The sequence below is a fragment of the Camelus ferus genome, chromosome 33 (assembly GCF_009834535.1).
Source record: "Camelus ferus isolate YT-003-E chromosome 33, BCGSAC_Cfer_1.0, whole genome shotgun sequence".
Lineage (NCBI taxonomy): Eukaryota > Metazoa > Chordata > Mammalia > Artiodactyla > Camelidae > Camelus > Camelus ferus.
This window is the reverse complement of record NC_045728.1, coordinates 16,404,589-16,532,685: the sequence shown is the minus strand read 5'-3', so window position 1 is coordinate 16,532,685 and position 128,097 is coordinate 16,404,589. Positions and strand designations below refer to the sequence as shown.

The 128,097-nt window shown below is 45.7% G+C and overlaps 1 long non-coding RNA gene and 1 pseudogene across 3 annotated transcripts; both read left to right on the top strand.

Moving 5' to 3' along the window:
* Window positions 1-18,893: 18,893 nt before the first annotated feature.
* Window positions 18,894-22,181, top strand: LOC102509136 (annotated as a pseudogene).
* A 32,556-nt stretch (window positions 22,182-54,737) lies between these two features.
* On the top strand, window positions 54,738-88,628 carry LOC116661213. Of its 3 annotated transcripts, XR_004317032.1 has the most exons (4): window positions 54,738-54,852; window positions 55,186-55,329; window positions 82,941-83,164; window positions 87,946-88,628. It is a non-coding gene; the product is annotated as an uncharacterized LOC116661213 (long non-coding RNA). The 3 variants fall into 3 exon arrangements; XR_004317033.1 differs by lacking the exons at window positions 54,738-54,852; window positions 55,186-55,329 and adding an exon at window positions 57,670-57,872; XR_004317034.1 differs by lacking the exons at window positions 54,738-54,852; window positions 55,186-55,329 and adding an exon at window positions 57,912-57,993.
* Window positions 88,629-128,097: the final 39,469 nt, after the last annotated feature.

Here is a 128,097-nt window from a genome sequence, read left to right as displayed (position 1 = left end):
TGGTTCTATGTCTGAGGATAACGACCTTATCCCTCACTGTATGAACATTAAGATACGTTATCTTGAAAGTTTCCTGGGAAGAGTAACGGGAAGTGTGTAAAGACTTGAATCTGGGTGGGTGTCAGATAAATCTCGATTGCTGTTTTTAGTATGAAACTTTTCTCTGTTCTGTTTGTTTGTTTTTGCCAGTCAAGGTATCTGAGCCAGATCCCCGGGGCCCTGACTTGCTCAGCCAGAACCTGGCATCTGTCCTGGATGTGTGCACGATGGTGAGGTGGATGGTGACAAGGGACGGTGTCATGCAGATAGTCATCAAACCTGTCAGCTCTCCCATGGGCATGCTCCTGCCTCTGTCCTGTGTTCTGTTCCCTGCTCCCTGGCTTACATGCTCTGTTCACTCCTCCTGGCCTCCACAGTCTCCTCCCTCCAGGCTGCAACCAGATCAGATTTCCCCAGCCAACACTTCCATCAGGACCCACAGCTGTCGAAAACCTTCAAAGTGTCCTTGTATTTCAGAGCCTCTAAACATTTCTGGTTCTACATTCCTGCTTCTGTTCTGTCAGTTGCAGTACACATGGCTCTCATGAGCCTCATTACCCGGCGCACTCTGCTGTTCGCACCCCCACTCTAGGGGTGGCCGTCTTCTCTGGTTCTGCAGACGCACCTGGTTCGCCTGCCCCTGGCCTTTGCTCATGTCGGGGGCCCGTCTGGAATCCTTCCTTCCTTCTCATCACTTATCCCAGCCCCACTTACTCTCCAAGATCCCGCCTCTGGGCCAATTCAGCCCTCTTGCCCTCTCACTCCTGAATCATTGATTCATTTATTTATGTTTACTTGCGTTGAGGACTTAATTATGTTCTGGCTTGTACTATATGCTGTCATTTCATCTGTGTCAGTATCTGGCTATCCCCAGTGCTGGGCACCTGGAGGGCACTAAATCACTATTCATAAATTGATGTTAAAAAAAAAAAGATTTGTGCATCCGATATTGCATAGTGCCTTAAAGATGAGGGTTCAGGGAAAAGGGCAAGCAAGTTACATTTCTGTTGCCCATGGAAGTTAAGCAGCGGTGGCAGGCACTTACCCGGGACAGTTGTATTAGGGATGCTACTGCATTACGAGTTTCTTTGACTGATACCAAGGCATACCCAGAGAACCTGTTCTAAGATATTGCCTGAGCTGCACTTGTGTCTTAGACCCTGTGAAGGCATTTATATATGTCATTTATACCAATTTTAACACAAATCCTGAAATTTAAAAAAAAAAAATTCAATATTAAATTCAGGGGATATATTTGGGCTGTGTGGGCATTTACTCAGTCTCCGCAATAGTCCCAAGTCCCAGCCAGGTCCAATAATGACACTCTGCCAGGAAATCATGCAGCCTGTTGTGTAATTCCAGGTGTGCGATCAGGCCCTTCACATCTCCCAGGGCACAAGATTTTGAGTCTCAACTTAAATCCTTCCTGTAGCGAGTCAGTTTATCCCAGAGCGTTAGCACATTTCTTTCTGAGGTGAAATCAGATGAGGTTTCGGGGAGTGCATGGCACATAGCAGCCATTCAGTGAACCGTGGTCCTCTCCTCCTTCTGCTTCCTAAAACTCTGCTCCAATCAACACCTCTGTAAATGCCGTGATTTCTCTTCTCATCTAGCATGGTCCCCTCAAAGGGTCTGGTGTGTTGGCTTTTGATTCTTCTTGTGTCTTCCTACTTTAAGGAGGCTCCACTGCCCCCCCCATCTTCCCAATATAGGTTTCTTTCTCTTCCATTTCAGCCACAAAATCCATCACTTCATGATATGTTATCTTAAGTCAGAGGTCTGAGGTGTCTTTTGCAGTAGTCCCTCAGACCACCCAGGTCCTTCCCTGTATACAACATCACACAAGATGGTCCTCATCTTGAATAGAAGTTTATCTTCCCTGTCCTGGTTAGGAGAAGACCCACTGTCTGCAGGAGAGGGACATAGGGGGCCCCATCCCAACTGAGACACTTAGTGACAGTCCCCGTGAGAAAATGGAAACCAGGACAAGCCAGGATGAGTGTGCGAAGGCAGGCCATAGCCACGCTTATGCTGAAGCCTGCAGTGTGTCGAGCATGGGTGTGGATGTCATCCTTATGTTCTCCGAGTTCTAAGACAAGCAGGGTAATATGGCAGACAAGAAGGTAGGCTCTGAAGCTGGGCAGCCTGGCTGGATAAAGCTGGACAAATCTTGGGTGTTTCTGAGGTTCAAATATTAGCTGCTAACTGCTAGTGACCTTGGGTAAATCTTTAACTTCCCTGTGCCTTAGTTCTTACCTGCAAAATGGGGCAGACAATAGCATTTGCCCTTGGATCAGCCCACAGCACAGTAAGACATCTTTGCTCTCATTACTGTAACTGAGAGGCAAATCGTGTCTTGGCTACGAGCAGGGTCTCTGAGGGCCTGGTCCATCACTCAAGTAGCTGTGACCTAGCGAGGTACTAACAGCTCTGCCTGTGTTTTCTCATCTACAAACTGGGAATGACAACATTATCTACCTTGAAGGTCGAGGGGGACTCAATGCACTAGTCCCTGTAAACAGCCACATTATATTTGTTATCATTAAGAAAGTCATTAGACAGCACTTGCCTTGACATGTAGGCTTGAGTGATCCCAAAGGAATATTCATAAAATATTTCTAAGCACCTCAAAAAAGCACCAGATTAGGAACATAAGAGTAAGATCTGCGAGCCAGCCAGCTCTGCTGCTTACTAGCCGTGAGACCCCGGGAAAGCCATTTCACTTCTCTCAGCTTCAGGCTCATACGTGCGTTGGGAGAGTAATTCCCTCCCTGTCTAGCTCACCAGATTTTTCACCCATAGCCTAAATGTGAGCAGTGCCTCCTAATGTTGAGCAGTATACAGTCATCCATGGTGGCACTGCTTATCAAGTGGATGGAAAAGAGCTGCCAACTGCGGTGCATTTATTATCCCTGAAAATAACACAGATGACCCCCACCGCTGCCCGACACAGGCTGTTGTAACCTTGTTTTGGAGAACGCCCAACTTATTGAAGTGAGACAACTTGCCGCAGTTGTGCCCTCGCTGGGACTCAGGTACACTGAGATCTGGGACATACTCAAGATCACACAGGGAACGTGCAGAGGCCGTCCCAGCCCACCCATTCTCTTCCATGTTCTCATCCTCCCTGTTTCTGTGTCCCATCTGGGTGAAAAACACGTGCTTTGCTTGTGTAGTTGAAAGCAGGGATGGAAGGGGGTACGTTCCAGAATTCTGGCTACCTCACCTCAGAGAACCAAGGACAGCAGAGAAGATGGCTTCTACTCACCTGTGTACATTGTGTCGTTTTCATAGATGTCTGGGTTGGCCTGGATTCCCCCATCAGCAGCACCGATGATCTTACTTAGTGTTACGCATTTGCCGATAGGATACTGACACTTGGCAGAAGGAAACAGCAGTCCGAGGCACAGAGACAGCACCAGGGGCAGCAGTGGGGAACCAAGGACTGCCATGGTCTTGGTCTGTTTGGAATCTGCTGGATCTGGGACTGGTTAAGATGTACGACTCACCTGTTTATATGCTCTGGGCTGGATCTTCTGGGTGACGTCATACAGGCAAATCTCCCTTCCACTCCTCCCTAAAATGAACTGGCTTCTGGAATTTGGCCTAAGTTATCACTAGGAATGAATCTCCCTGTATCTGTCACCATGATCCTTTATCAGTTCCAGGTTGGCCCAGGACGGGGAATGTACTGTTCATGGACTTATTTTGCATCTTGGTCACTTCAGCGTTTGATATTTGAAGAAAGCCATGAGAAGGGTGAATGCCGGCAAAGTGAAATCCAGAGTTGAGTAATCATCTCATACCTGGCCTGCTTAGACTCTCCACTCTTTTCCCTGTGGGAAACTCAGGCATAAAAGCCCTTTTTCTCATGGAGCATTATGTATCCTTTTCCAGTTCTTCTTAATCGAACATGTCCCCTCACCCGGTTCATTTTGTGACTAGCACCAAACTGGAAAGACTGTGGTTCTGGATTTATATTTATTTCCTTGGAAAGAAATGTCTTTGATCCATCTTACTCCTGCCTGACACTTTCCTCTATAAACACCATAACACAAAGAAACTACTGTAAAATATCAGAAAGTGTATTTTTCATAACTCTTCTGTGATTTTAATCCACTCACTGCAGGAGAAAAGAGGAAAGAAGTATTCTATTTTCTGAATAGAAAGAAAACAAAATCATGTAGAATTGAATCAAAAGGATATTTATATATGTTCTTTAAGAGAAGCATTTATGTAATAGGGAGTAAGGACCTCCGAAGGAACATGTTTAAGAAAAACTGCTGGATGTGACTGAGCACAGTGAGCATGGTGACGTTCTATCTTGCCCTGTCCCCATCCCTGTCACCCACCTCTTCAAGCAGCTTTAGAAACCAACAACCTTGCAACTCTGGTAGCCTTGAAGACCAGCAAACTAGCAGCCAAAAGGGAAGGGACATATCGTTTTGGAGCTCACCCCAAAGCCTCATTTCCAGACAGTTGTCACTATGTGACCTGTCCACAAATTGCTTTCAGAACTTGTTCTTTGCAAACAGACTTATTGCTAGGGTATTTGTTGAAAATAATCAGTGAGGAGTTTTTAACAGTGCATCTGCCTGAAGCAGTGGTTGCAACTGGGACTAACAAAAAATGTAAAAGAAAACACTGGGGAATGAGAGCTTCGTTTGAGATTTGGAAAGCTCTGGAAAGCTCTGAGAAATTCCTGGGAATCTGAAAGGCCATGTACATGTACAGGGCTATACACATGCCCAGAAAAGACTTGAGAAGCCCTTATCTCTCATCTCTGGCTGACCTTGCGGAGCTATGCAAGTAAAAAATGTAGGCTAAGGCAGAGTTGAAAAATGCCTATGTGACCAGGGATAGCATGCCCCAGAATACACGCAGAGAGGAACGTGGCAAATGTTGGGAGACTTACTGATTCAAAGCATTTATGAAATCTCTGATTATTCATTAGCTGGCCACTAAGCTAACTGAGCAGAGACTTCAGTGGCCACACATGATAAGGAATATTGACTTCACACAATTAATTCATAAAAGTTGCTGAACAGATAGCAGTAGCAGCAACAACAAGCAATAACAACAAGAGGAGACTATAGCCAACCCTGGGGGGAAGGGAATCTGGCGTGCAGAGTGATCACATTGTATTTTCCAAATTTTCAACACTTAATAAAAATTATAAGACATACAAGAAATAAGAAAGTATGGTCTGTGTACAGGAAACGACTTCTGTTCGGTAGAAACTGTCCCAGAGGAATTCCAGATCTTGGATTTACTAGAAAATAACATTAGCTAAATTATTATAAATATGCTCAAAAAACTAGAAGAAGCCATGCTTAAAAGATGAAAGGAAAGTATCAGAATGATGTCTCACTAAGTAAAGAATATCCATAAAGGAATCAGAAATGAGAAAAAGGACCAAACAGTAAATTTGTAGTTGAAAACTATAAGTGAAATGAAAAGTTCACTAGAAGGACTTAAGAGACTTTAACAACAGATTTGAACTGGCAGAAGAAAGTATCATTAAACTTGAAAATATTCAGTAAAGACACTGAGTAAGTGTAAGAAAACAAGTGCAAGACTTGTATACTGAAAACTCCAACAAAGGACTCATAATTTCCAAAATGATCTTGAAACAAAAACAAAGCTGGAGGACTCACACTTACACATTTTAAAACTTACTACAAAGCTACTGTAATCAAGACAGCGTGGAAAGATGGTGGAGTAGAAGGACAAGGAGCTCACCTCCTTTCATGGGCACACCAAGATTACAGCTATGTACAGAGTAATTATTGATGAGAAAGACTGAATGCTACCGGAAAAGATCTCCCACAACTAGCGATATAAAGAAGAAACCACAAGGAGATGAGTTGGAGGGGAGGAGTCGTGAAGACCCTTGCCCCAGAGAGAATAACGACAATTGCAGATCTCCTCAAGGAGTGAGGGGGTCTGAGCCACACATTGGGCTCCCCAGCCTGGAAGTCTTGCACTGGGAAGACAAGCCCTCAGAACATTTGGCTTTGAAGGCCAGCAGGGCTTACTGTCAGGAGAGCAAGAGGGCTAGGGGAAATAGAGACTCCACTCCGAAAGGGTGCACACAAAATCTCACATGCTCCAGGACCCAGGGCAGAAGCAGTGATTTGAAAGGAATGGGTCAGATCCACCCAGTGATCTTGGAGAGTCTCCTGGAGAGGCAGGAGGCAACTGGAGTCCGTTCTGGGGGCAGACACTGGCCGAAGCCATTTCTGGGAGCTTGCTGTGCTATATGGACACTGGTACTGGCCGACACCCTTGTGGAATCCTCCCTCTAGCTTGTTAATGCCAGGACCTGACTCTACCCAGCAGCCTTTTGCACCAATCCTGGGACACCTCAGGCCAGGCAACTACCTAGGTGGGGGCACAGCCCCACCTACCAGCAGGCAGGCTTCTTTAAGACCTTCAGAGCCCACAGCCATTCCTGGACAGGGCTGTGTCCACCAGAGGGTCCAGGACCTGGCCCTACAGGTCAGTGCACAGGCACTAACCTGGGAAGCCCAGGGCTCTGCAGCCAGAGATCTCAGGGCACAAGAAAGGACCCAAGTCAATAAAATGAGAAATGAAAAAGAAGTTACAACCAACACCACAGAAATACAAATGATCCCAAGAAATCACTACAAATAACCACATGCCAATTAAATGGGCAACCTAGAAGAAATGGACAAATTCCCAGAATGTAGATTCTCCCAAGCTTGAACCAAGGTGAAATAGGAAACATGAACAGACAAATTACAAGTAATGAAATTGAATCAGGAATTAAAAAAAAAAAAACCAAAAAACTCCTAACAAAATAGTCCAAGACCAGATGGCTTCACAGGTGAATTCTACGAAACATTTGGAGAAGATTTCACACTTAGATCCTTCTTAAATGTTTGCAAAAAATTGCAGAGAAATGAATGCTTCTGAATTCATTTGACAAGACCAGCATTACCCCGATACCAAAACCTGCTGACGATATCAAAGAAAAAGAGAAGTACTGGCCAATATCACTGATGAACATTGACGCAAAAAATCCTCAACAAAAGTTTAGGGAACCAGATGCAACAATACATTAGGAGGATCGCACACCATAGTGAAGTGGAATTCATTCCAGGGATGCAAAGAGAATTCAATATCTGCAAATCAATCCATGTGATGCAGCACATTAGAAAACTGAAGCTGTACACTGGAATGTGACACAACATTGTAAAATGACTATAACTCGATAAAAAAAAGTTTAAGAAAAATTGAAGAATAAAAATCATGTAATCATCTCAATAGGTATCAAAAACACTTAAAAAAAATTCAGCATCGATGTGTGATAAAAACTCTCCACAAAGTGGGTATGGAGGAATCATACTTTAACATAAGAAAGACCATGTATGAGAACCCCACAGCTAGTATCACACTGAATGTTGAAAAGCTGAAAGCACTTCCTCCAAGATCAGGAACAAGACAAGAATGTCCGTTCTCACCGCTTTTATTCAGCATAGTATTGGAAGTCCTGGCCCCAGAAATCAGAGAAGAAAAAGAAATTCAAATCAGAAGGGAAGAAGTAATACTCACTATGTATAATATGTTTGCCAATAACGTGATACTATACATAAAAAATCCTAAAGACATCACCAGAAGACTACCAGAGCTCATCAATGAATTAAGCAAAGTTGCAGGATACAAAATTAATATACAGAAATCTGTTGCATTTCTATACACTAACAATGAAGTATCAGAGAGAGAAATTAAGAAAACAATCCCATTCATAATCACATCAAAAAGAATAAAATACCTGGGAATAAAATAACTAAGTAAGTAAAAGACCTGTACTCAGAAAACTATAAGACATTGATGAAATAATTGATTTAAAAAAATGGAAAATTGATAAAAATGCAAGTTCAGAAAAAACAGCAACTCAATGAAAAAATGTGCAGAGGACCTGAATGGGCATTTTCCCAAAGAAGACATAGAGATGTCTGACAGGCAAATGAAAAGATGCTCAACATTACTGATCAGAGAAATTCAGATCAAAAGCACAATGAGATATCACCTCACACCTGACAGAATGGCTGTCATCAAAATGACCACAAATAACAAATGTTAATGAGGATGTGGAGATAAGGGAACTCTTGTACACTGTTGACAGAAATGTAAGTTGGCATAGCCGCAGTGGAAAACAGTATGAAAGTTTCTTAAAAAACTGAAAATAGAACTACCATATGACCCAGGAATTCCACTCCTGGGTATATGTCCAAAAAGCCCCAAAACACTAGTTTGAAAAGATACATACACCCCAATGTTCATAGCAGCATTATTTACAATATCTAAGACACTGAAGCAACCTAAGTGTCCATCAACATATGAACTGATAAAGAAGATGTGGTGTATATACACAATGGAATACTACTCAGCCATAAAAAGGATGAAAATTTGCCATTTGCAACAACATCATGGACCTCATTATGCTTAGTGAAATAAGTCAGAGAAAGACAAACACTATATGTTATCACTTATATGCAGAACCTGAAAAAAAACCCCCAAATGAATGAGTATAGCAGACTCACAGATATAGAGAACAAACTAATAGTTATCAGTGGGGAGAGGGGGAGGGGAGGGGCACGATAGGGGTAAGGGATTAAGAGGTACAAACTACTATGTATAAAATAAATAAGCTACAGGGACATACTATATAGCATAGGGAATAAACCAATAGTTTATAATAACTTTAAATGGAGTATAATGTAAAAAAACTGTGAATCACTATGTTGTACACCTGAAACTAATTGTAAATCGACTATACCTTAATTTAAAAAAAAGATATTGTGGTACTGCCATGAAGATAGACATGTAGATCAATGAAACAGAGCTGCAAGGCCAGAAATAAACTGATCTATTTATGATCAACTTTTTTTTTGTTATTTAAAGATAAATTTTATTACGTAAAGATTAAACCTCTGTTGCAAGGAGATTCATATCAGATTAAACAAATTTTTCCAATGACTCTGAAGAAATGAAGTTTTCTGAACATATCTTCTAGAGTGTTTTTGATTCAGGTTGCTACAAAAGGGAGTGAAATTTATTTTGAATGCTAGAATTAAAACAATTTGCTACTATATTGGTCCAATGACTCCTTTTATGAAATTAGGAATTCTTATGAAATCATAAATTTGCATGCTTGGAAACACCCTCATACTCCACTTTGGCTTGAAACTTATAACTTCTTCTACCCATCATATATTCTTCTGAAAAATACTATTTAAAAAATTGATGTATAATTGACTTTCTAGTTATACTAGTAAGTTATACTAGTTTCAAGTGTACAACATAGTGATTCAGTGTTTTTATAGATTACTCTATGATTAACTGATTTTTGACAAGGGTGCCAAGATAGTTCAATCAGGGAGAAACAGTCTTTTCAACAAATGGTGCTGGGAAAACAGGATACTCACATGCAAAAGAGTGTAAGTTGAACCCCTCTGTCACACCAAATAAAAATTAACTCAAGGTGGACCAATGACCTAAATGCTTTAAAACCCTAGCAAAAACTTAAGTATAAATGTTTATGGCTTTGGATTAAGCAACAGTTTAATAGGTATAATGCATAAAACAAAAGCAACCAAAGGAAAAATAGATAAGTTGGACTTTATCGAAACTAAAATCTTTTGTTCTTCAAAGGACAACTATCAAAGTGAAAAAATAACCCAAATAATGGGAGAAAATATTTGCAAATTATATTTCTGAGAAGGGCCTAGTATCCAGAATATACAAAGAACACTTACAACTCAACAATAAATGGTAAAGAAGTATAATATGAATATGACGTAGCTTTCAAAAAATGGTAAAGAAGTACATGAAAAGACTCAAAATTATTAGTCATTAGGAAAATGCAAATCAAAACTACAAAGTGATATCACTGTGTAGAGATGCTACCTCACGGCCGCTTGGGTGGCTGAGATCAGAATGCAAGATGATAGCAAGTGTTGTCCAGGATACGGAGAAACTGGAATCTTGTGCATTGCAGGTGGGAATGTAAAAGAATGCTGCCACTTTGGATAACAGTTTGGCATTTCTTAAAAAATTTAAACAGCGTTGCTCTTATATGACCTAGCAGCTCCACTTCTAGGTATATACTCAAGATAATTGAAGACATTATCTACACAAAAATGTACACATAAATGTTTATAGGAGCCTTATTTGTAATAGGCAACATATGTGGGAACATTCCAAATGTCCATCAACTCATGAAGGAGTTAAAAAATGTGATATATCCATACAACGGGATATTATTCAACTATAAAAAGGTACCAATAGATGCAACAACATGGGTGAACCTTGAGAACATTATGCTAAGTGAGAGAAGCCAGGCACAAAAGATACATACTGTATGATTTCATTTACATGAAATATCCAGAATAGGCAGATGCATAGAGATAGAAAGTGATTACCAGGGACCTGGGGGACAAGGAGGATGGAAAGTGTCTGCTAATCGGCTTGGAGTTTCTCCTCAGGTTGATGAAAATATTCTGGAATTACATAATGGTGATAGTCTCCTAATCTTGAGAGTATGCTAAAAATCACTGCATTGAATTTTATGGTATGTGAATTACATCTCAGAAAAAATTTAAATTTATGTAATATTCTGTGTAGGCAAGTTGGGCTAGTAGAAAGAATGGAGCAGAACATGAGTATTTAGATCCTGTTTAGAATCTTACATGCTTTTACGTGTATTAAACAGGGAGTATATGTAAACTGTTTTGGGGATGGGGGGGTCTGGTACATAGTAGGCATATTACAGATGTTACTTTGTTTCTTTCTTTCCTCCTTCCCTCCCTCCCTCCTTCCTTCTCTTCCTTGCTTCCTTCCTTCATACCAGACCAAGGCAGTGGATCAGGAGAAAAAACAATACAGGAGTCCTGCAAATGACATGGAGACAATAGTCCAAACCTCCCTATGAATCGAGGGCAGAAGATCGGGGGAATGGGGAACAACTCAGAGGGGAAAACTCTGATTTAAGCAGAATTCTCCCATTCATTCATTGCAATGTGGTGCTCAGCCCAAGAAAGGGACTGTAGGAAGCCATCAACATTGTCTCTGGGGAGGAGGGAGGTGTCTGCTGGCTAACAGAGACAGCTGTTGATAAAACAAAGTTGTTCTTTGATTTCAGCCAGAAAGGACTTGATTTTTCTTGAGGACAGGGACTACAAGAAAACTAGTTTTTTTTTTTTTTTTTTTTAAATACACATGTTTGGGCTTCCTTCTCCTCTACCCCTTTCTCTGTAATTTTGAACTCTGGTTCCTGGCAATGCACACTTTTAAAGAGCTCCATAGGTTTCTAGAATTGTGCTTTTTAAACTTTAATGTGCGTTCAAATCACCCGGAGCATCTTGCTAACGTGCAGTTTCTGATTCAGGGGGTCTGGGGTGGTGCCAGAGATTCCTCATTTCTAACAGTCTCCCAGGTAACCGCCAAGATGCTAGAACCTTGAAGAGCAAAGGTTTAGTAGCCCATGTGTGTAAAACAGGTGGGAACTGAACTCCAGGCTAATTGTTAAAGATGGAGAAGCTGGGTTCTAGGACTCTACTGTGCACCCCAAACTTGCCAGTCTGTTAGAGCGTATCTGCTGAAACTCTTCATGCTGTAGAGAGCCCAAGCCTCGCTGGCCTCTCTGGGAAGGAGAGCTGTCAGAGTGGAGAGGGCAGCTGCTCTTCCAAGGTCCACGTCTAAGGGGAGGTTCCCTGAAATTCACTAAAAGTGACCACTGGTGACTGCAAGGATCCTCAGCCTGAAGGGCCTTGGGGTTTCTGACCCAGTCTCCTGGGTGTGTCCCAGGTGTCTGGGATGCACCACGGCCAACACAGGGAATGAGTGCCGGCTTCAGACTCACAGAGGCCTCCGTTTGGATCCTGCCCTTCGTGTTTTAACCTGGGACTGGACTTGTCTGAGCTACAGTTCTCTTTGTCATATAATGGAGGAAATAATGCTAACCTTGCAGGGGTGTGTGAAGGTTTAATAGAATGCGGGCCATGTCAGTGCTCTGGAAGTGACGATTCTTAGTCACTGAAGGCAGATCACGTTGCAAATCGAAGAGTAAGGGCCACCAGGGAGAGGGAATGACCCAGAGGGTGTTACTCTCATTTGTTTGCTCCCAGGGGACACTTAAGTCAACTCGTGTTGATTTAGGGACTGACTGGGTGTACCCTTTGGCTCTTTGGTTCAGGGTGGTGGATGCTATGCTTTCGAGAATCCTGTAGTGTGGGTCTTTATGCTTTAGAGGATAATCTAGCGGTCAGCTCTTTCAAAGATGCAGACCACCCTTCTCATTCCCTGAGGCATGTACATTTTCAGAGAGATGACACACTATTATGTATGTATTAAGAATTTTCCAGCTGAACTGGCCCTAATAGATCATTTTAATTGAACACCCTCATTGACGTCTGAGAAGACTGAACACAAAAAGATTAAACTTGCTTAAGGCTATGGATCCACTTAGTGGCAAATCAGGGTTGGGACACCACCCCCCTGGCCCCCGCCACCTCCCTCCTCCTGGCTGGGCGTTTTCCCCACGGTACTGCCCTCCTATCTAGTCAATACATGCTTGCGCCTACTTAGCGTTTTAGATTCAGGTGGGTCAAAGTCAAGGTATATGTTTCAATTTTAATATGCCTTGTGTGTCCATTCAGGATGCCTGCCCAGTCTATTTGGGTTTTATAGAATTTGGAGAGAAGTTTGCTATTGCAAGAGTTAATGGTTGTATCTTTGCTCAAGACTTTTTGTTGGTCACATCTGTGGCTTTAATCCTAAATTGTGTGTCCAGAGCCCATTTGGGTTGGCACAGTGCTTCCCCCACATGGCCTCATTGGGATCCTTGGTCAGTGAACGAGGACTAGGGGACACTGAGTAACCTGCTCAAGGTCACACGGCTTTAGGGGAACGTAATCCCTGCCTTAGAGTCAGTTGTTGCCAAACTCCAGGCTGATGACAGTCTTGATCAGTGTTCACTTGTCTTCATGGAATGAGAGAAATGAGAGCAGAATGGTGAGATTTTAAAATACAAAAATGTACTCAATTTAAAGGCCTGATTTTTATTCTACCATTACAGCTTTTTGACATATTGTTGTTAAAATGTCCTTTCTTTTATGAAATTATGGTCCTTGTAGATTATAGATAGGAGATGCCCCTGCCACTCATCTGTTTAGTTTTTAAAATGTCCTTATTTGGCAAAAGAAGGATAAACTGGCCTTATTTGGAAAAATTGGCACCTATCTGCATCCCTAAAATCCAAAGCCTGGAAACCAGGATTTTATGAAGATTTGCTTTGCATCGTAACTTCCAAAAATGCCTCGTGTTACTATGGCAAGAAGCAGGGATTGCTGGCATTTAAGAGCTGGAAAGCGATCTCACGGTGAGTGTTCAAAGACCCCTTTCTCATTGAGTAGGAGGTGAAGTTCCTCTTTCCAACGTTAGTATCCATAGCTCACCCCTCATTGGAAATTGATTTTATTCATTTTTTTAGGCAGAAATAAAAGTGTTGAGGGCACTTTGTGGTCTGGGTTGGTGGGTAAAGAAGTGAAACAAAACAAGAAGAGAAGTCTGGTCTCAGGGCTCCCCATCCCCCAGACAAAAGAGGGACTAGATACGGCACCCCCAGCAGAGGGAGGAGGAAGGTTTGGACATCCTTTTCATGTGGCCGCCCAATGTGGGTTTGAAACCATGCCCCAAGCATTAACAGAAACTGGTGACTAACAGAAACTCTCGAGCTTATCTCACAGAATGGCAGGTAAGGAATGGCTTATTTAAAAAAAAAGAAAAAGAAAAAGAAAAGAAAAAAAAAAAACAGCCCCTCGGCTAGTAGTCTGCACTCCCTGAGCAAGCACAAACTCACTCTAAATATTTTGTTTCAAATCGCCTGCCTTTGAAGTTTCACGTAGCCTAGAACTTGGAGTTAGCCCTTGTACAATTCGAGCCAACTAAGACCAGCTGGGACCACTAAACCTGGACCCGGGCAGAACACTGATGACCTCACATTTTCCCTACCCCCAATCACCTTTTCTCACACCTAAGACCACACTGCTTCTTTATCCCATAAATATCTCAAGGCCCTCGCCTTTGGGGAAGTGGATCTGAGATTCGTTCTCCCATCTCATTTAGCTTCCTCGTGAATAAACCCCTTCTCTGCTCCTAACCTCAGTGTCTCCGCGGTTGGTTTGTAACAGGTTCCTCCCTGGACAGGGGAGAAGTCTTTGCCTGAGAGGAGGTGCACTGCAGGGTGCCGGAGGAAGTTTAGCAAGCCCAGGTCAATTACCTCTGGACACAAATGGCTCTCTCCTTCATTCCTGTTAGCTTGCACTTTGAAATTTCTTTGGAGGGTGAGCATTTACCAAGAAATTCAAATGCATTGTTCCTACTGTTTAACCAGACAGCTCCATAGTGACAAAATACAGGATGGTTTAATCAATGGGGCACGATCTGGAACTCCCAGGATGAGCCATGGCTCAGTGTGGTGTCTAGTGAGAAAGTGATGGAGACGGCTCTCCAGAGGGAAATATGCCACTTATGGGAATTCTCTTACATCCAGTTCTTTAAAAGAGCATTGATTTTTCTAAGATCCTACCTTATTCATGTAAGATTTATGGTAGCTTACAGAAATACAAAATTTTAAAAGTAAGAAATTAAGGATCTAAGGATAATGAGAGTAGAAAGAATAAGACAACATGGGGCAGGTAGGGTTCGTCATTTCAGAAATGTTGACTCTCTGTCTCGCTGGGTTTGGTGCTGTTGTAGGCACTGAGAGAAGACAAAACTGCTCCAGGGGAGTTTACGATATGCAGTGACGCACAACAAGGCTCTTGAAACACAGCCCTGAATCCAGCCCATACCTTTCCCTTTTCAGTATCAATCCATTAGCTGAGTCACAGGAACATCCTTTAATTCATTTAATTCTCTTAGATGCTACGAACTTCTGCCATTAATTGTGAACTGTGGTTTTTCCTTTTGTGTGGATTTGATACTATGTAGGAGCATTTCAAATATTAGTACTGTACACTGTAGCATCTTATCTTTCCTAAAAACAAAACAAATGACAGTATCTACTCTTCTGAAAGCAAATAGACTTTATTTCTAGCCTTGTGTACAAGTGCAACTTTGCCATTTATGTGATTTGTTACTGATACACTAATTTCAGAATATTTATAACACTATTTCCTGAAGCTTTGAGAAACAAAGACTTAGGAAATTAAAGTCTTATTCTATGAACATGTCTTCTAGTTGAGAATTACCACTTCAAAGAGACTTTAAAAATGTAAAGGCTATTAAATAATCATTGAAATTAAAACATAAAATCAAAGGGGGAAGGTAGAGCTCAGTGGTAGTTAGGCACAATGTCCTGAGTTCAATCCCCAATATCTCCATAAAGAAAGAAAGAAAGAAACCTAATTATCTCCCCCCCAAAATTTTTTAAAAAATAAAATAAAATCTAAAAATTCTAATGGAATTTGTGAATCCAAAGGATGCAACAGATGCCATCTGGAGATACACTGATTTGTTTAACTTATTTATAATGTATTGATTATTAATGATTAACATAATATGACATTTTAAGAACTGATACAAGTATCATTGCTATTTCATTATTTGGTATCAATAAAATTATGTGAAAAATAATCTATTACCTTTATCATGAATGAAATTTTGAATACTTACAATATATCCTCTCAAGCCAAAGATTCTGATCTGGTTGGTGTGCAGCACGGACCAGACATCAGCATTTGGAAATCCCTGCAGGTCTTCTCACGAGCAGTCAGCGTTGAGAAGAGCTGTGTTGGATGGTGTGGGGAAAGTAAAAATAAATCAGCGTGAGTGATGTTCTCAAGGGCCTGGTGACAAGTGAGGACAGGGAAAGGGGTGACTATTTTTAAGTCCACTTGAGCTAAACCTCGCTAGATTGTTGCTTTCCATCTGTTTTATTTAATCTTCACAGCAATCCCATGAGCTAGGAACCATCACTCCCTTCTTACAAGAATTGAAACCCAATGATGTCAAGCAAATTTCCTAGAAGCTAGTAAGTAAAGGAGCTGAGATTTAAAAACATGTATGTCCAGCTTGTTACAAAAAAATGATTGGGGGTTACAAGCTGGGATTTAAACCCAGGCCTTTCCTTCTTGGCCTTGGGTTCCCACCCATTTGACGTCCCACTACAGAAGATTCAACGAGCAGAAAGCGATTTGGTTTAGGCATAACGGGAACATTATCTCAATCTTCTGGAACTGGTGCTCTGGGGTTTTTGTTTCATAAGCACGTCTCAGGAATTCTCATATTTATTAACTGTGAGCAATAAGAGTGCTGTTTTATTGTAGGTGGAAATAAGCTTTCTTGCTGTTTTACTCGGAGGGAATAAGGGCTATCACTCTGATTTGCTTGTTCTGAGAAAAAGTTCCCAGTTGGGGGTGATTTTGCCATCCAGGGGGGTATTTGGCAAAGTCTGGAGTCATTTTTGTTGTCAAAACTAGCGGAGAGGGTGCTACTAGTGAGCAGTGGAGGCCAGGGGTGCTACAAAACGTTCTACATTGCACAGGGGAGCCCCCACGGCCAAGAAGTACCCAGTCCCAAATGTCAATATTTCTGAGGCTGTGAAACCCTGCTCTAGAGGAGAGGAACCCCCTGGCATGTGAAATGTCAATGCAACCAGTAAGCGCCATTTACTGAGTGCACATGGCAGTTCGATCCCTGCAGTTGACTGATCAGCCTTTATGTTCTTGGAATCACTTTCCAAAGGACCATTAGAGATGATTTTTAACCTCAGGAAGCCTTACGCTCCAACAGGAAGCCAAGAAAGTTCTGAACATTTGCAAAGCTAACAAAAGGGGAAAATCTTAGTCCACACAGCGAAAAGGAGATGCATGCAAAGGTAAGGAAAGTAGTCCCTTGTATGTGGGTGGCTAAGAGCAGGGCTTCTGAAGTTGGGAAGAAAGGTCTTTGTTGTGTCCTTGCTTCTCCATTCGCTGTCCCCGTGGGCTCGGACCGATCTGTTGAATTGCTCTGTATAATCCATCCTCTGTCAAGTTGGGATAATGGTAGCACCCAGCTCTGAAGGTTGTTGGGAGCTTTTAATGAGATGATACGTGTGAGGCACAACGCCTGGCATAGAGGGGCGCTCAATGAAGTCTCGCTTTCCTGGTTGTTATTATTGGAGAGACTCCACTGAGGTGGTGCCTGGGAGCTGCCCACACCTCCTCCAGGAGGGAATTACAGCCTTCCTAGGTTTCTCCCCGTCCTTGAGCAACGACAGGTGAGCCAGGGCTGCGGGCGCTTCCCTTGGGCTCTAGGACATAGTCTGGCCAGCTGGTCGTGAGCTGTTCCTTGGGGTGGAGCTGGGCCTGACTGGCTGGGGGAGGTGGGAAAGAGGATAGCAAGTCCCTTTTCCCTCTGAAACTTCCCAGAGGCCTTCATCTCAGTCTGCAGAGCAGAAGCAGGGTGGGGAGAGGTGTGCGAATGTCTCCATCTGTGAACGAAAAATGTGCCTTAGAGCTGAGGCTGCTCCAGACTTCTTCCCCAGGCAGAAAGTGAGCTCGCCTGTTCCTGAAACCCTTCCAGGGAGGTGATAATGTCGGCTTGGCCCCCAGGGACTCGAGTGAAGACAAAGGGTGGACGTGTTCTTGCCCTGGCTACCTGCCAGGTTCTCTGCTAATGAGGTCATTCATCTGTGTTTGACACGGATTCTAGCAGAGAAGGGCACCCCATCTTTATCCTTTGTGATCCACACCCTTGCCGCCTTTCCCTGTTTTGTAAACATAGATATTTTTAGTTTTCTTTTGCTGGTGTTATTCCAGCCCTATGTCTTTGTGCCTTTTTTGTCCAGAATAATCATCTCCCACTGTGCAAGCCCCAGAGGGAGGCATACGCGGAGGGCCATGTTGCGATGCACGCAGGCGTGGGGACTTTAGCTGCATCCAACAGTCCCCCTCTTTTGCTGCCGTCTCAGAAGCTCCCTTCTCTCTGTGGGGTCCCTGCGTGAGCTGTCCTTGGCTTGTCTCGGCCTCTGCCACGTGACCCCTTCTGTCGACTGTCTTCTGTTTCAGGCAGTGGGGCAAGGCCACTGGAGGGTGGGCGGGCGGAGGATGGGGACCTCTCTCAAGGGAGGCTGAGGCTGAGGCTGCCACTGGCCCACTTTATTACCTTCTAACATCCTTTGAATATTCCATGTCGTGGTCGACACTAAGAACTTCCTGGAGACTTGTAACCTGAGAGAAGGGAAAGTGCAGGACTCAGAAGATGGTTGTGAAGCAGCGTCTCGAGTGTTTGTGGGGACCCTGGCTGCCTCAGGGCCCTCAGATAACTTACCTATTGGGCAGCTCAGGCCTGGCTCTGCTGGTAGTTTAATCACATCAGGGGTCTGCTTAGAACCAGCGATGCCAGGGCCTCAGGACAGTCCTCTTCTGCCCCCAGAATCTTGCCCACCTTCGTTTCCTAGGCTCCTCACACACACCATCACCCCTAGGCTGGTGCCCTGACGAGCCATCTTCATCCCCATCCCCATCTCCACGCTTAGCCTGTGGTTTCCAGGTTGTACTTGAAAGACCATAGACTTTAGTTTCAAGTTGCTGCTCTCCCACCTCCTGGTGTGTGACCTGCTGTCTGACTCTGAGTATTTTTGCTTCTAATACCTGACTCTTAGCCTTACTGTGACAATCAATTGAACAATTATTTTTTGAGTGCTTCATATGTGTCTGGCCTTGGGCTCAGCATTGGGTGGGGGATGGGGAGTGCAAAGACCAGTACCCAGGACTCAGTCCTTGATCTTGAGTTTGGTTTAGTGTTGGGAGGTAGGTCTATAAACAGATAACTTCAACATCATGGATAAATGTGAAGACAGAGGTAAGCACTGGGTGCTTTAGGAGTACAAATGAGAGGCAAGGATGCTTTTGGGAGTAAATGGTGGGTGAGCTGTTTTAAAGGCTGGGGGAGATGACCCAGAGAAGCGGGGGGAGGTTGGGGATGGGTGTACCTGGACAGGAGAAGCGTGGAGGTGTGAAACAGCATGATGTGAGCAGGGAATAACTGAAACATAATGTTCAAGACAGGGACTGATGGGGCTGATGCTGGAAAGTATATAGGAGCCAAGCGATGGGAGGTCCTGTAGGTCACATCAAGGACTAAAAACTCTATCCATATAGGCAACGGGTTTTAAAAGAAGAGGGTGGCCTGGTCAGATCTAGGTTTGGATCAAAGGGCACTTTGACGATTATGTGGAGGATGGATGTGAGAGTGAAAAATCTGAAATTAGGAGTTCAGTTAGGAGGCTGCTGCGATAGTCCAGGTGAGCGAGGATGAATTACCACACAGTTTATCATCAGCAGGTGTGGGGTGTAATGGGGAGGGACCAGATTTATAAAATGAGGACAATAAAAAAGCAGATCCTGGAGGCAGATTGCTGAGGACAGGGTGGGGATAGGGGTGGCTCCAGGTGTCTGGCCGGCCTGGGTGGGTGGAGGATGGTGCCGCTGACTAAGCTGGGAATCACAGGAGGAGCTGGTTTGGGGTAAGGGCACAGATGGTGACTTCAGCTTCAGACGGGTCTAGTTAGAGGTGCCTGTGAACTGTCCCAATGGAGATGCCTAGCAATCAGTTGTATACACAGATATGATGTTCAGGAAGGGAACCTAGTGCAGCCACTGTGGAAAACAGTATGGAGATTCCTCAAAAGATGAGGAATAGACTTACCACATGACCCAGGAATCCCACTCTGGGCATATATCCAGAAGGAACCCTACTTCAGGATGACACCTGCACCCCAATGTTCATAGCAGCATTATTTACAATAGCCAAGACATGGAAACAGCCTAAATGTCCATCAACAGATGACTGGATAAAGAAGACGTGGTATATTTATACAATGGAATACTATTCAGCCATAAAAACTGACAACATAACTCCATTTGCAGCAACATGGATGCTCCTGGAGAATGTCATTCTAAGTGAAGTAAGCCAGAAAGAGAAAGAAAAATACCATATGAGATCGCTCATATGTGGAATCTAAAAAAAAAAAGAAAAGAACATAAACACAAAACAGAAACAGACTCATAGACATAGAATACAAACTTGTGGTTGCCAAGGGGGAGGGAGGTGGGGGGTGGTGGGAAGAGACAGACTGGGAGTTTGAAATTTGTAGATAATGACAGGCATATGCAGAATAGATAACCAAAATTATACTGTATAGCACAGGGAAATATATACAAGATCTTGTGGTAGCTCACAGCAAAAAAGAATGCAAAATGAATATATGTATGTTCATGTATAACTGAAAAATTGTGCTCTACACTGGAATTTGACAAAACATTGTAAACTGACTATAACTCAATTTAACAACAACAACAAAAAAGGAAACCTAGGCCTGGGTGTAGGCTTGCAAATTACCAGAATATGGATGATGGTGAAACTTTCAACAGTGGTTGCTGTTGTCTGAAAATACTGTGTGGAATGTGAAAATTGGTGGTTTAAGGATTGATTGACAGGGAACTGCAGTGACTGAGCGGGGGGCGGAGGAGTAGTGCAAGGTGGAGACCCACACTTGCATAGAGAGGCTGGCCTCACAGTCAGGAGGGAGCAGACAGTTTCAAGAGAGAGAAAGTGAGGAATAGAGTCAAATGCAGCAGTAAGCAAAGTATAGAAAACTATCTGCTGGGTTTGGCAATGGGAAGGGATGGATGATTTTTGACTGAGGAGGGGTGAGTAGGGGATCAGAGTCTGCAGTGGATTGAATCGGGAAGGGGAGGTGAAGAGTGGGGAAAGCAGGTGTAGGTTTTAATAAAGAAGGAAGAAGGGAGATAAGGTGGGGCTGGGAGACCCAAGGTAGAAGGTTTGTGTTTGTTTTTAAAATGTTGCAGAACTTGACCATATCTATAGGGTAAGAGGCAGGAGACACTAGAGAAGCAGAGGCTGAAAGGCAAGGAGTGAATGCAACCACATCAGACCCTCCTAATATTTGCAAAGTGAAACCCCAGCAATTCCAAACCAGCGGGCTGCCCTCTGCAAGTCATTTTTCACGCTTAAGCTCTATGCCTCTCCTCACTGCCTAGCAACAACAGAGTCCACAGTCTATGTGTCTCGGTCTGTGGCAGCTCGAATCCCAGCTTTCCATGTGGACACGAGTCATTTATTCAATACACAACACATGCCATTGGCTCCACCATCCTTGACTCAGCAGCAAGGCTTCCAACCAGCCGTTATGCAAAGCAGTCTATCCCAGCCCTCTGTGGTCCTTTTGGGTCCTGCCATCCACAACTGTCCAGACGTCCAGCACCAGGAACTTGCCAAGGTGCAGTTGGGTCTTGCCTTGCAACAAACTTCAAATATGCAGCCTATTCCTAGGTTGGATGAACAGCAGCTGGATCAGCATCAGGACCAGGTGGTTCCTAACTGGTTGATACACATCTTCTCCAGGCTAGAGAAGAATCTTACCCAGGCTCCAAATCTTTATTCTGAACCAATACAACAGCCTGGCCAGACACATTTTTATAACACTGCCCAGTCACCAGGTGCTCTCCAGCAGGTTACAGTGCCTTAACCAGCACCCCAGCTTTTGCCTAATTTCGGATCTATGGGGGCAGCCTTGAATTGCTTTGTCTCAGACCCTTCAGCTCTCGTGACAGCGCTCCCACAAGCACAGGTACAGAACCTGAGTGGCCCCGCGCAGGCGAGCCAGCATTTCAGAGGATTAATTCCTGCTGGAATGCAGCGTAGCATGATCACAACTGCGGGAAAAAATGTCCGAGATGGAATTAAAGCCTCTGGGCGTGGTTTTGATACAAAAGCAGGCATATCTCCAATCAGAGGTAGAAGCATCACCCCAACATCTAGTCCCTTCTGGCTCCTTCCAAATCTGAACAACCAGTCCAGCAAAATGAACAGCATTGTCTAGGAGAAGCAGCCTGCCCCTCCGCTCCAGAAAAGAGCTGTGGGAACAGGACTCAACCACCAGACATCTGGTCCTAGGTGCTGGCAGACAGCAGAGGTTTTCAGGCCATGCAATGGTTCCTCTCTGAGCAGCAACACAGCCAGCAGACAGGAGGCAAAGTCCAGAAAGTGCAAGTGATTCAAGGAAACCTCCTGAAACGCTGGTGGAACCTCCTGGTGTCTCCTAGGAAAAAGCAGAAGAAAAGCCACCCCCTGTACCCACCATAGCCACCAAACCTGTTAGAACTGGACCAGTCAAACCTCAGCTCAAACCTCAGGCTATCAAAATGGAAGAAACAAGGTCTCAAAGGTGAGGTTTATTGCAGGTGGTTGGGGGCGGGGAGGGGTGGGAAGCAGGAGAATGATGTAGATAATGCCAACAGCCAAAGGGGCAAAATGGTCTGCGACGTTATCCTGTTCAGGACTTGGAGGTGCACAAGGGACCTAGGAGCCGTTTACACCGGCACACGGCCGCTGCGCCAGCAAAACCAGGCTTTGCCGGCTCGTGTCTACTACATAACACGCACTCTGTTGCTGGCCGTGCACCTTCAGTCAGAATTTATATATGCATATATGCATACATTCCTTGAGTGCATATAATTTAGAACTAAAATCCTTATGGTTAGAGGAAGCACCAGAATATGAGGGAAAAAACGCTGCCGAGGACTAGCTCAGCCTGAACAGTGTGGTGATCCCAGCTAATACATCAGACCTGGTTTCTTTGCTCCCTTAGGTTCTTTAGATATGGTGGTAGGATTTGCAGGCTTGGTGGTGAGGAACATTAGACAACTGGTGTTGGGTAGAGGAACCTTATTTTTTTTTTTTTTATTACATGGTGATTGAATTGAACACAAAGACAGTAACTGATTTCTCCTTCTTCCTGGATGAGTGAGTGGATGATGGAACATTGAAGCCCTCATCCTTGAACATATCCAGGTGGGCAATGTTTGGCTACTGCTTCTGTTTGAAACGATGCTTGAAGCTTTGAAGTGCTAACTGGCGTCTCCTTTCTTCCATGGAGTTCTTACCAATCAGACACAACAGAGTTGGTCAAATACTAGTTAGGTAGAGTCTTGCTTGTCTCCACTCAGTCATCATTGTATGAATCCAATGATGGGTTTTTTTTTTTTAAGTGGTTTTAAACTGATGTGCAGTGAGTACCTAGAACTGTGCAATTAAAGAAAGGAAATCCTAAGAAGTTGCATTTCTTTACCAGGGCTGTGTCATAACCATCCTTTGGGCTCTACTGGAAAAGTAGAATCAAGTCTCCAGCAACGGCTTCTAAATTATATCCTCTGGTATTACAGGCGTGGGACAGTGCCGTCTCATACCTGCCTTATGGTATGTAGTAGTGACCGTCCTCTATCAGAGCTGTTTTTAGTGATGCTGTTCCAGAATGTTTCCTTTCCAGATGATGATTTAGAAACTAATAAAAAAAATGGCACCAGGTACCGCAACAGTAAGAGAACTTTGCTGATTTCTGGGGGCTTGTTTTTATTATTTTTTTTAATGGAGTGTGCTGGATGTCTCTTTAATTTTGTCCAGATGACTGCAGAACCTAGAAAAGCCACCGTCGATATTAATGCCTGACATACTGCTATTGGTCTTTATATATATTTGAATTTTTGGAAATGTTAGCTGTGCTGTCAACTTTAGAAAAACTATCCCAGTTGCACTGTGCTGGGTTGGCATTGTACACAAACTAACAGCCATTTGTGTATTTGATTTGATTTGACTGAAGTTCAGTCAATTGCAGTGTGTCTATACCTGGGTTACAGCACAATATCCCGGTCATGCATGTGCATACATATATTCGTTTTCATATATTTTTTCCCATTAAAGTTAACAGCCATTTGGTCTAGAAATGTTACACACTGTTAACATGCGTACAGGGGTAACGCACTGTACTAAATGTGTAAGGGCTTATCTTCATGGGTTTGACTACAGAAATTAGTAAAGTATTCTCTAAATAAAAAAAAAAAAGAAAGATAAGGAATGAACACTGATGAAAACAGGCTCCAAGGGAGAAGAACAGATACAGGGACTGGCCTGGGGAAGGAGGAGGGACCTTCACCCTGGGGTAGAAGGAAAAGAAGAAGGACAGAGATGGATAAGGGTGTAGATAGCTCTCCTCTTAGGGCTTCAGTTTTTTCATTAAGATAGGAAGAGGTGTTGTCAGCTGAGATGGATGGGCTTTGGGGTTGGTGGGCGGAGGGCTTGAAGAGGGTGGGTGGAAGTTGGAACAGTTCCTGAGGAGAGCAGGAGAGGTGGCCTTCAAAGCACAAGGAAAAGGGATCCTTGATCTGCGGCGCTCAGAACCCAGCTGAGTGTGGAGACCGTGGGGCCATGATAGCATCGTGTGCTTTTCCCAACAGCAGAGGAGGACAGAGGTAGGTCATGAGATAGACGCATTAGGTTTTCTCAGAAGAATGAGGTAGAAGGTGGATGCTTGTGAGAGATCGGGTCAGGACAACTGCGTGGTCCAGGCTGGGTGGGCAGAAATGAAGGGCTTGGGACGGGGTCTGTGTGGCTGGGGAGCAGATGTACCAGGAGAGAGGGCAGGAGAGCAGTGCCAGCAAGAGGACTGCTGTTTGGGGCTGGGCTGCTGGAGTTGGAGATTTCAGAAGTGGGCCAACTCTGACAAGGTTCCCGGACGTGGGGAAACCAGGGCAGAATGGAAATGAAGTCCACTGGATTGAGGAGGTTTGTGAGCTGTGATTCCAGGGTTGGACGAGATGGACATCCAAGTTTCTCAGCAAAATGGCGAATGTGGAGGAGAGAGAATGACTGTCAGGCTTCAGTGCAAGGTTGGAGTTGACGTTCATGAAGATTAGAGGCTCACATAACCATTTGGTCAGGTCTCAGAGTGGCGGAGGCTTCTGCAGGAAGCAGGAGAGTAAAGGTTTGAAAATGGCACTGGGGAGTGAAGAGAACAGTAACCCTCTTCTCGACCCTTCTGGATCCAGTGGGGAGCAGAGGTTGAGTAATCTCCACAAAGGGCGACAGGGAAGTTGTCAGACTGGTCTTTGTACACTGTCCGAGGAAGGGAGAGATTGAAATCCGAGCTTTCATCATACTTTGTGTCCTCAGGAGCTGGACTGCCTAGGGGGGCACTTTTAACCAATGTGACTTCCCAACCAGAAGGGCCACCTTCTTCTAATTTACCCAAGGCACCATCAAGGCTGGTGGTGGCATTGGAAAGTGTGTCCTCAGCAGAGAGTTGGGTTTTTGTCTAAGGTCACACAGTGTGGGGAAAGGATCAAAGATGTAGGGGAGTTTATCAAGCAGTGGGGGCTTCAAGTAGCCCAAGGGGAAGGTTGGTGAGAGAGAGAGATGGAGGGATGGGGAGATGACGGGTGGAGTAGCACTGAGGTGTCCTGTAGACGAGGGATGACTTGAGGGGCTTTCACTGGGACAGTGACTAGGGATGGCAGGCTCTGAGGATGATTCCAAGGGACCAAAGGGAAGCCACTCATCTCCCAGGGCCAGTCTGGAGCTCCATAATGATTTTATTTGGATGGACTATGTGGTCCTTGAACATCTGCATCAGTGTCACAGGATGTTTATTTAAAATGCATGTTCCTGGGCCCCACCCAGATCTAAGGAAATGGCATCTCTGTGTGTCATTCTGCTCAGCCCCAAGGTGGTTCTTAAGCACCCCAAAGTTTTATTTTTATTTTTATTTTTTTGAAATACAGTTGATTTACAGTGTTTCTTTCCAGCATATAGCAAAGTGATTCAGTTATACATATATATACCTATTCTCTTTCAGATTCTTCTTCATTATAGGTTATTACAAGATATTGAATATAGTTCCCCAGGCTATACAGTAGGTCCTTGTTGTTTATCTATTTTGCATACAGTAGTGTGTATTTGTTAATACCAAATTTCAAATTTATCCCTCCCCTCTTTTCCCCTTTGGTAACCATAAGTTTGTTTTCTATGTCTGTGAGTCTGTTTCTGTTTTGTAAATAAGTTTATTTGTATCATTTTTTAGATTCTACATATAAGTGATTTGTTATTTGTCTTCCTCTGTCTGACTTACATCACTTAGTATGATAATCTCCAGGTCCATCCATCTTGCAGCAAATGACATTATTTTATCCTTTTTTATGGCTGAGTAGTATTCCATTGTATACATATACCATAACTCCTTTGTCTAGTCATCCATCAGTGGTCATTTAGGTTGCTTCCATGTCTTGGTTATTGTAAATTGTGTTGCTACAAACATCGGGGTGCTTGTATCTTTTTGAATTAGGGTTTTCTTGAAATATGCCCACCCCAAAGTTTGACCACCCCTGACTAGGAAGCTTGGTGGTCTTGGGAGCATAGTGCCAGGTGGTATTCAATGAGGTCACATTGATACAGCGCCTGTTGCAGGGCCTGTCTGGTCAGTGGCAGTTATCACACACACCGCAACCCCTTGGTTTTATTGGTGACATGGGAGGGTGTGTAGGCATCAGCGAGAGAGTTTTATTATTAGCTGATACACATGCCTTCGAGAGGGTAGGGCAGAATGTTGCTTCACTCTTCCCCTCACAGCACCCCTCAGTCACATCTCTGGGGATCCCCTCCTTGCTCTGGTCTCCCCCCTTTTCTCTTCCACAGGGCTCTTGGTCTTTTCAATCTGTAACCTCTCTCGGGGCCCTGCTGCAAGTCCGGGGGGCCGGGTCACTCCCGAGGCTTGTGTGGACCATGAACAAGGCAGGCTGTACGCACCGCCTCCACTCACTTCCTTCAATACAGTACTTTGCTCACCATTTACCTCTCTTTCCTGATCTTACTGAAGGCTCCTTGGGAGTGGATGGAGGGGAAATGGAAAGAAAGGGGCCAGCGGACAAAGACTGGTGCCCACCTTGTCACCTAAGTCTTACACTTTCCTCAGGTTCAAGGCCCAACTTTCCAACCCCTCCAGCCCCCACGGAACAGAAACCCCCTTGAAATTCTAAGCAGAATGTGAATATATTCAATTCAGATTTAAAATCAGAGTCTGAATGAAGCCAGTGTTTACTTAGCTGTGCTGGCCCTCGACGCCCTGGGAGGTACAGATGATGTACATCAGTGAACAGTCAAGGGAAAACTCTGGTGCCTTAGAGAAGAGGGAAAGGAGACCTCGCAGGGCTGGGCTGGAAGCTGCCAGGAGCTGGGCAAAGGGATGAGCCTGGGCGCAGGGCTAGAGAAAATACAGCAGGTGAAAGGGGAAAGAAACAAGTCATGTGAGGTGAACCTTGTTCAGCCTACGTGCATAGGGGCTGGATTCCTGAGTCCAAGACGCCAGAGATGGGGCAGGAGATGATCATGAGGTTTGCATTGCTTGGGAGGGCGGGAGGGAGACGTGAAGATCAATCAGGAGGAGCAAAGCAGGCAGGCAGCCGACAAGCCCCAGGCTCGTGAACGCCCTGTGCGCTCAGCCCGGTAAAGGAGCAGACAGAGGATCCTGGGGCTCTGGGGTTGAAGCGAGTGTGGTGGTTGTTTAATCAAACCAGTGACGTCATGCTGCTCATGTTAATTTAATGTCTATTTCCATCCGCTTGTGCGCGAGTGCCTGCCTGTGCTTCTGATGCTCCCGGCTTACAGTGGGCTAGTACGGGGGTGGGTGTGGGCAGTGGGTAGAGGAACTGGAAACCCGTCACTATTTCACTGAATAAAAAATTCTGTAGCAATTATGAAATCATCCACTGACATGATGTGGTGGAAGCATGAGTAAGACACCATCCCTGCCCTCTGGGGCTCTCAGGGGGCCCAGAAAGAGAGGCCTGTGGACACAGGACAATAGCTTACGATTAACCCCCAAAGCCGCGTTGGACGTAGAAAGGCAGCTCCATGAAAGATCGGGGAAGGGAGGAATGAAGTTCAGAACCCCTTCTTGCACTTTTTTTCCCCCTCCCTAACTAGATTGCAAGTTCTTGGAAGATAAATATTGTACCTTCTTTTGTGTCTTCCATGATACTCAGCCTACCTGGGCTTGGCACAGAATAGGTGCTCAATATTTGCTCACTTTTATTCCTTTCAGTGCCTGCGGGGCTCACAACATGCCCTTCACATGGGAGGTCCTTGGTTTTGTGACATGAGTAAAATGAATTTTCCCTCTCTTTCCTCCTGTTCCTTCATTTCTCTCCTGTCTTCCAAGGATCTGGATAGTAAATGCTTGTTAAGATGAATCACGAATTGGGCAATGACATTAGAAGAAGTTCAACTTCATTGACAAAAATTTTCACTTTTATAACATCAGCAAAGATGAATAAAAATAGGATAGTCCCCCACCTTAATGAGGCTGCTGGTAAATGGGACTTTTATACATTAATAAAGGGAGACTGATTGTTCAGTTTTGGGGGGAAGACAACATGACACTATTTGTTAGTAGCCTTAAGAATGCACGTATCGTAAATCAACTACTCTTCAACAAAAATTAAAAAAAAAGAAAAAATAAAAAAACAAAGAAGGCATGTATCTTTTACTTAGATGTTCAACCTCTCAGGATTTGCCTTAAGGAAAAAACACTGGGGAGAGAGAGGAATTATATGGAAGGAAGATAATTGGCCTTCATGACAGTGAAAGTTGAAAACATCCTAAGAGACTGTGTGATCAGCATCTTGAAGCAACTTTTCATGTGGTAGAAAAGTATTTGAAAAATGGGAGCACAGTAAGGAGGAATTAAATTTTTAATAAATCACAAAAACTGGCTCAGAAAGCTAGAATGACTAAACATTCTGGAATTCGGGACTGTTACTTACTGGTTGTGTGGCCTCAGAAAGGTTACTTGACATTTTTTTGTTTTTGCCCCCCGCTTTCCTTTTCTGTGGGATGGAGACGTGGCTCTCCACCTTGCAGGGCTATTGTAGGTGGTGTGTATTTAGAGAGCTTGGATCTGGGCCTCATGTGTATCAAACTCTCAGTTAGTAATCAATTTTATTACCCAATTTCTGTTAAAAAAAAGAAGAGCCACATATATGTGCACAGTAAGAGAAAGACCAGTAGAAATTAGAGCAAAACGTTAGCACTGTTCGTCTCGGACTGGCGACCCTGTAGTGATTTTTCTTTCCTTCTTTGGGTTTTTCTCTTTTACCACATTTTCTGCAGTGAACATGATCAAAATGATATTAATATTATATTAACGTTATAACCAGAAACAAAGTACTTAGAAAAGAAATGGTCCTGGGCTTGTATTAAAAAATGAGAGAATGAAAGAGATGAATCACTGACTCATCTATGGTCGAATTATGAGACCTTAGGGATCCTTTGTTCAACTTCATTTGACAGCTGAGGAAACTGAGGCTCCGAGGGGGAAATACATAAGGTAGAATGTAAATTAGGAGCGGGTTTCACATTTCCCAAGCTAGGGCTTTCTCAACTACACTCGTCTGTCTTTGGGGCTCAAAAGAGGAGTGGCGTTAGCCCTGGACATGCCCCAAACCACTGACGTCACCAGCACAATTTCTGGAATCTTCTGACTCTCCCGCGGAGAGACTTCTGCCCCTCCTCTCCCCAGGCGGGACAGGGTCAGACAGACTCCACTAGTGGAATCTACCACTTTCTACCAGTAAAAGTTTGAACAAGTTCCTTCCCCAAATTCTATTTTTTTTTTCATTCATTGAATGGAGACAGCGATGTCACTGGAAATCCTGTGCCTAATCTCCAGGCCAGCCCCCCGTCCTGGGCACCAGAGCCATCTGCTCATCGGCCCGTGCGGGTTCTGTGAGCACATCCAAGTCCAAGTGTCTATAGTGGGATCACTGTCTCACCTCCCAAACCTGCTTCTCCTCCAGTATTATTCTTCGAATGCCTTGCTGGTTAGTGGTTCAGTCTTGCGGACGCAGCCCCTGCGCAAATCACACTCGCTCCGCCCGTGCTGATTAGCCCAAGGTGCTCTCCGTCTGGGCGGTGGGTGGGGAGGAGGAAACAAGAGGGTGGGCCAAGCCGAAGGTCCTCAAGGAGCTCATCCTTGGAAGATGGGTTAAGGGACACAGACAGAATAAAATCAGGTAGAGAGGGCTGGCCACTGCAAGCAAAGGGACAGATGGTGGGATGTGGGGGCTTGGCGGAGGAGAAGAGGAGGCATTTGACCTGGACCCTGAGCGCAGTGTAGGTTCTGGACGAGCACGGAGGAAACGCCCAGGGGATGATGAGGGGGGAGCAGCACCTCGTGGGAGAGGGAACGGGGGGGATGACGTGGGAGACAGAGGGGGAGGCCCAGTGTGGACCTGGGGAAGGCCTCGACTTCCATAGACAGCCTTCCTAACTGCAGGACCCAGGGCCAGAGGGGCCCAGGGTCTGAGTGACAGGGCAGAGAAGGTTCCAAAGACATCATTTTCATTCCTTGGGGCTGCTGGTGCTAGATATTTAATTCATTCTGTGAGACTCACTGAGCCTTACTCGGTGATAAGCACCAGCTCCATGGACCAAGACACCCCTGCCCCCGAGGACCACACCATTCAGTGGTGCCAACAGGCCACGAAGACGTAAACAAATTAACTGCTATGACACGTGTCGGCAGAAGCAGAGTGGCCCCGAAGCCAAGGTGCTTACCCTTCACGGTGTCTCCCTTGCATGGGGGCCTAGCCCTTTTGAACTTGTGATTCTGCCATTTTCTTAAAGTCAGCCTCCCACATTGCCGAAAAGCTTCGGGAAACCTGGGCGTGCCTGGCGCTCTGAGGATAAGGCGGACTGGAGGAAGCCTGCTCAGACGGGCCGTCATCAGGGTCTCAGCACCCCTTCCCTGCGAACGCTGCCCCTGTCACCTCTTAACCTGGTCATCCCGCAGTGGGTGACGCCGTGATCCTCCGTCTTCCTCTCCTGCCTGGGCTTCTGCCACAAGCTCCTGCTCGGTCGTTTTTCAGGTCTCCAGGTTAAATGTCCCTCCCGATCTGCAAGCACTCCACAGCCTTGCTAACCCTGGGGATTGTCAGGTTTAATTTGTGCAGATTTGGTGTGTATCAGTACCTCTTCGTCTCAAGGCATATTTCCTTTTTTTTTTTTTTTTTTTTAGTTGAAGTATAGTCAGTTAAAATGTGTCAATTTCTGGAAAACAGCACAGTGTCCCAGTCAAGGCATATTTCCTTTATACGGCTAAGTTTAAACTTTTAACGTGTTCTCTCTCACACTTATAGTGTGGCCATTTTGGCTTTCTGTTCTAGAAATGCCTCTTTTTTTTAATTCAAGCCAGTTTATTGGCTTACATGACTGGTAAGTCCTGGGATTAATTTGGCTTCGCATGTGGCTGGTTCTGAGCAGACGGTTGTTTCTCTTCATCTCTCTCTCTTTTCTTTTTTTTTTTCTTTTAACACTTTATTGAAATATAATCCATCCATTTAAAGTGTACAGTTTTATTAGTTTTTAGTATTTAGTCTCTCTCTTTTCTGAAGCCAGTTTTTGCATTCTTTTTTTGTTTGTTTTTGTTGTTTTTTATATTGATTTTTTTTTATTGAAGCTTACAACGTTATATCAATTTCTGGTGTATGGTATAATGTTTCAGTCATACATACACGTGCATATATTCCTTTTCATATGCTTTTTCATTAGAGGTTACTACCGGATATTGGATAAAGCTCTCTGTGCTCTACAGAAGAAACTTATTGTTTATCCATTTTACTGTATAGCAGTTAGTACCTGCATATCTCATACTCCCAACTTACCCCAGAAGCGTCTCTTCATACTTTTTGCTATTTCTCTATTTGGTTGTTATTTTCTTGTTGGTTTGTAGTTCTTTATAACACCGGGTAACAAACAGTTGTTGGTTGTATGTACTACATCTTTACTCAAAATGTGGCTTGCCATGTACTTTTCTTTGTGGTGTGTTTTGCTAAACACGCATTTTTACTTTTAATATAGTCACCTTTGCAATCTTTTCTTTTACGAGCAGTGTTTTTTTTTTTTTTCTTTTTCTTGAGACTTTTAAAAGGAATCCTCTCCTTCCATGAAGTATTCAAAAGATATCCCCCCAATATTTTCTTCTGAAGTTGGGAAGCTTTGCACGTCACATTTGGGTCTTGAATTTATCAGGGATTTATTTTTGTGACAGTGGGAGATAAGAATCGAATATTTTCCCGTATGGATAACTGGTTACATCAAAAGCATTTATGGAAAAGGCCGTCCTATCTCCAGGGATCTGGAATGCCCGTCATAGGGGCGGGAGGGTATTGAGATCGAACGATAGAGAAGTCCTCTCTGATGAGGGTACCTTGATCAGAGAGCTGAGTGAATGAGGGAGACGTGAACCATGTAGTTATCTGAAGAATGCTTCCCTGAGGCAGAGGGAGAAACAAGCACAGACGCCCCGGGGTGAAGTGCCCTCAGTGTTGGTGGGACAGCAAGGAGGCTGTGATGAAAGGGAGCGCTGGCTGCAGGCCAGGTCATGAAGGAACTTGCAGGACTTGATAAGGGCTTCTGACTTTGGCCACCACCGGAGGGGCTTTGAGCAAGGAATGGCATGACTGGAGTTATGTCCTCATGGTGATCACGTTGGCTGCTGCGTGAAGACAAAACCGTAACTGGGCTGGAGATCAACTAAGAAGCAAGAGATGACAGCAGCTTGGATCATGGTGCGGGGGGACAGGGAGGGTGGAAGCCGTTGGATTCACAGTGTATTTTGAAGGTTGAGTCAAGAGAACCTGCGGATGGACTGGGTGTGGGGTGTGAGGAAGGACCTCCTCGCGTCTTCCTTCCTTCTCTTTTTCTGAAACTTCTAACTGCGTGTTCGTTAGATCCCCTTAGTCCATCTGCCATCCTGACTGGACTTTCATGCCCCTCATCTCTGTGCTCCGACTACATCCTGGGTGAATTCTGCAGTGCCCTCTCTCTCTCTCTCTCTTTTTTTTTTTTAATTGAAGTGTCGCCAGTTTACAATGTTGTGTCGCTTTCTGGCGTGCAGCGGCACGTTTCAGTCATCCGCATACATACGTATGTACTACAGAGCCTTCCTTCATCAGCTAATTCCCTCTCTGGCTGTGCCCAGCGTAGAGATTTTTGTGACTATTGGAGGTTTAAATTTAATCACTATGCTTTTCATTTCCAAGATGAAAAAAAATTTTTTTCATGTCTGTCTGTTTTGGTTTTGTAATCTTGGGGGTTCTCTTTGAAGTAGATATTGAGAGGTAAACGTGGGTATGTCTACGACTGATGCCCTGCAGGTGGGCCTCCCAGAAACAGAGTTGCTTCCAGCAGGAATCCATGGGAAGGGGCCCAGTGCTTATGACAGTTGCTCCTGCTCAACAGTGAGGACTGGGTACCAGCCCTATGCCCTCACTCCCCCATCATGCCTGGAGGTGGGGCTGGTGCTCCCCCCACCATGAATCCCTGACACCAGGCTGCCAAGTCATTTAGCTGCCACCATTAGGCTTGGACCTCGGTCTCGATCACAGGGGTGGGTGTGCCGGTGTTTCCTCCCACCAGGAACACTGAGCCCAGGTTCTGCCACATCATTCTGCTGTCGCATCCCAGCTTCTGATTGCTCTGGAAAGAGGCCCACGCTTCAAAACCCGTCCGTCTGAGAGTCAGGATCTCGCTCCTACAGTATGGCCTGTGCTAGACCTGTCTGTGCTGCCCTAGGAGGAGAGGGCTCGGGGACCTGCACACACGCTCCTGCCCCTCGCTGTGACCCACCCTGGCGGGCGCTGCTCCGGCGGGCCAGCACGTGTGCTGCTTGGCCGCTGCCGCTGTTTGCATGGCAGACACTGCACCTCCACTTATCTCTCCGACTCCCTTGACATCCTTTCCTAGGTCTGTCGTGCTGCTTCCTGAAACTGGTTTCATCTGGATCGGTTCACCTTCCGATTCTTGATTGTTTGGCTGTTAGGCTTAGCATTTGATTTCTTCATGTGTTTCATAATTTTAGATTCACAGGCTCATCTGGAACGGGGATGGGAAGTTTTTGGGTTTTTTTTTCCCTTTATCTTCCTATGTGTTCAACCCCACCTGTCTAAAGTTGCTGTGGTTGGTTCCTCTGGGCTCCCCGAACCTCTGGTCCGGAAATAGGCCTTGTGCTGTTGGCTGGTGGTGGGAGATGGATTTAGCACGGTGGTCTATCTTGGCTCAGTTCCTGGAAGAACCGAGTTTATCCTCCAACTCCTTGTGCCCACAGCTTCCTAGGACGTTGTCGCCCCAAGCTGCACTTGGCTGAAGTCTTTTTCAGCCTCCTCTCTGGAGTAGGGGCGACCCCACCCAGAGCTGACTTGAAGCAGAGGAGAACTTTGAGTCCTTCTTTTGTTGTTGCTGTTAGAGCTGAGCATCCTGACCTCCCGCCAGCTTCCAGAGCTTCAACTCTCTTCACTGCTGGGGGTTTCTATTCCATTTCTGGTAAGAGATTAATACATATTTTTTCAGCCCAACTATATCTTTTGTTGTTCCCTTTTTATGTTTTCCCACCCTTGCAGTGTGTTTGGAGAGCATGGATGCAACAAAGCCCGTCTCACTGTGCTGTCCTGACCCAACAGGTAGTCTTTTAATCCAGGGTCGGCACTGCTCTGAAAACCCCAATGGGATGGCTTCTTCCAGAGCAGCTGCGCCCCCTGGTGGCATGTGGTAGTATGACGAGCAAAGAGCCCCTCAGAGGGCAGGGGAGGCGGAGGGGACACCCAGGTCACTTTTCTCCTTCCTGTAGACTCAGAGACCACGAGACCAACCTCCCACACGGCACAGGCGTCCGTCCCCTCTCCACTACCCCAAGAAGATTGATTGGCTTGATTAGCTCCCTGGCAAGAACGCCCTCTGCTGTTGGACAGCTCTCTTTTCAAGGAGCCCTTCTTCTGTTGAGCGTCTCAAGTTTCTCCCTGTAGCTCTCACCCATGGCTCCTATCCTGCCGTTCGAAGCAGCACCTAACAGGTGTGCCCCCTCCCCGTTTCCTCTCAGCTGCTTGAGGGCAGCATTAGACTTTTCTTTTCCTGGGTCTTTGTTCAACCGCCCCCTCTCCCACTTCTGTTGCCTTGCTCTGCAGGAACTCTGGGTTAACACATGGACTTTACAAAACACAGCCTTGTCTTGACCAAAGTGGAGAAAGGGCCCATTTGGTTCCTGAGAGGATGCTGCCTCCTCACGTGTCTGAAAGAAGAGGATGAGGAATGGGTTCCCCCTCACATCTCTTGGTCTCCGCTAAGAATCCTCGCTGGTATGTAGCCGGCTCTGGTATGTTTCATAAGGAAGCGTCTCCCTCTAGTGGTCACAGGCTGCATCTCAGGATGCTTTCCTCCCTTTCCTAGTTCTTTGGTCCATAAGGATTCCCTTAGAAGCTTAAGAAGATCCACTGAGCCGTCGGTGGGAGAGCTGTAGACGGCAAAGCCTCCCATACGGCTTTGTGACTAACGTGAATTGATTCTGCAGTGGTGACAGATGAGAGGTCGGCTTCAATTTCCATTTTTCTCATAATTTTCCAAAGCCAACATTTGCAAATGGCTACACATACGTGTTATTCCCAGAAACTCCAGGAGAGCTGTGCTTCTTTTAGGTGGCTTCCTTGTCAACTGTCTTCTTCCGTGGTTTTCTCTGTCCATCTCCACTCACTAAGCAGTCTAGGGGAGTCCTCCTAGTTGTGGTAAACAGACTTCTTCACGCCAGTTGGAAGGAAGTTGGGGAAGATGTTAAAAGGACAGTGGAGTGACGGGGGAGAAAGGACGTCCACGGAGCCAGGTCTGAATGACTCCACATCTCTTGTTCTTTCTGCATCATCCATCTGTTGGAGACCCCGCAGGAGTAAAAAAAAAACAGCTGAATTTAGTTTTTTTCCTCTCCTTGGAGAAAGTTCCATTCACATATTCTGAAATCAAGTACAAGAAATAGGGAATTTTATCCCAAATGACAACCACCGCTCAGAAGGAAAAATGAGCATCTGCTGTGTGTGACCCTCCTACTGTCCCAGGTGTCGATAAGACCTAAATCCAACTGGAGGCTGTGGTGGGCTGGACAGTGACCAGAACCACATGCCTCTAGGGTGTGATGAAGTCAACCTGAAAACTGGACTTGGTTCCAAGTTAGAGGTTCTCTTCCCACACGAGTGTAGTTTTAACTGGTCTGGCATGAGACTCAGCATCTCAGTTTTCTGAAGCTCCCTGGGTGATTCTGCCGAGCAGCCAGGGCTGAGAAACACAGATCTAGTCCAGCCCTCCATCGTGGAGAAGGAGAGAAGGGTGCCTGGAGGCGGGTGACATGCTCAAGACCACTCAGCTGGGTGGTGTTGCTACTGAGCGTGCTCTGGTTCCTACTGCATCCTCTGCTGGGCCGCGAAGGGACAGGGAAAGGTGGAGGCAAGACGAGAGAGGGCAGAGGTGGGTTCCCTGCGGTGCTGGGGAGGTGGAGCAGGGGAGGCCCTTACTGTTCAGTGTGAGTGCTCAGTACAGGCTCTTAACCACATCACACGAAGTTGGCCCTTAGGGGGCATTTTCACTGTTGTGACCTGGAACCAGATGTGACTCATGCCAGGCAATCGCCTGCTCTTACAATCAGTTAGGGTGAAAGGAAAGGCCGTTGGAAGAAAAACACCCAAGATTACAGCACTGAGGTTTATTTCCAGGCCTATGGTGAGTCGATGAACCAGTTTATTCCACAAGGGAACCCACACCATGCCTCGGGACTTAGTCAGGACTGCTGACGAAAGCTGGCATGCAGGCACTTATGGGTTCCAGAAAGACTCCGAGGAGCACCTGGATGTATTTTAAGTGGCACTCATCACTTTTGCTCATTTTCCAACGGTCAGAACTTAGTCCCACGGAAGCAAGGGGCACTGGGGAAAGCGTTCCCTTCCCGGAGCCAGTGCCCAGTACAGTTCTATTCCTATAAAAGAAAGAGAAAGATTTTGATGACCAGTGAGTGTCTCCCTGGCAGCCCACACGGGAATTTATTCCCAGTGTCCTTTTTCAGTCACTCTTCCAGGCAAGAAGCATTTCTGAGCACCTCCTAGGGGTCAGGCAGGCATGGGAGGGGGAGTGCAGCGCTGGGGGACTAGGTTGGATGTTTTAAGTCAGGGAACAGTCCCCAGAGGCAGCAATGTTTGGACTGAGTTTTGAAAATGAGTAGGAATTGCAGAGAGATAAGCCAGGCAGAAGACACAGCTGGGCAAAGGCTCAGAGGTGCATGGAAGTGGATGGGACAAGGGAAGGATTGAAGGTGGGAAAGTGTCTGGAGGTGGGTGAGAGAGAAGTTTGCAAAGGCAGACCATGTGGACTCCTATCAGGAAGCTAAAGAGTGCAAAGCAGAGTGTAAGGACAACTAGTTCACCCTCTCCCACGAATACAGCAAAAGTTACCACTACGGACCCATCCATTTGCACAGAACACCTACTGAACTTTGGCAGAAGATCTTTTACTTCGAAATACAAGAAGATTCCTCACAAAAATGGATAAACTACAAGTTTCCTCTGTATAGCACAGGGAACTATATTCAGTATCCTGTAGTAACCTATAATGAAGAAGAATATGAAAACATATATGTACATATATGTATAACTGAGACATTATGCTGCACACCAGAAATTGACACATTGTAACTGACTACACTTCAATTAAAAAAAGAGTGCAAAGTAACCTCATTTTCTTCCTTCCTTCTTTCCTTCCTTCCTTCCTTTTCTTCCTTCCTTCCTCTCTCTACCTGCCCTTCCTCCCTCCCTTCCATCGACTGAAATAAGAATTCACAGTGTGAGAGCTGTGAGTTTCAGTTTTACTGGGGGACTTACTGAGGACTGTAGCTGGGGGTGGGGGCAGCCTCTCAGGTAGCTCTGAGGAGCTGCTCCGGAGAGGCTGGGGTGAGGAGGTCAGGAGATACGTGATGCTGAAGAGGTACGTGCAGTCAGCCACACATCTTTGTAGAAGGTTGCTGCTAGTCACGAGGAACAGATGCCTCAGTTAATGACTCTAGTGCTTTTCTAAGTATGGGAAGATGCAAGAATTTGGATTCATGAAGTTTTCTCCTGAAAATATCTGACTATCTGAGGGCCTGTTCTGCCAGTTTTCCCGGCGCACAGAGCGTCTCACTCCTGATCTTTGCCCTGAATTCCTTTCAGGGAGGACTGTAGGGATGGTGGGTGATATTTTTTGTTTCATTCTTTCCTCCCTCCCCCCCTTTCTTTTTCTTTCTTTCCTTCCTTCCTTCGTTTTTACAGCACATCTCCAGGACTTATTTATCTTATCACTGGAAGTTTGTACCTTTTGGCCACCTTCACCCATTCCTCCCTCCTTGTCCCCCAGCTTCACACCACCATCAGTCTGCTCTCTGCATCTGTAAGTTAGTTTTGTGTGTGCTTTTTTCCCCCCGAAGATTCCACATGTAAGTGAGATCACATAGGATTTATCTTTCTCTGACTTATTTCACTGAGCCTAATGCCCTCAGGTTTCACCATGTTGTCACAAATGGCAGGCTTTCCTTCCTTTTAGGGCCAAATAACATTCCAGAGTGTGTGTGTGTGTGTGTGTGTGTGTGTGTGTGTATGTTTGTGTGTTTACCCCCCATGTTTTCCTTGTCCATTCACCGTCAGTGGACACTTAGGTTATTTCCATATCTCAGCTATTGCAAATATTGCTGCAATGAACATGGTGGTGCACATATCTTTTGAGACAGTGATTATGTTTCCTTGGGAAGTGATTTTTTCCCAGATGTAGGATTGCTTGACCATACAGGTAGTTCTATTTTTAGTTTTTTTGAGGAACCTCCGTACTGTTTTCTCCAGTGGCTGCAGCAACTTACATTCCCATCCACAGTGCACAAGGGTGCCCTCTTCTCCACACCCTCAGAGCACTTATTTCTGGTCTTTTTGACTACAGCCATTCTAACAGGTGCGAAGGTGATAAGTCATTGTGATTTTGATTCACATTTCCCTGATGATTTGTGAACTTTCAGTTGATGGTTTTGAGGTGAAGAATTCACTGGCATCTACATGTGAAAGGGAGCTTTGGTGGGATTGGGCCCCCCAAATTTAACCCTTGTTGAAGAGACTAAAAGGAACCTGAGCTGAGGTTTTGACACCACCCCACCCCCTACCCCCCGCCCCCCTAACCCTGACCCAAGGTTATTCCAGAATGGAATCAGCCAGGCTTTGGGAAATGTACGATTGTATTGCTGTGGGAGAACAGGTTCTTGCCTCATGCAGGAAAGAATTTAAGAGGAAGGCATGGAAAAGAGAAAGCAAGTCTATTTAGAGAGACACACACTCCACAGAGAGTGGGGTCTGTCTCACACAGAAGAGAAAACAGTAGGAGACACACGCTCCATAGACAGAGCTGCGGGCCGTCTCAGAAGGCGAGAGAGAGCGGCCACGAGGTGTGGGGTTGTTAGGTTCTATGGGCTCGGTAATTTCATACGCTAATAGGCTGGAGGATTATTCCAACTACTTTGGGGGAGGGGCGAGGATTTCTAGGAAGCGCTGACCCCCCCACCCCAGTATTTGACCTTTTATGATTGGCCTAGGAACTGTCCTGGCACCTGCGGCTGTGCCACGGGGCTCAAGGTCCACTGGAAGTCGCGTCTTCCGCCATCTTGGTTCTAGCCAGTTTGCCCTGTCCTCGGTGGCTGTGTCCTTCCTTCAGTGGTTGTGCCCTGCCCCCTTTCTCCCCACTTCACTATGGCATCATGAGACGGCCTTGCCCGAGCCCATCTGGACTACTGGGTGGGTGGGAGTGGTGCCCCCTGCAAGGGATGGGGTGTGAAAGGGGGCACTCCAGGGCATACATTGGTTTCTGGATGAGGCCTTAGGCTGGGGTGATGCAACACCTCTCAGACTCAGGCTTCAGGGCATGGAGGGGCTGGCGTGTTTCTGGTGGTGGGAGATGAGCCCTGGGAAGGTGGCTGGGTGGGAGGTGGGAGGCAGGCCTACGTGGGTCCTCCTGGACCCCTAGTCCTCCGGGAAAACCACAGTAAATGTAGCTGGTCTCAGGTGTGCTGTGTGGTGGACCCCACAGTAAGGACTGAGAAGGGGGTCAGAGCAGGGCCCGCTCCCCAGTGGCCTAGTGGCAGTCAGGGAGCCCCCCGCAGGTGGAGGCCCGCTGTGCCTCGCGGAGCTGTGACCTTGTGGGCGCCTTCGGGGCGGCCTGCCGGGGAGGCCAGAGCTGCAGACATGCTGACAGGTGGGTCCAGCCTCAGGTGATCACAGGTGGGGAACTGAAAGCAAACGTGCTCTGGCTTTGCAGGTTCCAGGGATGCGTTCTGGAACATTCTAGTGATGCTTTCATAACCTTCTCCTGACTTTCAGGCGGGGCTTCTCACAATCTCAGGCTCTCCTTGCTTGGGAAAACTTTTTTTTTCCAGCTTTAAAAAAAAATATTTGCATTCTTTTACTGTAGTATAATCAGTTTACAAAGTTGTATCAATGTCTGGCGTACAGCATAATGTCTCAGTCATACATATATATACATAGATTCGTTTTCATATTCTTTTTCATTATAGGTTACTACAAAGACTGAAGATAGTTCCCTGTGCTCCACAGAAGAAGCTTGGAGAACTCGTTCTTTTTAAAAATTCTTTTTCAAGTTCTCGACTTCTGTTTCTCAGTTTGTCTGTGTATCTTTGCCTCCTCCTCCCTCCTTGTTCTGTCTCCGTCTCGCTGTCTCTCTCTTGTTTCTCCCCACGAGTTTGCCTGTCAGCAGACACTGGGTCACCTCGTGTTTCCTCAGTGTTTCTTCTCCCTCCTGCCTCCCTGGCTCTGCTGCAGAGAAGCCGCTGTTTCCCCACGGGCAGTGGGGAGACTCCGTCTACCTTTCTCTCTCTCTCATCACTGGCCTCGGGGGTCCCTGCCGGCCCCCACCCAGGCAGGCGGTCAGCTCACGATGAAAGAGGGCCCCTGCTCTTCTGAGATGAAGCCTCGGGAGCAGAGCCTGGTGACCAAAGCCCCGATCCCCAGGTCCCCGGCTACAGACCCTGCTGTTGTGAGCCACCTCCTTTATTCGCACACGTTTCTACTTTCCTTTACTCAGTCTCATGTTAATTGCTTTTCTGACCATTTTTCTGGCAAGCTGTGCCATAAGGGAGGCGGGGGTGGCTGCTGTGTGTGGAGGTAATGTCCCAAGCTCCGGGGGGAGCGATCACAGTGACCTCATGCAGTGCTGGGGAGCCCTGGTCTCTGACCCAGAGTAGAAAGAAGATAACGAATTTGAGTCACAATTTGTTCTAAACAGTCAGTGATGAAGGTCAGAGCCTTGAGACCTAAGAGGGTCCTGTGACCAAGCCTTTCCCAGGGAGTCTGTCATTCTCTTGCCGTGTGTGGTTTTAGCAGGCCACCCTTCCAGGGCAGGGACCTCAGGATGCAGGGGCCTGTGTGCCAAGCTGGATGACCTCTGAGGTCTTTTCCAAGATCTTACGAATGCCAGCAGCACAGAGACTAGAACGGGGGGGGGGGGGGGGGGTCGTATCTTCCTAACCGCAGGTCAGAACATGTGATCTGGGAATTCAGTAACTCATTCATCTCAGATACTTACTGCTAAACTCCTACTCCGTGCAGGCATGATGCTAGGGGCTGGAGATGCAATAGTGAATAAGCTTCCAGTTTGGTGGGGGAGACAGACCCCCCCCCACCACACACACCTGTAATTACAGGATCCAGGATCCAGTCATACGTGGGGTGTTTTGAGCACAGAGAAGAGCCTGGCCCAGTAGGAACTCGGGAAGGCTTCCTGGAGGAGGAACCCAGGGGACTGAGTCTGAAAGAAGAAGCAGGAGAGCTGGCTAGGCCAGGCAAAGGAGAATGGAAAGGTAAGGAGAGGAAAGGGGAATTTTTCTCCTGTCTAAACCCACAGTTTAATAGTAACACGGTAAAAGCAAGACGCATGAGGAAGGGACAATAACAAAGCACAGGTCCCTTGAGTTTGCAGACCAAATTTTCATCTCCTCTCCTTTGTATGAGGGTCTCAAACTCAATGTCAGCCACCAGATATCTGACCTGTGGATCCCCTTCACAGTGCCCTGTGGGGGGTTATGCAACCTAAAATTCCCTGCAGGGACTACAGATGAGTGTGTCCTGATAATTCTTGCTTCACCCAGAGACTGCCGACAAGGCGGGCCCCCTGAGCACCCAGTGCAGTGCAGAGAGCATGGTAGGTGCTCATTAAATCCTTGATTGCAGCTGTGTGTGTTGGCCCCCCTCCCCCCACCTGCCAGGGTGATCAACAGGAACTTGGCAGTTAGAAGCAGCCACCAGTCACACGAATCATTAAGTTTACAGCGAAACACTGGCCAGGCCGTAAGATATGGCTGCGAGAGTCATCCCTGAGCCCGTCGCCGGCAGGAGAATCAGAGAAGCAAGAATTTCCCAGGGAGGGACGCCTGTCCTGGTCTCTCCTGGAGGTGGGGGCTAGGCTTTCTAGATGGTCAACTCCAACCTGGGCCAGTTTCCCTTCTAAGAACTCTGGGGATTCACCCCCAGGTTCCATTTCCTGACTTTGCCGCGGGCCTTAGCTCTTCTGGGCAGATAATGGGAAGCCCGTGGGAGGTCATTTGATTTTAATAAAAGCATCCTTGGAGTCAGCTGGCCCCGAATCTGAATCTTAGCTCCTACACGTTAGCTGTGCAGCCTTGAACCCTTAACTTCTCTGAGGTTTGATCTCCTCATCTATAAATTGGGTTCACATCATATCTATTTTTTAATAGCTGTTGTGAAGATCGAAAGGGATGACACGTGTAAAACACATCCCTCGCATCTTCTCTGGGCTGGGCATAGTGGCTGCATTCAGTCAGTAAACAGTTACTGATTGTCTTCTTATTGCTAAGAATTGTTCTGGGTTCTGGGGAAACAGCAATGAACAAAAATCTTATAAAGCTCACATTCTGATGGGGGAAGCTAGGAAATAAGTAAGTAAACCAGTAAATAAATAAACAGGATCATTTCAGAGAGTGATAAGAGCTAGAAAGACAAGAAAAGAGGCTGATGCAGCAGGGAGCGATTTAGTAGGAGGCCCAAGGAGGTGTCAGGGTGTGCAGCGGTATTTTTTTTGTTTTTTAGCCTTTGGTACCATCTTTTTTTTTTTTTAAATTGAAGTATAGTCAATTACAATGTGTCCATTTCTGGTGTACAGCATAATGTTTCAGTCATACATATACATACATATATTCATTTTCGTATTTTTTATTAAAGGTTATTAGAAGATATGGAATATAGTTCCCTGTGCTATATGGAAGAAATTTGTTTTTTCATCTATTTTTATATATAGTAGTTTGAACCGCGAACCTGAAGGCAGAGAGGGCATCTGCCTTGCCAGGACCTGGGAATGGAAGAACATTCAAGATAGAGAGAAAAGAGCAAGGGCGAAATGTGTCAAGGAGAGTAAGTGCCCAGCTCAGGCAAGGGAGGAGAGAGGTCCTTGTAATCCGAGTACCCACCGTGAACCCTGGAGAGTGTGGTCTGTGATACGATGAGATGATGAGCAGGAGCTAAGTCCAGCAGTGTCCTGGGGCCCTGTGGTGAGTTCACAGGGCTCCAAGGGATGTTAATGTTTAAAGAGACCCTCAACATCTGTTGGATTTCGTGCAGACTGCTAAGTAGCTCAGGATGGCTATCAGTTTCACCATGAGTTTGCCCTACATGCTTTGTGATGACACATATTTGTGCAACTGGCTTTTCAGTGGTTGTGATAAAAAGCGAGCACTATGGGAAAATCAATGTAGAATAAGAAACGAGGGTGACAGTGTCTGGTCTGATTCCAAGTTTAGAGAGGCGGTGTACTGCCCAACCTGCACACCACACACATCCTGTTAGTAAGTAGTTGTGGTTATTTAAGAATGAAACAAAAATATTTTCCTTGGTGCAGCCGTTATGGAAAACAGTACGGAGATTCCTCAAAAGACTAAAAATAGACTTACCATATGATCCAGCAATCCCACTCCTGGGCATATATTCAGAGGGAACCTTAATTCAAAAAGATACATGCACCTCAATGTTCACAGCAGCACTATTTACAATAGCTAAGACACGGAAACAACCTAAATGTCCATTGACAGATGACTGGATAAAGAAGCTATTATATATATATATAATATATATATGTCACACACACACACACACACACACACACACAGGAATACTACTCAGCCATAAAAAAGAATAAAATAATGCCATTTGCAGCAACATAGATGGACCTGGAGACTGTCATTTTAAGTGAAGTAAACCAGAAAGAGAAAGAAAAATACCGTATGGTATCACTTACATGTGGAATCTAAAAAAAAAACGAAAAAGACAAGTGAACTTATTTATAAAACAGAAACAGACTCACAGACTTAGAAAATAAACTTATCGTTGCTAGAGGTGGAAGTGGTTGGGAAGGGATAAACTGGGAGTTCGAGATTTGCAGATACTAATTAATATATATAAAATAAGTAAACAACAAGTTCATACTGTATAGCACAGGGAACTGTGTTCAATATCTGGTAGTAACTTATGGTGGAAAAGAATATGAAAACAAATATATGTATGTTCATGTATGACTGAAGCATTCTGCTGTACACCAGAAATTGACACAACACTGTAAACTGACTATACTTTAATGAAAAGTATATATATACACAAAAAACCCCCCAAAATATTATTTCCCAATTCATATGTATTATTTTTTCTAATGACTACTCAGTTATTAGGACATAGATATTTACTGCATTGTTTGGGCCTAACTACTTAATTGGCAGAACCCTTAGGTATTTCTTTTGGCCTTGGGGACTGTGGAAAAGAACTACTGAGCCACTAAGGGCGCTGTGAACAGAGAAGGCTGGAAACCCACCCCTGAGCGAGGTGACAGGGCCTACAGTCCAACCCTTCTTCCAAGCCCTGGGCCTGATAGTGGGTGTTTGTCTCCTGACAGCCCAGGAGTGTGTGTTTGTGCCTGCCAGCAGGTACCGGGGCCCCGTCTTGTAGATTTTCTAATGGGGTGGGTCAGCAGCCTGCCTGACATTCGGATCACCAGGGGAATATTGCAAAAATAGTTTCCTGTCCTCTGCCTCTGCGTTTAAAAACCTCTGCTCTAACCTGCATTCCTTTAGGCCGCCAGGATGGCCCAGATTTGGGGGGCGGAGGGGTGGTCCTGGTTGTTTCCCAGCGTGCTGGGGGTCAGGCTGTGGCCCAGAGGAACCGGGATTTCAGGAATCTCCAGGCTGAGGAGGGGAGCGGGCATCCGCGCGGCAGAAGCCTAGGGCAGGTGGGTGCTGGCCGCGCTCAACCGCACGTCCATTCCGGGTGCGCAGAGGGAGTGGCGCGAAGGGAAGACGCCAGGGAGCCCCTTCGGGGAAGGTCATCACCGTCCCAGGCCCGGCGATCACAACCTCCCCGCCGTCGCCTGGGGATGGTTTTGGGGGCGGGGTGGGAGATGGGAGAGGGAGACGGCCGAGTGCGGCTGGCAGAGAGGCGGCCGACAGGTGGCAGCAGCCGCCCGCCCACCGCCTCGGAGCCTCCAGGTGGGGCGGGGGTCGCGGAGACGCGGGAGGCTCGTGTGATTGGCTAGGGGACGCGGCCACCGAGGCAGGCCGGGCGGACCCCGGGGGGAAAGGAACCGTGGAAACAGATGCGGGGTGCCCGCAGCGGCGGCCCGATGTCTCCGAGTCCGGTTACACCCTGGTTGAGTCTCTGCATAGGATTTGTTGCGGAGCAAGATACTGAGCGACACCGAGACTGCAAAGGCCCTGGGTACACAGACGAGTAACCACTGTCTCAGTACGGTGGGATGAGAAGAATCTGGGGGGTGGCGGGGAGGAGGAGTAGGGATCAAAAATAAATCCCTTGCTAGTGTCTAAAATTCCACTGTTAGAGATGCATTCTTTTGTCTTAAGTACCGTCCCCTCCTCAAGGCCCTGGGAAGGAGCAGTGCATTAGAACTGGAACTCTTTAGAGTAAATCAATGACTTTAATCTAATCTTCCCTCCTGGCAAGAGAAGGGACAGCCCAGAATACTGAAGAAACAAAGAGGACTGAAGGCATGTTAGTTGGTACTTGCTAATCAGGTCCCGGAGACCAGGGCACTCCCTGGAATGTCTCAGAACCATTAATATTAGAGAAAAAAACCAGCCCCACATCCACTTTGTGAATGTGTTACAGGGGGTTAATGAGGTGCCGGCACAGCATGATTTGTTCAGTGCACTGAATTATTATTATTATTATTATTATTATTATTATTATTATTATTATTATTGTTATTATTATTATTATTTTGTAAAAGAGGAAGCACTTGTACTAATGCCTTAATAAATTATAAAATTAATCTCTTTACTCTTTTTCCTTCTACTTTCCCTCTTTTTTTTCCTTTTTCAGTTTTATTAGGTAGAATTATTACAGTTTGACTGCACATGCATATTACACTGCATGTAAATACATATAAACAATATACTGCACTTTTTTTTAGTTTACATATATGTGCTAATTATTGTTTCTAAGAGCAGATTAGATCTTTAGCTTTTTAAACTTACAGTTATCAAAGGAATTAAGCCAACCACAGAGTAAGAATCAACAGAATGTGGTAATCCAATCATAAAGGACAGATGTGCTTACACATATTCAAGAAATCATCACCTAAGTTATAAATAATAAGTAGCTCATTTGTGTCCTTCGTATTATTATTATTTTTTAGATTCCTCATATAAGAGAGATTATATGGCATTTTTCTTTGTCTTTCCAGCCCTCTTCACTTAGAATGATGATCTTCAGGTCCTCCCATATTGCTGCAAATGGCATTATTTAATTAATTAATTTATTTATTTTTATACTTTCTCTCTTTGAATTAGGGAAATGGTGTGATGACGTTTTTAGGCCAGAAATTCCTGGCTGGCAGGTCCGCCTGTGCCACTTGCCTCCTGGCTGTGTAATTCTGGAAAACAGTCTTTCCGAGCCTCAGTTTTCACATCTGTAAAATTGGAAAAAGGGTACCTACTTGGATGGTGGTTGCGAGCGTTCAGTGAAATAGTAGATGGAAAACATGTGGTGTGCGAACTGACTTGAGGCCTGGGTGCTGTTGCATCACAGTAGTCACCGTGGAGAGCTTCCCTGTGGCCTGTAGTTTTGTGTCTTTCTCTCATCAGTCACACCGGTGATGTTATAGAACAAGGCCATCCAGCCTGAGGACCGTTACAGTTCGCACTGACATGGGTGGTGTGTATGTGTGTGATGCTGCCTTCAGATACAGAGGCCATGAATAAGAACTATAAACAAGAACTCTGCATCCTTTCATAACAGAATTTAGGAATCTTTCACCAGAAGGAATGAAAAATTCTGGTAGGCAGTAAGGTCATCATTTGGGGACTGGTTCTCCATAGGTTTCTTCCGGGAACTTAACATTTGTTTATTCTTGTAACAAATTAAATTCTATCCTGTCTGTTGGCTAGAGATCTTCAGACTACAGATCTTGAGGCAGGGGTGAAATTTTATTTCTCTTTTTAAGGACAGCCTCCTACTCTCATATGCAATATGTTTCTAAAAATGTATGTGAATACCAATTAATATTTCTTCCAGTGGTAAAGTCAAGAGTGAAATGGTATTTTTAGGCTCACAACTCTGTAGGATAATTTTGTATATTTTTATATCCTTCTGTTCCCTCTTCTTACCTGAAAGTTTATTAGTTAAATATGAGTTTACAATCTGGGTTATTACTATTTTTTGGTGTTTTATGTGTCCTGGTTCTAGAGTATTTTTTGACACTTACAGCCCATCTCATAATTGAATTTTAACAACTATCTTAGACCTATCTTTATATTTGATTGACTTCAATGCTCACTGCTAGTCATTTTATATCTTGATTTTCCCATTCTTGAGCTCCTAATTTTAAGCCATACCTGGGCAGTTGGAATATATTTGAAAGCAATTTAAATATAATATGAGTGGCAGGCATTTTTTTTTTTTTGAGTGGCAGACATTTTGCACTCTTATGAATGTCTTTTTGTTATCTCTTCTCAGAACTAAAACTTATCCATGAGTAAAATATAGGGGTCTAAATCTTTTCCATGTCAAAACTCTTATAGATATTGCTCTATCATTGTAGAAGAGAAGACAAAGTTCAGCATGATTTTTCTTTCCCTGTAGATATTTGTATCTCTTTTTTCAGACTGGATATATATAAAATATAACACACATATATATACACACACACACACACACACACACATACACACATATATATTATATATATATATATATAAAACATGTTTTTTATTTTAATTTAAAATGCTGTCAGGATATTTTTAGGTATGAGTCTCTCTTAGTTACTTTTACCTGGAGCCTGGTGAACCCCTTCCATTCTCTCAGCTTGTCCTCTTCCCCACCCTTTTTGGAAAGTTTTCTTTCACTATATCTTTAGTGATTGCTTCTTCTTTGATTGTTCTGGATTCTTTTTCAGAAACATCATTCCAATTGTTGGGCTGAATCTCTGTTCCTGGCTTCCCATAGATCTCATCTTCCTTTTTAATTACTGTATTTTGTTGATTGTTAAGAGGCACAACAAAGGAAGAAAAAAAATGTTGCTGATTAAACTATGAGATAATGCCGTGATTACAGTCCTGTAAAAGTTGGTAACTTAATCACACCAGCTTCTTTCTAGTTTTGAAATATTTCATCTATCAAAATAGATTAGAGACTTGGCAGTTTCTCCTGCCTTCAATTGCGTTGTTTGGCATGTGACAGGCAATCTCTACTGCGTGTTTTCAGTTCTCAGTTATAAAACGTAACAGTTTTTAAGCTTCAACTTAACTTCTTTTCCTTTTCTTGGATCCCATAAAGCAGTTGGCTTAAAAAAAAAAAAAAAGAGAGAATTTCAGTCATTGCTCCAATCGCAGATATTTGCTTCAGTAATATCAAATTACATCCTGCTGCTCTAATTCCATGCCTTTCAGCATCTACAATAACTTCCTGTTTCAATGCCAAATCACAGTGTAGTCTTTTAAAAGACATTTTAAATGGCAATTAAACTCACATGTAATCGCAACAATGTACATAACTCAGTTAAAGTGCTTACAACATGAACAGCTGAGACTAAGCTCACTCATGCCCAGGACTTGACAGCCTCCCCCAGACAGCTCTCTGGTCCACAATAATTGTTAAGATGCCGCTGGTTGTAAGACTTAACCCGATTTCTGAAGTGTTAACATGGTGGAAAAATGGATGTCTTAGAATTAGTGAAATATGATCGTTTTGATTATTTATTCTCTTTCTCTGCATTTTGAAAGTGCTTCTCAAGTTTGCCATTTGTAATACTTATTTGACTTTCTGCCATGTCAATTCCACTCATTTACTGCTTCTTACATATGGCTTTTAATGATTGTTTAATAATTTTATTTTCTTGGAAGTATTTTTCTTATCACACTGCCTTCCTTTCTATCTGTTCTTGGAGACCACTGTCAGATTCTCAGGCCTAAAGCACCTTGATATTTACCATGGGACTGAGTTCTAGTAGGTTCAAGTGATGTCTGTCTGTGACTTACAGGACTTCCCTGTAAGTCATTCACAGAGCGCTTATCCATGCTCTTTTCCTCATTCCAGCTGAGTGCCAGGAGATGACAGTGACAATGCTGGAGGCCACATGATGAAGATGGTGGAACTTTTGCTATCTTGAAGTGCCCAGGGGTGGAGAGCTGCTCTTGACAATTTGGAACATTTGCCTTGGGCTATTTTCTAAGTGACAAACCATCTTTCATTGTATTTCATCCAATATACAAATATTGGGTATATTTGTACCGCAGCTGACTTTAATAATATACATTCTGAAACCACCATGTACCTTTTCTAAAAGACTTTCACAAAATTCGTGCAAGATTTCTGTGAGAACTGTTTTGAATCTTGCTTTCTTAATTACTGACTGTTACTGCTAAGAAAAGAGAGTAACTTGGACAAAAATGATCTCAAATGAGGTAGAAGTAATTGTTGCATTTAAACACTTCCATTACTTCTACTTCCCCCATCAAAGAAAGTTTCAGAATATCACCTTTCCCCAGTGGGAACAGGAAATTCTGATTTGCTCAGATATTTGATAAAAGAAGAAAGAAGAAAAGAAGAACTCTCACAAGAAAGTGTTTGAAACCTGGCTGTTGGATAATAACGGAACACTGTGTACTGTTATTTTGGGTGCAATATTTTTTAAAGCTCCATTGTTTTAACTAATTGCTATTCTTATGTTCTAAAAGTTCTGTCTCATTGTTTATTTTATTTATTTATTTTTAAAAAATATTTATTTATTGTTTAACTATTTTATTTTGGTTGGGGGTAGGTAATTAGGTTTATTTTTAGTGGAGGTACTGGGGACTGAACCCAGGACCTTGTGCATGCTAAGCACGTGCTCTATCACTTGAGCTATACCCTCCTCCTCATTGTTTATTTTAAAAGATTCACATTTAGACTTTGCATGAACAGAGGAGTCTCCCCCCATCACATTTGTGTAAGAACCTGTAATATCATCTCAGGTGGCAGTCTTTGAAGCCTATCCTGGTATCAGCTTATCTCAGCTTGTTTTCCATATGGTTTTCCAGTTCAACTTTATAGCGCCATATTATGATTTTCATATTATATGTGCTAATTTCCTACAGTTTTCTTCTAGTTTTTATAGTAAATCATCTTCAGAGGTGTGCTTTTTTCCTTAGTCTTCTGCGTGATGCTCTCTTTCCCGTATGTGGCACTGTTTTTATGTAGGTCCCATGGGGGGATCCCACCCCCCACCCACTGCCCTTTTCACTTTATTTACCTTTAAGGCAAGTAAACCTCTGTGGCGACTTGGCGCCTGCTAACAGAGAGGAAGTGTGGCTTGTCCTTGGCTTGGCTCACTGCCCTCCTCCTTAGGTGTGCAGCTGGAGGGCCAGTTGAGGTGCACAGCTTCTCAGCAGTTCCCAGAATTGATGGGATTCATCTTGTGCAGCCCTGCTGAACTGACGTGGGATTTCCTCCCACTTCTGCCTGTTCTCTAACATTCAGAGCTGATCGAGTATGTCAAAATCTTAGTCTCCAGCACAAAATACCTTTGTTCTGTCTATGAAGCATCATGCGTGGGAAAAATACCTTTCAACAGATGATGTGTCATTGCGAGTCCTCTCCTACTTCCTGCTCCTGGGTTTCCCAGGAATTGCATCCTGTGAATGGATGCAGAGAGGCTGGCAGAGACAGAACACTTCTCTGACCCCTGCAGAGAGGAGCCCCCGTAGTAGAGAGCCAGGTGTTTGCGTGGTTTGGCCCTGGATCTCTGAGCTGGGGCTAGAAAGTTGGAGACAGACAAGGTACCCCTATGAGCTCTCAGGTGGATGGGGCTACTCTATTTTACAAGGTAAAACATGAATTGCTCGTCTCAGTGCAGCTTAGCTTCATTCGCTTTATTTAGGTAATAGAAATTCCTTCTAGATTCTGGTAACAGTTTATTGGTTAGTCTTCATTTTTGATGTTGCTGTGAATTTTTGTCTTTCTTTTTTCCTGTTTTGTAGGTAATTTAGGGAGACTTTTAGAGACACTTCACCGGGTGTGTCCAGCCAGATACCATTTGAAACCTTAAGTGGACCTGATTCTATTTTATTTAAAAAAATAAGTAGGTCTAGGAATTAGTTCAGTTTACTTCTTCATCATGTTCTATATACCTTAAACTTTGTCTTTTTGGGGGGGAGGGGGAGGAATGTAATAGATTTATTTATTTCTTTATTTTAGTGGAGTTACTGGGGATTGAACTGAGGACCTCGTGCGCGCTAGGTGTGAACTCTACCACTGAGCTATACCCTCCCCCTGTTTACCTTAAATCACTTCATGAAGCATCCACCAGGTCCAAAGCTGTCTTTCAGACTTAGATGTCTCTAAATTTCACTGCATGGGCCTTTGGAGGAAGCAGCAGTGAGACTTCTTTCGGTAGCAGATAGCCATGTCACACAGTCATCAAATGGAAGGTAATTTCTCTGACCTGAGGTCTTATTCAAGGTATTTTTGGTTATTAATAACAGAAACCAATCATAGCCAGTGGGGACAGGGTGAGAAAAGGGGAGAAAGAGAGAGAGAGGGAAAAAGAAAGAAAGAAAGAAAGAAAGAAAGAAAGAAAGAAAGAAAGAAAAGAAAGAAAGAAAGAAAGAAAGAAGAAAGAAAGAAGAGAAGAGAAGAGAAGAGAAGAGAAGAAGAAAAGAAAGGAAAGGAAAGGAAAGGAAAAGAAGAAGAAAAAAAAGTACATTGGGATGCTGGAGTACCTTACAGAATCCAAGGACAGTTGGGACCAGGGCTGTTAAGAACCCAGACCCTCTATTCACTCCCTTTGCTTCCCTCTGAAAGAAACATTCATTATAAATAGAGGCCTGTTCAGGATGTAATGTGACTTTGTCCTGCTTCTCATATGCATGGAGTAAAACGTTTGCCTCCTAGCTCCTGCGTTTTCTCCCTTCGAGTTCCCCACCTCAGGCTGACTGATGCCTCTGCCTGGAGTCTGTTCTAATTGCAGACTCCAGGGGGAGATTTGATGGGCCTGGCTTGGGTCAGGTGACCACCCTAGTCCAGTCAGCTGGGGTTGGGTGTGTATATGTATGTGAGGGTACAAGGGTGGCTGCTGGCTCCAACTCAGGAGAGCAAGGCAAGTCTCAGAGAAAGAGGCTCATTGCATCCTGGACAGACTCCCTAAAGGTGCCTGTCACTCTTGGCTTTGGGAAGAAAGCCCATTAGGTCCCGTCCTGTGGGAGCTGCCATGCCTGGCCGTGACCCTCCTCGCAGGCCTACGAGTTACTCGGGTGGAGCAGAGCGCCGGTCTTCCCGCCGAGCTGTGGGTCTTGTGAAGGTTGTGGAGTAATTTATAAGTCTGCGCACCTGCATCACCAGCTGCCTCCCATTACACTTTCCTTGGCGTTCTTCCCACTTCCCTGTAATCAGAAAAACTCTTTAGTATGAAATCCACATTTTGCCAACTTTCTTTCTAGCAGTGACTTTATTTGGAAATTAAACTTTCCCTTCAGCTCTAAGGCACGGCCAGACACAACTGGACACGGTGCTCCTGCATCATTGTTTTTCTCTGTGGGGATGGAAAGGGAAATCTGTTTCTTGTGGACGTGTTTAGAGGAATGCTGCTGATGTTAGCGGTGTGGGAGAGCACTGGCCTAGGAGTCAGAAGTCCTGGATCTTATTCTCGACATTGCCTTTCACATAAAATTTTCAGACCTTGGGCAATTTTATCAGTGGACCAAAATCTCAGTTTTAAAATTTATAAAAGGGGGGTAATAATACTTAACTTTGTTTACCAGCTATCGAGTGCTTTAAATATGATCAAATATCCATCAATAGAAGTCATTCAGTTATTAATTGACATTGGATGGACTATTGATAACTTTCTAACAGTATTCCAATGGTTAATAGAGATTTGTATGATACCAGGAGGAGAGGTAGGAATTTGAGCGGTTGAACAATTCCTCTAACGGTGTAGGTAAGTCAGAGGCAGAGCTGGGGTTAAGCATAAAATTCTGGACCTCCCTCATTGAAGGCTCTCACTTGATCACAGGTCTTCTTCATGTCCGTGTTCTTCTAGCAGACCCTCGTGTCTTAGTCTGCAGTTGACCCATCCTGATCCGACCAGAAGGAAGAGGCTATGTTGAGATTGGCATAGCATTCTCTACCCCCAGCCAGCCCACATGACATCTGTGTGCATCCTGGACAAAACTCTGGGGCTCAAAGCGCTGACTGGTTTATTAGAATGTACTGCTTGGGAGCTCAGACCTGGCTGTTCTTTCTCGTCTTCTTTCAGTGTGTCACGTGCCAGGGGTGCTGAGTGAGAAGTGAGAGGAACCGCGTAGGCAGGGGACTCAGGAGGCAATAAGTGACTCAAATCCAGTGTGTGGTTTTCTCCTTATGTGCCTTCTGGGGACTTTGTAGGGGAGTGAATTAGGGTTAAATTAAGTGATAAAACAAAAGGCAATGACGCTTCACTTCCTTTGGTTTTGAGCTGCAGAGGAAATATGACATGAAACGTAAAAAGCGTAGGTCCCACCCTTAGAGCACATTAGAGTTTGTGAGGGCATTCTTGGTTCCTGGGTCACAAATCCTTACAAACTGCCCTGGAGACTGGATAATGTTCTTGTCACTGCTTTTCCAGATGAGGATCCTGGAGCTTAGAGACGTGAGGTGACATGCCCAAGGGGACACCATCAGTGAATGGAGTCAGAATTTGAACCTCACTCCAGAATTTTTCCCCTTAGTAACCTCACGCTCATGCCCATTGGGGAGTTTTAGAACACTGGTACCCGATTCTGATTTAGTGATCTGGGGTGGGCCCCGGGCATTGGGGTTTTTAGAAGTTCCCCAGGTGATGCAATATCCAGCCCAGACTGAGAACCACTGCTCTATGCTTTCCCCACTTTGGTGACTGGGGACCAGCCACCTTCTGACCCAGTGCTTCTCAAACTTGAAGGGACATAAGAAACACCTATGGATATTGCTAAGCAGCAGATTCTGATTCAGGAGGTCTGGGAGAGCAGGAGGTTCTAAATTTCCAACAAGCTCCCAGATGATCCTGGAATCTGGTCCTAGAATCATGCTTTGAACAGCAAGGTACTCTGACCAGCAGACCTCCCTAATACCAACCACACAGTGCTCTGAGTGTTCTCGGACCCAGGCTTCCCGGCTGTGCTCAGTTAGCCAGGAGGACTTGCTGCCCCCGCCGGGACCAGTTTGATTTGCAACTCTGTCAGTGTGTGTCACTGTGCCTTGAGCTGCGGGGCTCCTTCCCTTGCACTGGGCTTGCTTCCTGCACCTGCTTCTGGTCCCAGGATATCTGGTGCCTCCCACTTGCCCCATTGGTTGATGTCAGTCCAACCTGATATGTGACAAAGCAGGAGGGAGCCCACGCTGTGAAGACCAGAAAGCCTGGTGTTTGGGGTCAGAAGGATGAGTCCTGGCCCTGCCACTTCCTGCCCATGCGGACTGGAGCAAGTTCCTTGACCTCTGTTCGGGGATGGAGATCGCTGCCTTGCAGGTTTACAGTGAGATTACACAAGACGATGTAGGTGAAGTGCCCGCATGAGAGCCTGGTGGGCTCCACTAGCAATAATTTATTATTAAGGAGGATGGAATTAAACATTGACCCAGTGTCTGGCGTGTGCATACCCTGTACTCGGTGACTAGCAGACATTGTCTCATTGGAGACTCAGACAACCCTGCAGGGTACATGTCATTGTCTCTATTGACGGGCGAGGCCACTGAAGTCAGAAAGGCAGTGACTCAGAGAAGGAGGCCCAGCTAGCGAGCTCTAGGGCCGGAACCTGCATCCTGCTTTGTCTGGCTTTGAAGGCTTTCGCAGATCCCTTCTGACGGCTGTGGCTTGTTTGACCAACAGGGGGACTCCATAAGCACTTGCTGACTTACCTGTTTGGGGAGAGACAGAGCAGCACCCAGCAGGCTGGCAAGCAGCCTCACTGCTCTCCGTTTGCCCTGCGGACAGGCAGGTGGACAAGAGCTAAGAGATGGAACAGCCGGGTCGGTAAGTGACTTTGCCGGGCAGACAGTGACAGAGACAGCCTGCCTGGTCCCTGCCCTGTGACCCAGGAAGTGCAGGGACTGGAGGAACCATAAGCTTCTATGCTCTCCTCGAGAACAAAGGGCAGGTTTTTTTGCGTGTGCATCTGCGTGCGTGTGCGTGTGCGCGCGCACACATGCACGCACACATGCTCTGCGGGGGTGACTCAGCCCACGGCGGCAGGTGTGAGTACTGAGGATGGGGAATGAGTGAGATCTCCCCGTGGCTGCTACCTGGGATGGGATGGGGGCATCCCAACAGGCTCCTACCCAAGCCTCAAGGACAAAGAACTCAGTGGGGCTCAAGCCTGCAGCCTCCCGTCTCCCGCCAGCCCCAGGTGCCTGCCTGCGGTGAGTCTCTGCCTTTGCCCCACGTGGACCACGTTGTTGATGTAAAATATAAATCGGACTTCTACTGCAGCAGCCTGGCGGTTGGGAACACGGTGACGAGAGAGCGGGAGGGGACCAGGGAGGCTGCGGGGAGCTGGCTGCTCAAAGTCCCAAGTGGGCTGACTGTGGTGGTGAGCGTGGGGCTTGTCCTGTCTTGCAGAGGACCCTCACCCATCCCAGGCTTTGCCCAACAGGGTGGGGGAACCCTACAGGGAAGCGTGGAGACTGAGGCCAGGGGCTTCATACGCAGCTGTCCCAGCGGGAAGGCAGCTGTCCCCTCCAACCATGCTGCTCCTAGGATGGCCCAGCCGTGCCCCGCTCTGCAGGGGGACAGGGACAATCAGTTTGCATTGTCCTTTTATATTTCTTAGCACAGCACTGAGATGGATCTGTGTAATGGAGGAGGAGATGGAGCTAAGAGAAACTTCCAAAGTCCTCCAGGCAGTGGTGGCAGCTGCCTGTTTTGCTCGAGGTGAGGGTGGGGGTAGAGGGGATGGGGGGTGGAGGGGGTGGGGGTGGGGAACAGGGCTGCTCCTCCTTACTTCACACCAGGTCTTCTAGTCTCAGCTCACGTTGTCCATCTTGATGAAAACTGTGTAGATTTCACACAATTACAGGAAAAAGGGGACCCATGACGTATGCTTCATTATTTACATAACTGGTTTCATATATTTTTGATGGTGCTATTATGTTTTCAACATTGTTCAAAACTCGTTTGCTCTGAAGCTGAGTAGGGGCTTTGCAGAACAAGGGTGCCCTCCACCCATCCTTACAACGGCTACATTGAGATCCTTTAATTCACTTACTTTTTTTTTGACTTTTCATTTTGAATTCATTTCAGACTTAAGACAAAAGCTGCAAAAATAGTACCAAAATTCCCCTCACCCAGATTCCCCCGAATGTTAATATCTTATGTAACCCAGAGGACAAGGAGCAGGGCTATGAGCATTGATCCATATGATTATCTAGTCTGCAGACTTAATTCAGATTTTTGCCAGTTTTTCCACTACGCCTTTTCTCAGGTCCAGGATCCAATCCAGGATCACGCGTTGCATACAATTGTCCTGTCTCCTCAGTCTTTTTTCATCTGAAACAGTTCTTTGGTTTTAATTTTTCTCTCATGATCTTTTCACCTTAGAAAAGTGCTGGCCAGTTATCGTCTAGTTCTTAATCTTCTAGAATGTTCTAAATTTGGGTTTAAGCGGTGTTTCATTGTGTTTTTTTTTTTTTTTTAAATTGCTTTGACTTCAAAAACATTTACAAATACACGTACTTCCCAAACCACCTCGACCTGGTTTGGGGTTAGGTGACTTACTTTTTCTCCCTTTATTTTTAAACGTCATGATCCCTTAGTGGCCATCATCCCATTCCTTGTCGTAAGTTCAGGCTTCATTGTGAGTTAAACCCGGGCTAGGCGTTTTTGGCAAGAGCACCACAGAAGTAAGACTGTGCCTTTCTCAGAGCATCATGTCCGGAGGCACAGGACCTCTCTCTGTTCTGGTACCCGCGATGTTAACTTTGTTCTCATGTTTACGGTGGGCACTGCCAGATTTCTCCATTGTAAAGTTCCTGCTTTTACTTTTGCAAAAAGTATTTGGCAGGGAGATGCTTTATAAACATCCCATTTCTGATCATGTTTTGCTCACTGAGTTTTGGGCTTCATTAATTGTTCTGCCTGAAAGCAATTATTCCTGGGGAGTTTAATTCACGTGTAAATGCAAAGACAATGCAATTATCCAGCAGAAATAGACGAACCTCCTAGGCACGTGGGCAGGGTTGGAGCCCTTCTTGCATCTCTAACTCTGTTTGCTTGGTTGTCTTCCTAGTTTTGTCTCACTTAGGACAGCTTAGTCAGTGGTTAAGTCCATAAAATTTTAAATGTCACATCTACTCCACTGTGTTTACTTTTAGGTGTAACAATATTTCAGCGGATGCTTCATCCCTTCAGCTGATTTATTCTCGTCCCCCAGAGCACACAGTCCTTTTGGAGCTCAGAATTACCTTCTAAATTTGATCTGAACTTAAGCTCCATCTCCCTCTATTTAGACTGAAGATATGTAGCGTTACCCCTGCGTGCCCCAGTGATTCTAATTTCTACTCAGGACCAGCCTTTTCTCGGTGAGTGACTCAGCATTTTACAATCTGACATTTTTAAGAGAACCACTTTGCGATTAAACTGAAGCCATATATTAAAGTTAAACCCTGAAGCAAGCCTGGGTCCAACAAAGGTTAGACAAAGGTAAGACAATTTGTCACACCTACTGGCCTGTGAAGTGCACGGCAGAAATGAAATGAGATTCTGGAACCCGAGCAGGCCGGGGCCTTTGACTACAAATTCTAATGCAGAGACACCCTTCTCAGAGGTGGCTGCAGCCCCGGCTTCTGTCAGACCTTCTCTTGGTTGTGTTTACGAACTAGGTGGAGGGATTCTGTGCTCCAGACCTGATGCTTGAGTAAGGACAATGTGTTAAAAGGAGGCTTAAAAGATGCACCTCCAAATGGGGAAAGTTGTAAATTCGGAGTGAGCTGTTATTGATTTTTGTTTTGTACCAAAAAGGAATTGAAGAAATGGAAAGAAAGCCTTCCTGTATGCGTCTCTCACAGGCGCTGTCAGCCTCGTGTTTGTATTTCCCTCATCATTTATTTCAGGCTGCACAGAAGTGCCACGACTGCGCACAGGAGCACCGGCCAGAAGGGTGGCTGAATGAGCAGCCTGGCTATTTTGGTGTAGCCTTTTTCTTTCTGTGACCTACCTACACCATAGCAGTGACCCAAGGCTTTCCTTTTGTTTAGCCTTGCTCTATCTTGCTCTTCCTGAGTGTGGGAGGGGAGAAGGTGGTAGCTCGATGGATCAAATCTTCGCTCTGCAACTTATTAGCTGTGTGACCTTAGGTAAATTGTTTAACATCTCTGTGCTTCATCTGCAATAAAGGGGCTACAATAACCCCTACTTCATTGTCCCTAAAACTGAGTTCCCCTGCTGAGTGTATGATTACCAGTCTCTACCCAAGACTGTATCCCTTTCTTGTCCTGTTCCCATTCCCCTCAGGATTCGTTGTAGGAAAATGGGGCATAAGAGGATGGTCTTGTACCAGGTCTCAGGTGAGTCCCTGGGATGGGCCTGCCAAGTGAGGGTCCTTGGCTTTGCCCAGGAAAGAATTCAAGAGAGAGCCACAGTAAAGTGAAAGCAAATTTATTTAGAGAGATACAGGTTCCATAGACAGAATACGGTCTGTCTCAGAAGGCAGAGTGGCCCCCGGGGGGCAGGGGTGGTTAGTTTTCATGGGATGGGCAGTTTCGTACACTAGCAAGTGGGAGGATTGTTCCAACTGTTTTGGGGAAAGGGTGGGGATTTCCAGGAATTGGGCGACTGCCCACTTTTTGGCCTATAAAAAGTCTGGGAACTGTGGGTGTCACTTGGCATGCTAATGTATTAACAGTGAGCAGATAATGATGCTCAAGGTGTACTGGAATTTGAATCTTCCACCATCTTGGGCCCAAATGGTTCTAAGCAGTTGATGTCTTATCCTCAATGGCTATGTCATTCTATTAATGGTTGTGCCCTACCCCCTTCCCTCCTGTCTCAGATTCTTGTCCAAGAAAAGAGGGAACTGAAACCTAGCAGGACCCTGTGGGGCCTTCCTGGGCACAAGCCCCTCCAGGTCCCCCCTTTCTCATTTGGCCTTCCCCTGACTTCCAAAGAGCAGACTCAAGCAGTTAATGATTAGCACAATAGAGTCACAGGGCTCCTATTTCCTTCTGAAGGAATACACATATCTGATATGTTGTTTTGCAGAAACTAAGATCCCCACCTGGTGGAGGATGGTGACTACAAGCTGACCACAGCACACAGACCCCAGACTGGTTGGAACCAAAAGGTTGATGATTAAGATTCCCAGAACCCCACCCTGTTGCCTCACCACCAACCAATCAGAAGAATGTCCACAAGCTGATCATACCCTTTGCAACCCTCACCCCTAATGTTGCCTTTAAAGACCCTTCCCTGAATTCCATCTGGGAGTTGGGTCATTTGAGCACTAGTCACCCATTCTCCTTGCTTGGTGCCCTGCAGTAAATGCTGTACTTTCCTTCTCCACAACCAGGTAAAATGGCTTTGCTGCAGGTTAGGTGAATGGAACTGAGTTCAGTTCAGTAACAAAAGGGGGAGGGAAAGGCAGCTCCTTCTGTCCCTATCCCTTTTCAATCTCCTCCCATCTTAATCCTGAGACTTTGGGGCCTCTAGTTTTCCCTTTGCGGCCCCAGCACCCCTGGAGATTCTACTCCATCTCTCCCGGCCCACTGCAACTTGTTTGTCCCTTGCCAAGCTGTCTTAAAGGCGACACCATGCATATCCCTCAGGGCCCTCTCTTCCACAGGCTTGCCATAGCCCTACACTCTGACCTAAAGTCTCCACCATTCATTCATTCATTATTTCATCCTTCAATCATTTATTGATGCTTATTCTAAGCCAGGCTAGGGGTTGTGCTAAGTACTGGATATATAAAAATAAACTAAACACAGTTCTTATCCTCAGGGAGCTCCTGGCTTAGTGGGGAGGCAAGTTTTTAAGTAGATAATCAATGCAATAATAATACAGCATTTACTACATGTCACATATCCCTCTAAATACTTTACATGCTCTACTCATTTAACTCTCACAACAACCCTGTGAAGTAAGGGTTGTTATAGCCCCTTAATTGCATATGAAGCACAGAGATGTTAAATAATTTACCTAAGGTAGCGCAGCTAGTAAGTTGCAGAGCAAGGATTTGAACCCAGATGAGCTGGCTCCAGAGGTAGGGCTTGTGACCAGTATATTGTACTGCCTTTCACTGAGTCAAGTATGGTAGCGGGTATCTGGAGTGTTATAGGCACACATAGCAGGGCCTGGTGGAGGTAGTGGAGGAGCAGGGGCAACTGGGAGAGGGCTTGGTTTGGGGATGAGTAGGAGGTAGCTCGGTGGTGATCTGGGCAGCCTGAGCTTCCTTCCCTCCCTCCCTTTTCTCTACCATCAGTTTTTACTGAGCATGTACTTTGTGCTCGGCCCTGGGGATACAAGGATGGGCTTAATCTAGCCTGGGAGATGCTGGTATACACCTGCTGGCACACAGTGTGGTCAGTGCTCTCCCAACATCATGGACACGAGGCTGGGGCAGGAACGGTGCTGGAAGACTTCATGGAGGAGATGCACTCTCGTGTGGGCAGGAGGAGAAGGGTGGATCTAGTGCATGACACTTAGGTACAAGTACCTGATCAAAGCAACTCTATCTCTGGGCTTCTGCTGGCCAAGGTGGACGAGAAGGACTAGAAACCAGTCATTATTTGGGGTGACCCTCCTCCCTATAGTCTTCTAGGAACCCCAGAACTGATGTGAGTTTGGTTTATGGCTTCCACTCCGAAGGCATCTGAGGCTCCTCTCCCAAGCTGGCCTTCCCCATCTGTCTGGCACTGGACGCCTCCTGATCCAGTCAGTCCCCACATTCCTGTCCATACCAGTCTGGTCTCCCAGATGATGTGCAGCTTTGCGGGCGGCCCCGGCCTCACCACGTCACACTGCCCCTCCCAATGCCAGGGCTTGGTGCCTGCATTTCCCCTGGGAACACTCAACCAGCAGCTTGCAAAGTCTCAGCTTCACCAACAGGCTGCATGTGAGCTGAACCCTCCTTTCTCCCCATTTAAACTGAAACCTCAAACCATGTTGACTGCTCCCTGGTGACAGGGGGGCCTAGGTACCCCAGGAACAGTAGCTTAACTCTTAAGAGGGGAAGAAATCTCTCATTCCTTGCCAGGGAGTAGAGAAGAAGCATGGTGATCAAGTAATTTCCCTGTAACAGTAACGAGGATTCCGGGGGAGCAGATGGCGTGAGCAAAGACACTGTGGGGTAACCGAGTTGGGGTCTGTTGAGAATCTGCACCGTGGTGCAGGATGTCCTTGGGGGATCAGGTGGTGAAGGGCCTGGAAGGCCCAGCTAGTAGGACAAATCCAGCTTTCCCCTGAAGCAGAGTAGCGACAGGATCTGGAGTTTAGAAAGATCATGGTGTGTGTGTGTGTGTGTGCTTGCTTGCGAGCACATGTGTGTGCATGTGCACCCTGGGGAGGAAGGCTGCCTGGGACTGGTGCTGTCTTGTTCCTTCCCCCACCAATCATGTGCCTGGCGGGGTGACAGAGCTCACAAGCACATGGCATGATGCTTGTCCCACTTCACCTTGGCCGTTAATCCAAGCAAAGTAAAAGCAGGGAAGGGAGATTATAGTCCATGTCCCAGGGGATGAATCAGTGGCGAAAATCAGTCAGAGTGGTGACAAAAATTAATTTTGTACCCTTGTCCTTGGGAAAGAAAAAAAAGAATGGGCCTTGGAAGTCTATTCTGCCCAGGCTTCTTAGCATGAGTGAGGGCGAGATTAGACCAAAGGTTTTTCATTTCCCCATGATCCCAGCCAGATCCCGTGTCAAGGACTCAGGAGAGCTTCCTCCCTGAGCCAAGAAGATGCCCCACTCCCTCAGGTCCTCAAATGACTCCAAAGCCAGAGGGACTGCCAACATCTCCGGTGTCGGAAAACCCAGAGCCAGGTAATGAGATGAAAGGGATAAGTGCCCGGCCGTGACATTGAGTGCAATTTATTTCCATCATCTCAGGTTCCTTCTTGTACGGCATGCTCCTTTCCCACCGGCAGATACAGCCATATTTTAGGATGCAACTCTGATGGGCTTCAGGGCTGTCTGAGAAGTGATGGCTCTGCCTGCTGTCACTGCAGAGACACGCCCGTTTCCAAATATACAAAACAGAAAGGTGACCTGCCGATCCAGTGGAAAGCAATAAACCGCACATTCAATTAGGATGACATACATTTAATCACAATTGTCTAATGGTATTTGAGATTTCTTATTTAATCAGTAAAGCGACAACCTAGCAGTTAATGTTCCTGGAATTGTGGCCGCCCTTACCAGGGCAGTGTTGGTTTTAAACTAATCTTTCTATTTTATAGCCTCTTTCTATTTCTGGAGTTAATAAAGGTGCTCTAATGAGTTGTATTAAAACATCCATTTCTTCTTTTGTTGCACCCACAAGTTTATCGTGATTTTTAATCAAAATACTGAGTTAATGGATAGGAAGGAGGTTTGGACATCAGGGTTTGCCTGGATGGAGAAGCCAGGGCGGGAGACTGGCTTGGCTCATTTCTCTCCAACTCTCCCAGCCATTTTGCCCCCTCTGAAGAGGTCTGAGGACAGGGACAGCTTTATGGGCATGTGACCTGTGGGGTCACACAGGCCCCATGTTCAGAGGGCCTGTGCTTGATTTCAAGGTCATTGTCACTGTCTTGAGTCTTAATAGCTTTTGAAAAGGGGGCCCTACGTGTTCCTTTTGCACTGGCCCCTGCGAATTGTGTAGCTAGCCCTGTTTGGGTATCTGTCAGAATCAGCCTCTCCTTGAGTTAGCGCCGTGGCCTCGGGGCTAGCGTGGCGTGGCCAGGAAGCGGGTGGGGAGGAGTAGGGGGCAGGTGAGATGAAATCAGCTCTTGGGTTTCCCACAGTGGCTTTTTAGGTTTGCGAAACTCCCTTCTTGTAATTCTAAGGCTCAGGCTATAGGGAACACCAAATAAAAGTAGATGCCAGTGAAAGGAGCATTAATAAACTTTCTTTTCTGGGGGAGGGGAAAAAGTCTTTTTTTCTGAAATTCACTAAAAAAATATATAACAATGGCTAACATTTATTGAGGACCTACCATGGCCCAGGGACTGTTCTATGCACTCTACATTTGCCATTTAATACTCAAAAGAACCCTATGAGATAGAGACACTTTTTCATTAACCCCAAGTTGGAAACTGGGGCAAGAGAGATTAAGAAACCTGCCAAGGCCATCTAGCCAGGAAGTGGCAGGACCAGACTTGCATCTAAATTTATGTCTTGGTGCGGTAGAGAGATGGGTTTTGGAGAGAGGCAGATCTGGGCTTCGGGTTGCTTCTGCCGTTGGTTAGCTCTGTGACCTTGGGCCAATAGCGTCACCTCTCTGAATCCCTTTTCCTCATTTGTAAAGTGAGGAGAATAGAATATACCTTGTAGGGCTGATTTGAAGGTTAAAGAAAATCATACATTTACAGCATGGAGCCTGGTAAGCTTGGCACAGTATCCATTAGATGTGAAGTCATTTCTCTGTCCCCTTACAAATTTGTACCCAAGTTCTCCTACAGAAAGCCTTTCTTATCTGCTCTCAAATCATCCTCTGCACTAATTTGCTCTATCATTTCCTTAAGATTGTATCACACCATTATATTGATATATTCTTGTTTTATATTATTTACCAGTAATCTGTTGAGCTCATAATATTATTATTAATTTAGCAGTTACTGGCTCTAACCATGAGCAAGGCACTGAGTGAGGCACTGTGCTATGTTTAAGGCATCCTATGCTATGGATGCAAGGTGTGCTGGCCAAGTGAAATGACATCCCTTTATTTTTGCCCTAAGAAGTAAGTCATTAGGTCCAGAGTACACTCAAGGGGAGGAGACAGCATGAGTGTGTAAGTGTCAGGAGGTGAGGATCATTGGGCACCATTTTGGAAGATGCCTACCACAAGCTTTTAATACACCTACCTTCCATCCATGCCCACGACCACCCCTAACTTTCAAAGGGGCAGGGAAGGGCAATCTTACCATGTGCCTGGAAGGAGGGATATCTGTGAACAGCTCTAATGACTAACAAATATGATTCCGTAGTGTAGTGACTAACTGACTGGTGAGAAGGTCTGCAGAGAATTTCAATCAGAGAAAGATTCAGAAGTTAGGTTGGGGTTTATGAGATTAACTCACTTATAGAAAATAGTCAATGGATATTTTTGAGCAGGAGAGCAATTTAACCAGTGATTCCTAAAATTATTATTTACTAGCTTTTTAAATTGAAAAAAAAAATACAGAGGGGAGGGTATAGCTCAGTGGTAGAGTGCCTGCTTAGCATACACAAGGTCTTGGGTTCAATCCCCAGTATCTCCACTAAGAAATAAATAAATAAACCTAATTACCTCCCCACCCCCTAATAAAAATAAAATAAATATTAAAAAATATTAAAAGAAAAAATTCAGAACACAGAGGGATATATAAGAAAAAGAAAGGTTATTTTCTATCCCCAAGTCCCAGCTCAACCTTCCCCAAGTTAACCATTTATTCATTTTATTATATATCTTATAAATATTTAGGAATATATGAACCATATATATACATGTCCTTCCTCTCCATTTAAATCAATTTTACATCTATTATACATGCATTATTCTGAATCTTCCTTTTTTCACCTCATTGTATATCATAGAGATAATTTCATAGCAACCATAGGTCTGTCTTATTGAAAGTTTTGGATGGATTTAAATTAGTGTCCACGTGGAATAGAGCAAAGAGAATGGAGGAAGCTAGACCAACTGAGAGGCTCTTTCAATAATTCCAGGTCTTTTTTTTATTCATTCATTCAACATTTATTTAAGTCTTTGCTGGGTTCTGTGATATCAAGTCACATAAGAAATTTTCCTTGCCTTCAAAGAGCTCAAGGGAGCTAAGACAAGTAAACAAATAAATCATAACGCAATATGCCCAAATGTTGTAACTGGAGTGAAGTGACGAGAGTCTGGACTGGGATGTCTCCAAGAGATAAAGAACAGGAGGCGGCTGGAACACTTTTTCTCCAGAAAAAGTGTCAACAGGTGCAGGCTGATAATGTTGCAGCAAAGTGTGTTACAGCTCAGTGGTGCAGCAACCTGGATCCGGGCGAGAGACCAAGCAGCACTTGGAGGGTTGGAGAACTCAGGTTTATTACGCCAGCAGGTCCAGAGGAGTTAACGCTCCAAGCTCTGGAGCCCGTCTGTAGGTTTACGCAGGCTTTTCTAGGCTGCCAGTTTACGCTTTGCAACATCGTATGCAAATAAGGTGTAACAAAGTTGACTAATCAGGAATGAGCTTTATAGAAATGGACCCATCAGGAGTGTAGAAAGGGACCAATCAGGAGTTAGTTCAGGGAACCAATAGAATTTTAGGGGTAAGTTCTGCTTTCCTAGAAGCAAGCCGTTTTAGAGGCAAAAAGCGAGATAATGCTGCTGGGCAAGGGAACTGGATGGTGCTGGCAGGAAACTAGTGGCCCTGCCTAGGGGTCTTGCCGGTTTTTTTCATGGGGTTTCCCACCTCAATAAAGGGTAGCTTTGTCGCTGCTGAGAGGGCAGACTGACACATCTTTCATTTATTTTATACCCTCTTGGCTCCCCTACCCCATCCTCATGCACACACTGACATGGTGTCTGATGCAGACTAGTGTTACCCGACAGTCTGAGGACAAAGCTAAAGAGAGACTCAATGGGGGTCAATGGTTATTCAACCTCTGCTGATGGCATCTCCAGCTCCCGCCTGGCTGGAGTAGAAACAGTGAGCAAATTCTTGATTATACAGGAAGATGAGCCTCTGATTCATTTTGGATGTTCAATGTTATGAGGCAAGCTCCCCGGCCATCTGTTCAAAGGAGGAATGTGTTACATATTTTGATTAATTTATTTTTATCTTAATCAAGTGGCAACTTTCCATCTTGATGCATCTTAACCTGAGCAGTTGTGGCTGGGAGGCAGCGGGCTTGAGCAGACGGATGAAGGAGCGGGAGGAGGACAGACCACCTGGCGTGATGCTGGTGTCAGATACAGGAGCAGAGTCTCCTCTGCATCGCCCTTTTGCCTCCCTAATTAGTGAAGAAATTGCAAGCCCGCCAGTGGGCACCGAAATGCTTAGAGCACCAGCCTCCTGGGGCTCACTACACAAATGGGGGCAGAGGACCAGAACAGTCAGGATCTGCTGGTTCCAGCCAGGGGGCCCTAGGGAACCCAGGCTGGGGGTGAGAGGCACAAACAGCTTCCTGAAATGGTTAAAGGCGACACATACAAAGGGGGGAAGGCTGCAGTTTCCTGATTAGAAACTAGAAACGGCTAAAACCTCTCAGCTCATTTGCAGACATTAAGAGGTTTACGTTTTTCCAGCCATTGGTGTTGGATGGAAATGTGCAAATACGTTGCAGGAGCTGGCTCCAGGACCTCACAGAATGAGCCAGGTGAAGCAGAGTTTGTCTTAGTTTGGATTTCCCTGAAAGATGAGCCTGAATAAAAGGACTGGGTTTGTCTGGAGGGGATCCAAGGAAAAGGAGCGAGGGAGACAGGAAAGGAGGAAAAGTCATCGTGAGCTGGTTACCACGTGGGCAGCTGGGCTCAGTTCTGATGAAGACCCGTCAGAGCTGTCCCTCTGGAGGGGAGGCTGGTGGTTTTATTCACCAGCTTCCAACCCCATTGGTTAAAGGTTGCCCTTGGGGTGCAAATACCTTCAGACTGCTCTTAACTGAGATTTAAGGGGAGAAGCCCTAAGGCAGACAAGCAGAGACAAGAAGGAGGCTGGAGTAGGTTCCCTGGACCACGGATGAGAGCCATCTGTCCCAGCTGGGGGCACAGACAGCATCCCGGTCACTCCTGGAGAAAGGGAGTGGGCAGGGGAAGAAGGAATACCACTGAGTCAGCAACAGTGACAAGGGCCTGAGTTTTGCTGCCAATCGTAGATGGGTAAGAAATCTCAAATTCTACCCTCGCACATAAATTAAACTAATTTTGACCCTGCCTTCCCATCACACTGCTGACTGGAAATTTTTATCTTCTTTGGGGACTCTCCTCCCTGCCCATGGTTGAATCCAGGTTTCTGTGAGTCATTGGATGCCTCTGGGTAGCAAGTATCTGTAGAGGATGGACTGTGATGCTTCCATCACGAATAGATTTTGTTTGTTTGTTATTGTTGTTGGTTTCCTCCTCCTCCCCCTCCCTCCCCTTCCCTCTCCCCTTCCTTCTTCTTCTTCTTCTTTGGTGGTGGTGGCTTTTCAGCTAGCTCCTCCTTTCCTTTTTCTCATTTGCAAGCTGCTCTATTTTGCACTCTTTGGGGGTCTCCTGTGAACCTCTGTGCGTAGAGAATGCCTCTCTGTAAGAAGATGCACTAGCTTTTGTGAATAGTTACTGTCCCACTGTCCTCATCCCTGAGGCCATCTTCAAGTGACGCTGTGGCCTCTGTGTGTGAAGAACAGTGCAAGACTGGCACCTGGATACTGGCAGCCTAGACACTACCAATGTTAGTTTCTTCATGATCTAGCCTCTGGGTCTGTGTATTTTTTGACTGCTTAGGAAAGATCTTTTAAAATTTGATTTGACTTGGTTTAGTTAAAAAGCTATCATTTGGTAGGCTTGATTTTTTTGTTGTTGATGCGTGGTTCTGTATGAGTTTTAGCCCATATGGAAATTTGGTGGACCACCAACAGCACAAATCAGGCTGTAGAACTTCCCATCAGCCCCCAAAAGCTCCTCTGGGCTACCCCTTAGTAATCATATCCTCTTCCCACTTGTAACCCCGGGCAACCACCAATCTGTTCACCACTACAGCTTTGTCTTTTTGAAAATAAGATCTTTGTGTTTAAAACATTAGAATAAAACCCAACATTTAAAGCCCTTCTGGCTTTGTATTAACACACGTTCGCTTGTCTGTCAGCAGATTAGACAACCCTTGCAAAGTCACGTGCATCAAGGTAGCTCGCCATGAAGATGCCACCAGAAGACACTCGTAGAGAGGGTGACCGATGTTGCCAGTCTCATCAGCCTTACAGTATTTCAGGGCAACCAGCTCCACTTTCGTTTCTCTTATGCTTCCTCTTGGGAGTCTGTAAGATGCCTTCTTTTTCTTAGCACCACCATGAAGTCTTAACTGAAGAAGTGGTCTCCTTTTGAATATTGTAAGTGGATACTGGTGCATCCATCTTCTGGTTGCTTTTCCAGCAAAATCAATCCCTGTGATTAAGAGGAATCTTGGCTTTCACATTTTTATTGTATCCATGGGTTCAGCCTTGAGAATGATGGTCTTTCCTGTTAAGGCTTTGAAAAATCTGCATCTTCGTAGTGGCTCTACCTGAGTGAATCCGAAAGAAAGAGTCAGTTCTGATTAAATGTTGCTCAAATTTATCTTAAGCTGGGTTAAATCTGGGTTATGGGAGGAAAAGGGAATGAGGAGTCCAGTAGTATCACAATTGGGGATCTTCCCTAAAGACTCAGGGGGAACACTGGTTACTGTCATTGGACTATCCTGACCTGGTCACTTGGATTGCTAAAGGAATGAATTGGAGATGCTTTGAAATACAGCAGGAGAGAGCCTCCTTCTTACCTGTCACGCACAGATTCAGCAGCCTGGCTGGTGATCCCAGGGTGGGCTGGAGAAAAAGGGAGTAGAGATTCCAGGATACATGCAGGAATGAGAATTTTTCCTACGGAAATAGAGGAGGAGGCACATGGCCCAACTCCGGAACCCTCCTTGATAATCTCATTCTCAGTTCCATGTGGCATGAAAATATCAGCTGAGCTATTTCAGGGCTCAGAAAAGATTCACACACACACATAAACACACACATCTGATAAAAGTCTTGCCCTCTTTTAAGGTAGAAGACCTTAGACAATTTTCTATCTCTATTAATCAGTTTTAAACTTGGCTATGAGAGAGAGTCCAACACAACAGTGTCTTAAACTAAATCAAAGTTTATTTCTCAAGTAAGTATAGGCTGTCCTGAACTAGTATGGCAGTTCCACAATCACTGGGGACCCAGACTGTCTCTAGTTGTCTCCATCTTCAATGTGAAGCTTCCACCTAGTGGTCCAAAATGGCTGCTCAAGCTCCAGCCATCTTGTTTGCATTCCACCCAGCAGGAAAAAGAAAGGAGGAGGAGCCAATCTCTCTCTCTCTTTAAGGGTTCTGTCCAGAAAGCACACTTACCATTGTACTTACCATATCCTCTTACTTTTCTTTGGCCAGGACTTAATCAACCAGCTGCAATTAGCAAGGAAGTTTGGGAAATGTAGTTTTTATTCCACACAGCCATTTGCCCAGCCAAAGATCAGAACATACATGTGAAGATATGCAGATGGGAGTGAAGTTCACCTCCTGTCTGGTGTAGTCGTACCTATTTGCCCTCACCCCACTAGAGGGAAGAGAACTACTCCTTTGAAATTTAGAGCCTGGAAGCATAACATCACTTTTCCTTCTCTGTCCCTAGCATGAAAGAGAGCTCCTGGCATTTTCAAAGATCTTCACTAAATACCTAGGTGTGAAAAGAAGAAAATAAACAAAGAGAATCCTGGATGCTCAGAAACTTACAACTTAGAGGTTTGGATTTTAAGGCAACTGCTTTCCATCCCCCGAAGGCAGGCATAAGTATACAAAAATCCGGCCTGACTTTCTTCCTTTCAGCTGCTGTCATCAGGTCTCCGTGTAGAGGAAAGTAGCTTTGCTTTTCCCAGAACCAGGGACAAGAACATTTTCAAACTCTGCCATTCCACTGCTTTCGACCATTTAGACCTGGCTTTCTGCGGAGCCACGGGCTTTGTCAGTGATCAATTCTAGGGATTAACAGACAAGATGCTTTCTCTCTATGTAGAGAATGAATTTGTCCCTTCAGGCCCAGAAGGCCACAGGACTTGCACCACACTCTAAATAGTATTACGTTGGAGATCTTTATATGTCAGTCCCTATGGATCTAATACATCCTTTTTGATAGTTGCATAGATAACCCGTTGGTGGATAACTACAATTTATTTAGCCAGAACCCTGCTGCTGAATGCTTGAAGAATTGATGTTCCTATAGCTGAATTCTTTTTTTTTTTTTTTTTAATTGTTTTTTGAACAGGGAGAACAGCCTGAGCTTAAAAGGGTCCAAAATGGTGAGAGGAGCTGTTGGGCTGGTGGGCTGGAAAGACCAACTTTTTCCACTTCATAATATTTTGAAGGGTGGCCTCATTTGAGAAGCTCGAGTAAGAGCTGAGTTTTATGAGCTGTTTACATATGTTAGATACTAACCCCTTATTGGTCATATCATTTGCAAATATTTTCTCCCATTCAGTAGGTAGTCTTTTTGTTTTGTTTATGGTTTCCTTTGTTGGGCAAAAGCTTTTAAGTTTAATTAGGTCCCATTTGTTTATTTTTGTCTTTATTTTCTTTGCCTCAGGAGACAGATCCAAAAAATACTGCTATGATGTATGTCAAGGAGTGTTCTGCTGATGTTTTCCTCTAGGAGTTTTATAGTATCTGGTCTTACCTTTAGGTCTTTAATCCATCTCAAGTTTATTTTTCTATGTGGTTTTAGAGAATGTTCTAATGTCATCATTTCACATGTAGCTATCCAGTTTTCCCAGCACTACTTATTGAAGAGACTGTCTTTTCTCCAGTGTATGTTCTGGTCTTCTTTGTCGTAGGTTAATTGACCATAAGTGTGTGGGTTTACTTCTGGGCTGTTTGTTCTGTTCCATTGATCTATGTGTCTTTCTTTGTACCAGTATCATTCTATTTTGATTACTGTAGCTTTGTAGTATAGTCTGAAGTCAAGGAGTGTGATTCCTCTAACTCTGTTCTTCTTGCTCAAGATTGTCCTGGCTATTTGAGGTCTTTTGTGTTGTCATACAAATTAAAAAAAATTTTGCTCTAGTTCTTGGAAAAATGCCATTGTATTTTGATAGGGATTGCATTGCATCTGTAGATTGCCTTGGGTAGTACAGTCATTTTAACAATATTGATTCTTGTAATCCAAGAACATGGTACAGCTTTCCATCTGTTTGTGTCGTCTTCGATTTCTTTCATCCGTGTCTCATAGTTTTTCTAGTACAGGTCTTTTATCTCCTTAGGTAGATTTATTCCTAGGTATTTTTTTCTTTCTAACGTGATGGTAAATGGGATTGTTGTCTTAATTTTTCTTTCTGATAATTCATTGTTAGTGTATAGAAAGGCAGCTGATTTCTGTATATTAATTTTGTATCCTACAACTTCCCTGAATTCACTGGTGAGTCCTGGTAGCGTTCTGGTGGCATCTTTAGGATTTTCTAAGTATGGTGCTATGTCATCTGCAGACAGTGATACTTTCACTTTTTCTTTTCCAGTTTGGATTCCTTTTATCTCCTTTTCTTCTCTGATGGCTGTGGCTAGGACTTCCAAGACTATGTTGAATAAAAGTGGCAAGAGTGGGCCTCCTTGTCTCATTCCTGATCTTAGAGGAAATGTTTTTAGCTTTCACTGTTGAATATGAATATGTCGACTATGTTAGCTGTGGGTTTGTCATAAACGACCTTTATTAAGTTGAGGTGTGTTCTGTCTGTGCACACTTTCTGTAGAGTTTTTATCATAAATGGATGCTGAATTTCACACACACGTATTTTAATTTAAATTTTTATTATAGAATTTTCAAACACGAAAGGAGAGAGAAAAGTGTAATGAACCCACACATGTCTATCAGCTTCAGCATTTATCACCCATCTGCTGTTTTTGCTTCCCTCTGTCATCTGTCCCCCCCAGCATATTTTATTTCTAGATTACCCTAAATTATTTTAAATATTTTCATTTATCCCACAAATATGGGAAGGGAAGTTATATTTACTGAGATTAAAACCTCATGGGAAGAGGGGAGGGTATAGCTCAGTGGAAGAGTGTGTGCTTAGCATGCCCAAGGTCCTGGGTTCAATCCCCAGTGCCTCCATTAAATAAATAAACCTAATTATTACCCCCCCCCCCAAAAAAAAACTACAAAAAAACCAAAAACCAAAAACAACCGAAAAAAAAAAACCTCATGGGAAGTTTAGTAAGGTGGTGGCTGCTTGGGTTGAGAAGGAACTGGGTACAGAGTCAGGAGTGAGCAGGTACCAATTCCTGGTTGCCTCAGACACCTGGCACCCACACAGAGGAGGAACAGTCGCACTCACCCTGTAACTTTGTCTCGCTGTTCCTGCTTTCAGCCCAAGGGATAAAACTCTTCCTGTAATAGCTGAGGCACTTATAGCCAGTGGGAGAGAATATTCTGGAGGGAAGAGGAGTTTCATGCTCTGGTCGCCTGTAGCAGGCAGCTGTCTATCCCTCCACCTTCCGCTCGGCATCACTTTGATGTGGCTTGAGTGGGAGTGGGGGACGGGTGAATGTCAGGCAGAACACTGACCTTGCTCCCAGCAAGTGTCTGTGGAGGGAACAGAGCCAGGCAAGGCTTCAGGTGGCAGCCTGCATGCGGCCGAGTGGGAGGAGGGAGCCAAAGAAATCGCCATTTGGAGGGACTGTGGGCTTTGGGCCACCTGCTGGAGCATCGGCAGCTGTCAGTGTTATCCAAACTCCCCTTCCTGCGCAAAATGAATACGTCATGGAGACAGAAGGAAATGCCCGTGGTGCCCTTCGATTTGCTCGTTTTTCCCAGAAGCAGCCAGTTTTGTCTCCAAAACTCTTTTCTGGCAAGCCAGTCTGTCCCAAGGACAGCTTTTTTCTCACAGGTGCTAGAAGCCACGAGGCGCCTCTGTGTGTGACCTGTGTGTGTGATGTGGGTGGGTGGGGCGCAGGGGGAGACAGCCCAGGGCTCGTGGGGCTGGGCATCTCCAGTGGCACCTTTGGAAGCTGCTGCCACACACCCTCATGGGTGACATGCTCTACAAACCCTCGCAGCGTTAGGCTGCTGGCTATTAGACGAACAGGTGTTTTAGGGGTGAATTTCATCACGTTTCTTCTGTCCTTCCGTTAGATGGAAGGACATGGTGGTTCAGAATCACTGTTGACCCAACATGGTGGTGGGAGCTCCAAGGGGCCCATTCCTGTTTCTGCTGCCCCCTCAGTAGGGCTCACAGATCAGTGCTGGGCTCAGATGGATTTGGTGGTAGGGGGGGGTGTGCCACCCACTCCCAGAATGTTAGGGCTTTGGGGAGAGAATCTGAGTGTTCACAGTGAGGTCTGTGGTGGCCACCTGGGTTTTCTCAAATTTGAGCATTCTTAGTGTGAGGCAACCATGAAGACTGTTAGCTCTAGCTTGAGCTACACAGAATCGACCAGCCATCTACTCCAGCATTTTCTAAAGTGTGTTCTGCTGAGCACTAGCTCAGAAGAATTAAGGAGGACAGGGGATGTTCAGATGGGGGTAGGGCCATGCCATGATGAAGTGAATTGGGAAACTGGTAGTTGAACAGGTCTGTTTGCAGCAGGACTTCTCAGTGCATTTGTTACATGGTGCATTGTGACTTTCCAAGAGAGGGCGGTCACGTGCTGTGTTTCTACTATTTGTTTGGTTACGGGCCCTGGTTGCAACTGTCTTCCCAAACATATTTTAGGAAATGGAGTCTTTCTTGAATGAAGATTTATTCTGCTGACTTTCAAAGCTCAAAGTCAAAATATCTCTCAAGTATCTTTTAATCTGGATTTTTTTTCCTTCACAGTTTAGTCTCATGTTAAAGCAGAAGTAATCTGGTATTCATATTGTTATAAGTGTTCCCCAAAGGGCTTTTGAAACTTTGATTGACTTTGTATTTCCTTTATAGTTTATAAAAGAAGAAAACCCATTTTGCATCTGGGTAATTCCCCTTGGAAGCCTGGATACATTCTTCCTCTGAAGGGTAGCATTCCCATTTTATAGATGGGGTTACTGAAGCTCAGAGAGGTTTAGTCATTACCTCGAAGTCTTCTTACTGGTAACAGAGACATGGACTTAGGTTTGCCCAGCTCCGATGCTGTGTTCTTTTCTTTCAAGTAAAGGAGGGACAGATTTTTCTTGTTCAGTATCTGTCTTGGCCATAAGAATATATTTTCTTGAGGGTGGGGACTTTGTTTTGTTCACTCCAGAATCCCAGGGCCTGCCACATAGTAGGCACTCTGTAAATACTTACTGAAGGAAGGAAATAGGAAATAGATATGTATTAAATGTCTCTCCTGGGTCCCTAAGGAGGTAAGTTTGAGAAAATGCAGCTGAAATCACAGTCTTGGGGAGGCTGAGTCAAATAATGAGGCCAGGGTTGTTCTGGGGACAGAGGAAAAGAAGGTAACCCCGTGAGAGTACTCCAGGGTTGCCTCTGAATCCTGGCTTCTTTTAAATTTAGAAGAGAGAAAGGAATATTAACCACGCATGCCCGGGGGAAAGGAACAATGAAAACAGGACGGAAGGGTGTGATGTGAAAGAGTTGTCTCCCCCTGCACCTCCGTGGCCGGTCCTGTTCATCACTTGACATTTCTCTGGGGGGGGGGGTGGTGATGGTGGTGGTTTTGTCCATGACTCACATAATATGCTTACGTTTCTATTTCTCGATTCATCAATTTGAAACAGTAACTATCAACTCCCTACTATGATAGATGAGGCACGTATCTTCCCTTGACTTCTTTCTGCCAATTTTTGCTATGTTTTCATTCTTCTGTTTATTTCCTCTATAATTTAAAACAAGGTGCTTAAACCTTCATTCTTTGACCCATTAACTTAGTGTCTCTTGTTTCTCCACCTTGTAACATGAGGCCATTAGTTCCACGTCGCCTCCCTCCTCCTCCTCCCCCAATCTTGGTCATTGCTAACTTAATTTTTACTTTGTCAAAGTTTAGAACATTTATGTTTCATACTGCAACCACAATTAGCCTTTTCATGCTTTGTTTATATATAAATTGATGCTAAAAATTGAAAATGAATACATAGTTTTAATAAGTATTATTCACTGTAAAATCTGTAGAGTGCTTGGATCTACGGAGGAGATGGACTCCTAAGACACCAAATCTCGGCTGCGCAAAGGCGTTGTTCCAAGCATGAAGGTCAAATGGATTCCTTACTGTACTTCATCAATTCTTCAAAAAAAAAAGAAAAAACCCTGATTTTTGTTTATTTCCTATCTGGAACATGACTCTCATCCTGAAATTTCTAATGGCATGTCTCTCTTTTCTTGTTGACTGAAGTAGCAAAGACCTTCTTCATCATGCTACAAAGAATGTCCAACTTCTTAACCATTCAACTTGCAGAATGGCCAGTTTGGAACAGAATTCTTTCTCAGCGCACTCCTGACTTACCTCCACTGGTTACTGGATCTCATATATCAGGTTTGAGAGACTTGAATGCACAGATGGACAATGGCGAGACCATATGAAAAAACTGATCCCTGACCCACAATCTGCAGGAACCAACCCAGGACACTGACCCATTATCTACAGTTACCAGCCCAGGAAGCCAGTCTACTATGTATGAGTCAGACTTGTAGGAAGTCAGACCGCAATCCCAGCAACTGGCCCAGGAAGCCAAACAATAATCTTTGAAACAATAGGACCCACGTGGCCAGGACTTGGTTAATTTTTGACAGTTTCCCTCAGTTTTGTTCTGATTCCAACCTGGGACCAATCAGAGACAGCCAGTGTACATCCCGGACCAATCAGAGACAGCCAGTGTGCATCCCTAACCAATCACGTAGGGCGCCCCACCTCTGGTTAGCCCACCCACGGCTGCCCCATGCCACAGCCTCCAGTCAGGGCACACCTGGAGCCTTTTTCCAATCTAAAGCTTTCCCACCCCTCTGCCTGCCTTTGACTCTCTGCCAAAACACAAGTGATGATGGCTCACTCCCTGGCAAGCTCTGAATAAACAACCTTTGCTTGTTCTTATTTGGTTGGTCTTTGTTTATTTCCACAGGTTTATTTTTGCTTGTTTGCTTTATTGGAGTATATCCTCAGGTAGTTTTTTTTCAAGTAAAATATCTGGGTCTTAGCAGGTGTGAGAAGATCTTTATTTTGTCCTCTCACTTGGCTGACTTCTGGGTTCAAAATAACTTTACTCAACATTTTAGAGGAATTACCCCACTGTCTTCTATCATCCAGAGTTGCTGTTGAGAGGATTATCAATCCTTTGTAGATAAACCTTTTCCCCAAGTGGTTTTAGAAACTTCTCTTAATCCATGTTCTGAAAGTGCAGGAGGATATATCTAGAGATTGATCTTCTTAAGAATCATTCTGCTCAGGACTTGGTGGGCCTTTTAGCAATAAAGACCTTGGAAATATTTGATTCTTTTCTCCATTCCTTTTCTTGGCTCTCCCTCTCTGGACTTCTATGGGATGGATATTGACTCTGATTAATCTTCTATGTCTTTTCATTCTTCTCAGGTTGAATCTCCTTGTCTTTTTGCTTTCCACATTGGAGTACTTTCTTGAATTTCTGTTTTAATAGCTGTTATATTTTTATAGCTGGCCTATTCTTTTTTATTTTTAAAAAAATTACCTATTTTTATTTCAAGTTTAGTTGACTTACAATGTTGTGTTAGTGATTCAGTTATATATATATGTATATATTCTTTTCATAATAGGTTATTAGAAGATATTGAATGTATTTCTCTGTGCTATACATTGTGACCTTGTAGTTTATCTATTTTATGTATAATAATATGTATATGTTAATCTCAAACCCCGAATTTATCCCTCCCCACACCCCTTTCCCCTTTGATAACCATAAGTTTGTTTTCTGTACCTGTGAGCATGTTTCTGTTTTGTCAATAAGTTCATTAGTATCATTTTTTTTTTTTAGATTCCACATATAAGTGATATCATATGATATTTGTCTTTCTCTGCCTGACTCACTTCATTTAGCATGATAATCTCCAGGTCCATCCATGTTACTGCAAATGGCATTATTTTATCCTGTTTTATGGCCGAGTAATATTCCATTATATATATGTATACATATGTGCGTGTATGTAAATGTGTGTGTGTGTGTGTGTGTGTACATATGTATACGTGTATATATATCACATCTTTATCCAGCCATCTGTCAATGGACATTTAGGTTGCTTCCATGTCTTGGCTATTGTAAACAGTGCTGCTATGAACATTGGGGTGCATGTATCTTTTTGAATAAGAGATCCCTCCAGTTATATGTCCAGGAGTGGAATTGCTGGATCACATGGTAACTCTGTTTTTAGTTTTTAAATTAATCTCCATACTGTTTTCCATTGTGGCTGCATCAAACTACAGGAGAGTAGGAGAGTTCCCTTTTCCTCACACCTTCTCCAGCATTTATTATTTGTGGACTTTTTAATGATGGCTATTCTGACCAGCATAGCACCATATTCTTTATAAATGCAGTTTCTCCTCAAGTCTCTTTGGGATTACTAAACTGAGTTCTTTGAGTTCTGCATATTTCCTTGGTTCTTTTTCTTCAGGAGCCTCTTCCTTCAAGCTGTTTCTTCCTTTGTCTTCTCCTTGAGGGTCTGCTGATCTTCGACTGTTTGCTGCTCCAGATTCATGAGAGGAGGACCAGACTGATTATGGCAGGTCTCTTGTGTGTAGATTTCCTTGCTATTGCCCGTTCCCTGGAGGAGAGGGCTGAGTGGCGCTGGCGTGGGGGCAATTTCGCAGGCAGGCTTCATTTTATGGTGCGTGAGTGGAGAGCAGTATGCGAAATTGAGATTACCCTACTTTGGGATGCCAATTTTGCTTGTTTTCAGGAAGAACTCCCAATTTCTTCTGATTTTTCAGACTCAGCCTGGGGGCAAAATGCTGGGGAGATCCACTCCTGAAGACCTCACTTCAGTCAGTGACCTCCCCGGCAGCTCCTCCTCCCACCCCAGGGCTTTAGCGGCTGATTTTGGGGTAGGGGATGGTGAAGGCGGGGGGTGTCGCTGCCTTAAAAAATGACCCTTGTCTCATGGCAGCCCTCTGTCACTGTTGTTTGCAATCAGTATGGCTGAATTCACTTTGTGACTTCTTTGGTCTTTTCCCACCCTGTCTTCTGCTCTGGGCATTTAGATGAATTGATTCCCTTGTACTTTTTAAACTGTCATTTTGGTTGAATTTTGGAGTGGTCTGCTTTTTCTATTGCCTTTTAATAGACTAAAGTGCTTTTTTTGTTGTTAGACTTAGAACTGAGGTAGTTAGAACAAAGATTCTATGACCAGAAGGAAATCAATATAAATCTTACTTTACTGGCATCACCCCAAAGCACGCTCCAAGCCACAAAGAGACTGAGAACTTGCGGTGATGAGGCAATGACAAACGGGGTGGGAGTGCTTTAGCTCTTTACTATTTTCCAGGGGGAAATGCAGGCCCCTCAGGAGCAGACTGGGGGCCCATTTGCTGGGCTCTGCCATCTTCTCACTGCTCTGTGGATGGTCAAAGAATATCGTGCAGCACTGGCAGAAGTCATTGAAAAGGGCACATGGAGTCTGTTTCACTCTCTGCTAAATTCTTCCCCCAGCAGAAGTCAGAGCTATGGGAGCCTAACTTTGGAATAACAAGATAGATCATGTTTCCCAGAAAAGTTCAATAATACACTCCTAAACCACTTTGCAGAGAAGGGGGATAAAGAACTTCTCAAAAAAGCTGGCTCAATAGTTTCATGAACTGATTAGAAAAAGACTTCGATGCTGTTTCTTGTATACTGTGTACAAATTGCAGGGAGAGAGTAGAAGTCGTTGCCTGGTGTTCAGTCTGGGGATGGCTGTCCTGCGCCTGCCTAGGGCATGCCTCAGATTCCACCTGAGTGATCCTCAGATGTCAGGCGGTGTCAGCAGCTGGTTCCTGCAGAAGCCAGCTGCCTTCATACTGTGACAGAGCCTCGGTTTGCCTGGTACCACATCTTCTCTTTTGGAGCTTACGTAAGTGCCCAGGGTCACACGGTCAGCCAGAGGCTGAGCTGGGATTCGAACCCAGGACTCTTGGACCTCAGAGCCTGTGTTCTTTCTTCCACAACATTGCCTTGCGCCGTTTTTTAAAAAAGAAGTTTGCATCGAAAGGGCAAAATTGACACATGGCTCAGCCATGAATGCAGGTGTTAATACGCTGTAAAGCTCAGTTGTGGTTCAGGCGAGGAGTGATGGAGGACTGACTGCCGTGTGGGGAGGCTGGGGAGTTGGTCTGCCCATCCCAGTGCACGGTCCTTCCAGCCTCCGTGAGGCACAGGGCCCAGCCTTGAGCTGACGTTCAGTCGGTATTTGCCGCTGAGTGAAGGAGCCAGAGCAGCTGGAAAGGTTTCGTGGAGAAGGCAGCGTCTAAGCTGGGCTTTGCAGGCTCCTGAGGACTGAGAGGGTGGGGAAGGCAGAAAGAGCTTTCTGGAGCTGAGAGACAGGACAGAGCATACCAGGCAGGTGGGGTGAAGGATGAGGACTGTAAACCTGTGGTAGGTCAACTTGAAGAATCAGCAAAGGGGGGTGATACCAGGCCTCAAACATCAGAAGAAGAGACTGGAGGGAAAAGGATGGGGAACTCAATGAGTGGGAACACTGTGCTCCCTTTAAACGTGAGCTAGGAGGAAGAAACTTTGATTTCTCAGATTCCCGACGATGAATAAAACTCTCTAATTGAATGAATTAGTAATAATACTTATTTTCTCCCTATGAGCTGTAGATTTTGCTAAGTGCTTTCCAGACATCAACTGAGCTCATCCTTCCCTCAGTTTGTGACGTTGGTGCCATCTCTACTTCTAGACAGGAGGAAATAGAGGTTCCAAGAAACTCAGAGAGGTTAAGAAACTGGTCCCAGGACACACAGCCGGCCAGGGCAGAGCAGGGACTTGAAGCAAAGTGTGCCTACTTCTGAGGTTCTTAATGACCAGGTTTTACCGCCTCCCAGAGCAGGTGTAGTTGGCTCCAGCTGCAACAGTGGGGGTCCCTGGGGGAGCTGGAGGCTGGTCTGGCTGCTATGGCATTTGACAGGCAGAACCGGGCAGTCTCATTGGAAGTGCAGGCTGGCTTTGCCCGGGGCCAGGCTGGCATAGTTGGACGGTAGCTGTGCTACAGTGGGACATGGAACAAATGCCCTCCAGGTCAATTCTAGCCACATACCTTGATGCTTCTATGGCTCAAAGACTGGAAAACCACCTCAAAGGAATAAATAAATGAGGGAGCAAAATGTTTGCTCTTCCCTAGAAAGCTCAGCTGGGAGTCTCTCTCCCACACTTCTCAACATGCAAAATGCAGTTTGAGGGAGCAGATTAACATTTCAAACTGGTTCGTGCAATTAGACCGGAACACCTGGTTTTGCAATAACTCTCATTTTCAGTGTGTGCCGAGGGGTTCTTGAAATTCCCAGGCTTGGTGGATTACCCTAATGACTGGTCACCAGCTGTTATGTTGGCATGTTGTATGACACTTGATTGCGGCGCCCCGCTGGCATTTGGCAGCGGCCCCAGCAGAAGCAGGTAGCAGGTTAATGCTGACACCGTCTCTTCCTCCTGTCCCGCGAGGCCAGGCTTCTCTTCAGGGATAAGTGGCTTAGTCAGTCTTCGGAGAGGAGCATTAAGAGCTGCAGACCGTGGAGGCTGGCAAGCACCCTCCCGGCTTCAACATCTGGGCTGATTAATCAAAGCCGAAGGCGCGGGCAGGGGGCAATGTGACGGAAGGACATTGTAAGATGTGTTGTCCTCGAACCCAGGCTCATTCTGTGCAGCCCTGAGGCCCACATCTTCATTTGGGGGGTTGTATATTAGCTTTATTGATGGAGAGGGCAAATTTGAGAATCTCATTTAACAGCAACAGCAAACTCCAAATCCCCCAAAACAAACAGAAGATTTGGAGTCTGGAAAGATAAAGTAGGGATCGGGGAGGGTACAGCTGAGTGGTGGAGCGCATGCCTAGCATGCACAAGGTCCTGGGTTCAATCCCCAGTACCTCCATCAAAATAAATAAATAAGCCTAATTACCCCCCCATTTTTTTTTTTTAATGCAGACATCTGTCGTTTTTTTCCCTGCTGCCTAATGTTGAGTCTCCTCCATCAGATGTAATATTGATGGGATGCAGGGCCCTGCTTGTCTCCTCGGAAACCAGCCCGAGAGCTTCTCCCTTCTTTAGCCCTGATCACAGAGTGCCAGTGTGTGGCTTGGGCTGGGCCAATCAGACACTCCCACCTGGGCTGCCTTTGCATCTGGCACCGAGGCCTCAACGATGACAATTGAGGTGAGGTGAAGGCAGGGAAGACCAGCCATTCGTCCCCGGACACAGCCGAGCCAGCAGCCACGATGCCCTGGAGGAGAAGTCGGGTCCTGACAGAATGTTTGACTGAAACATGAATTTATTACCTGTTCTTAACTGCTGGATTCCTGGACACTTTCTAAGACCGGAGATCAGCTTTTAGAGGACAATTGTTGGGTCTCAGAGCTCCTTGGACCCTCCCCGCGGCCAGTGTCGGGTCCTGCTGCTTGCAACTATCAAATAAATAAATCCGGACTTAGAGGAGATCTTATTTGAAAGGATTATTGCAGGGAAGGTACTATTGTAAACAGGGAGAAACTTCCCACAGGAGTATCTGAAAGGCTCTCAAAGGCTGGGCAAAAAAGGGTTTTCTTTTGCAGTGGAGAGTGAATAAGAGTAAAAGAACCGGATATAAGGAAGAGGGGTAAAATGATCAGAACAGTCCGTCAGATAATGATTTACCCTGAGGTCAGGCTGGCTGGGCTGCGGGCGAGCCCAAGTCCGGGCACCTGCGGGGAGAGCAGCTTCCCTTTCTGGTTAACGTGCATTTTGTTCCAACTGTTCTGATTCAACTGTTGGGGACAAAACAGTTCAGCCAATCATTTATGAAGCAAAGAATGGGAACTGGGAGCCACTGTGTCTAGCCTTGTCATGGATGATCAAAGCTGGAATCGTGAGTTGTGCACGGCAGGGAGGTTCTTTGCAGTGACCCATTTTCTGGAAGGGTGGGGGCAGATTTTTTTTTTTAACCTTTATTGTTTACAGGAGCACAGGGCACCCGGCTGATAAGAAGGAAACATGTTTATAAGCTTCTACTACTGCTGGACACATTATCTCAGTTATGACCATGGAGTGGGTTGTTTTTATCATCCCTGCTTTACAGAGAGGTGCAGAAGGGAGCCGAGACAGCAGTGTCTGAGGCATTAATTACACCAGGAAATGACTGAGCTGGGGCTTGAACCCTGGGTTCTTAGATTCCATGTCTGTACATGTTCCTTTGCAGCATGCTGCCCCTCTGCCTGGGCTCAGAGACTGACCTAATACCACAGATCTGGTTTGTTTTTTTAAGACACTAGCACAGTTCTTTGTTACATAAAGGAGCCATATGTCTTTGTGGAATTTTTCATGTTAATTACATCACATCAATATCCAATGGAATACGAAAATGGAGATCAATTGCAATCTCAATTTTCTAGACTGAAATTGTGCTCCGTGACTCCTGTGCTGTCATCAGCACTCACCCTGGTGCACAGGCTCGTCTTCTAACAAAAAGGGACCACATGAGCGCGAACGTCAAACCCTGCTGCACCCCCTACCCCTCACCACATCCCAATCACGCTGCTGCAAGCCTCTCTTCTTCTTCTTCTTCTTCTTTTTTAACCAAAATAACATTCTTAAGGAATAAAAGAGAGATGTCAATTTTACAGCTTTCTCTTTCTGGGTTTTCAGGTTCGCTACCAAGTGACCCCCCAAACAAAAGACAGCGGCGATGAAGTGTTTCATATAGCATCAAGATGGAATCCAAAACAGGATTTGTTTTGGTCCTGAGAAAGCTGGAGTTCTGAGGACGCTCTGTTCATGCATGGTAGCAACAGCTCAGGGGGAGCCTTCCTGTTGGAAAGTGGGATGAGCCGCTTTCAAGCTTCTTGAAGCTAGGATGCTGCAGATATAAGGTGAAACGACCCCAGGGTTCTGTCCCCGGAGGGTACTTGTTCTCTAGGTGACTCCAGGTGGGGGTTAGTGCCTGGGGGCTGCTTTCTTCCTCTAGCCCTGCTTCCCCTCTCCTCTTATTCACAGGGGCCCAGTCTTCCCACTGCCCCAGGGGGCCGGTGTCAGGTGTCGGGGATCAGAATTTTTAAATGCACAGTCTTAGGATGACTAAATAGCTCTGGGTCCCCTGTGACTTGTCACCTCATGATTCTCTTAGTTTCCCATGGGGCTGAATTCCCTCAAAAGTTTCTGGGGAGCATCCCGGGCCCATCGTGTCTCCTGGGGATCTGGTCAGAGCATTTTGTTCACCTTCCATCTTGCTTAACCTCATCTCACTGATCTTCCTCAAGCAGTGGTTTTAAAAATAGAAGACCTCCTCTCACTTGGAATTCCCTTCTCCTGAGACATCTCTGCGGTGAACAGAGCCAGCCCCCAGCCCCTGCCCCTAACTGGCAATGCTCACAGGCTTATAGCAGTGAGGTTCCTCCCTCTGCTGGGAGGGAGGTCCCAGGGCTCTGCTGCTCCTTCGGACTTCTGTCCTGGGGTGGGGGTGGGGGGGGAAGGTGCTGGACAGGGCCTGGAGGGGTTCAAGCTGCCCCATTTGGACTTGCCTCTTGGATCAATCCACCCTCTGTATCCCCTCAAGAAGGGCGCCTGATGGAGGCCAGAAAGGATTCTGCATCTGAGGCTGTGGAAAGCATCACTTAGACATTTCCCCACGGCAAGGTGAACGCTCCTGCCAGCCAGATGCTGCCCTTGGACTGTGTTCAGGCCCGAGCCCGGCTTGTGCTTGGCAGGAGCGCCTGTGGGTTCCTTCACTCAGAGCTCGCCCCGCCTCTGCTTTCATCCAGGCTCTGCTGGGGAGGCGGGAAGAGCCCAGCCGACTTCCAGGTGGGCTGAGTCCCTCCATGAGGTCGACCCCCCCCCCCCACTAGAAGAGCCAGGGCATGGGGAGGTGGAGGCAGGTCTTCCAGAGAACGGGGGCCTGGCCCCAGCATCCTGGGGGTCTGCAAGGCTGAGTGGAGAGTGGGTACCAAGTGTCCTTCGGCTCAGAGGGTCACACACGTTTGGGCATAGACGGGGGACTTTTCAACCACTGCCCTGTTCCTGCCAGCCCTTCGTATTTATCCACTCACAGGATTGATTTTTCTAATGAAATCCTCCTACTGCATGATTTAGGTTCATTTATATAAATTATACAGTGATTTATTTAATGACCTACTTGGAGCACTGTAAATTCTACAGCAACCGTGCAATTTATTATTTAAACCCTATATAAATCATGCAAGATGAGGAGACAGAATTGTGTCTCAGGATCACGGGCTTGGTTCAAAGTGCCTTATGGAAGCTCAAAGTGGGCTGTGTTTTAAGTACGGAAAACAGACAGAGGATGGACATGCCAGCTGTTTTGGGGGGGGGGTATCCCAGCAAGCTTTGTTTCTTCACTCAAACAGCACAGCCCCCTGTGGGGTTCACTGCGGCTCCATCCTCGGGCTGTGGGGTGACCCGCGAGCAGGCAGAGCTGATGTTAGAGGGGGCCATGGGCTCCGCGTGGCCAGGGACTGTGTGCCTGGCACTCTGACATTTCCAAGCTTCGAGAGGTGAACCATACTTCATGCAATAGTGACAGAATGGGCCCTGAGGCTCTTGCCTAAGCCCCAGCGAATTTGCTTAAAAAATATCCTCTCTTGTGTGAATCCGCCACCTCTTCACCTTCCTCAGTTGGTCAGTTCCTTCTGCAGGTTCCCCTCTGGGCAGCAGTGGGCAAAGGAAACCTATGACTGTTTATAAGGAGACCCAGTCTTTGCCCCTCCCCAGAGCTGGGAACTGGAGGCACGTGACCTAGAAGTGCAGCGTGCAGCGTGCAGGATGCTGTGAACGGGGCAGGTGCGTCACTCAGTCGCTCACTCCTTCATCCATTCAACAAGCATTTACTGAGCTCTTCCTAAATTCTAAGGAATAGGAAAAAGGAGGTACCATGTACAGGAGTCAAGGCCCGTCAGGACTGGAGTGGAACAATCTTAGAATCAGACAGCGCCCCCTAGGGCAGAGCCAGGCGGCCTTAGGGAAGTTTTAAACCTCCTGCTGTACCCTTAGCTTCCTCAGCTGTAAAATGAGGATGGTAACAGTACCTACCATCCGAAGTCATTACCAAGTGAAGAGAAATAAGTGAAGTGATGCATAAATCATCGAGAACAGGGCTCGGCAGATAATAAATGCTCCAAAATGTTAGTTATTATTTGACATGAATTCTGCTTTCTCCAACTATAAAATGTAGAAGGTTTGCAAGACTTGTACATAAATAATGATGACCTAAGGTGGAAAAATATAGGTACGATTAAGAAAGGTACAGATGGTGCTGAGCTAAGCTTTTCTTTATCATTTGAATATTTTGGAATAAGTACATCACACACACGGTGCAAATTCAAAAGATGCGAAAAAGAAATACAATAAAAAGTAATTCTTCCTGCCATAGCTGTCCCCAGCCACAGAGAGCCCCTCCTCCACCCAGATGCAGCCACTGTTTGTCTCTTGTGTCTCTATCCAGAAAAATCTTTGCACATCGAACACATGTGTATATGTGCTCTTTCTGTTCACACGAATCACAGCACACAACCGCTGTCCTGGGAAGCTTTCTTTTTCCCCTTAGCGATGTGTGCTGGAGTTCCGTCCTGCCACTCTGCCCTGTACCATTCTGTTCTGTGGGAGGACATCGCTGAGTTAACCGGCTCTGCACTGCTCCACTGTTATGTGGCTTCCAATATTTTGCTATTACAAAAAATTTACTGCAATAAATGTCACTTCTTGTTAAAGGATTTGTTAAGGATAAATAACTGAGTGTGTAATTGCTGGGACAGGGTATGCATCTGCAATTTTTTTAGTTGTTGCCAAATTGTGCTTCACGGAGCTTTTACCAACCTCACTCTTGCTGGCAATGGTTGTACTGATTTGTACACTCAGCCAACAAAATGAGCCACTAAATGCTTGACCTTTGAGACTGAGTATCTTTTTCATCTTTAGGAGTTTTTCGGAGTCTTTTATATGAACTGTCTATTCATATTTCTATTGAGGAATTAATTTTTTTCTCATTGATTTGGAGCAGTTCTTTTAAAAAAATATGTATTTATTGAAGTCTAGTCAGTTTACAATGTTGTGTCAATTTCTAGTGTACAGCACAATACTTCATTCATTTAGGAACATACATATATTCATTTTAATGTTCTTTTTCTCCATAAGTTACTACAAGATATTGAATATAGTTCCCTGTACTATACAGTATAAATTTATTGTTTATCTATTTTATATATAGTAGTTAGTATCTGTAAATCTTGAACTTCCAATTTATCCCTTCATACTCCCTTCCCCTTGGTAACCATAAGTTTATTTTCTGTCTGTGAGTCTGTTTCTGTTTTGTAAATAAGTTTGTTTTTTTCTTTTTTTAGATTCCACATATAAGTGATATCATAGTGTATTTTTCTTTCTCTTTCTGGCTTACTTCGCTTAGAATGACAATCTTCAGGTGCATCCATGTTGCCGCAAATGGCATTATTTTATTATTTTTTATGGCTGAGTACTATTCCATTGTATAAATATACTACAACTCCTTTATCCAGTCATCTGTCTATGGACATTTAGGCTGTTTCCATGTCTTCACTATTGTAAATAGTGCTGCTATGAACATTGAGGTGCATGCATCTTTTTGAATTAAGGTTCCCTCTGGATATATGCCCAGGAGGGGGATTGCTGGATCATATGTTAAGTCTGTTTTTGGTCTTTTGAGGAATCTCCATACTGTTTTCCATAATGGCTGCACCAAACTATATTCCCACCAATAGTGTAGGACGGTTCCTTTTTCTCCACAGCCTCTCCAGCATTTATCATTTGTGGACTTTTGAATGATGGCCATTCTGACTGGTGTGAAGTGATATCTCATTATAGTTTTGATTTGCATGTCTCTGATAATTAGTGATACTGAGCATTTTTTCATGTGCCTATTGGCCATTTGCATGCCTTTATTGGAGAATTGCCTGTTTAGTGGAGCAGTTCTTTATATATTAAGGAAATCAGCCCATTGTCGGTGCTATGTCATTTGCACCATGGCTAGTGCTGCCCTTAGACCCAGCCAAGAGGAGTCCTGGCGCTGGCTCCACCCTGGCCTCCTATGGATGTGCAAGCGCAGGCTGGGTTGCTCACAGCGCGAGTGCAAGGCTGCCTGCAGTATGAGGTCCCGCCAGGAGAGGGCAGAAAAGCTGGGGGAGCTGAGCTAGCTCCTCCCACTGCCACGTGTGGTGTGGAACTCTGAGAAGTTCCAGAACTCTAAGGTCCAGCCTGGCCTCCCAGGTCATTTTGAAGGCATATTTGTCAAGGTAGGATAGCAAAACATATTTTATTTAAATGATTTTTATTACCTTGATTTACAACTTTTAAATATTATGACATATACTGTGTGAGCCCCATTTATAATCTTGCTCTGGGCCCTGCAAATGCCAGGGCAGGCCTGACTACATCCTCTAGAGTCAGCAGGAACCACAGGGCACCCTGACATTTATTTGCATTTTCGTCTGGCAAGAAATCAAGGCCTCCAATTTGTGATGGATTTCAGAGCACCAAGAAAGTACAGGAAAGTCAACCTCACTTTGGAGAGTTTCTGTCTTACCCCCATTTTATAGGTGGGGGTAACTGAGGCCCGGTGGGGTTCAGCAAGTTACCCCAAGTCAGTCTGCTTCTTTTCTTTTTTTTTCAGGCCCTCTGATATCTTTGCTAAGTGCTTCTGTGAAAACTACTTAAACATCCAGCTTTTCATTTTGTAATCAAATCAGATAAAGTCTCCAGCAAGAGAGAATACACAGAGCTTCAAATGCAAGGATCAGCCTAGATTTCACGCCAGACTGGAACCGTCTTGTCTTCAGAGGCGGGCTCTCTCGATAACTGCGTTTCATAACAGAGGAGCCCTCTCTTTGATTTTGTCCTGCGTGATCATCTGGAAGCACACGCACCAGATCGCTGGAACGATGCCATTAAAAATATTTATACTGTTGTGAGGCTGTTTGCATCTTAGCCCATGCGCTGCTCTAATCGCACAGTGGCAAACATGACATTTTCCCCGAGTAATTATAGAAGCCAGCAGACATTTTGAGGAAGTTGGCTGTTTATTGACAATGAAAGCGCAGCCTCGCAGATCCAGGCCTCTGGAACCATGGCAGTGTGGCTTTATAACCTAATTTGTGCTCTTTTCTGGTAATAGGCAGAGGCCTTGCAGAAAGCCGGACAGGAACCTCAGGCCTGAAAAACACCCCCAGGTGAGAGACGCAGCCCCAGTGCAGGAGTCGAGAGCCCTGTGCTGCTCCCCTCCCCTCCCCCCTGCCCCTCCTCCCAGTGCTGAATGGCATCACCAGGCCCATCCTTGGTTGAGGGGGATGGCAGGGGGCAGGGGGCCTCAGCAGGTGTTGCCCTCCTTCCCAGAGAGATCAGTCGCCTGTCATAGCTATAGACGGGACCTGTTGCAGCTTCTGAAGGTCCCTGCTGCCCAGAGAGGCCAAGCGGACAATGTCCATGGGAACACTGGAGGCAGGGATGGAGATGGGGGGGACAGGTTCAGGCCCAGGGCTGACCAGGTGGTTCCACGTCTCAGCCTCCATGCCAGTCGCTGCGTTAACTCTTACACCATCACTTCGAGCAGAGACCCAGCTCTGCTAAGAAACTCCCCAGCGGGCTGCTAATGCAGATTTCTCTCCATGCACTCCCAGTCCTTGCCCCTAAAGGGACAAACTGTGTCACCCTGGAATTCAGTCTGTTTTCAGCAGGGTGTGGTGGAAAGCAGAGTCTGGGGCCAGACACACCTGGGTTGAGCCTGGCCCCTCCCTCCATTCTCCTGTTGGCATCACCAGCCAGTCACTTCACTGCTCTGAGCCTCAGTTTTTTCCTCTAATAACAGGAATAATACTTCTCTCCAATGTTAGAAATTTTAAAAGGAGATGGTATAAGGATGTGCTGATCCCAGTTGGCATGGCTGCATAATTACTGTTTTTAGAACTCTACGTGGTTAAAATGTTTTCAACTTCACAAATACTATCATTTAGCTTCTCATTAGTCAATGTAAACTCAGTGAGGGGAGGAACTTTGGCTCTTTTGCTCACTGCATATCTTCAGTGCTCCGAGAGTGTTTGTTGACTGAATGGATGACATGATTCTAATACAAGGTCATAGCAGACTTACAAAGCCCTCTGGGAATTCTAAAGCGGGGAGAGGAATTTCGGTCAGGAAATATCAGGAGTGCTTCAAGGAAGCGGTCGCATCTGGCCTGGGATTTGAAAGGGCAGTTGGATCTTGACAGGCTGAGACCAGAAGAGGGGCTAGTCCCCAAAACAGGGACAATAGAGGTAAAAGCACTGACGGGCACATGGCGGCCACTTTAAGGAACCACGGGAGACGTGGGTTGCCTGGAGATTAGGGTGTGTGATGCCCAAGTTGGGGTTGATAGTTTGGGCAACCATACACCCAGGTTTGCCAGAAAAAGCCTCAGTTTATGCCTGTTGTGGATCAATGAACACCTGGTACTTGTTCTCAGTGCTGCTTTTTACTTTCAAAAATGTCCTGATTTGGAAGATACATCATATACTCACTGCATCTGTAGTGAGAGTGAAGCTATAAGGAAAGCTTAGGGCAAGACCAAGGAAAGGAGTTTGGACTCTAGCCTCTTGGCCACAGGGCTGTGGTGTGAGTGTAGCTGGCAGAGCGAGTGGCTTCCAGACCCAGCTCCAGCTGATGGCATAAAGAAAGACCCAGATTATTAGTCAGAGTTTCCTAGAGAAACAAGCAGTAAGATTGATCTATCTATCTATAAGAGAAGATTTATTGTAAGAATTGGCTCTTGTGGCTATGGGGACAAGGAAGCCCCCTGAGTTGCCATCTACAAGCTGGAAAACCACGAGAGCTAGAGCTGGTGGTGTAGTTCAGACTGAGTCTGCAGATTAGAGAACCAGGGAGGTGGGGGTAGGGGCTGGGGAGGTCCCATCCCGAGTCCATCGAACCAGGAAAGCTGATGTCCAAGGGCAGAGGAAGACGAGTTTCTCAGCTCAAGCAGAGAGAATGAATTCCCCCTTCCTCCACATTTTTATCCATTCAGGCCCTCGATGGACTGGGTGATGCCCACGCACACTGGGGAGAAAGATCTTCTTTACTTGGTTCACCAACTAAAATGCTAATGTCTCCTGGAAACACCCTCACAGACACCTGGAGAAATAATTTTTTAACTAGCTATCTGGCTACCCCTTAGCCCAGGAAAGTGGACACATAAAATTAACCACCACGTTGGGTTTGCCAGATCTCCTGGTGTTGGAGACAAGTCAGCAATTTGAATTTTTATGTGCAACTCTTGATTTTAAAGTATTGGTTCAAAAGACTTGAAAACATTGTGTAGATCAAACAAAACCTGTCTGCATACTGTGTCTGGCCAGAGGCTACCAGTCTGTCCCTCTGCTGGGCAGTGGGGAGATGGAAAGGTTTCAGAGGAGAGGGGCAGCCTGGTCAGAGCTGTGTGGATCACTGGGATCTGGCGTCGAGGAAGAGTCAGGAGAGATGAGGGCGGAGGTGAGACTTGCAGGTGGGAGCTCCTGGCCATACCCAGGTGAGTCCTGAGGCAGCTCTGAGTGAGGCTGGGGGTGGAGGGGGTGCAGGTGGAGACAAGATGCTGGACACATGGCAGAAGCCTGGAGGGTAGAAGCTGGCTGTGCCTGGGCTCAGGAGCTTGTAAGGGAGGGCGCAGTGGGGTGAGGCTGAGGCCCCAGCCGCTTTCTAGGGTTGACATCCTGGAGGTTACAGTCTCCAGGGGAGGCCAGATGGTCCTGTGAAGCTCTGCTTCTTCCTCAGTGCGTCCTGCCTGGAATTAAGCATTATCTTTGATGAGAGAGGAAAGTCCAGGAGGTCTGGGTGGCCGGCTTTTCCAGGCAGGAAAACCCAGCCCCTTGGGAGTCGAGTCGGTGGCTGAGCCTGTTCCCCAGGTGGAAGGTGGTTAATCCCAGGAGATGCGCTGACTTCTCAGACAGGCTCTGGTGGTGCATGAGAAATCCATTATCAGCTTGGTTAACTCCTTTGGGGGACATATGCTAACTCTGAGTCATCACCTGGTAGGTTTCCCGGTTTATAAAAGACTTTTTTTTTTTGAGAGCAGGTATTTCAGATAGCTGCAAACATAGCCATTTCCTCACCATGTAGCTTCTGCTCCCGAAGCGTGACTGGGTGCTTCTGGGAGCCAGATAGAAATCTGAGCAATTGAAGTCAGAGGGAGACGTCTTATCCTGGGTGCAGGGCAGCAAAGCCAAAGGTAAGACAGATATATAGGTGACTGCTAATTCTTACAATGGCTGGGCGCGGTGGGTCTGATATGATCCCATATTAAAAATTAGGACCCTGAGGCCCCAAGGGGAGGGGAGAGATAAGGCAGCAAAACAGAGAATCAAGACCAAGTCAAGTAGCAATCACACTGAAGCCTAGTGTGGGCAGGATGCACGTGACCCCTAGACAATCCTGTCTGAACACACGAAGGACACTGAGTTATGTCTTCACTCAGCCAAACGCTTTCCTGAGAGAGAAAAAAATAATCACGTGCAGCTGCTGTCTCCTTCCTCCCTGTGACAGTGTTGCTTAGCACAAGGCGGGGGTTAAAGACCGGGTATTTTGGGTCCAATCTCAGCCCCACCACGTAAGAGCTATGTGACATTGAACAAATCACTTAACCTTTCTGTACCTCAGTTTCCCCATCTGTAAAATGGGCATAGTAATGGCACCTACTTTCAAGGTGGTTGTGAAACTTAAATGAGTAAATATATATGGAACAGGATGTTTAAAAGTTTTCCATTATTGTCCCAACATACAGTAAAGGCTGAAATCCAAAGGGGAAGCTGCATCTCGTGCAAAACTACAGAGTAGATAACTGGCAGCTCGTTAAACACTTCTTCTTTTTTTCAACTGAAGTATAGTTGGTTTACAATGTTGTGTTAGTTTCTGGTGTACACATAGTGATATGCATATGAAGAGGCAAAACCCACAAAGCGACCAGCAAGACCTCCCAGGCAGGGCCATTGCCTTCCTGCTTTTGCGCTTCTGTAAAACCGCTTGCTTCTAGGAAAACGAAACTTACCCCTAAAATTCCATTGGTTCCCAAAAGCTCACTCCCGATTGATCCATTTCTAACACCTCATTTGCATATGACACGAACTTAATTGAAACCTAAAACCTTATAAAAGCCTGTGTAAACCTACAGACGGGGTCCAGAGCTTGGAATGTTAACTCTTCCGTGCCCGCCGGTGTAATTAACCTGAGCTCTCCAACCATCCAAGTGTCGCTTGGTCTCTCAATGGGATTCAGGTTTCTGTAACACATATATATAATCTTTTTCTTATTCTTTTTCATTATAGGTTATTACAAGCTATTGAATATAGTTCCCTGTGCTCTACAGCAGGACCTTGCTGTTTACCTACTCAGTATATAGTAAATTGTTATCTGCTAATCCCAAACTCCTAATTTATCCTTCCCCACCTTTCTTCCCTTTTGGTAACCACAATTTGTTTTCTATGTCTGTGAGTCTGTTTCCATTTTGTAAGTAAGTTCATTTGTGTCTTTTTGTTGTTGTTGTTGTTGTTGTTGTTGTTGTATTCCACATATAAGTGATATCATATGATATTTGTCTTTCTCTGTCTGACTTACTTCACTTAGTATGATCATCTCTAGGTCCATCCATGTTGCTGCACATGGCACTATTTCATTTTTTTTTTTTTTAATGAGAAAAACTGTCAGCTTTTAAGACCCATCAGGTCCAGAGAGTGAGAAGCCATCTTAAGTTAGAGCCAGTCAAGTAATTACCTTCCTGCCTCCTTACTTACTCCCTCCCCTGCTTCCACTGGGGCTGGGGGTTGGGGGTGGGGGGCAAAGGAGCAGCTAAGGAAGATGGAGGACACGGGAGAGACAGGAGAAGCTGGCTACACGTGCTTCCCAGGTTGCCACTGGCCCCTCTGCCTGGGGAGGAGCTGAAACTGCCAGGCAGCAAAGTTGCGTCAGTTCAGGATTCCCGAGAAGCAGGGACTGGCTGGGGAAGCAGCTACGAAGGATAAGGGGGAAGAAAGCAAGACTAGGCAGAGAGTGAGGCTGCAGAAGGGGAAAGGAAGGAGAATTGGCGTAGGAAGAACCCCAGCCCACAGTGCAATGCTGAGCGAGTGTGAGCGGGGCTAGCCAGCCCCCTGCTGGTCCCCAGCTACTCCCCCAGCAGAGGCTGCCATCAGAAGAGTCCCTGGCCGACAGAAATGCCCTAGCTCGAGCTGGACTTGGCCTTTAGCTGAGAGCAGCCCTGGGAAGTACAGCCTCTGTGCAAGCGTGGTGGTGGGTCCCAGGGTGGCCGCTGGGCTGTCAGTCAGCTCTGCCCCCCACAGCAGGCTCTCCTGAGGGAGAACTGAGCTGTCACCCCCATGGCCACCATAGGCCCCATCTCCATTCCCCACACCCTCTTGCTTGTTCCCCAACAGTCATACACAGAGCCCACATGCAGCCCAACCCAGTTGGATGGAGGAGAGCACCTGAACTCCAAGTCAGGTTTCAAGTTTTGGTTATGGCGTGGGAATCCGACCTTTGTCGTGGCTGAATTGGGACTGTTTGAATTTGAAAGCGATGGTAGGGCTTGGTCCAGGGGAAAAATCTGTTCCTCTTCTTAAGATGCTGAAAATATAATGGGAGAGAAAAGCCATGTGAATAGAAAATTGGTAGTAAAGACTTAATGACAGTTCAAAGTAAAAGCTCGAGTGATAATATGAGCCAGCATCAGGGCGTTAGCTAGCAGACTTACTGCCAGGTGAAGGCTTCCGGCCAGAACTGCTGTCGGAGTTCAGGATGGGGAGACCGTTGGGCCTGGAATCAGACCGATGGAGTTTGAATCACATTCCTACTCTCACTTGCTGAGTGACCTTGGACGCAGTACTTAACCACTCTGAGCTTCAGTTTCCTAACTTGGGAGGGGGGATAGGAATATGAGAGAACAGCATGACATGGTTGGGGCTGGTGAAAACATACTGTGTTTCATACCTGCTAATTTTCTTTCTTTCTTTTGAATGGCTGGAGTGGCAGGAATAGCCAAGTGCTGGTGGGGCTTGAGCCGAGATCCTCACTCTCAGAGGAGGATTTAGAGTGGATATTGTCATAGGTAGGTTACAGCACAGGAAACCCTCAGAGGAGGGGAAGTTCAAGGTGTTTTGGTTAATAGCAACTGCGAGAGTTTGACACGTGGGGTTGGGGACATAAAGATGCCTGGAAAGGTGAGTTGGGGGTTGAGATTGTGAGGCTCCTTGAATTCCAGGATCACAGTAAGAGCTATGATCATTTAGCTAGTGTGACCCTCACCCCAAATTCATATGCTGAAATCCTAACCCCCTGTATTTCAGATGTGACCACATTTGGAGATAAGGCTTTACAGAGGTAATTAAGGTAGAATTAATCCTTTAGGGTGGGCCCCCATCCAATACGATTAGTGTCCTTGTAAGAAGGGGAAATTTGGAAACACATAGGGAAGACAAATGTGAAGACACAGGGAGAAGACAGCCATCTGTAAGCCGAGGAGAGAGGCCTAGACAGGCCCTTTCCTTGCAGCCCTCAGAAGGAACCTACACTGCCGAAACCTTGACTTCAGACTTCTAGCCTCCAGAATGGTGAGAAGGCAAATTCCTGCTGTTTGAGCCGCCCTGGTATTGTATCTTTTTATAACAGCCCTAGCAAACAAACACAGCTGGACTCAGCACTTTGCATGTTTTATCTGGTCAGTGGGCAATGGGGGTGATATTTTCATGGTGGAGTGGTTACAACCTTGGGGTGACTGCTTGGGGTCAAATCCTGGATCCACCATTTATAGCTTGGACATCAAATGCAGATGAGAATAATAACGCCATGAGAAAGTGTAGTACATGATGGGGAGACTGACTTAGGACTTTTGCAGGATGAAGCCATACACAGTCCTAAGTGCTGTCCCCTGGGCTTGGTCTCAGGAGGATGTCTGTGAGCCCCATAATTGCAGGCAAACTCCTTACCAGTTTTACTTGGATCTTGACCCAGAGGTCTCCTATAATTTGCCACAGGAATGTTTTTGTTTCCAGCTAGATCCTGCCTGTGATGGCTGCACCATAATAGACCCTTGAATTAGCCTGTATTCTCTGTTCTGCTGTTCTTTGCTCCCTTCCCTGGCCGCGCTGACCAACTTCCTTGAATACAACAAGGTCTTGGTCATTGTTACGGACTGAATGTTTTTGTCCCACCCAAATACATAGTTTGAAATCCTAACTCCCAATATAATGGTATTAGGAGGTGGTCCTTTGGGAGGTGAGGGCTCCACCCTCATGAATGGGATTAGTGTGCTTATAAAAGGGACCCCAAAGAGCTCTCTTCCCCTCTTTCTGCAGTATGAGGACACAGTGAGAAGCTGACAGTCTGACACCCAGAAGAGGGCTCTCACCAGAACCTGACCATGGGGGGCACCCTGATCTCAGAATTCTAGCCTCCAGACTGTGAGAAATAGACACTTACTGTTTAAGTCACCAGCCTATGGTAATTTTTTTATAGCAGCCCAAACTGACAAAGACAGTCACCAACTGAGTATTGAGTTGACTACAGTTTTTAAAGCAGAAGGTGCTAGTAATTAGAAAAGAGCTGACTGTAACCAAAATAGGAAGACTGGGTAACTTCACTGGCTTAAAAAAAGGTGTGTATTATATTTTTCTCCACTTAAAAGTAACACATTATAAGAATTTTTTAAAATGTCTCTCATAGAAGTAAAAGGAGCAAGGAAAAATATTACACATTCTGATCACATAAGGATGATGTAGTAATCAGTACACTGAGCAAGCAGTAATCCCTAGAACATATGTAGACAGCCTCCAAGCTGTTGTTGGAACTGTTGTCCACGCCTGTTCAAACCTGCTCTCAGGCTAGTACTTTTTTGTTCCTTTGATAACTAACATCTAGGGCAGACCTCGTGACTCTCTCTACCACCTCAAATAATAAAATTCTCTTGTAACTTTTAACCACAAAACAGACCCTTTTAGTAATGTAAATGTCTATTCTGTATAATAGTGAATTTCAGGGCTTAAAGTTTCTCTGTAACAGACACAATTGTCTACCAAAATATATTTATTTGTTTTCCATTTTCCATTATAATAAGAGTTCTGATAGCCTGGTTGGCTGCCTGGACTACATTTCCCAGTCTCCCTTGCAGTTAGGAGTGATCATATGATTGAATTCTAGCCAATGGAGTGTGAGTAGAAGGGATATGTTTCACTTCTAGGCTTGTCCCTTAAAAACTTTCCAGATGTGCTCCTCCATGCTGTTTCCTCTTTCCAACTGACTGAGATGGAAGTGACCGCAGGGTGCTTTTGGAGGCTGTGTGTTAAGGATGCTCAGCCAGGATCCCAGAATAACCGTGCAGCAAAGCCTCCTGCCGTCCTCTCTACCCCAACCTGGAACTTCCCTGTACTGTTTTATGACCAAGAACCTCTATTGGATGGAGTCACTAAATGTTTGGGTCTGTTTGTTACAGCAGCCATGTCTACTCTAATGCGTTCTTCACTCAGGTCCACAACAGGCCCATCAGTGATCTCTCTCCCCCTGCTTTGTGCTTCCTTTTCCTGCCCTCCAATCTGCTGAGCTCCCATAGTCTCCGCCCCCTCTGGGGTTGGCAGGAGCGCAGAGGAGAGGTCAGAGGCAGGGGAGATCTTCTCTGGCTGGAACCATTATGAACTTGCTGTTTTTGTGCCCTTGCTGCTTTGGTACATACTCGAAGTTAATTTTTTCTTTTGGGGGTGGCTTTATTGGGGCATTCTATATAGCTTCTGCTTGTCACTCCAAATCTCATCTCTCACCCCCTTCAACCTGCTCTCACCGTAGTAGGCTGACCTGTGTCGTTCCAGAGCACTGCACTATTCCCCAAGGTCTCCCTCCACCCTGCCCACACCTTCATACATACTCTCATTATTAAACTCTCTAAAAAATATCTAATTTGAGTGCACATGATTCTCCTGCTAGGCTCTGACTAATACTGTGGGCTCCTTGATGATGCCCCCGCCAGAAGCATCCACCAGCGTGCACTTCTGGTGCTTTGGGCCATGCATCTGCTACGCTGCTGGCTTAGGATTTGACTCTCAGCTCCTGAGAAGCCCATGGTCTGTCCCCTCTACTGGAGGTCACATTGTCTCTCCAGGTGCTCCACTGGGAAATGAAGGCCCAGAGATGTTCTGTGACTTGCCCAGGGCCTGAGAGCTAGTGAGAGGTTGAGCCCAGAGCCAACCCCAGTTAGCTAGCGCTCTTCCCTCTGGTTCTATGAGCATTACCAGCTGCTTTCCCAGAGCCGTTCTGCAAGCTTATACTCCCACCAGTTAAAAAATGAAATCATCCTGGAGTTTCAGCCTGACTACAATTCTGCATGGATTAAAGTGAGTTGCCGGAGCTGGTCTTGGGAGAGCTCATTGTTCCGGCATGAAGACAAACCCGTGAGTGACGAGATGATTCTATCAGGAAGGTAAAGGGAGGAGATATAAGAAGTAATTTAGGTCTGGATTCTGCTGTGCTTCTGGGAATAAGACAGCCAGTGACTCAGTGAATATCAGGTTGCCAGCCATGGCGCCCCCGCCAGCAGATGGGTGTGGATCAAGCAGCTGTGTTTGTAAATACTGCATATAGTCTGAGTGGGGGCTTCCGCTCCCTAACCACTCCCCTCCCCAGCCCCCAGTCTGCCCTCAGGCCTGAAAACTTCTTACACCCTCCTGGGCATCTCTTGGCAAAGGCCTTATTGACACAATAGCCCCTCAGCCTGCTCCTGGAAGCAGGGCGGCGATGGTCTGATTCTCTCTTGCCTCACACCCCCTACAGGGTAGCTCTTTGCCTGCCCCTCAGCCCGGGTTTCCCTCCAAAGTGGCAGTGATGCAGCCACAGGCATCAGGAGTTGCTCCCCGGAGATGCTTTCCTCGTCCCCAGGTACCCAGCCCATGGGTACCTCTCCCGGGTGCTTTCACAGCGCCCTGCTCTTACGACCTCTGTCAGTTCAACAAGTGTTTGTTCAGCACCGATCGCGCGCCTAGTCCTGGTCTCGGACCTTGCTCTAAAGTCTAGACTCTATCACAGCTCTTGCCTCGTGTTTCTGTGATTGCTCGCCTACTCCGAAGGACACCAGGCGCATCACTGACTTTAAATTGGAAATACTCATATTTTTAGCTTGGCTAGAATTCTGCATGAATTCTGAGAGGCCATGTCTTATTATTATTTTAAAAATATTTTATTAAAACATTATTTAAAAAAATATTTGCAGCCTGGCTCATTCTGCATTGCCAACAAATAGTAATACTCAATATGCATTTAGTGAATGAACAGATAGAGCATTTGGATTGACTACTGGGTAAGCTGGGGCTTGGGGTTTCCTTGATGGTTTTTTTCTTTTTTTTTTTTTTGGCAGAGGAGGAAAGCAAGCAAGTGGAGTGCTGTTGAACGACACGCTCAGGGCCGAGGGCAGAGTCCACACTGGAACGCAGAATCTGGAGTGCTCACTCCTCTCTCCTTCACTCTCCTGGCTGTTTCGGTATCCTCTTGCCCTGATGTGGCCAGACAGCCATATGAGGTGGTTGGGAAGAGAGAGTTTCTGCTTCTAAATTCCATGGAGAGGCTCCAGGGAGCTGACAAAACTGCCCAGATATCACCACTATCTCTGAAAATTCCATGATCCAGACGAGGACCCTGAGATCCAGAGGACGGTGGCTCCCAAAGGCCACCCAGGGGGACAGCTGGAGCGAGAGATTAGGTCAGTTAACTTTCAGCCACACAACACCATGGAAGCAGCGTTGTGGTTTAAGGCGGGGCCTGCCCTGGAAGGGTTTATGGTCTGAGCACCTCCTTATTGGTCTAAGAAGTACTGAGGTTCACGCTTTGATGACAGGCGGGTAGGTGTTTGGGGAAGGACTGTGTGTCCTTCCCATCCAGCCTCCCCAGAGCCTGGCACCGGTTGGGATGTGTGTAGCAGGGGCCCCGTGAGGATGTGGGAATGAATGGATGCTTTGCTGCAGGAATCTTAGAACAGTGCAGAACAGCATTCACAGTAGTTCGTATAACACTTCACAGCTTTCACATCCTCTCATCTCATGTACCTGTTCTCATTCGAAAATGTTGCAGGTGTAAGCATATAATTAAAATATCAATTAAGGCAGGTTCTGCAATAAATTAGTCCGTGCTAGAACAGGAATTGAAAAATTAAAAACGACACTGATCTAGGACTCGTCCCCAGGTCCAACCCACAACCCACCTCCCCTCCCCTGCAATTTTGCTCCAGCTTCATAGTGTTCACCCTTCCTGCACACTCAGTTCTCCCGGATTTTGCTCTTGTGCCCTCTATGAGGAATTCTCTCCTCCCTTTGTCTATCTGAGCCAAGAAAGTCTTCCGCAGCCATCAAAGCACTGGCTCGCTATCTCCCGTTTTGTTACGGTTTTTTTTAACACCGTCGTTGGCCCCCCTGCCCCTGCAGAACGAGGTGCTTTCCCCTGGATGCTCCCACACTGTGTGATAGCACTTCTTACATCATATTATACTAATTAACTCCCCTTCGCTCGCCTTCATCAGACTGAGCATCTTGAGGGCCTGGCACCCTATGGGTGCTGGAGACATGTCTGTTACAAGAAGGAAGAGATGTGCCTCCGGCATTTGGTGGCCAGATGGGGCATCGCTGGTGGGTCAGCATTTATTAACCCTGCTGCTCCCCATGTGTGCCAGCACAGCACCAAACAGAGCAAGTTCCCTGGGGCGGAGGCCAGTACTGAGGACCAAGTCACTCTTCCCACACAGCCCTCTTTCCACACGAAGCGGCTTGCCAAGGAAAGAATAAATCTCAAGTTTTACAACTTGTTTGCTTTACTTTCTAACCAGACTTCTTCTTATAACGAAGCAAAAGGGAAACCCACAAAAACCTGTTCTCTTCTGTGAATAATAAAATACCCAGGAAGGAATATGGAAGATTTGGCTTCTCTGAACACACCTGGCAATGGGCTCTGTGTTGCTTTTTCCAAAAAATAATTGCCTCTGTAGACAGTAGATAAGGCGTGTGTGTGTGTGTGTGTGTGTGTGTGTGTGTGTGTGTGTGTGTGTGTGTCTGAGCGTGTATGATCATGTGTGCACACACACACAGAAGACAGGGTGTGGTTGAAGAGGTGTAGACTTTGAAGGTCAGGCAGACTGAGGTTCAAGTCCAGCCTGACTGTTCAGCTGCATGACCTAAGGTGTCTGTCAAATGAGGACGGCAAGCCCTGTATTACGTTATGAGGTCACTGTGAGGATCGCATGGAAGCCAGAGCCAGCACAGCTCCTGACACTCAGAAACTCTTCCCAAAGGCAAGCAGAGCGCAAGGATGCCCTGCAGTTCTTGGGAAGTTCTCTCTTCTCAGGAGCCTTATGTGCACACGTTGTCCTATTTTGTGTCATTGACAGCACCGGGCATCTATCTTCCTAACTGGGCTGCAGCCACTGGCAGGCCCAGCTCAAACACTTCCTTCTGTCTTGCAGAGGAGACACTCCCCAGGTTGGCTGGCCAGATGGGCCTCAGCCCCATCAGGAAGACCCCTGGGAGCGTCTGAATTTCCATGGGGTTCTTCCTGCTCTGCCTCTGGCTCTCACTTCAGACTGGCTGCTGGGCTGTCAGAAGGCTCTGTGCTAAGTGAGATGGAAAGCCATTCTCACCTTCTGCCCTGCTGGTACCCACTGTCTCCTCCCCCACTCCACATCAGGAGTGGAGGTCCACCTTGAGCCCCAGCTCGGTTACAGGAATTCTCCTTCCTCTTATCCCCACAGACACCCACTGCCTACTAGACAGTCTGCTGCCTGAAAACAGGACCCTGTCGGTGTTACGTACCTCTGTTTGCCTAACCAGGGCTTGGCTGGCAGCCAGGGCTTAGTCAACACCTACTGAGTGAGTGACTAGTGAAGCGGATCTTCATAGCCCTCTCTTATCTGTCACCAGCATTGTGATGGGTCAACACAGATGACTCAATCAAAGCCAACGTCAATTAGATGCACGGAATCAGTGCGACCTGTTAACTGGAGTCAGCTAAATAGTAGCAGTTGTTTGATTAAATTTTAAAACTGTTACATGAAACTTGTGTAGTGATAGTTTCTCGGTCTCTGTGAAAACTTGGGGGCCAAGGAGTGACTAGACAGGTGTGTCCAGCCCACTGCTTTCTGGTAATGATGGAGGCCTTTTTTTCCCCCTCCCTTTTATTAGTGATGAAGGTTTTGTTGGCGATAATTGTATTTTTAGCAGCACAGTTAATGAACTAGCTAAGCATCAATAGATAAAATCATAAAACTATTAAACACCAAGAGCAATAATGGGAAACTGTGTCTGGCGGTAATGAAATTAAGCGTCTGTATGAGGTCACTCTTCTTTTTCTCCTCAGCTCTCTTGCCCTCCCAAGTCCACGGTGACTGCCGCTCCTAATTGCTGTTTCACTGAAACGCACAATGCTATCCATTTTGTGTTTTAATTCAGTGTATTTCTAGGGCCTTCAGGATCATTAAGCCCTCCGCCAAGAGAGTGCAGGAGAAGCGGTGGTTATGAAAGCTTCTGGAAGCGGCCCAGGAGTGTAGGGGGATGAGGACAGCAGACAAAGTTGAAAACGAATAAGAAAAGACCAACCTGCTGGACTTAGATGGGACCCAAACTGACGAGTCCCAGTAGTCAAGGTTGAGCCCGTGGGGGTCTTCGTTTGGCATAACCTCTGAAGTCAGGACTGGGCCACTCATAGAAGGATGGGGTGTCCATGCTTATATTTGCCCTTGAACTTTTTAGTTGGGGAACACATTCATATACATAATTTCCTTTGAGCATTGTGACAACCCTATGTGATAAATTTTTATTCCCACTTTTTGGAAGAGAAAACTGAGGCACTCATTGTTCATCAGAAGCCAAAGCTGGTATTCTTCCCTTCAGTGCCAGGATGCTTCATGGCCGTTGAGCCAAACCACTTGCCAACAGTTTAAAACTTGTCCAGCCAAAATCACAGTACCATGACTTAATTCACTAATTCAAGAAATACTTATTGAGTATCTACTGTATGTTGGGGCCACGATGATGAGCAAAACAGGTTCCTTCTCCATCCTTGAAATGTTATAGAAACCTGAATCCTGTCAAGAGACCAAGCAACACTCAGAGGGTTGGAAAACTCAGGTTTATTACGCCGGCGGGTCCAGAGGAGTCAACACTCCAAGCTCTGGACCCTGTCTGTAGGTTTACACAGACTTTTATAGGTCTTTATGTTTCAATTAAGTTTGCACCATATGCATATGAAGTGTTAGAAATGGACCAATCAGGAGTGAGCTTTTGGGAACCAATGGAATTTTAGGGGTAAGTTTCATTTCCCTAGAAGCAAGCCGTTTTACAGAAGCACAAAAGTGGGAAGGCAATGGCCCTGCCTGGGAGGTCATGTTGGTCCCTTTGTGGATTTTGCCTCTTCAGTAGAACTTGGCTGTAGCTGGGAGGAGTTCCATCAGCAAGAGCATGCCGTGAGTTAGGTGACGGGACAGGGGAAGCATGATGTTGGGGAAGCTGGTGGCTGGATCCCCCAGTCTGATCTGTGGGACAAGAAGCCTTCCTGGAGGAAGTGAGATTTAAGCTGAGACCTGAGATGTGGCTGTTAAACAGACAAAGGTGGGAGCTGAGTGTGCAAAGGTAGGCTGAAGTGTCAGAGGGGGCCGTGGCTGAACTGCTTTATTTAGGAGCAGCATCGATTGATGGGACTAAGGAACTGATTTCATGAGGGCGCTGGAGGGGAAAGAGGAGTTAGGAATGCCTTTCTGGTTCCTGGCTTGGCCACCACGTGGGGACACGATGGTGCCATTTACTGAGACAGGAAGCCTGTGGGAGGAGCCCAAGGGTGGAGGTGGAATGGGATAAAATGGGAATTATTAGGCATGTCTCATTCTTGTAGAAATGAGCCTTAAAAGGCTGCAGCTGGCCAGACCCAATGGCGTTTCAGGGCTAAGGGGCGAACTAAAGCCCTGATAGCGACGTGGTGTTAATGCCTTCATCCAGGTCACTATAAAGCCTGCGTGTACTTTGTTTCCATCCTGCTGAGGAGCTGAAAAGGCAGAATGAAACCTTGGAATGATCCCCACCACCTGGAATGATATAGCTAAACATGGTGGAATTTAAGAGGGGGCAAATGTACATGGCACTCCTTGGGTTTACAAAATCAGTTGCATGTAAAGGACGAGAAACCTGATTTAACAGCAGCTCATGTCCATAGAACCTAGTAGAGTCAGTTGACTGTGAACTCCACATAAGCCAACAGTGTCACGAGGCTACTTTCCCCCACTTATAATGCCACCAAGATGACAGTATTTCAGAGAAACTCGACAAGGTGGTTATCTGACCAGAACAGAGAGGAACCTATAAGAAAAACACAGTAGCCGAGGAGAGAGGCCAGTTCAGAGAGATGTCTGACGTGGTCCCGGCTGCCAGGGGCTGCTTGGAGCATGGTCCACACATATCTTCAACAAAATACCTGGAAAAGCCAGAGGCAAGGGGCATAATTCTTAACTGGGGGCCTCAGAGAGAGATTTGTTTGGGCTGGGAGTAGAAGGAAGTTTGGACCAAGGAAACGAGAGAGGAGGAGCCCCTGAGAGCTGATCATTGTGTTAATTTGTTTCAATCCTGGGTCTGAGTGCTAAGGATGTGCTTAGCCCCTCTGCTGTGGGAGATGCTAGTAAAACACCAGCAGCAGAATATCGGTGCTACCCGGTCTAGCTCAGACAACAGGTGCTCTTCAGAGGGGTCTGGGAGGACAGGGGGATCAAAGACGATGTCCTGGTATAGCTGGGGGCCAGGGAAGATGTCACTGGCAAGGCAGGAGTTGGGGAAAATGAGAAAATCAGCTGGCCAGAGTCTCGAGAAATCAGGCAGGGAAGGTTAGATCAGGGCCAGAGCTTGGCATGCTCGGCGGGCCAGACAAGGAGCCGGTGGAGGAGTGATGGAAGGCAGTGCGGGATCGCAGTGAAACTGAATTGAGGGGTGACGTTCCTCCTGGTCGGCTTCTTCCTTCACAGCGCCTGCCCTGGGGGGCTGATGAGCCTTGCGCTGTGCTGGGGATCTGCGGCAGACGTGAGTGCCCTGAAGGCAGTCAGTAGTGGGGAAACGCCAATGGAGGTCCCTGGGGAGAGAGCCCAGTGCCCGCTGATGGGAAATCAGACTGAATGGGAGCAGCTGAGATGGCGCTTCCTAAACGGTGCTGGAAGAGCTCTCCCTTCCGCCCTCCTTCTCTTCCTTCCTTTCGCCCTCATCCCTCCCTCCCTCCCTCCCTCCAGCATTTACGCAGCAGTAGCTGCAGAGCCAGCCCTCTGTGAAGGGGCAGCGATGCAAGATGGTCAGAACGTGGGTCCTGCTCCCCGCCCCCCCAGTTCACAGTGGGGAAGGGACATCGGGCTCACGAATAAGTAACATTACTTCTTTGATTTTAAAATGCACTCTCAATGTAATAACAGCTCTTTAGGAGAAAAAAAAAAAAACAAAAACAGAAACACTACCACACTCAATGTACACATTGTTGCAAAACTATCCTGATTTTAGAAATATTCAAGAGTGAAAAAAAGAGTGGGTTTCAGAATTGAGCAATAAGAGCAGAAGAATCATTATTATCACAACAGGAGTGGGTACAGTGACCCAGCAGAACACAAAAATGTGAAGAATGTGCCTGAGAAGTGGTAGTTACAGCAGGGTGATCATTGTCACAACAGGGGTGGGGACAAGGCACCACGGGAGCCCCCCGGGGGCCCCAGATTAGGCTTTCTGCAGGAGATGGTGTTGGAAGGATGCTTTCTAGGCAAACACTGGTGGGCAAGGAGGCCAGAGGAGGGGGTTCCAGGCAGAGGCAGCCGTTTTTGCAGAGGAAGGTGACAAAGGAGAGCGCTGTGCATTCTGGAAGCAGCTCCTGGTTATCCTGGAGACAGTCATCATCAGTGAGGAGCAGAGGGGCCTTCCATCTGGAGGGGCCTGGATGTGTCTCATCACAGAGACGAGACCACAGGGAAGGAGGTGTGGGCAGTGTGCAACACAATGAGACGTCTCTGCTAAACGTGCTCATCTCTTGGAAAGAGTTTCTGTTTTCTATTTACCTAAGGCATAAGCTGATTGCCTAATGCAAAGTGATGTGCTCTCAAATAGCATGAACATACAACAGATTTCAATCAGCCGACTTGGAATTTTTCCTCCAATCTGCTTGCCTGTTTCCTTAAATCTGTTCTCCAGGGGAAGTACGCCCTTTAGGAGTGATTGATTATGTTGCCCCCATGGGCACATGGACTTCTTACTGGTTTTTCTCTGGCTGTCTGTCTGACTGTCTCTCTTTCTTCGTCCCAGTTGTTGTCAAGCAGCTGTTCAGCTGCAACACAGGCAGGCATCCAGGAACCTATTTTTCGTTCAGGTGTATGTGTGTGCGTGTGACGCTGTTTCTGAACCGCATCCTCACAAAATACCCTTTGGGTATCAGCATGATGAGGATGCCATTAGCAGGGAATTAATCTCTGTTGGTCCCAGGACAGGGAGAGAATGACCAGTGCTGAAAGAAAGCCCAATAAATAGTCTGGAATATTTTTTCCAGGAAGGCCCTGTAAAAGAGATGGATAGTCCTGAATTAATTAGGACATTCTCCTGGCATGTGTCTCTTTAGGCTCCTTGGGGGAATGAAGATTCTCTGGGAGCAGAGAAGCACCTGTCTGGTCCCTTCTGCATTCACTCAATAGCTAAACCCACCCTGGACCCAGAGGAGAGAAGCTCATAGCTGTTCCCTCTTCAGATACTTTCTCAGCTCTGGGAGGGCCCTGAGCTGTCAGAGCACAGAGAATCAGGATGCACGCAGGCTGTGATGGACGAGCTGCCCAGAGGGAGCCACGAGCTTGGCTCCTTCTGCTGGTTCTGCCACTGGTGCCTCTTTGGAGCACATTCGTGAGATCAGATTATTATTTGATCTCTAAGGCCCTGTTTCAGCTCTGTGATAACAATTCAAACAAAAATTAAGATACACATTGATAAATGCTTATACCGGGGTAACATACGAAAAAGCTAAAAGCCTTACATACACAATCTTGTCTTACTTCGGGCTGCAGTAACAAAATCCCATAGACTGGATGCTTCAACAACAAACATCTATTTCTCAGTTTGGAGGCTGGGGAGTCCAAGATTGAGGTGCTAACAGAATTATTATCTGTTGAGGACTCCCTTCCTGGTTTACAGATGGACTCCTTCTTGCTGTGTCCTTGCATGACAGAGAGAGAGGGACAGTTCTAGCCTCTTCCTCCTCTTAGAAGGCCACGAACCCCATGGTGAATTCATCTACATCTAATCATTTCAACGTCATCACCTTTCAAAGGCCCCGCTTCCTAATACCATCACATTTCGGGGTGGTGGTGGTTTAGGGCGTCAGCATATGAGTTTTTGGGGAGACACAAGCATTCAGTCCATAGCATTCATATTGCCTCTTCCATGACTTGGGGAGAGTGTGGGTGGAGACTTGGGTCACCCTTGGGAGCACACAGGAGGGCACACAGCTCCCTCACCTTCAGCCCTGTGTAGAGGGAGAGGTCATGTGCAAAGCTGCTGTGCCTGTGAGCAGGGCTCTGGAAACTGGTGAACAGGGATGTGTGCAATGTTTATGAAGCCAGATACTCCAGGGGGCACAAGGTGCTCCCCAGGGGTAACTGTGACCATTTGTGATGTCCATCCATTCATTCCACAAATACTGTTTGGATACTTACATTGTGTTAGGACTGGAAATCCAATGGTGACCAAGACAGGGAGCTTGCATTCTAGTAGGGAAAGAAGACATCAATCAACTAATCACACGAATAAATATGTAATTGCAAATTGTGTTAGATGCCAGGAAGGCCTATGTAGAAGTCTGGTTCTGGCAGAAGATGGTCATCAAAGATTTCCCTGAGAAGGTGATGGCTGAGCTGGGATCTAAAGGACCTAAAGGACCTAAAGGCTTTGCGTGGATCCAGGAGGGGAAGGAGAGGAGAGAGCCTGTGCGACTGAAGCTGGGAGGGCAGGGGTGAGGGAGTGAAGCTGGAGGCTATGGAGGGCCTGGCTCTAAGGGGCTCTGTAGGTCATTTAAGTAGTTTGCACTTTATTCTAAGTGCAATGGGAAACCAGTGCAAGGTTTGAAACAGGAAAGTGATGTGCACTGATCTGCATTAAAACCAAAGCACTCCGGCCTGCTGTTTGGAAGAGGCCCCAGTGGGAGCAGGAAAACCAGATGATGGGCTGCGCCCACCAGGCTTGTGCTCTGAACCAGAGCTCACAGTAGCTGGGCCAGCGTTGGCAGTGGAAATGCAAGGAATGGGAAGGATTAGGGGGATATTTAGGAGGTGAAATCAGCCAGTGTTGGGGGGATGGCTTAAGTTAGGGCTACAGGAGACATCATCTCCATAAACAGGGACAGGTGAGCTCATTTCGTGCCCTGGTGCGGTAACTTGTGTTTAGAGGTAATGGCCCTTCCTGAAGGTTCTCACAGTGTCTGGCTGCGTCAGTTAGGACGACCGCACCTGCGAGTTAGCGATCCCCCAACTCAATGGCGGGGGACAATTAGGAACCATCTTATGTAGCAAAAAGTCCAGCAGTGGTGAAGCTCCCGGTGGTGGGGTCAGCCCCTAGAGGCCATCCAGGGCAGGGTTCTCTCCTTCTCTTCACTCTGCCAACTTCATCCCAGGCTGCCTTCCCTTGTGGTGGTGGAATGACCCCGGCATTTCCAGACATCAGACACCCAGTCACAACCACATTCCTTTCCGGCCCAACTGGCCAGACTGAGCCAGTGTTTCCACCCAGTAAACCAATCTCTGCCCAGACAACGGGCTTTCCATGACTGCTTAGACTACTCGGGATTTTTCTCCGGATGGGAATGGGGCCACCTCCTGCAAGGAGTGGAAAAACAGACTAATCTGGGGTTCTTTTGAGGGGGACTCGGTACCGGGGCTCAGTGGGTTTGTCATGATGTCCTGGACAAATGAGTTCTAGCGTTTGGATTTCTTAGACCCATAAATACATTAAAAGAAGTAGGTGAGGAAACTGGCAACAAGATTGCCAACTTCTCATTATTCACCTAGTAAAGACAGTTCAACAATTACCATCTACAGTCTTTATCATTTCATCAAAAAGAACATTTTAAAAGCAAAGAAGAAAAAAAAGTTATCATAAATAAATGTAGAATTAAAAAACTTGCTTCTTTTTCCTTTTTTTTTTTCATTTCCCTTTTCTGAAATTTGGAAACCACTCCCCTGGACCACTACGAACCACATAAAACAGAGGCTCTTAACTGAAGCCATGGGCCCATGGGGTCTGTGGAAGAGAAGTCAGAGGGTTCATGAACTTGGGCACAGAAAAATTGCAGATTCTTTTTTACGATCCTCAGTCTGAAATGTGGCATTTCTTTCAATTATGAGTGTGGCAACAAACCGCTGGTATTAGCACGACCTGTGATTTTGTCATCAGTAGAAACCACAAATATTTTCCTATCATATTACAGTTGTGGGAGACACCTGGAAATGTCACTCACGCCCACCACTCTTTTGAAATTACAGAAGCTCTTAGTCGCCACTGGAAGTGTGGGATCCATCTTCCTGACAAACTCTCCTCCGTTGTAGCCACCACTGCCTGGCCGCTGTGGATGGGGTGGGCGACGTCGTGTTCTCATGGGAGTGACCCAGACCTTCCAACATTCCTTAACCACGATTGTTTGTGGATAAATACACAGAAGGAGTTGAATCATTTTCACAATGTGCTAAAGCTTTGCCGATCCAAACTGCTGTCACGTGAGTTTCCCCCTGTCCTTCGGGAATGCAGCCTTTGGGGACACAGATGAGTTCAAACATGTCTGATTTGCCGAGCTAACTGCTGAAGTGTGATATTTAAAGTGACTTCTTCTGATGGCTAGCAGATTGCACGGCGACACGGGTCATGACAGTGTGGGAAGCGCTCTGAGTAGCAACAGCTCTGTCTTTGATTTGTTTTTCTGTTTCGCTGTTTGCACAGTGTCTGTGCCATGAAGTCAAGCCCTCCACGCACAGTATATCATGCACATGTTGTTCTTGTACTTTTATTCAGTGAAAATGTCCCACATTAAACAAAAATAACTTTGTGGGAAACACTGACAATATGAGAAATGAGAACCATTATTTCTACAGTCCCGGGGAGTGCATGAAGTAACAGCGAGAACAGGGCTCCTGAGCTATGGCTGTCATCCGCTGGTCCATACAAAGGTAAAGAGGTGTTATCAGTGCAAACACTGGCTGATGGTAAAAACCTGCCTCAGTTTCCTTACTTGTCATAAAATTTAATGACTATTTTATACTTCATGTGCAGATGATTCCCTTCTAAGTAGGTTTATCAAACAAATCCCTTAGGAACCACAAAGTAAGTATTATATTTCAAAAAGTGATAATGGAATAAAATATTTGATTTTAGCTTTATTTATTATTTGTACAGACCCAATTTATCTTGAGCTGGCAAAGCAAAGGAAGGTCTGATGGATACTGTGTACCTGGTTTCATTCACATTAACAAAGCGAGAGGGCATGGAAGCCACAATGATTTCTTTTCTTTTGTGGAAAAATTACTGCAAATGGAAGATTGAAGTCAGGAAGACTGAAAGACTGAATAACTCATGTCTGCCCATCTAGAAAAAAATGCATCCGAAGGAAATGAAGGGTTTAGTGCGTATATGGATGAAGAAAGCTCAGTTTGAGAAAAAAATTGGCTACTTCCTTGATGCAAATTTGCTATTTCATGAAAACCTATTCTGGAAGCATTCCTGAAGTTTCTCCCCAGGTGCCAAACAAAAGAACCCCCAGGTCACTGGGGAAACTAGTTGAAGCCACATATGCTGGGAATGGGGACTGGACTGGCAGTGGCTGTCTTGTCAAAGGAGATGCTTCCATGGAGAAGAGTCGGAGTATTTCAAAGTGGGTGATGGAGGAACTAGCCACCTCGTCTTTCCCCTCTGGTAAGTCACTCGATGTAAGTCACTACAGGCATTGTTTAATGTAGCCACCTCCTTGTTTTGTTCACCTTGACCCGCTAACATCAGCGAAGAAGAATTCTCGTTTTGTGAGTGCCTTGGAAACTGCCAAGACCGCTGACGTCTTGGAGATGGTGCAGTTTGGTTGCATATCTGATGTTGCTTTAGTGAAAAAGGGAGCATGTCACGTTTTCACTTGCTACGTTTCATACCAACATATTCTGGCTTTTCCAAAATCCTGAGAGAAGTTTCGTTAACAGCTGTAAAAGTCATCAACTTGATCAAAAGCCGGTCTCTGAATCATAGTATTTTTACAGGTTTTGTCAAGAAACCATAGCAGAAAATGAGGGGCTTCTTTACCATAGAGAAGCTCATTGAATTCAAAAGGGAAGTTTCACTTTTTATAAAAGAAGACGAAAATTCATTCTGGGAACACTTGGAAAGAATTTGGTCTGTGGATTGGTTGCCTTATCTGGTAGGTTATTTTTAACCACATGAATGAGACGACTCTTTGAATTCAAGGCCCTGATGCTTCTGAAAACATTATGAGGTTTCTTGGCTGATAGGAGGCTGACATCTTCGCAGACTTTCAAATGCTGGGGAAAGTACTTTACCTTGATGGAACTGAATTATAAGCTGCTGTCAATTTATTTGAAAAGAGTAATTTATAAACACCTAGAAACACTTTAGAACCCTTGCAAAAGTTATTTCTGTCTTGATGGTAACAAAACTGAACCCTAGAGTTGCATTCTTTTTCTTTCTGATACAAACTATCAATGATGTTGACCTAGCCAAAGATGAACTCATTGATCTGGGGACCAAAAAAACACTATAACTAAAGTTTCACCAACAAGCCTTGGATGGTTTTTGTGGTCCCTAGGAGACACTGACCTTTACTTTGTGAAGGAGTTCCCCAGCTTTAATTTCATTTTCAACATTCTATCTTTCAGGATTGAATTTTCAACATTGTTACCATAAAAAAAAATCAGCTGGGTTTTCAACAAGACGTGTATTATCTTGTCTAAGATCCTTCTCACATTTTATGTTCTTATGCAAGGTCAGCAGAAGTGTTCATCTGGGCATGTCTTTAAAAATTAACATTTAACTTGACTGTGTTTCAAATGTAATGTTTTATTTTTTTTAATTAAAATTTTTTTCTCGAAGTATATAGTCAGTTTATAATGGTTTGTCAATTTCTAGTGGACAGCATAATAGTTCAGTCATGTATATACATACATATATTCATTTTCATATTCTTTTCCATTATAGGTTACTATAAGATATTGAATACAGGTGCTACATAGAATAAGCTTGTTTATCTATTATATATGTAATGTTTTATTTTTAATGTCATGTAAAGAATCAAATATATTATTATATAATAAATATATTTTAAAACACAATATATTTAGTACATTTAGGTTTCTTTGGTAATACTGTGTATTTATTTTTTATTTACGTATTTATTTTTTATTGCACTTTTGTTTTTATTCTGCTTTGCAGATATCGCATTTTTCTTTTACAAATTGAAGGTTTTTGGGAATCTTGAGTCAAGCAAGTCTATTGGTGCCAATTTTCCAACAGCATTTGCTCACTTTCTGTCTCTGTGTAACATTTTGGTAATTCTAAAAAGACTTAATATTTTAAAATTTTCATTGTATTTGTTATGGTGATATGTGTATTTATTTGATGCACTTGACAAACCTTAATCTAAGATAGTTCCACAGGCTTCACCGGACTGCCCAAGGAATTCAAGCTATAAAAACAATAAAGAACTCCTGATGTAAGAGGAAGTGATCAACTGTTATTCTCTCAAGTTGCTTAAATATGGGAAAAGAGGAGGTTTGATGTGTCTTCTGGTGGAGGCTGGAGACTGAGAAGCACCCTTCACATCAGGCTAGGCCAGCCATAAGGCTCCTGTGCTTGCAGGAAAACCCACTGAAGGTGGTAACCATCCACACCCGGGACAAGGGAGGAAGGGCAAAGACAGCCCCAAGTAAGAAAGCATCCCTTCTTTTCTTCCCATCATAACTGATTTTAGGAAACTGGCTACTTTTCAGTCAATCCCCAGGTATCGCGGTGAAATGCATTACTGAGTTCTTCCTGTGCGTACGGAGTGGCTACAGGGAAGAGGATCACGTGCTTTCTTCCCTTGAGGAGTTAATTTATTTGTGGAGACAAAACTACTGCATAAAACAAGTAAGGAGAATTAAATGCAAGGCTAGATGGTGTCTTGAGAAAAATCCCACCTGTGGACTTTTTTTTATCACAGTTTCCCCAGAGTCCAGAATATTGCTGGGCACTTAGAGTGTGCTAGAAAAATCTCTTTTGAATCAAAATATTGATGACTGAATTTTAAAAATAACATCCATTATTGTGAGAGTACTGCATATTCATTAGAGAAAACTTGAAAATACAGAGGAATATATAATAGAAAAGAAAAAAGCAGCCAACGTTTTTGATACTTTTTCTTTTTTCCCTGAATATCCATGTACAACACACACACGCGCTCATCCTTTTTTTTTTTTTTTTTTTTTAGAGAACAGAATTGGGACCTGAGTTTTACAGCCTGAATATTTTTTCTTCTTTTAAAATTATACTGTGAACATTTTTCTGTACCATTAAATGTTCTTCAGGTCATTATTTTTAATGGCTTCATTGTATAGTATTCTATAAATAAATCATGATGTAGCCTGACTTATTAACTACTTTCCGATTGTTGAGCATTACTGTTGGAAATATTTTATAACATCAGGGGCTGCATTTATTTGTTGCTTGCTCTGTTCTAAGTATTGTGCTGAGGTTTTTTTCCCCCTTCATACAGAATCTCATTTAATTTACTTCTGACAGCAATCCAGTGAGGGGGAATTCATTATACCCATTTGACAGAGGGATACCTGAAGGTGGGGGGAGTAAAGTCCCAAAGGTCATCCTGCTGGAAGGTGACAAAGGTGGGATTCAAACCTAGGTCTTGTTTAACATCAAGGTGTAGGCACTCAAACATCACTCTCGACTGCTCCCCAGGATGTGTGAGGGTGAGAAACACACATCAGCAAGGTGGGAAGAGATCCAAACGGCTAGGTGTGGTGGCAACCAAAGCAGGGATGTGAAGGAGGGGGTGCTTTTCCCAATCCATAGCTGTGGAGATATCACGATGGTCTGAGAGATCACGATGGACTAGATCAAAGCAAAGCTGTTTCAAGGGGTCGGTTTCAGGAAAGGCATTTCAAAGGTGGGATGGGAGTAAAAGGTGTGTTCTGAGTTGATTGCTCTTGACTTTGGGCAGTGGAATCACAGAACTTCTCTTTTTGTTTTTAAACTGAAGTATAGTCGATTACCAATGTTGTGTTGATTTCTGGTGTGCAGCATAGTGACTCATTTATATATATAATATATATTCCTTTTCATATTCTTTTTCATTATAGGCCATTACAAGGTACTGAATATAGTTCCCTGTGCTATACAGTAGGGCCTTGTTGTTTATCTATTTTATATATAGTAGTGTGTATCTGCAAATCCTGAACTCCCAATTTATCCCTCCTCACCTCTTTTCCCCACCTGGTAACCATAAGTTTATTTTCTACGTCTGTGAGTTTGTCTCTATTTTATAAATAAGTTCATTTGCTTTTTTTTAATTTTTAGATTCCACATGGAAGCAATATCATACGGTATTTTTCTTTCTCTGCCTGGCTTACTTCACTTAGAATGACAATCTTCAGATCCATCCATGTTGCTGTAAATGCATTATCTAATTCTTTTTATGGCTGAGTAGTATTCCATTGTGTATATACACCACAGCTTCTTTCTCCAGTCATCTGTCGATGGACATTTAGGCTGCTTCCATGTCTTGGCTGCTGTAAACAGTGCTGCTCTGAACATTGGGTGGTGTGTTCCCAGCTCACTGCTCCTGACTTTGGGCAGTGGAGTGACAAAGCTGCTCTTTTAGTTATTCCTGGTATGCAGAGTCATCTAACAAACAGGTGACCAAAGGGAAGGTGGCACAAAAAGCAGCAGAGGTGGCTCTGTTCTCAGGCATCCCTGCACCCCCTTGTGTGTGAGCAGTATCAGAGAGGAGCTCAGAGGCTTGAAAGGATGGGGGGCAGGGTCCCCAAGTGGCCCACAGGGAAGAAGAGCTGCAGAAGGCCGGAGGGGCAGGCTGGGCCTTGAGCTGAGCACAGCCCTTCAGCTGGGGCAGTCAGGGATCTGGCTCAGGTGACCAGGTGTCCTGGTGTACCTGAGACGGAGGCGTTTCCCTGGATGCAGGACTTTCGGTGTCAAAATCAAGACAGTCCCAGGTAAAACGGGCCCGTTGGTCACCCAAGGTCTAGGCTGTTCTCCAAGCCAGGGCTTGTCCTGTGGGGCAGGTTCCAGCAAGTTTGTTTATTTATTTATATACCTATTGATTGATTAATAGAAATACAGCTGATTTACAATGTTGTATATTAGTTTCAGGTACACAGCATAATGATTTGATATTTTAATAGATTATACTCCATTGAAAGTTAATATAAAACATAGATTATATTCCCTGGGCTGAATATTACATCCTGTGTCTTATTTATTTCATACCTAGCAGTTTTGGCCTCAGTCCCCTTCCTTATCTTGCCCCACCCCACCCTCTCCCTACTAGTAACCACTGTTTGTTTTCAAGTTTCCAGGTTTCTCGAAAGAGTTGTCTGAGATACAGGACGCAGGGCTGTCTGCACACGCTCACCTCCGCTCTTTACTCATGCATCCTTTATCTTTGCCCCTGTCCTTGAAATTGTGTCCACAGAGGTCACTGATGGCCTAGGTACTGCCAGATCCTAGGACACTTTCAGTCCCAGCCATGCATCTCTCCCCTGGATCCCGCGGTCTCCTTGCTACCAGCCTTGATCCTACGGTCTATTCTCAAGCCAAAAGACAAAGTGATCCTTTCCTGTTTTTTTAAAAATTGAGTAATAATGTGTATGTAGTAAAACTCACCTGTATTAGTATACAATTCTCCATGTTCTGACAAACACACCCAGTGGTTTAATCATCACGGGTTCAAGATAGAGAACAATCCTTTCACTCCAGGTAATTCCCCCGTGTCCCTCTCTTCCTTACCTCCAGCCCCTGGTACCGCCGCTGACTTGTTTTCTGTCTCCAGCCTTTGCCTTTTCAGAATGTCGTATAAATAAAACCATGGAGAATGTGGCCTTTGAGTCTGGTTGCTTTCACTCGGCACATGCATCTGAGATTCATTCACGCTGCATGTGTGTTAGTCGCTCCTTCCTTTTTAAGACTGAGTAGGATTCCATCGTATAGATATTCCACAGTTGTTTATCCACTGCCCTTTTGTGCTTTCCAATTTCAGGGAAATAAGAATGAAGTTGCTCTAAAAACTCACATGCAGATTTTTTGGTATGTGTAGGTTTACTTGGGTAAACACTCAGGAGTGGGACTCGTAGGTGTGATGTGACAGAAGTATGTTTTACTTCATAAGAAATTGCTAAGCTGCTTTCCAAAGTGGCTGTGAACCAGAGCTCCAGCTGCTCTTACATTTAGTGTCCCACGGTTTTTGGGTGCTGTTATAAATGGTATTTTTATAAGTTGCAGTTCCTAATTATTCATTGCTGGTCAATACAAATACAATTGCTTTTTTTTGTATATTGCAAGACTTTGGGAAACACTTATATTGATTCTAGGAAGTTTTTCGTAGATTCTTTGGGGTTTTCTAGGTAGACACTCATGTTGTGTATAAATAGAGACAGTTTATACTTCCTTTCCAATCTGCATCCAGCTATCCATCCATCCATTCATTCATTTCACTGGCTAGGACTTCCAGTGTGATGATGAGTAGAAAGAATGAGAATGGGCATCCTTGCTCTGTTCTCTATCTTAGGGGAAAAGCATTCACTGTAAGTATGATATTAATTGAAGGTGTTCTGCAGTGATTTTTTTTGTACAGGCACAGAAAACTTGCTTCTATTTCTAGTTGGCTGAGAGCTTTTATCATGAGTGGGTGTTGAATTTTTCAAATGCTTTTTCTGCATTTATTAAGCTGATTATATGTGTATTTTTTGTGGGTTGAACTGTAACCTTCCAGAATATATGTTGAAAGTCCTAAACCCCAGTTCCTGCAAATGAGACCTTACTGGCAAATAGGGGCATTTCAGGTGTAATCAAGTTAAGATGAGATCACATTAAATTAGGGGGAACCCTAAATCCAGTGACTGGTGTCCTTATAAGGAGAGAGAGGTTTGAAGACACAGAAGAGAATCTGTTCCTAAGGCTCTCAAAGATACATCACTTTAATCTCTGCCTCCACCTTCACATGATCTTTTCCCTACTGTGTCTGCCTCAAATAGCCTCTTTCCTTTCTCTTTTCAAAAATTTTTATGCATTTATCTATTTATTTATTTTTTTAGCCCTTTCCTTTTTCTTAAAAGGACACCAGTCATTAGATTTATGACTCAGCTTAAATCCAGGATGATGTCATCTTGAGATCCTTAATTTAATTATATTTGCAAAGACCCTATTTCCACATGAAGTCACATTCATAGTACCAGGGGTTAGGACTTAGAAATATATTTTTGAGGATCACTATTCAACCCATTACATATACCAGATAATAGACATCTCACATACTTATTTACATGCTTAAATTTGATCTCTCTTCCCCTGCGAGGGTGGGGAGTTTTGTCTGTTACGTTCACTTCACTGCTCTCTCTTCGGTACCTAGATGGTGCCAGCCACACAGTAGATGCTCAATCAGTCTTTATTGAATGGATGAGGGAACCTCCCTTCTTGCTTCACCATCAGACAGGGCTGTGCACTTCTTTTATTCCAAGACTCCTCTTCCTCAGTTTATAAGACCACCCCCCATCTCTGCCATTCTTTCTTTCTCCTTTGCCTTCTCTGATGGTTCCTTCTCAGTCTCCATAGTCGGAGCCCCTTCCCTACTCCACCCCTTAACGAGTGCGTTCCTCATCTTCTTTTCTACTATGTTTCTTCTCTCCAGGAAGCTCGCCCACCTCTGTGGCCAATCGCTTCCTAGATGCACGTGATTCACATATCTATATCTTCACCCTAGCATTCTTCTTCCTCCTTTTTATTGAAGTATATTCGATTTATGATGTTGTGTTAATCTCTGGTGTACAGCAGAGTGACTCAACTATACATAAACACACGCACACATGTATATACTTATATCCTTTTTAATATTCTTTTCCATTATAACTTACTACAAAACATTGACTATAGTTCCCTGTGCTATACAGTAGAAACTTGTTAATTTATACTGTAATATTTCTTCTGAGCCATATTTCTCCTTTCCCTTTTCATCTGATTCCTCCTTATATTAATGCACCCAACACTCTGACACATCACCTTTGTCCTCCAAACTTGTCCTCCCTCCTTCCAGGGTTCGGTATCACCAACCTCCCAGTCACCAAAGCCAGAAGCCTGCAATCATCCTTGACTGTCCCATGTCCTATCTCTTATCAGGTCCTATCAATTTTGCCTTGCAGATATTTCTTGGGTCTGTCCACTTCTCCCCGTCCCCACTGCCCACAGTTCAGCCATGGTCATTCTCTCCCTGTCTCTCTGCTTCTTTCCAAAATGCAAAAAGTCTCTGATCTAGTGACTCTGCATTGCCTACAGGCGAGACTGATCCTTGCCCTCCCAGGCCCTCTCCTGAGCACTGCTCCTTGGCTTCTGTGAACCAGCCACACTGACCTTGCAGTTCCTCAAAATCGCCAATTTCCTGGGCTAGACCAGAGGGTACTTGGGAAGCTGATTGCTATCAGAGAGCTTCCCGGTATCTCTGTCTCCTCATGTCCTGTTTGCTCCCTGGTCCCCTGGACCTTGGGAAAACTGTGCTGAAAATTGTTGGGACAGAGAGCATTGCCCCTCAAAAAGGCCTTATCATTTGGAAGTGAGAAGCTGTCCCCAAGAGAGATTTTGGGTTCCATCCAGTTGACCCTCAGGCTGTGGCAGTTTCTTGGAGAACTTCATTCCATCCCTGCTCTTTGGCGTTAATTGTCGGGATCACTGCTGCTGCAGTCGTGTAATGTTTACCGCAGCCACCACACCCCCGAGGCTTCAGTGCTGCTAAATGTCACTTACACGCTCCCCAGTGTACGGGGTGTAATTATAACTGGTTCACCACCTTCTTTGTGAGGGAGACAGATGCTTTTAGCCTGAAAAGGAGAATAGAAATGCATTTTCTCTAACCTTGCAAGAGCACTCGTTTCCGGAGAGATCTTGAAGGGAGGCAGGAGCATGAGCAGTGCTGCCTGCCGGGAGCTCTGCTGGTGTCCCCCGAGATGTGCGGGACCCCTTGATACCCCCTCCGTGCCAGGCTGCAGGGGGCTTCTGGGAGCCTGCGAGCAAATCCAGAGGCAAAGAGAGACAGAAGAACTGGGAATCAGAGTGACAACCAGTGCAGCTATGAAACAAGTGTCCTCATGTCACAGAAGCGTGACCTGGAGGGAAGAGCAGTGAGCCGGAAGTCGTGTGACTTTGGATTTGTATCTAGCTGTGTGGCCCTGAAGAAGTCACTCTGACGCTCTGATTTATTTGTGTCATATATTAAATGCGAACAATACCTCCCGCCTCCCACCTCAGTTCAGTTCAAAGCTGTAACTATTGACTGAGTGCCTGCTGTATTCCAGGTACGAGAGAGCTCAGCGGTGCACGTGTTTGGAGTGGCTCCTGCCCTCAGTGAGCTATGATCTAGGGCAGGATTTGGCAAAATTTGACCAGAAACCAGATCTGGCCCATGGCTTGTTTTTGCACAGCCTGTCAGCTAAGAGTGGATTTCACATTTTTAAAAGGGTTGCCAAAAAAAAAAAAAAAAAAAAAAGGGAATATGTAACAGAGTGCGTATGTGGCCATAAGGTTCAAGATGTTCATCTGATCCTTTAGAGAAGAACTTTTGACAACCCCTAGTCTAGAGCTGTCCTGACAGCCACTAGCCACGTGTGGCTGTTGAGCACTTGACCCGTGGCTGGTAAGTGGGTGCACTGAGATTTTCCGTGTCCCACGATGGGGCTGGTGTACGCGTGCCATTCAGCTTTTCTCTGCTTCCCTGTGCTCTCCTCCCTGCTTTCCAGCCCCCAGCCTCCTTAAGGCCTTGGTCAGGAACATTTAGAGCTGCTCCTCCATCCTGGAGTACCCGCCTTTGATCCACAAAGTCTTCAAAACCTTAATGAAAATGCTGTAGGAGAAAGACAACATATTAGGAACCAGGAAATTTGTGTGAATGGTAAAGAACCCCGAAGAGCAGCTAACAGCGAGGTCTCACTCAGGGTTTCTCATGCATTATTTCATCTAATCTAACAGTCATGTTTGGAGAACCCCATGTCCCGATTTTATAAATGAGAAAGTTGAAATGCAGAGAGGTGAACTGACTTTCCCAGGATCTCACTGATGGCAGGTGGCAGAAGGCACGTGTGCTGACTGCAGCGATCGTCCCGTGACCTCAGGGGCCATTCGGGGCCCATTACTTGTCCTTACATAAGGGGCGATGCAGGTAAACAGTGTGGTGCTGAGACAACAAGGGGGCAGGGCACAGCCATTCAAGGAACAACACAGTTAACACCAGAATGGCGAAAGGTTCAACCCCCAGTAGGCCTTGAGGCTCAAGATGGTGGGAAATTTGATTTCCTTGAGCTTTATCATATGCTCACTGTATCATATCCATATGGTGAATAACACGCCCACAGGCGCCATGGCAGTCCCAAGGCTGGCCACAAAAGGTCAAGGAGTGGGAAATGGCCAACTTCCTGGGAATCCCAGCCCCTTCCCCAGGGTAGTTAGACTGGTCCTTCCACTTATTAGCATATGAAGCTAAGAAGCCCATAAAAACTGGCAACACTGCCCCTCAAAGCTCCTCTCTCTCGCTCTTCAGAGACGGCCCTGCACTCTGTCTATGGAGTGCGTACCTACTTTTATACTAATCTGAGCACCCAACTCCCACACCTTGTGGCCTTTCTTTTGCCTTTTGATGTATCTCTCTGAATAAATCCACCTTTACTCAACTGTGGCTCACTCCTGACTTCTTTCCTGCACGAAGCCAAAGGACCCACACTTAGCAGGGCACGTCCCAGGGGCTCAGCCTGAAGCCCGGGACACGGCCCTCCTGACGCCCCACGTCTGTTTTTCCTGCATCAGTGCTATTGGGGGAATCAACCGGGGCTAGTTAGTGGACACAGCTCTGGCCCAGGAATCAGAAGGTGTAGATTCTGTCTCCAGTGCCGCCCCTTATTAACTGGGTCAAACCCTCCCCTCTCGGGGCCTGGAGGGCCCCACCTGGAGGTGAGGTGTGGCACTGTCCCCTCTCGGGGGCTCTCAGCTCTCACACTCTAGGACTCAGGATGTAAAGCCAAGTGCCGGGACTCCCAAAGACAGCCCAGGGACCAGCTGCCTCAAGATCACTTGGGAAGTGATTTAACAGTGCAGGGTTCTAGGCCCACCTCTAGAATGTCTCCTTTGGTGCCTGTGGAGTTATAACTGCGCAGGACCCTAGGGGACCTTCCCGGGACACATCCCTCCCCTATACCCTCTGCGGCAGCTCCTCTCTGAAGCACCCAGATAATAGTAGCTCATGCACACTTCCTGAGTTTTTCAGATGCTAAAAACCCGCACCAAAGGGAAGAAATGAACTGCTTGATGATTGAGATCACGTGGTCCCCAGATCTTCCAGCTCTTGGGGGTTGACAGTGTTGACCTCCCTGTTACCTCGACATCAACCAATCAAAGGATTGTACACGAGCTGATCACGTACCCTGCGACCTGCTCCCTCACTTACCTGTCCCTTAAATATGCTTTGCTGAAACTCTTTGAGGAGTTCAGGGTTTTCTTGGGTCACCCCGTCCTCCTCGCTCGGCCCTGCAATAAACCTTTCTCTGCTCTGAACTCCCATGTTTCAGTTTGTTTGGCCTCACGATGTGTTGGGCACACAAACTTGCGTTTGGTGACAGAGTGAGGTTCTAAAATCTGCATGTGTGAAAACCTCTGTTGACTCTCCAGGCTTATGCACCAGTGAGTTAGCGGTTGTGGCTGGTTCTTACGGGAACTTTAAAATCAGCCCTTCTGAAGCAATGGTCTCCAACTGTATTTTCTTTGTATTGTCTGTCTATTTAAAATGATCACCTTGTCAGCACTAGTTTCAGAACATAACTGGGATCCAGACATTTCTCACCACCTCTATTGGCTGCCATCACTGTCCTGGTCACCATGATCCCTCGCCCGGACTACATCAGAAAGGCAGCGTCACACAGCAGGTGAGAGGCAAGGGACCAGGGTTCAGAACCTGGCTCTGTCACTTACTGAACCTCTCCTTGCCTTGGTTCCCCAACTGTCACGTAGAGACAATGAAGGTGTCTTTTGTTGCTGCAAGAGTTACATGAGTTAATACTACATGGTAACATATGACATGACAAGCCCTTCGGAAACGTCACGTGCACCGCAGTGCCTGCTAAGTCATGTCGCTGCATAGCCAGCCTATTACCTGGCACTGAGAGCCGTTTCAAAATGTGAATCAGGTTGTGTCACTGTCCTACTTAAAGCCCTCTAACAGCTTCAAACTCCCCATGATGCTCAGGATGAAATCCAACCTCTTTTCTATGGCCTGGAAAGCTTCATAGGTTCATCCCTTAAACATCCTATCACCCACTCTTTCCCATACGTGCTCTGTTCTGCCATGCTGGCCTTTCTTGCTGTTTTGCAAACATACCCAGAACCTTCTGTCCTCAGGATCTTTGCACTAGCCCTCCCTCTTCATGGCCTGACATTATATTATATATTTGTTTAAGTTGTCTGTCTCCATCGCTTGATTGGAAACTCCATGAGGGCGGAGAGTGTATGTATCCCCAGTGCCTACAACAGCGCCTGGCACATCCTACGTGTGAAAGAACCCACCTGCCTCCCACCTCGTGAGCTCTACCTTGCTTTTCTGTTTCGCTTTCTCCCAGCTCAGACTGTTCTGCGGTGAGTGGTCTGGGCATTTAGCTGTAGTTTATTGAGGTGAAGGAAATTATTCTCTGGGAAAGCATAAGTCGAAATACATATTGCTTTTGCACCACGTGGGTGTGCACTAATGAATTCCGCGAAGAAATAAATATTTCTGGAGACACAAGTTGCCTGGCCAGGCCTTTTATCTTCCCTGCCAGGAGGGGTGCAGGCCATTCATTACACCCTCACTTCCCTTCTGGAATCACAGGCAGGAGGCTGCTCTAGGTGCTACTGAAACTTCCATCATTCATCTGATTTTTCATTTGATCAGTAAATCTATCTCTTGGACATGGCCATCTGTGTTCAGTGCATCCAGGGAGTGGGCTAATTAAGCATCTAGTTAGATGGACTCTTCACAGGCAGCTTATGGTCTAGAATTTTCCATGTGACCCATGGAGTTTCACCCCATAGGAAATAAATCTGAGCTCCGCTGGCAACCATTCATTTTCCTGCCTCCCCTCTTGGCTCGTGCCAGCTTCTTAGCCCTTCACCCCCACTGGCCACTTCTCTTGGGCTGTTGCTTAGGCTCCCAAAGCCTGTGTTAGTAAAATCAAGCTCATACTGTCCATCTCCCGGTTGTGGTCAGGATTCAATGTGCCACTTTCGTAAATCCTTATCATAGTGCAAGGGCTGATGTGCAAAAATATTTATCCACTACCGTGGCCCAGGCTGGCAAATCACACCAATGCTGGGGTGTTGGAGGTGTCAGTAGTGCAGTTGCTGGAGCGTGGGGGGCTCTGGGGATCTCAGAGGCAGGGTCGGGTGGCCAAGGTGATGGGAGCCCTTGTGAGGTTCAAGGACCTGGTTGTGTATAACCATTATGACATATTTCAATATTGTAACAACACGGATGGCTGTACTGCAGGGTCCTGGCTAATGGTCAGCTGGCCCCTTCTGATAAGCTCCTTGGAGCCACCCACCTGTCCCTGGAACATACATGTCAGATACCAAAGACTAGAGCACTCCATCATACATGCTCCCACGCAGCTTTGGCCTTCTTCACTTCTCCTCTTGTTCCTGGTTCTGTATGACGTCTACTTTGCCTGCTGGTGGCCTTCAGACTTCCTTCCCCATGTCTGTGCTCATTTCATCCTTGGATTTGACCCTGGGCACCACTCTTCTAGCCCCAGGCCTGTCTTCCCTGGACAAGTGGGTCTGTTGCTCCCTCTAGCCCTTGGGGTTTCAGGTCGCCCCATGCAAATGCCCCTTGTGTTTGTCCTCATCTGGAGAACTTCCAACCCCAGCTCTAAATTTTAGGCTCATCTGGTCTCAGGAACAAGAAGGGGCTCTGCCTGTTCAAACCTTATACGTCCAAGTCAAGATCCACCTTGAAATTTGCTTCCTCCGAAAAGTTTTCTCTGCTTTCCCCGATTGTCTAAGGGGGAAAATGGAATATCCAGCTGAATATCCAAGTGTTGCTCAATCCAGGGCAGGCTGTGACACATGGGAGCCATAGTAAATGCTAGAGGAGTTGAGGAGAACAAATCAGAGGGCTGGGAGGTTAGAGAGTTAAGCAGATCTTGGTTTTGCTCGCCTTCGGTTGTATCATCTTGGGCAAGTTGGACTTTGTGAGTGCTGCAGTTTCCTGCTCTGTGAAGCAGAGTGTCCTTGTGAGAATCAAATCAGATCAAATGCGTAACAATCTTCCCCCATCATTGTTTTCTCTCATCCATTCTCTGCCCTCCAGGCAGATGGGGTACAGGACTGTGCTCAACCAATTACTCTGCCTGGCAAGCCCTCCCTCTCCTGTGGGGCCTTGAGATGCTTGTGGTCTTGAAGACCTGCTGAAACTTCTCCGTGAAGCAGTCCTCATCACCCCATACACTTGGGAACTCCCCCCAAAAGAGCCTCACTCACAGCCCTTGTGACTCACTCATTACACTTAAATAGTTCCTTTGTGCTGTGTCTCCCTTGCCGGAGTGTGAACCCTCCAAAGACAAAGGGTGCATCGCTCACATCACATCCACCACTCCCAGGCCAGAGCTAAGCAGTGGTCACTCCTAGATGTTAGTGGGATGAATCAATGGGCTCAATGTCTTGGCCTCTTCTCTTCCAGAAGGCGGTGAATGAAGGAAAGATACTAACAGTGTGAATCAAGGAGTTGCAGAAACATTAGACAATCCTTTTACCATCTTAGACCTTTGATCCCATAAAACGGGAAAAAGGAAGGGTCAGGTGTTTCCTGGGGATATCACTCCTCTGACATTCTAGTGTTTTGGTTCTTTAGGGGCAAAGGTGGGAATGACAATTTATGAATGAGAAATGGGCAGTGCTCCAGGAGGTGGGCCTCAGTGGGATGGGGAACTGGCCTCCCACCATCTTGGCCTCAAGCATGGGCTGGGGAGAGGGGCTGGACAGAGTGAGCATTTATTTACCTTGTGTGTGTGGTTGAGCACTGCCAATGAGACAGGAGGGGAGGGGGTAGGCACAACCATTAAAAGAATGACTTAGCAATTAGCACCAAGGTGGTGGAAGATTCAACTCCTGGTAGACCTTGAGCCTCAATATATGTCCATTAAAATACAATAGCATGCTAAATGGCATTCCCATCGGTGCCAATTTTTAAGGCTGAACATAAAAGGGCAAAGGTTGGGTGATGGCCCAGTTCCTGGGAATCCCAGCTGCTTCCCCAAAGTAGTTGGAATAATCCTCTCACTTGTTAGCATATGAAGCTACTGAGCGCATAAAAACCAGCAACACCCAGCCTTGGGTCTCTTTCTCTCTCGGCTTCTGAGATGTCCTGTGCTCCGTCTATGGAGAGCGTATCTACTTTTACTTTAAACAGAACACTCAACCCCCACACCTCGTGGCCTGTCTCCTTCTGAGATGGCTTGCACTCTGTCTATGGAGTATGCACCTCTCTGAATAAATCTACCTTTACTCAAGTGTGGCTCACTCTTGAATTCTTTCCTGTGTGAAGCCAAGGACCCACACTTGGTGGGGCACATCCCAGAGACTCAACCGAGACCTGGGACATAGCCATCCTCTCACCCTATATTTTCCTGTGTCACCAAGAACCTTTCCAGGTAGAAATAATGACACACGTGGCCTCAGAGAAGACCCCGAACACAACAGGCAGTCCCAGTGCAGCCCATTCTCCCTCAGCAATCTTGGACTGCTGACTTGGAAAAGCCCCAGCAGGGACTGCTGTCCCTCATGGAGACTGAGAGCTTTCCAGAAGACAGGTCACTGTGATTCTTAATTTCGAGTCCTCAGACTCCTGCACAGTGTCTGCCAATAGACTTCTCAATAAACAGTCAGTAATGAGTGAATGATTGGCCACAACTGTTCTGCACCATGGTCTTTGGAACTCAGGTGCACAATGCCTGATAATCATAGCACTCATTCCCCACCCCCTCTAATTATATAATTCTTCTTATTTCTTATGTCCAGGAAATTCCTTTCCCCACCCTCTACATGCACCTTAACATCCACCTGCTCTTCATCCGAGTATCTAATCAGTCAAGGCAGAAGCCCATGAAATCAGACTTGGGGGTAGGGGGGGTTTCTTGTACAAGAAAGGACCTAGGGTGGGGGTGGGGTGGCAGATTGGAGGGATGGGAGGGGTAGGGGAATGGCTACGTGCACCCCCCAACCCACACCCCTTGCTCTGGGGAAGGCCCAAACAGGAGAAAGGACAGATCGGCCAGGACGACTCGAAGGTAGAAACAACGGCCCTGGGATCGTGACTCTTGACCAGGTGTGAGCCTGAAGAGTCAGGTTTATCTGGGCAGGAGCAGAGTGGAGGGGAGGAGGGGAGACTAGCAGGCCTGCCAGGAATGCTTTGGCCTCACTCACTCGCCATGGTCTCCTGTAGCGGCGATTGAAGGAAGCAACCTGCCACCAGGGGCAAAGAGAAGACCCGTATCAATGGTCTTCGGCCACATGGACTCTGCCAAGTGCACCACCACCGGGCATCTCATCTACAAGTAATTTGTAAAATGTGTAGCCCAGGGCCTGGCATACATCAGGTGCTCAAAAATGGTACCCGGTTGTCCATTGTCCCATGTGCCATTTTGGTTTATTCTATGAGAATTACAGTTATATTGTTTCAAAAGCATGGGCTTTGATAACTGAACTGATCTGAGTTTAAGTGTTTATTTGGATACAAATAGGTGTGAGAACTTGAGTAAGCTGTGGATCTTTCTGGGTCCCCTATCGGTGGGACACACCATTCATGCCTTCCTCAGAGAGCTTGTTGGGGTTGTAAATGAGGCATACGCGAGGAGAGTGGCTGGCATGTAGCAGTTTCGCGATGCTGGTCCGTTCTCTTCACTTCTGTAGCATCGAGTGCTCTGTGACCGCAGTGTCTGACAAAGAAACACAGATCCATTTACTTGATAAGGGGTAATTTTCGGTCCTGGTTTTGTTTTTTAACCTGGCATAATGGTATTACAGGAAGCAATAAATTTGGGAGTTTGAGATTTGTAAATGTTACCCACTACATGTAAAAATAGATTAAAAAACAAATTTCTTCTGTACAGCACAGGGAACTATATTCAATATCTTGTAAAAACCTTTAATGAAAAAGAATATGAAAATGAATAAATGTATATATATGCATGGCTGGGACATTGTGCTGTACACCAGGAATTGACACATTGTAACTGACTGTACTTCAATTAAAGAAAAATGTACCATAGTAAGCAGAATTATTGGAGAACTCTCTTGCTTTCAGAAACATTAGATAAACTAGGTTATATATCTTATTGTTCTTGAATGCTGTGCAATAATAGATTTTCCTCCTTTGAAGACACCTGTTCCAACCCCCCAAAGCAATGCTTTATTTTGTTCATAGTTGATGTGATCTGCTCACCTGATTTACCCGTTGTTCGAATGAACTTGCTTTAATACAATTTTAATTGTTTCTAGTTGTTTAAATTAATTATAGCCAATTCAGTGGCTCCTCTGTGTCTTTGCTGTTTCTCTGTCTCATCTCCATGGCAACCTTTCTTACAGAGAGGAGGGAGTGTGTGTGTGTGTGTGTACATGCATATATGCCTTTTCTGTTCTGGATGTTGACTTTAGTTTGCTTTTAAACTCTGTAATATCTGCTCCTGGAAGAGAGATTCTGGGGTAACTGTAAGTGAAAGCAGTTTATTGTTTTCCACTCGGGAACAAAGCCTGGCCTGGAATGTCGGCTGTGAACTCTGCTCCCCGCCCTGCCTCACATTTTCTCAGCCTGCGAGCAGCTCAGAAGAAGGACCGCGTGGGGTTAGTGCTGAGATGACTTAGTGCAACGTTTGGAATTAACAAATTAATATTCCTGGAGCGCTTTTGTGTGCCAGACAGGGCCCTTTACAAATGCTAGCTGATTTGATCCCTGTAGCCACCTTGTGAGGCTGGGGTTATTATTCTCACTGTAGAGATGAAGGTAAGGCACAGTGAGGTTAAATAACGTGGCCAAAATTGCTCAGCTGGTGAGTGGGATGAGCGGGGTTCGATCTCAGGTTTTTGCTGATGTCAAATGACCAGTTCTCTTCAGTCTGTCACACTGTCTCTGTCCCTCCACTCCTGAGGGCGGTGTAGACTCGCACTGTCCTTTGGGGCATATCCAAAATGCCCCTCTCCTTGAAGCTTTCCTGATAAACCACCCAAGCCCGTCTGTCCCTCCCCTAGCACTCTGGTTCCTCGTTTTCCAACCTCTTTGGTCCCCTTGCTTTATTGTCATTTGCATTCAGCCCTGGTCCTCTCCTAGAAGCAAGCTGAGCATAGCCTTGAGTCTTGTCATCCTTTTACGCCCTTTGGACCCAGCACGATGCTCCCCACGAGTATTTAGTAAATATTGAACCAATTTGGTGGAAACCACAGAAGGAAAAGCAGAGGCGTTTTGGACATTTATATGATAAACA